The sequence below is a fragment of the Diadema setosum genome, chromosome 14, assembly GCF_964275005.1.
Source record: "Diadema setosum chromosome 14, eeDiaSeto1, whole genome shotgun sequence".
NCBI lineage: Eukaryota > Metazoa > Echinodermata > Echinoidea > Diadematoida > Diadematidae > Diadema > Diadema setosum.
The window spans coordinates 35,305,010-35,449,188 of NC_092698.1; the positions used below are offsets into that span (position 1 = coordinate 35,305,010).

The 144,179-nt window shown below is 38.1% G+C and overlaps 2 protein-coding genes and 1 long non-coding RNA gene across 3 annotated transcripts; all 3 read right to left on the reverse strand.

The window, feature by feature from the left end:
* Nucleotides 1-22,746: 22,746 nt before the first annotated feature.
* Nucleotides 22,747-26,521, reverse strand: LOC140238316 (probable serine/threonine-protein kinase kinX). Its single transcript, XM_072318251.1, has 4 exons — nt 26,369-26,521; nt 25,627-25,682; nt 25,148-25,258; nt 22,747-24,716 (listed from the first exon to the last, which is right to left on the reverse strand). Exons 1-4 carry the CDS (start codon nt 26,519-26,521, stop codon nt 23,747-23,749), a joined length of 1,290 nt encoding a protein of 429 aa, XP_072174352.1. The 3' UTR covers nt 22,747-23,746.
* A 3,723-nt stretch (nt 26,522-30,244) lies between these two features.
* Nucleotides 30,245-31,438, reverse strand: LOC140237766 (uncharacterized). The gene is made up of 3 exons (XR_011901869.1): nt 31,404-31,438; nt 30,763-30,867; nt 30,245-30,258 (listed from the first exon to the last, which is right to left on the reverse strand). It is a non-coding gene; the product is annotated as an uncharacterized lncRNA (long non-coding RNA).
* Nucleotides 31,439-42,767: 11,329 nt separating this feature from the next.
* On the reverse strand, nt 42,768-113,196 carry LOC140237712 (divergent protein kinase domain 2A-like). The gene is made up of 5 exons (XM_072317633.1): nt 112,445-113,196; nt 68,755-68,899; nt 67,920-68,226; nt 53,597-53,827; nt 42,768-43,058 (listed from the first exon to the last, which is right to left on the reverse strand). The coding sequence occupies exons 1-5, from the start codon at nt 113,194-113,196 to the stop codon at nt 42,868-42,870; spliced, it is 1,626 nt and encodes a 541-aa protein (XP_072173734.1). The 3' UTR covers nt 42,768-42,867.
* Between the last annotated feature and the right edge of the window lie 30,983 nt (nt 113,197-144,179).

Consider the following 144,179-nt stretch of genomic DNA (forward strand, 5'->3'; position numbering starts at 1 on the left):
GACATTTTTTTTTTTTGCATGTATGAACGAGAATCCTGTCGGGGGCAGACGACACTGAGAAACGAGGGGACCAATTAGGTGATCCGTAGGGGCTCCCGCGCAAATATTACAATGGCATGGATGGAGATGAGAGAGAAAGATGCGCGCAGGATGCCCATCCCATCAGGTGTGCAGCGTTGCGCATCCGGTCTTGTTTAAAGATACATTGTCCAAAGCGGGGGACTCTGTGACTTGCTTTTTCGCTTTTGCCAACGACGTACTATCATTTTTTTCCTCTTCCCCTCCCTTTTCTCACCCTTAGTACATGTTTGCTTCTGATACAATGGTCTTCTCGGAGTGAGGTCGTGTTGGTTGTAGGAAGTGTGATCACATTGAGATGTGTTAAGGCGTTTGAGAGGGGGACGGGGAGGGGTAAATCAAGTCACCCGACGGACAACCCCACCTGTGGGAAGTTTGGCACTCTTTCTGTTTGTCTATCTGCTTCCCACACCCCCACCCCCACCCACCCCCCTCTCTCTCTCCCTCCCTCTCTCTCACCCCTTTGAAATTATCCCTCCGGTTGTCATCCAATAAGCCACATGGGCTGTTTTAATCGTTATAGTCCTTGTGGTGGTCAACAGCAATAGTATCACAATTTCTCATCCTCAACGGCGTTTTTTAAGAGTTTGAATTTGCTTATTACTTTTCGCACGAGGAAAACTAATTCAGCAGATTTCTATTTTTTTTTTGCTACTCAAATAATACCGCTCAGATCGTTAACCACAAATTACCTAGGTTACAACCAACAGTGGAATATTGTTCACCCGCTATGTTGTTTTCTACACTACACCTTCTCTTCCACATTGAAGGTACATTACATAAAAAAGATGATGATCATATTCATAAGAACGTAACGTTTCATTTCATAAACTTGATAAAATCTGGAATTCCAGTTTCTCGCCGAAATTAATGAAAAAAAAAGTATGCGAATCTTAGTAACCTTTGCATGGTTGAATCTCTCTTTGCTAGTTGTATACAATGATTTATCCTTTCATTTTTTTTTAAGGAGAAGAAGACAAGTTTTCAACCTTTGTCGCCGACAGAAGAGAGAGGGAGAAGGAGGGGAGAGAAAGAGATCTGAAACCGGGAGGTTGACCAACATGGTCACTTTAACCGGCGAGAGTTCGATATGCTGGTGGAGGAAATGCAATTAGTCTCGCATCAATGCCGATGGAAATTATTGTCAACATCACGGGTTATAAACGATGCGTGATTGATGCGCAGGCAACCCATCATAAAACGCCAATTACAATATACGGGACCGAGCACGGTACAAATACATGGAGATCGCTTTTCATTTCATCTCCCTGTTAGTGTGCTCGAAACGCAGTTGGCCTGCTCTTCAATTTGTATGATTTGTTATCGCATTTAATCCTATCACATTTCTTGATGGCTTCAGGAACGGAATGAGATTCCTTTGACGTTTCACTGAGAGCTCGGTAATCCTACAACGGCTGGGTTAATTTGGCTAATTGCGTGATATCAAAGTATCAATCAAAGGTAATGACGATAATAGCTGTATCCAAATACCCATTCATTACATTGTGTTAGATGTAAGTAATCAAAGCTTTCAGTTTGCAGAAGTGGAATGAACTCGGAGATATCCGTCAAATAATTCACTTCCGTCACGTTCGTCACTTTTCGAATTACAAAACGATCCAAACAATCCATTAGATCGAGAAAAAAAAAACGACAACACGATGGCCTGAAAAGGGGTCATTACTTAAAGTAAACAGGCAGACTTGACCGTAACTGACCGAAGTGGACAAAGGATATAATTAAGTTAGTCGTCTGTACGAAAAATTATGATCCCAATCACTGTCATCATTTTCTCCACACTCAAGGCAGTAGTGACGATATTATTGTTTTAATTGCAACTATAGTTCATCCCATCTCAATTCGTGTCATTTTGACAAATTTTGCACAATAGTGGTTGTACTCAGGCTTTGCAGTGTTAGCATCGTAAGGGCATTGCGCTCTGTAGCTCCATATTCAGAGGTAGATGTTGATATTATCATAAAAGTCTGGGAATTTCCTGATCACAGTATAGAAGCGTATAGCGTGGATAAGTACCAGCAGTATCGTCAAGTGTTTTATGTAAACGCAAATCTCTTGATTCGACATCAACATGCTCTCTAACTACCTGGTTGTTTGTTTCTGTATTTCCTTTCGTCTTTCTCTATCCTTCTAATCTCTTAATTGTTGTTTAATGCGAGTGTAATTCTCTCCTAACCGTCTTCAGTCGATCTAATGAAAACCGCACTCACACCGGGGCCATATGGCACAGCACCAGGCGTGTCACCAGTGCCTGCATGATCATGATGATCACTGTCGTCGCTGCGCTGAACAACAACCAGCGGGGCACGATACCGAATAGAATACGCAAAATAGGTTGGGGCCACTTGGCAGCATGTGTTTCATTGTGGAGAAACACAGGGCTCACCTGGGCATGTGATTTGGACCACAAGTGAACCTGAATATTGAATAGACGTCACTGGTTGAATACAGCAGCAGACCGCACAATAACGGTTTGGGGTCTTGTGGAGCCGGGAAATGTGCAAACGCCGGGAAATGTGCAAACGCCGGGAATTGTGCAAACGTCTCGCCGGGAAATGTGCAAACGCCGGGAAATGTGCAAACGTCTTGCCAGGAAATGTGCAAACGCCGGGAAATGTGCAAACGTCTCGCCGGGAAATGTGCAAATTTCATCAACGGGAAATGTGCAAACGTGACGCCGGGAAATGTGCAAAAGTTCAATTTTGCCGGGAAATGTGCAAAACGTCGCCGGGAAATGTGCAAATCATTTACTTTAGCGATATTGTGTATAAAGATAGTAGATAAACTCCACATCAGAACTGCCCATGAACTTCCGCCATTATAGATTTTCTTAATGAAATCCTTGACAGATTTTAAACAAAATTGGTAGGTAGTACGATTATGGCAATGGGATCTCAATTTGTTTATATAGTAGCCACCCCCCCCCGAAAAAGGGGAGGGGGCCTCAAAGTCCCAGAACTACGGTATTATCAAAATTCTTCTATATAACCAAATAAGAATGAGCTAGGTTGGTTCTTTAAAGATATTGATGACAGGAGTTCACGTTTAATGGCAGATCCAGGGATGCAGGGCACGGGGCCATAAGTGGGGAGGAGTCTTCAAATTGAAGCATCAGAGTCCCTAAAGTAAACTAGTGCTATGAAGACATTAATGACTGAAATTGCATGTTTGATTATGACGGATCCAGAGGCGTCCGGATCGCGGGGGGGGGGGGGGGGTGATGAGGGGAGGAGAGGAATGTTCTACGTTGTCAGTATCTTCTTGAAAAGTCTAGGACAGATTTTCACTAAACTTGTCAGATAGCCTCATTACGGTGAATTCATATTGAATATTAATTGAAATTGAAATAATCATATTAATTGAAATTGGCCCCCAATCCCCCCCCCCCCCACCCCCGACCGAAAAGGGGGGAGGAGAGTTGAAGCCTCAGAGTCCCTAAACTCTGGATTTTTAAAAAATCTTTTTCTGTCGAACAAAAAAAAAGAAAAAAGATAGAGCTAAGTAAGTGCTTTGAGAACATTAATGACTGAAATTTCATGTTTGATTATGGTGGATCCAGGGGTGCCCTGATTGGGGGTGGGGGAGGGGAAGTAATGGAGAGGAGGGGGATTGTCAATATTTACTGCATCTTCTTGATAAATCTCAAGAAGGATTTTCACCAAACTTGGCAGATACCATCTTTACGGTGATATGATCTTATATGGTAAAATGAGCCCCACCCCTTCGCACCGCCAAAGGGGGGGGGGGGGAGGAGGAGTTGAAGTTTCAGGTCCCTAAACTCTGGAATTTTTAATCTTCTTCTGTTGAACCGAAGCATATGGAACTACGTTATATGAAGACAATATCGTTTCTAAAATTTCAGGTTTGATTATGACGGGTGCAGGAGTGCCCTGATAAGGGGTGTGAGGGGGAGGAAGGGGATTTTCCACATTTTCTGCATAGTCTTGTAAAATCTATGAAGGATTTTCACCAAACTTGGCAGATAGTATATTTATGGTGATTCGATCTTAATTTGTTGAATTGAATCCCCCCCCCCCCCCCCCGCCGACGAGGAGGGGGGGGGGGGTGAACCCTCAGAGTCTCTATTCTCTTGATTTTTTTTTTTTTTTTTTTTTTTTTTTTTTTTACTTCTGTCGAACCGAAAATGTTAGTGCCGTAAAGACATTAATGACCGTAATCTCATGTTTGATTATGGCGGGTCTCGGGGTGCTCTTATCGGGGGTAGGTGAGGGTGAGGGGGAGGGGGTGCTGTTCGTTAATGGGAAGGTTCGTTATTGCGAAGGTTCGTTATTCCGAAGGGTCGTTAATCTGAAACACGCAAAGTCCCCCTACCTAGAGGTTCGTTAACCCTAACTTACCCGACGAATTCCGCGACCATTCCGGCGCGCAAAATTTTTTGACTGCGCCGCTAGCTGACTTTTTAATTTCAAGTCTCGCACAACTTTTGAGACCAAATTTGTCGCGCCCGGGCATACCGTTCCGAAGCCACGCCCCTTCAAAAAATGTTTGTCAACCCCAAAATTTCTCAAAAACGTGATTTTGTGTACAAAGTCAATACAAATTGTGTTTTTTCAATTAATTCATATAAAAATTCATATTTTTAATTTTAATGGCTGAAATCAATTTCTTTTAATATAACTATGCTTCAAAAAATTTGTATGACAATTCTGCTGAAAGAAACTGCAAAAACAAAAGTTTGAAAAAACAAGGAAATATATAAAAATTTGATAAAACAATAAAAAAACATAAGAAATTAATTTTGATACTGATTTTTTTAGTGCGTAAATATTTGAAATGTCACTAGGAATATTTACACCAAAAACCAGCATTCCATAAGCTTTTATAAGCCAATTACAGACGAAAATGTGGTTTTTTGTATATATTTGCATAATTAATTTATCTCAGTTTCAGTTTCAGTTTAGTTTATTTTGCACCAAGCATTAAAAATATACAGAGCAAACAATAAAAGCATGAATGTACAAAATGAGATACAAAAGAGAACAAATTCATAAGACATAGGACATACAATTAGAAATAATGTGGCGGTATGACTACATACAAAGACAATGCCATTGGTGGGGGAAGCAGCAAGAAAGGAAAAGCCCTTGTGAGTAGCTGACCCATTGTACTGTAACATACATCTAAAATAGAAAATGCAATTTTTTTTTTAAACTTTAACTAAACAATCTTGTAGATTACATCCGGCTTCATCTTCATGTAAAATTTTGCGGCGATCGCGCAATCAACGGCCGAGATCATTCTGAAGGGGGGCATAATGCCCCCCCCCCCAAGAATTCAAGCTCTCTAAATAGCCCAGGTAAGTTAGGGTTAATCGAACATGCAAAAGGGTTCGTTAATCTGAAAATTTGTGGCGTTATTCCGAATGTTCGTTATTCCGAAGGCTCATTACGGATTAACCAGTCTTCGGAATAACGAACCTTCGGAATAACGAGCTGTAACCAGGGGGGAGGAGGGGAATTTTCAAAATTTTTCTCCATCTTCTTGAAAAATCTATGACGAATTTTCACCAAACTTGGCAGATAGCATCTTTATGGTGATAGTACTGTAAATACAGTTAATGCATTATGGAGGTTCAAGTTTACTATGACAGATGAAGGGATGCCCAAAAAGGGGAGTGGGTAGGAAGGAGGCTTAATTTTCACATTTTTTGTCTTTTTCCTGAAAACTCAAGACGCATCCCTCGGATAGTAAAATCATATATCAGCTTAAAAAAAAAGCCTATACAAAAATGATGGAGCTAATAGAGTGCTGGTGCCTGTTACGGTAAGTTAAATTCATGAATTAATGCTAAGTGCGGCGGAGGCGGATTTGTCACATATTCATATATGAAATTAAAGGAGAAGAGTAGGGGAATAATGTCACGCCATTTTCAGAAAATTGTCCTCCCCCGACTTTCGGATCCTTTTGTCGTAGCGGGTCACATTTTTAGAAGGTAGATCTATACTATAGATGACATTTCACGTCTGCTTACTAAATGACGTGGGGGCTACCCTGGTCGTATCCCTAGATTTGGGGAAGGGGAGCAACTTGGACTTGTTGCCCCTTCGAACAAAGTGGGATTCTATCACACTAGAGATGCTACCTCCCACGTTCGGTGAAAATCCATCAAAGATTTCTCAAGAGGATGCAGAATATGTGAAAATCCCCCCTCCTCCCCCTCAACCCCTCCCCCCCCCCCATACGGACACCCCTCGATCCGCTACAATCAAACGTGAAATAACATTCCAGGCATTAATGTCTTCATAGCACTAACTAAGCTCTCTTTTCCGGTTTGACAGAAGAAGATAAAAATTGAGTTTAGGGACTCCGAGGCTTCACCCTCCCCCCCCCCTCCCCCCCCCCCCCCCCGTCCTTAAGCGGTGTGTGTGTGTGTGTGTATGGCAGGGGGGCTCATTTTAACAAATTAAGTGCATATCACCGTAAAGAGGCAATCTGCCAATTTTGGTGAAAATCCGTCGTAGATTTTTCAAGAAGATGCTGAAAATGTGTAAAATTCCTCTCCTTGCCCTCACCCCCTCGATCTGGAGACCCCTGATCCGCGCCATAACCAAACATGAAATTTCATTCATTAACGCTGTATCTTCATAGCACTAACTAAACTCTATCTTTATCGGTTTGACAGAAGAAGATTAAAAAAAAAAATTCCAGAGTTTTGGGGACGCTGAAACTTCAACCCTGGCCCCGCAGCCCCACCCCCCCCCCTTCGGCGGTGAGGGGAAGGGGGTGGGGGGGGGGGGGGCTCATTTGATCATTTGATCATTAAGATCATAACTATTACCATAATCTTGCTATCTGTCAAGTTTGGTGAAAATCCCTCATAAATATTTCAAGAACATGCTAAAATATCCCCCTCTAACCATCACCCCTCCCCCCCCCCCCCCGATCTGGGCACCCCTTGATCGGCCATAATCAAACATGAAATTTCATTCATTAATCACATTAATGTCTTCATAGCACTAACTTAGCTCTATCTTTTACGGTTTGACAGAAAAATATATATTTTTTTAAATCCAGATTTTTGGGATGTTAAAAGTGAAGCTTTAACCCCTCCCACCCCCCCCCCCTCCCCCTCACCTCCGATCAGGGCACCCCTGGGTCCGCCATAATCAAACATGAAATTTTAGTCATTAATGTCTTCATAGCACTCATTTAATTAGCTCTCTCTTTTTCGGTTCGGCAGATGAAGAAAAAAAATCAAGCGTTTAGGGACTCTGAGGCTTCAACTCCCCCCCCCCCCCCCCCCGTCCTTAGGACTGGTGTGTGTGTGTGTGGGGGGGGCTTATTTTGACAAATTACGATTATATCACCATTAAGATGTTATCTGCCAAATCTGGTGAAAATTCGTTGTAGGGTTTGCAAGAAAATGCTGAAAATGTAATAAAAAAAAAAAACAAGACAGATGGTCGCTAAGACAGGTGGTAAAGATGGTAATGGTTCGTGCGCAGCTTTGATTGAGAGTTTCTCTTCCATCTCTACATAATATACGTGAAATGAATGGTTTGCACATTTCCCGGTGACGTTTTGCACATTTCCCGGCAAAATTGAACATTTGCACATTTCCTGGCGTCACGTTTGCACATTTCCCGTTGATGAAATTTAGAGATTTGCACATTTCCCGGCACGACGTTTGCACATTTCCCGGCGTTTGCACATTTCCCGGCGAGACGTTTGCACATTTCCAGGCGTTTGCACATTTCCCGGCGTTTGCACATTTCCCGGCTCCACAGGTCTTTACAGATTCTATTTCTCAGTGCTGTGGACTAATGTGTGGTTTGTACCGACAGCTACACGTGATCTTGTCACGGCTCTGCCATCGAATGACTGACAGTGACCACTGATGATCAGACATAATACCTTCTTATATAGCTTAGGTTGACGGTCGTTGTATACCCCGCAAGAAATTAGCCAGTTCGTGCACAAATTCACTTTGACCATGAGAAGAAAAGTGTCATTATTTTGTACTAATAGGGAAGTTGGCTTTTAAGTTCCCTGAAATAAGCATCTGTGATATAATGATCCTTCACATTATTGTAATCCTTATAAAAGGTGTTTGAGAGCACATCCACCTTACAGCACCAAAAGTGCTCATGAAAGTCTTTATTGCATTCGTTGCAAAACATTGAAATCGATGCTTTCTAAGTCTTAATTGCCGGACAATTTTGGTCACATGGTCTTCTTGTTGTTGTTGCTTTTTTGTTCCTTTCTTTACGCATTATGTAGCTTTGAAAATGAGTAAACTGCGAAAAAAGAAATGTAATCCGTACAAAATTGTGCGCATGAGATAATTACAAAATGACTTTTAATAACCTGCTCCTTGTCCTCTTTTGGAATAGGCCTATATGAGCAAAAAAAGTAGAATAAAGGATCAGATAGAAAAGAAAAGCGACTTCAATAACTTTTCTTCCTGAAAAATGAAACTTCGTTTTCCGTTGATAATTATCTTTAATCTCTGCATTACTTCATGCTCTTGGCCACCTGATATCTCATTTCCCACCGATTCATAAAGGCTACCACGCTTAACACTCCACGGTCTTATACCACACCAGCAATTAACCTGACATCGTTTACACTAAAATAACCAATCCATTCCATACTATGCAAATCTAGTAAGGGTAAGATTTTCTGTACACAATCATTATTATGACCTAATAATTCTGTAAGGCGATAACTATTTAAATGTTCTTTCAGCATATAATCATGTTTATCACTATATAGCAATTTTAAGGCAGTTTCTCTCGTATTATAAGCAAAGAAAATAATCAGTACATGTATATGGAACAACGTATTATTCAAAGCTATTTTCAATGTATTTTAAACAACCTTTTCATTATCATATAATTTTTCGTTATCATTTCAGCGTTTTTGTGTTGAGAATTAAACATCGTGCTAACATCTATGATTATCATGTTTGTTTTGATAGAATATAACGCCGTAACGTGTTACGACATGATGAGGAATGAAAATCAGACCCTCGTATTGCCTCTTGTAGTTATCAACAGCGACACTTGCTTTCACTGGTGAAGGCCTTGGAGATCAAGCGTATTGTGTTATTATAAATATAAGGCACTCTTTTATTTTGAGCGCATCACCCCATAGCCGGAACGGGTGAAGAAACCCCGCCGACGTGTCAGGCAGTGCTGTGGGCAACATCAGTGAGTTTACACCTCGAACGCGGATGATATTAATACAGCCGGAGGATTTTTGGCGGCCAACAATAAATCATCTTTGAAGAGGGCCTCACGAAATTGCAATAAAGTCCTTTGAAAATTGGACAGATTCTCCTTCAAAGATGCAATATATTGACGTTCAAATCTGTAATAATATTGCCGACTTTGGACAGATATCGATTTTTACAAACAGCTCTTGATAGTGAGCGTTTTCTTTTGATGCGAGTGCTTGTTTCATTTGGTTTTGTTTCTGCCCTTTTAGGGGTTGTGAAGTAATAAAACGTTGAAACGTGAAGCAATCCATAGCCCACGAAATCTACTTGGGTAAACACGTCATGAATATGGGATGGCCCGAACATTAACTGATGTGCATCACGTGTTATGAAAAATGATATCATGCGCACGCAGGAAACTCGATACGATTTATATCATTGAAAATGTGCCGCGGTGTGCCAACGAACATAAGTCGGCAACTTCCTGTGTATGAAACAAACTATTTTGTAGCCAAAATCAGAGTGAAATTTGATCTGATACTCTCGTTTTCATTCAACTCATGACAATTCAGATACATCGTGAGCAAACAGCGCGCCATGCAGCATTTCATTTCTCGTGCAAGAACTGTCAAGAAACTGTATATACATTAAGACATGAACGCTTCTAAATACACCACATTTGAAGAAAGAGTCACATCCCCACACAATGTCAGCAGTCGTGTTTTATACATGAACACACAATACCATTCATACACACACACACACACACGCACACACACACATGCAAACACACAGTACCGAAGAAGGCGATTTATATTATCATGCTATGAGTTATTTTTACTTTACTAAATACATTATGGTACTTTGTCTGAGTATTCATCTTTCTTTCCTTTTTTTTTTTCAGCAAGGGTATATATCAGCTGAAAACTATATCAGCCCTGATTGGTATATGCTGGTGAATGTGTGCACAACGTGTCTTCAGTATATTCAGTTTAATGTACCAGCATAATTGCCAACGGACTGAATTTTCAACAATATAATTAAACATTTTTCTATGACCTGTATGAGTCATGAAAACTTATAATCATTTCTGGTATTTATCACATAGCTCACAAATTTCCAGCATCATCTCGCTATCGAATTTTCAGTGCTCGCTGCACACTTCGTGTTTGATCGCAAGGAAAAACTCTGAAGAAACAAATAAAGGATGTGGTGCAAAGTATCAATTTATTTTGATCACGTGACAAGCCAGCCACCCATCCCTCCCCCCCCCCAAAAAAAATGAAAATATGGACACATGCACGCTTTACACAATGGAAGAAATGTAACATGAGTGTTGCTCCCTTCAAGTATTGATTGTTCAAACACACACACACACACAGTTTTTTTCTTTTTTTTCATATCAAAGCATTTTCAAAGTCCAAATGCAGCAAAAATGGCATTTTGATTGATGAGAGGAACCAATGAGATTTTATAAATAGGCCGGTTTACTATCGTATTCACAGCTATGGATATTTCTCTCTCTATAGGAACTATGAGCTCTTTAATCCACTTGTATTATGTTCAGTTCATGCTAATACTTGGTGTCCATGCATATGGTGTATGCATATTACGTTGTTACGTCAGGACTCCCTCCGGAATGCTTTCTGGTTCCTAATCCTTGAATTCATGGTAAATCAATGTATTTTTTTTTCATAATTTGGTCGAAAAACGATTTTCCTTATAACCCATAAAGAGATTCTTTTGTTTTGCAATTCATGCACATAACGTGAACTATGTAATCGCGCTTAGCTTGTAATAACATGGCTGGCTGTTCACAGTAAGTACTCTCTAGGCCTACTGGTTATTTATTCATTGCATGACGATCAAGTCCCCCATCCTTCATGTCCTTATAAAGACCCCAAACGAGCTGATACTAATCTGGTCAACTGTATGTTCTGAGGAAGTCATGGATGGATACCTTGCATTCGAATTCCAGAAGCGTATCACCATAATAGCCAAACAACACGTAAACATAAAATATGTTTTGGTCATTCGTTGTGTGTGTTGGAGTATACTTTGGCTCAACGTTATGTACATGACATTTATAGGCATTGGTCAAATGCGAGTAGGCGATTGGATGGTGATCTCGTGATAGTGGACAATGTGTATGTTTTCCCGTGAGGCAGAACGGTCTCGGATGTTCTCCCCTGGGAGGACATTTTCGTGTTAACAAAGGAAAAAAATCATATCAAAATGATGGAACGATAATGACGACAATAATGCATGGGTTTTCTTCATCCAGGACAGCCTCTTCACTGTTGCCACTGTTCTTCCAGAGGGTCCCGCCATTATTATTACCCTAGCGTCGGCAGGTCCCCAGTTATACACCTGGCGAGAGAGGGACATAGTGGGCATAAACACCTTGTCCAAGGACGTAGGCACTTAACTATGTCACAGTACCTTCACATATCATTGGTATAGTCAATCGTATAATTTCTTATAATCGACACGCTATCAAAATCTGAGCGACAGCCAGTTTGCGCCGCCTAGCTGTCTCGCGCACGTGCATTTTTTTTTTTGCCTTATAGCGTCGTCTTAGCTTTCGCGTCGCAGATTTAAAGCTCGTTATATTGTGAGAAGCGCGTAATAAAGTTTCGTGCACACTGAGCGAATGAGGCACAAAATCAGTGCTGCGTGTGGACCTGACAGTTACAATGCTCCCGCCAACAGATATCACGGAGATTGAACATTAACAGTTAATGAGATTTCTTTACGGGAATAAGTGCACATAGACTTTTAACGTCATGATTTCAAATGTTATTTTGAAAAGGTAGTCATCAAACCCTACGGATGTAACATTTCGTGTGCTCCTTACCCACCCCCTTCCATTTCATATAGACCTACAAGATTATGATATAATTTCTTTCTAGCCCACCGTATGATATTTTGCTCAGTGGGCCTTCCGGAGGGTGTCGAGTAGAAAGTGCGCGGCCGTCACTAAAAGCCCCCGGATGTTATTTGATTGTATGCATATCGCATTCGGCGCACGAGAGAGTACCCCGAAACGACTGATGCCTGTTTAGCCCCAGGTCTCCGCATAATATTCAGACCGGTCAACCTCCATGGATTGGCGCAGTGAAAGTATACAGACATGGGAGAAGATGAATAATGGATATATTGTGGACACCTCTGGTGAAAAAGACTTGGACAATCACCAGATCAATGATTTCATAGCCTTGTGGACTTTAGCTCACCCCCTTCTCTGTCTCAATACGCATAACGCATGCACACATAATTATGATAAACAACACACTGTTTCATAACTCTCACTGCTACGATGATCGTTAACTTACTAGTACATGAACCATGTATTGGGTGACTTGACCGTACGATAGTTATCAACTGTATCACAAAATACACAAGGTTGAAAATTGAATGAAGCAATGAGGCACTGTGAGCTCCTTCTCTGTGGTCTATTGAATAAACGTTTTACGTTTCCTTTGTGTCAAGATTTCTAAATTCGGCACATCAAGTCAGGGAGGTGGAAGAGGATATCTCTTCCACCTCCCTGATCAAACTATCTATCCCTTGAATCCGTGGTCTTTTCACTCTGAAAATGGCATGCTTGTGAAGGCTCTGTAATTGAGTACTCTACACTGGTACGACGTAATGGGAGATAGAGCGTGTTTTTTAACGTGTACAGCTGAAAGGCCAGTAGTGGTGAAATACTGGTTTGCACAAACTTTGCAAAGAGATAGATGGAAGTTTGGAATTTGGCAATATACACTGAAATCGAACACATTTTCGTAATTTTTTATTCTTTATTCAAATTTCGTTCAGTGCCACAAAATTCCCATTCACAAAAACAAACAAAACATTGCACAAAGATAAGCAACAATGTACACAAATATTGTACAGAGATATCTCAATCTTATCATTATGACATTATGATAATACTCGTTCTGATGGACACACACCCACACACACACACACACACACACACACACACTCACTCACTCACACATTATTCTAGACATATGGGCACTTCTGCAATTCCTATAATTATGTCCTTTTATAATGTCTATCTGCGTCTGTGTTTGTGATGCCACCGCGAAATCTAATGAATTATTTTCTTTGTGTTGTTTGAAGGTTTGCATGGTGAAGTAAATGAGGGAGAAAGGTTTGCGGTGACACCATGTGTATGTAGTCCTTAACCGGATCGTTTGCTTGGCAGGAGGAGCCTAGAAACAGGAGAAATGAAGAGGGAAGCGACATGTGGTGGTTGTAAGGAGGGCAAAAAGTGAAGAGTGGGAGACAGTATAATGGACATCTTACTTGATTCTCACACTATTTCTCCTTACCACTTTCTCTGTTCCTTTCTCTACCGTCTCAACTAGTGCAACTTCAACTTCTAGCCCATTACTGTCCTCCACTCTTCACTTTTTGCCCTCCTTACAACCCCCATATGTCGCTTCCCTCTTCATTTCTCCTCTTTCTAGGCTCTTCTGCCAAACAACGATCCGGTAAGGACTACAATGGTGTCACCGCAAATCTTTCTCCCTTATTTTCTTTGTATTCTAAATTTATTTCTGACATAATCATACAGCGTGCCATGAATATCCCCAATTCAGTGTGTATGTTCAAACATCCATTCAACTTATTTACATGTTTGAATCGATACCTAAAGAAAGCCAAGTTCAAACAAGTTTGATGTATTATGGTTCATAATTGTTTGGAAAGGCTATTCAAAGCGTAATCAGTGAATAGCCATGAAAATCCGTCACTACCGCTGTGAAGACGTTGTGTCAAAAGTTTTGAATAAAATACATGGTAATAATCGGATAATTGTGTTTTCATATCTATATTCGTCAACAGGATCGTCGAAATGACGTCGTTATCAGTCAATCCACAAAGTCCTGTAATCTTATCGTTAATTCACCGTATCGACTTCTTTTATGACTTGGTAGCAATAGCACTACACTCGAGGGATGCTGCATCTCGTTATTACAGTCTAATAAGCCATTACCATGAGAGGATATCGAAAATTTCAGAACCAACATGGTTTCATATTTCAGAAGCTCAGGCAGTATTGCTTAATTTCTTCGTCAGATTTGGCCTTGCCTAATTCTTCAGTTTTGTTGTTATAGTTTTAATGCTCAGACTTGGTCCTTTTTGTAGGCCAATGTACCAAGCGTCACAAGGCTAGACGTAATATAGATATAGGGAAACGCCTGTTCTGTTCTTGTCGTGGCGCCTTTTTACGCTAGAACGGACCTGATGGCTCCATCGGTTGTGAAAGAAGCGAAGCGCCCCTGTCTGCTGGGCCATCATCACGAGAATACCAAGCTCGATTTCAAAATTTCTTTGAGGTCGATTGCGATAAATGACATTGACCCGCGAGATCAAAGGGAGATGCACTGGACAGGAAATATCGTGGAATGACCACGGTCAATTATTCAAGAACCGTCACTCGCTCCAGCCATGCATCACAGGTCCAATGTGACACACGGTGGATTTCATACACGCACATGGTGATCTCCAGTCGGTAACGACGCAGATATTTGGACTGATATGAATAGACACATTGTCCATCTTGCGTGGTCGAGCTTTCGGCTCTTCATTAGCGCGCACCACGCGTAGATAATTTTGAGGCTCCATCGGTTATTACGCATGGTTTTGGAAAATGAACTTCTAAGTGATGCACCAGATGCCGAGGTTTTCGCCCGAATTCGGAATGTCACTACCAATGATTTTAAAATGATCTATGAGGCCATGGACTGAAAACTACATCATCATCTCGTCAAATAAGAAGAGCTGGGTCTCCTAATGTGGTGATTCGCCTGTCCATCGATCATTTCATCTATGAAGTTCCCCTTTATATGCTCTGTTTAGTTTTTATGAAACCTTCGATGCTTCAACTGAATGTTATCAGCTAGAATGTCGTGGTCTGGATTATGTTCCGAAAAGCTTCGCCTTTAAACGTTTATGCGGAAAAAGACAATATCTGCTCATTCCATCAAAGGAGAGAATTAGGATATTGCAGGAAGAACTCCAAATCACTCTGTAAAATCATTTTGCCTCTATAAATACCTATGTCTTAAATGAAGAGAGTCCGTATAAACCTGGGCCCGTTTTATCAAAAGATATAATCGATTTTAAATTTCCTTAACACACGGGCTGCCATAGACTTATGATTGAAATCAACTATATTATCAATATTATAACTCTTCATAAAACAGGGCCTTGGATTGACTTTGTTTTAACAACTTTGTGTATGGGACTTGAGTGTGTGTGCTCGCGTATGTTATGTGTGTGTGTGCGTGTGTGTTTGTTTGTTTGTTTGTGTGTATGTGTGTGTAAATTCTAGCTTTCATGGGTGTTAGCGACTCTTGTATGTTCCTGCAGGAAACGAAAGATGCATTCTGTCTTCTGTCTTGAAGGACCAAAACGACACCATTCCCATGATCCTCCTCTATCAAGATAGTTCTCATTCAGCTTTAATACTCCTCTCATTTCACCCTTTCCGTCTGTCTCTCTTCTTAAAGTGACTTTGATGCAATATTGGAGTTTTGCCTGAGCAACCGCAGACAAGGATAGTCAGTGTAATATGTGTGAATGCTTGTTGCAATATGCAGTCCCCTCCCCTCCCCCAGCACACGCGCACAAAAAACAAAAACAACAAATACCATGCACACACTACGAACAAACACAAATAAAAGGACAGAAAGGTCTCGTCACCCCTTTACGTTTCTCTACGTCACAATCATCACTGGACCGATGCATAAGTTTCGCTGTGACGTAATCGTCTCGAGTCGTAGAACGTCACATTGTTGCACCGTTACAGATAATCGAGTACATACAATGTAATTAGTGTGAAAGCAATCGCAATTAGGCAATGTAATACTGTAATGAACGAGTTTTGCCACTATCAAAGGTGACTCAACATAAACATTCAAGATAGCGATTTTGCAGTCACCAACGAAAGGATGTACGCTGCTGCGCAAAATGTTTCACAAAATAAAATGCACACAAATTTGTGATCTCTTGAGCTGTTCGCGTGATTGTATTCGCTGGAGGTTGCATAAACGAGACGACAATGACCACTAAGTGTAGTTTATAACTTGCGCATTGACTTAAGTGGTATCAGCTACCCAGACAAACGCCTGTCCCATATCTGCAGTCTGGACGTGCCAGGTAATGTGTCAACTGTGTGAGCTTGATTTAAACAGGGAGGTGGAAGAGAGACCACCTCCCTGATTTGAAGTCGGTCGGGATGACAGCGGTGAGGAGTAAACCTGCCAGGGTTACCACCGTCTGTCTCCTCAGATATGGCGCCATCGGCTGAGGCTCGACCTTGAACCAAAACCACTTTACCTGACCCCTTGCGGCCCCTCTCCCGAATCCTATAACCAGATATCTTTATTCGTCTCAAAGCAGCCATGAATATTCCGCGCTATTCATGGGTGGAAAATCAAATCCTTTTAGAGGGCCCTTTACCTGCGTCACAATTCAGTTTGACAAGGTTGGCAGGGAACTACCGAGTAAGACAAAAAGAATTGATGGCCTGCACTGCCAAGATCTGCAAAATGTATGAGGAGCTGCGTTGAGAGCTGGTACATAATTCGCCATCTCCACACCTTGGGCTAAGTAATACTATGACAAGAGTCATATCTTCATATTCATAAATAAATGAAATGAAAAAGAGATGAAATACCTTCCGAAAGGCTGAAATGACTTGCCAAAGATGGCTGACGTTAACAAATTGGAGATCGAACTTTTCGCTACCTTTGACAAACTAGCTACAGTCAGCAAACGGAGCTCTTTTGTCTGTGTAAGAAGCAAGCATAATTTAATGACTGTTATTCTGCTTCTACCACTCCTGCTGCTGCCGTTCATTTACTTGTGTTTCGCTGCTCTTATTTTTACTAAGACAAAGATCACCGCAATCTCTGTCGCTATCGCTCATCGTTTGCTTCAACAAGTGTTGAAATGCCGTCACACCAACTCTTCCAACAGCCCACTTAATTTACTTCATCTCCTTCTTCATCACACGTGATTACGTGTTTCCAGCCATGGCAACACTTTTGGCTACTTTCTCAACAAGGTCTATCATTATCCCATCCTATTTTTGTTATTATCAAGATGTTCCATTTGTTATTCTATCGTTTCTCTTCTTAAAAAAAAAAAAAATCTGACGATTTTCTGGTATCATAGTTAGAATTAAAGTAAGGAATTGAGGAAAGTGCGTTCGCACTTGCGCGTGCCTATCCTTGGACACCGTAGACCCAGCGTCATAGGACAGCCAAGTCAAGGCATCAGCATTCTTTCCACACTATGCTTATTATTCGGAACTATCAGTCTTCAATATTACGAACGACAGCCGACTTCCCTTTCGCGCCATTTCCACGCATAATCTCGCCCAAGGCATCGCGAAACGTGTTGGAAACTAGAATACAAATTATGAGTCGGTGACGGAGAGAAAAGAAAGGCAAGAGTCCGCTACGCTGACTAACATGGAGCTTTAATGGAATCGCTGTCAACAGTGATGTCGTCTTGAAAATTCATTTATTAGAGAGCTCAATGACAAAACGGGGCCACTATTTCCAAAGCGCGTGTTTACAGTACATTGCTACTGCTGGTGGCCTCAGCAAATTCATGATAACTGGACTATTACCAGCTTCCACTTAGCCCCTCTCTCGGTTAAATCAGAGTAGTGATTGTCGAGAAGGGTTAGCGTCATTTATGCGCCACGTCAGCATCAGGCGTAGATAGCAAAGGTCCCCTCCTAATGTTCTTTTTCCGCACGATGTTACGTAATGCAGTGATCTCTCATTCATCCCTACAGAGATCAGAAAAATTGGTAGGTGTGAAAACGAGAAGACATAGCGACTGCCGAGGTTGACGCTTTAATATCTTTATCAGCATTTTCCTTGTATCTACATATTCATCTATCTATCTATCTATCTCTTCCCATAATATATGATATCCACATAATATAAGCATGAAAAGATTATATATATATATATATATATATATATATATATATATATATATATATATATATATATTTGTTTGTATGTGTGTGTGTGTGTGTGTGTGTGTGTACAGAGATAAATATAGCCTAGCACAGAAAAGAGACAACAGTTTTTGGAGTTTTATTTCAATTCGTTTGGATAACCTTGTGGAATCACTTCATATTTGGTTATCATTACCTTGGGTCACAGCAGCTGAATGCTTTTCATCCCTCAATAATCGGATTTCGCTCTCCAATAATCCAATTCGAATTCACGTCTTTCTCGCGCGGAGTGAATATCCCACTGGCCTGCGCCTGACAAGCTGCGAGGAAGCATTCCTAGGGGCTAATTGAACACTCTAATCCGCCGGCATGGTGCCCTTTTGCTGACTGTGCTCTTGTCAGAGAATTGTGTCTCGTGACAAAAACAAAAAACTCGACTGGGGGAGGGGTGGGGGGGGGGGGGGGAAGGGGAGGGATGACCAAATATAATACTATTGGGTACCACAGATGAATATAGAGAGAAGATTAAAAGATATTGATTTCCAGAAGAGATACACTGCCAGACAGAAGACAAAACGGGGGAGGAAATGACGTAAATGTTGAAAAGGTTACTTTCTAGGCCCCGAACAAAATGAGAGGGCGGAGAAACTGGTGAGGTGAGAGAATTGTAAGCTAGAGAGTGTGAGAAGGCAATGATTAACGAAGGATAAATTGATAAGCCATCGCCACAAGGAGGAGGGAATCGAGTCAACGAATTTGAGGCAAGAAAACTTAATTCTGCCATTGCTACAATTAATTCCCACTCACATGGAGGTAAAATAAACACAGACACAGACACACGAATATATATATATATATATATATATATATATATATATATATATATATATATATATATATATATATACATATATATATATATATATACATATACACATATATACATATATTGAAGAGTTTGTTCGCAAAAACCGATAAGTCCATTTTTGAAGATTTTGAAGTACGGTCTCTGTCATAAAGTACAAAATGATGCCTTTTAAATGATATATTGGTCACTACATATAAAGGTACATTTTTAAAGTTATAGTCAAAAGAAGCAAAAATTTTCTTATTATTCTCTTTGTTTTTCTTGACCTTTAATCGCAAATATCTCCATTTGGCAAATATGGACTTATCGGTTTTTGCAAACAAACTCTCTCTCTCTATATATATATATGTATATATATATATATACATATACATGTGTGTGTGTGTGTGTTTGTCCATAGGTTTATGTGTTTATGTGAGTGAGATATCAATCACATGAAATCTTTTTTATTTCTTTCATACAAATCTTCAATATATTTTCCGTGGTAAAATCATGGTGGAAGCATTAACGGAGGGATATAAAAGAGAGAAAAAAATTATTGCTTAAAAAAGGTGAAAAGCAAACAACTGATGGATAACTATGTTTGTACAGACACTCCATGTTGTCGCCGAAGTTTGAAATGAAAAACTAACACAACCTTAAAATGCAGACTTCGACCCCCAAGTCTTGTAGAGAATCTCAAAGAGCTGCTGCCCGAAGTCTGGCGACAGGCCGAAACGAGGCGTGTGTGTCGACAAACGATAGCACTATTTACCGGAGTGTCAGGACAATAAGCACAGTGATGTATCTCTTGAATAATACGGAAGTCAAACGCGATGAAACAACGTCGAATGTGCTAAACTAACCCACCACCTGTGTATTTCAAAGGGTAATCCTATGTAAAGAAGATCGGGTGAAGGGTATGTAGAAAGTAATGTGAGCGTAGGGACACACGTTGCTGAGCAGACGAGACTATAAAAAAAGGGATGTCCACCTATTTTGTGGTGGATATTGGATGGTCGCAGATCACAAACGAGCAGAGCCTTCTGAGCGTAAGGGGTTGTGACATTAAACCAGGTAGTGTGCGTGTTAGTGGTTGAGCATTTATATTTGGGTGTGTGTATGCGTGTGTATGCATGCAGGGCTCGACATGATTTATATCGGGCCACCAAATTTCCAAAAAGATTATCTTCTGACGGCCTGATGGGTCAGTAAAGGTTCATTCAAAATGGTTTGTCATGTTTCATCTCATTTCGGACCATTACACTTCTTTTTCGGGCCACCGTAAAATTTCATATTTAGAGATTTAAGTGGCCCGTATCTAGAGATTTTAGTGGTCCGAACGGGCCACGGGACAAAAATACTAGTATCGAGCCTGGATATAATGTGTGTGTTTTGGGTTGTATGAATTTATGTTTGTGCTGGACAGAGAGGGAGAGAGTCCTTTTGCGAAAATACATGTAGATTGAAAACTATCAATTTTACATGTCTAAAACATATCAGCACTATACTGAACCTATATTATGTAAACGTAGTGGTCTTTTATGTCGAGAATGTCTATTTTACCTTTCAGAAACGAGAGAGCCAAATTTATGATTGGAACATTGGAAAATGACGATTGTCAACTGTGAGTTCTTTCCTTACATTGCATTCATTATTACTATTACTTATTTCTATAGTTTTCTCATGGAAAAAAAAATGTATTGTACAACACGTGTCTCAAAGTCTGAACATAATGTTGAGAGAGAGAGAGAGAGAGAGAGAGAGAGAGAGAGAGAGAGAGAGAGGATATTCAGGGATGCAAGGTCAAATTGGTGTGTAATCTGCAGTGAACTTCAAAAAGCTGGTAAACTTTGGACAAGTACATTGTGATAACAATACGCGCATCCTAGCGTGTGGGACCATTCAAGGTTTGACAATGGTGGAATTTTGCGTTTGTAATATAACTGTTTCTTGGGCGTGGGTCTGGAATTCCATTTGCTCACGCACTGCTTACATTGGTATTCATTGCATAAAGCATATCCCTTTTATACAATCACTCTGTATCCGCTCGCTTTATTTACTCAACATTCCGCACTCTATTTTCTCGAAGCCGCACCCCTTGCGTGACGGTGTGCCGGTTTGACATGACGTGTAAGCCTCGTGTGCAGGTTGACTAAATTGTACTGCACTGCCGCCAGCTCCTATCAAATGCTCATGACGGTACTTGTTTGATTTCCAACACAGGTGAATTGTCACTTACCTTGATTACTCTCAGATTATTTTGGAGAGAACCTCGTGGCTAGCTAGTGCTGCAACTACCCTTTGCATCATGTTATCGTTAGTGTGTTATCAAGGACAATTCTTTAAGCGCATAAAGCGTCTGCAACGTGATTCAGTATAATGTGTCTTATTCTATACCTCCGTGCGGACCGTGTCTTAACACGGGGGATCACAAACCAGTGCAATTTCTTATAGCGTGGGTTATAATCTGCTGACGACGGATGACTTTATATTTTGTAGGGTTAGGTAGTATCTATTGCCCAATTTTTCAGAGGAATATTGTGCAGAAGCTGGAGTACAACAGCGACAATGATTTGCATGCCATTTTGTTCCTTGGCTCCATCCTACTTTTATGACTCATTGAGATTGTACTCTCTAATGGAGAGTGCACAATGCAGACAACTATGTGCACGAGTGGGCAATGCATTTACTCAGAGGCAACTTTACGGCAAAATGCATAAATCCGTAGTCAGACATAAAAAAAAACACGGTGCTCTTATAAAAATTCAATCACAGTAGTTGATAGCGCTCACATAAAGCCATACGTCCTATCTCATATTCAAGTGGGTATGCATAGCTTTATTTGAGTTAAGTTGATGATTATAGAGTGGTTGGTTGTGAAGGGTATATTAAGTTTTTAATAACTATGCAAGGGACATGCTGAAGAGATCTCGCGTCGTCATGTTTATTTTAACTTGTCATACATGGCTTGTCATATACGTGATACGCAAGACATAAACTTTGCTGATACAATATTCCTGATTACGTCCATGCGCTCTATGGATTTAGATAAAGCTCATGTAATCTGCCACAAAATGTGTATAAAAATGAATAATGTAATTCTAAACCCGTTGACAACATCGCCCGCAATGCACAAAATCCTCTATGATTAACCATAATCTGGCCACTAAAGCTGCCTGCAAATGTGTTAAGTGCACGCGAAGTGCAGTGTGATAACACTTTCAACAGAACGATTACTTGTGTATATAATTTCAAAGAGAAACGATAAATAGAACAAACCGCAAGATGGCGCTTTTGAAAAATGGATAGAGAGGTGCATTGATGAGAGTTCTCGAGTGTCTACTGACATGAACACAAAATATGGACTATTACTTAGGAAAGGGTTTTAGTAGGAGCGTATTTGTGTTCGTGCTAATCTACTGTTACTATACGTGTTGCAATGTACATGACTTTGTGAATGAAAACAAACAGCAAAATTACGGACATGTATATACCTCTGTAAAGACCATTTTTTTATAGTAACACACAAATTCACACATTTGCACACATACACACAAAAGGAACACCATAGAAAGCATAAAAAGTAAGAGTATTATTCATACAAATTTATTTAGGGGTACATTCTATATAATATTTCCATGAAAATAGATAACACTAGGATCTGGTATTGACTTATACACTTCAAGAAAGTGACCACCATTATTGAAGCACGGTTTTTGCGCCATCATCTTTCCACGAGTAAATTATCTTTTGTCTCAATTTTAATGACCCGTCCAACGTCCTGATGCAAGTCGACTTGAATCGTTACGTGCGTCAGGACCTCTGACCACGAGACCTACCGAATCCCTTCCCGCCTGCAACCAAGATTTCTCACTCGAAACACGGATTCTTACGGTAGAGGAATCGGCAGGTCAGTTTCCCATTACAGAGGTGGTCAGAGCACTCCTCTCTGAAAGAAAGCTAGCCTTAATTTTGAAGGAATCTCTGAACCATTCAATTATTTCCTCGCCAACTCCATCAGTAAACGAATAGAGCCATTAAAGTATTTACATGGAACAGTTTCGTATTCCAGAAGTGGTACATGTAAAATACAGTGAATACTTTGTGTCACTGCATTGCCGCAAAATCACGACATCATGAGTAAAATGCAAAAAAAAAAAAAAAAAAAAGTACACTCGGCTGGGCCCTTGTCTGCCGACATTATTTCTTTGGAAGACATTTTTCTCTGTATCTTTTTAAATAATCTTGCGTTCTTGTCGTGAGCAGAAGTCACGCTTCAATGCTCACAGTCAGAACCTCTGACCACGTGACCCCAACTCCCTTCCCGCTTGGATTTTTTTTTCTTTTTCAATGTGAATTTTAAGAAGTTCGCAATTTTGGATGCCTGACTCTGTTCTTTTTTTTTTCCATTTAAAGATTCAAAATTATGGAAACAAAATCTGCAAGATAACCTAATGTAAGAAAACATTGACATGCTTTGGCGTGTCACAATTTTTGATCGAGTGACTTACACGTTTCCTTGCTCTTTGAAGTCTTGCATTATGTGAATTTAACTAATTTTCTCATAGAAAGAACCTCGGAAATCATTGACACGGATTATACTAGTCTTGTTCTCTTAGAATTAGACTTGAGTGCGAATTTTTTGTTTCGCCTTTTTTATGGCCTTGTCGATCTGCTTCAATGAGGGTCGGAGATATGGCTTTGATGACGTCATTTCCGCTGCCAGATCCAGCAGAACTTTGTTGCGGACAACACCAGCGATCTGACCCAGTAGCTTGCCGAGGGAGAAGATGTCAGCAAGGATAGTGGTGGGCTCCAAGTCCAAAATGTGCTCCGGTGCCAGATGCTGATAGACGGCGCCCTTCCTGTAAGCCTCCTGCTCTTCTTTGGGCAAGCTGCGGTGTCTGAGCGGCAGAATGGTGGTGGAGACTCGGCCCAAGTCGATGATGACTCCCCGCCAGCGAGCCTCGTCTTGGTCCCACTGCAGGAGAATGTTATTGGATTTCAGGTCATTGTGAAGCAGTCCCTTCTCATGCAGGGCTTTAACCCCATTGGTGATGTCTGAGACGATGTCAAACCAAGCATCAGGTGAGAGCGAAGGCGTTTTAAGTCTGACGGCATGACTGAGGGAATGAACCTCTGCAGTGGACTTATCGCCCAGGAACTCGATGACGAGTGACGGAGAGCCGCAGACATCAACGATGCCGTGTAGCTTTGGGAAGGAGGGATGACCATCGAAGAAAAGATGAACTCGAGCCTCCATGATTGTGCGGGCGTGGTTCATCTTTCTCCGCGCTTGTATTTTCTCGTCATCCTCGTCATCGTCCTTCCTGTCGACAGGTTTGCAGTGCGGTACCTTGACCGCCACTGCAGCTCCTCGATAGCGCTTGAGGAAGACCTTCCCAAACGAGCCCTGTCCAAGGAGAAGCCCGCCCTCATTGTTGGCTGGCTTTCCAATCCAGGGTGAGAGTTCATCAGAGTGGATGGTAGTGATGTCTTCAAGAGAGCTAAGTTTTTCCACCACAGCCCTGTCGACGTAACTCATGTCAGTGTAGAGGGAACCTCGCTGTGCCAGGATGTTCTTGTGGAAACTGCAGGAACAGAAACAGAATTGATGTCTTCATAAGATGACGACATCCTTCTCTACAATTCAAAATATCAGCAAGGATAGTATAAAAGACAACTAAACAAAGACACTTGCTAATCAGTTAGTGAATAGCTAATTTCTTATTCAAAACTAGTTGTTCGTTGCTCTCCATGGTTGAAGTTTTACAGTCGTCATATCTTCATAATGCTGACATTGCCTGGAATCTCTTCATGCTTTCTATCTGCAATGAGCATTCGACCGCCCTACCGGTCAATACAGGGATACTGGTAGTGAAGTCGTCTCCGTGAAATCAAGACTCGTTTGATTAGTTCTGTCTTCAATTTCGTAAAACAGAAGATCGCAAAGCGATGCACAGTGTGACGAGAAATGACAGGGGTCACAGGTTATGGGATGAAGCAACTGGAGTCTACTCACACAGTCAGGTGGTAGCGCAGTGTTTTTATCATCACTTCCTGTCGATAGTTTATGAACCTCAGAGAGCTGATCAGGTCCTTCACAAAGTTCGTCCCCAGCTCTTCATAGTCTCTGCAGGGATAGATGACAAAAAGATCAAATACCCTGATTTCTCTACTTTAAACATTTTTCCAAGTTGAAGAAATAATGCTCTTCCACGGATCATAATTATGATCAGATATTCTAAATAACATTACTCATTGTGTAAACATGATACTCTCCTTGTATTATATCAGAACTAAAATGGCACCGTCACTTTACTAAAATTTAGTACATAAATACACATACAAAATAAATTCAACTATTTACTCGTATATCTTAATCGCCAGTGACTCTCGAACCAAACCACACCAATAAGAATTCGGTGACATCGAATCAAATCGGAACATTTTTTTTTCATCATCAGCAGTAATCAGTCAAAGAGTGATCCTCTTCCTTACCCGTCGTAGCTTTTGATATAATCTGACCCGTCGATGCCAGGAGCACAAATCTTCATCTTGATATAAAGAGAAAGTGAAGAAAGAGAGGATAGTAGGTTTGAATTTTGTCAGATAACATCGACTGCAGCCAAACACAGCATGCTAAGCTTATTATGACAATGATGTAAATAGATGCAGTGATCATGTGATGTAGTGGTCTCATTAGAAGTGAGGCGATGATTGACATATTTCATCAGTAATGACGTCTTTCCATGCTCCACGTGTTTAAGGTTCAAGTGTTCATTCACTCAGGAGTCATGGTCATTCACAATGACCCAATCTATAGCAGAAGGAACATCATTGTCGATTTCACAGATATAGAGGGCTCTAATAATCAACACCTTCTTTTGAGTAGGCTACTGCGTCTCTTCAAACCAATGGCTATCTTTAATTTGATGCCAGTGAATAAACGAGCATACATTACAAAGTGCAGATTGACTACAGTACAGGAGGGAAAGTGTGTTATTTCGTGCGGAAAGGTACGCTATTACCATTACTGTATTATCATTAGGTATATACCCCAGGGAATATGACTCGGTTATAACATTGAAACGGACTGTCACTTTGCAGTTGAACTTTACAGAACAAATTATATCATCAGTTGTTCTTGATACTCAACAAAGATTTCGCATGATGACAAAAGCATGGACATGATACGGACTAACGAATCAAAACATGAGGCAGGAAATTAAGGAAGGCTAACCATATCTGTCTCAGCCCTCTTTAAGTCGTCCATCTCACTCTGGAGTAGGGTGTGGCGCTGCTTCATTTCTCCAAACTCCCGCCACAAGCCTCCGGGGGTAACCTCCTCACCCTCTACCGACACCAGGCCGAACTGGACCGCGGCCTCCGTCATTGAGGCTTTCATGTGCTGCAACGGAAGACACGATCATGGTGTTTACGATACGGCAAGTTTCTCCGCTACCATTATAATGCCTTTTCATTATTTGTATGACTCTAATCGTGTACATGCAGGTGAGTACAAATTTTATTTGATTCTTATCTTTACCTCGGTAAGCATTATCAAGAACTTCAAAGTTAAACTCTACGTTAAGTCTAAACTTCAAGAAGAAGAAGAAGAAAACAAAAGATTGACTGCCATGATTTTATGTTATGGGACAATGTGGAAATTAATCATTTGCGTGTATCTCTCGTCGCTTTTGAATGACTTTGGCTACGTATAAGCGCACCTCACACTTGAGTTTATTATCACATGTCGGGTGGAGATTATCCAGAATTTCTTTTCAGAGTGTGTCATTGTAAAATGTAATTTTCGCAAAATGGCTCGCTGCTACTCAAGAACGAAGATGATAAAAGTCATGATAAAAACACATCCAGAAGATACTGCAGAATGCTAGACTTCATGACAAAACCTTGAAGAGAGACTTTATGAGACTATATGCATACCAACTGAAATAACATTTCATGAGGCTCTCCGCCTATAAACACAGACAACCTTGTGCCTATCAAGCAGCGCGCGTAAAATCAGCCAATTTGTTATGCCCTCTATCCACCGCTTTTACAACTTCGCAATCTTCGACCAACACGCGCGGACTACCAAAAAATTTGCGTTGAAATTGCCTTCAGGGACCGAATCAAACTGACTTTTGATGGTGTCATTCATTTGTTCATTTGCCTGTTTTGCGTGCGTGCAAGCTTCGTATGAGAGTTTTACTTCGTCATGCGTACCTCGAGTTCTTCCGCCACTTCCATCTCCCTTGTCTCGGCCTCTGCAGCCTGGGCCTCGAGACTAACGAGAGCATCAGTTAGCTCCTGGAACTTCTTCACGTTTTCTTCCATCACCTGGGATTGGAAGATAGAGTAGTGACTAGATGGGATTAATAGAGAGGTAGGGGAGAGATACGGAGCAGAAGAAGTAGAACAAGGGGGGGGGGTATTATGTTGTTGATTGAAGAAAAAAACTGCGAGGAGACAAAAGTTAACTAAAATGTGTCTTTCACTACGACCTCGTGTATAATCAACCAGAGAATTTTTATGCTAAATGCCTAGATTATGATGGCAGAGGAGAAAACATTAATGTGATGCTCTTAGTATGCTCCTATTGCCAGAATGTAACCATGGCGCTCAGCACCAAGACAACGGTGAAAGCAAAGGCAAACTATTCAGAAGATACCTCACCAAGAAACAGGAAGGTTGAAACAACGGATACGCAACGAACTTGCAAGAAAGTGATAAGTATCACAAGGCATGATATCACTTTGTGCGATGAAGAGAATAATTTCAGATCGGATTCTGTCACTCTTGACTTTAACATTCAAAGGAAATACGTCTTCTTTTGGGTCCATTTAAGAAATTGGCTTCTACAAGTACGATACAATATTCTGGTTTATGCAAAGAAACACGCTGTTGCCTTCTTTTAAGATAAGTATTTACCTCACAAGTTGTAATTCTACATTCGACTTCATTCTTCCACTCTTCGTTTTCCGCCTTCAGTTCTGCAAGTTTGGTTTTGTAGCTTTCGGCCTGCGCCATGGAACCAGCGAGCTTTTCTTGTAGAAGCTTTAATGAGAGTCAAAAGAAATCTCATTAAAAGCAACAAAAATCACCAAGCAGAGAGGTTCTGACTTCGAGAAATATTAAAGAATCAATTTACAGGGAGTTGTATCACTTCACAATGCCTGTGATTACAGTTCTATGTACGTGTATATGAATGAAATCATGTGGTACTCTACAGCGTTTATCATTTTGAGATATATTTTCAGCAGTTCAGGATCAAAGAGTAAAGCATTCAGGCAACATGCGTTCCTTGTTCTACGTTAATTTTTACATTTAGGTAGATAAGTACATAATCAATCCAGAGCAAAAATCTAAAATCAGCATCACGGTCACATGATAATTACAATATCGTATGAAGAACTGAAGTTGATTTCGGTCAGTATTTTTGGGAACTAGCATACCAGACGACCCCGCTTCTCGTCTGGGAGTTGCTTCTGGAGTCCCTCTCGCTCTATCTCCATTTCAGCAATTTGGGCCTTCAGCTTTCCGGAGAATTGCACGATGCCAAGCAATTTGGGACTACCGTCCTGTGAAGAAGGTAACGACGAAATCACGGCTTAGCCTTTACGAGAACCGTAGATATAAACGCTTTTGTTGTAACATTGCATGACAGAATCAATGTTCTAGGCGATGATATCACCCTCCTTGTAACTTCTGCATTTTCACACTGATTGATGGAGTTGAAACAACATGGCACCTGGCATAACCATGCTGCCAACAAGGGCAATATTCTTGCTCAGTTTCATCTTACATGACCGTTTCTGCAATCTCATCGTCATAAATAAAGGAAAAGGTGATATGTATGCACAGTGCACTCTTTATTACGCGTGAAAAAGGCAATGAATTGCTTGCTGAACCATTTCTTATTAATATCCAATTAAGATAAAGCTTGCACATTGATAATTTGTAGAATTTACAGAAGTGACATTTACAATGTGAAAAGGATAAAATACAGACTTACATGAACTTCTGCCTGACTGCTTTCGAGTTGCTTGGAGAGCAGCGCCCTCTCTCGAATAAAGTTGTCAATTGCGTTCTGCAGTTCCTCGTTTTCAAGAGCCCTCGATGCGGCCTTGTGTTCAAGCTCCTGTGGATTGAGGATGGATTACCAATCTTATTGTGATTTTTTTAGCTACACTTCGAGAAAGCGCATGGGTGTTTAAGTGTGTGTGTGTGTGTGTGTGTCAATATCATATATCATCAGATATTTAAAACTCCATTCAATGGTGTTAATATTCATGTATCTTTCTTCTAATTAATTTGTCTGTCTTTGATTGCCGCAGCCTGTCTAATCATATCTCGTTAACACGTTCTGTCATCCAGCATTCACAAACGAATGTTAAAAAGGTGTCCTTTTTAGATTACATCAGTCAGTACCTGCACTTCCTTACAGCTCATTTGATGTTGCTCGATGACGAAATCCCTATCTTTCTTCAAAGTAACAATGTCCATTTCAAGACTTTCAGTCTGACAGGTGGCAGCAGCCAACTTCGTTTCCATTTCCTTTGGTTGGAAAAAAGCCTGATTAGATGAAAATCAACAATTACAGAGCAAGTAAAGAGTTTCATACACATGCACACCTGAAATTGCGACTCAAGGCTCGCTTTCTGCTTCTGTAAATCGGAAACAACATCGTCCAGTTCCAGGATCCGCTGCTCTGCCATGATCTTATCTTGGCCCATCGTCTGTAAACACGCAAAATGAAGAAATGAAGAGTAAATGCAAACAAACAAAATCTTTTACGTCGCAAAAAAAAAAAAAAAGATAAACATCTGCGTTGGTTCTGCTAGATTGCCTACATAATTTATAAACATGAGTGTTGGTTCTATTAGATTACCGTTCAAAAAATTCTTCATTTTAATGATTTTGCGTCCAAGGAATGAAGGAATACATTCTTGTCTCTCCCAATGTGTGATATAAAGACACGTTAATGACGAATGGGTTTTTACTCCAAAGTGTGAAAAGTCTAACCTTTAGTTGGGACTCGCTGTTTGAGTTGGCTTGCTGGAGGTCTGTCAACTTTTTCTCCAAGTTCGACACCTGTTCTGCAGTCTTTGGATTTGTCTCTTTGAGGATCTGGGCAAGACAAAAAGGAAATCGAAATCAGGTCAGAAATGTTTCCAGTATTGTGGCTCTTAAGTTCATGACGGTCTTGAGGAATGTTTTTTTATCATAATTCTTATCCATGGGTATTACTTATTAGTAAATTACCAGTGAGGCCTCAGAATTTGATATAAGAAGACATAATATGGAGAAGCGCAGAGTTTGCAGTTCATTATGATTATATTGCTGGCTTCCTACAATTTCATGTAAAAGCGGGTCTAATCGAAGTGGCCAACAAGACACTATCCAAGGAGCTGGCTTCTACACTCTAATAGACGGATAATTTGAGTAGGAGTATTGTAAGTTCATTGAACTTATGATTTGGACAAACACATTTATAAGTTTATATTTGGTCGATTGAATGAGAACTGTGACTACTTTACTCTGGCTGACTGCCTGACTATGCTGATTGGAATCAAACTATGTCTTAGAACATGTCCGATTGATGTCCGGTTGGGTCATGTGACCTAACTTTACCTTCAGTTCGGACTCGAGGTTATTGCTTGATTGCCGCAAGTCTGCAACTTCGTTTTCGAGTTTCAAGACACCAACTTCAGCCTTGTTGTCGCGGGTCCGCAGACGCTGCAGAGAAGAGGTGTATGATATTGCTATTTGATTGAGCAGGACTCCTCTTTTTTTTTTTTTCTTTTTTTTTTCTTTTTTAATGCAGGGCACTAGTCTCGCATCTTGTTGAAAATAACACACATTCTGTGATTCTGCTCAGGACGCATCGTATAATAATTACGTGTTCTTCAACATCAACCAATTCAAAACGTGTCAGTCTTCCATAATGTAAATTACAAAACAAACAACGAATACCACACATGAGGCTTGACGAAGAATCAAGAGGTAGGGCAACTTCGAGACGACAAAATACTATGCCGTTCAGTTTCCACCCTCTTCCTCTCTCTCTCTCTCCTTCTGTAGATGTCGCTTAAGTATTTATCGATCTTTGGCTTTCGTGTCACTGCGTATTGATCTTTAAAACTACTTTGTTACCATGGTTACACGAGGGTAAACTCCTCTTGAGTACATCAGTGTTACGTGATCACCGGTTTTTTGTTTTGTTTTGTTTTTTCAGTCCGAATGTTTTGCTGAATTTCCCAATCTCAACTCACCTCGATTTCGTTGACGAGCTCGTCGTTCTTCAGTCTGCTCTCTTCCAGTTGAATGTTGAGGTCATAGACGATCTGACCAGCCTCCTCGTAACGCTGCAGGAGACCCTGGGGATAAGAGCGTAGACAGTAGAGATCAAGGTCATATTACCACTGACAAACTCAACCTCCGCTATTTCTATTTTTCTCTTCAAACAAAAGAAGTGTTGGCGGGAGATGCTTGCATTATTTGTACAAAAAGAACTATAGGCAACACATCTCAGTTCGTCCGCCGTGTTTACGTGTTTCTATACATCTTGTATCCTCACACCCGTTATAGACACTCATCTTGCACGATATTTTTATGTGAACCTCCCCAGAACAAGAAAGAGTTACATTTACAGAAAAAAAGGAAGGGTGTAAATTTCTATGTTCAGGATGCAAGGTATTTTGCTGGCTTGGAATGAAAATTGTTAACATCAGAGATGTCCGCTTACACTCGCAAACCTGAATCACAATGGCCTCGAGCGGAATGATTTTTGTTTGTTTGTTTGTTTGTTTTTTTTGCTATAAAGTTTTCAGTCACCTCAATCTCGTTAGACAACTTGACATTGGTCTTCTCGAGGTCATCACCTTTGACCAGAAGCTCCGAGAACCGATTGTTGGCATCCTCCTGCTGTTGATTCCGAGCTTCCTATAACGAAACATGCACAGCCAAAGACAAAGAAAAACGCCAAAAATAATGACGAAACAAGTTGACGACTAAATCAACACTGACCTTTCTCTCATCGACAGTTTGTTAAATCTGCTAAGAAATGTTGCTAACAGTAGAACGCACAAACACTCTTATGAAAGTTTGTAAAGTTGATTGTTTCCGTACAAAGTTATGCTCTTTGCTAAATCAGCTAAACTGAATACCAATAAATCAGTATGATTCCAGCCGGCTAAAATAAGATCTCTAATTTGTTTTGTTTTATTTTAGAGACACTTTGTTTGGGATACTTGGTTACAACTTTCGAATCATACAAAAGTCAGTCTAGATTATCTCGTACATGAATTATTAAGACAGCAAATCAAATGCAATAATAATAATAATAATAATAATAATAATAATAATAATAACAATAATAATGATAATTATAATAACAATAAATAAACTGCTAAAATATATACGGATACTTGACTATTGTTAATCTGATGGAAGGTAAGGTTTGAAAATTCCCATATCTTCTATCAAACGTTGCTCTGAAAATCTGTTCTTTTTATCAGTATTTTTTTTTTCACAAAGCAACTTGAAGAAAGTAATGCTAGAACATGGGTAGAAAGGCAGATAAAAAGGTCACCTTGAGGTCAAGAGTCAGATCCAGGACCTTGGTATTGAGATCGGCGGTCTCGCTCTGCAACTCGCGGATGCGTTTGCTCTGATCCTCCTCACGAAACTCAAGATCCTTTGAAAAAATGACAATAATAAACATGATTAATCATGAACTTTTTAAGAGACAGTTGCGCATACCATTATCGAGTGCGTTGGCGTCATCGGTATAGATCATGAAACTTAATAAAAAGACTTATTTCTTTATATTAGTGTGTCCCAAGTTTCTAAATCTCGAGGCGACAAAATGAAGGAGAAAAAAAAAAAGAAAGAACAAATGTTGTTTTCAGTACATCAAGGCAAAATTTAGCCAAGTAGACCCTATTACATAGGATAATATGGAATGTTGTCACGTCTGCTCATCACAATTGAAGTCGCTGCATCCCCCTAGGGATGCTACCTGTTTAAAGGTATGGTAGTTTGAAGCTTTAAGCATTATTTTGTGATAACGTAAAACCGTTTGTCCTTTAATATCGTTTTGCCAGACTGAGGGTACCTTTATGAGATTATCTTTGGTCTTGACGATATCATTGAGGCTGTCGATGTCGGCTTTCAGCGCTCTGCAGGTGTGCTCGAGGTCGCTGATTGTCGCTGACTGTCCATCGGCTGTACCAATCGTCGTGGCCTCAGCCGGGTGCTGGAGGTAAGATAGATCACGTGATCACAAAGACTAACTCGTTGACGGTAAATTCGAGTTTATGACTGTGAGCTTTTCTATTTAGGTATGTTAGACGTAAAAGTATCGTTCATCATGCGCATGTGCTCAAACCCACTGTTCCTGAAACTATATTCTATTTGTCCACGCCATCAGAAGTGATACAAGTGATGCAAGTGTTGATAATTAGAGTACGAAGGAATATTGTGGCGTGTTTGTACAGTTTATCGACCAAGGGAACAAAGGACGTGCCAGAGGGTACGAAAATTTGCAGTAATGATTGATGACTGGTATTCACATGAACTTTAGCGCAAAAAGACACTAAAGACGCTCTTACCATTAGTGACTCTTGCTGAGGTCTCGGGTCCTTTTCTGCTTGAGATAGATCTTCTCTAAGTTTCTGCAAATGATGGTATGAAGTATAAACAAATGAAGACATTATCACAACTTTGAACAAGTTTTAAACTCTTCAGTTGTTTACATAGATATACAATATGGTTCATTTATGTTTGGCTTTTCAAGAAATATGTATCTGACATTAATTTTATGACATATTTTGTGACATATACATTCTAAATTTATACTTGCAAGTCCCTAGGACTGTTGCATTTCACTGTGTATTCACTTGTGCCTCTTCCCTGATAGTTCTGAGAGTTTGGCACTGAAAACTTCAAAAATTCTTAACTTTTGAACGGATTGCATGATTTTCCTCAAACTTCGGTGATTGATTCTCCTAATATTGTTGCTTTCACTCAATCCACACATGTATTGTATTTGGGTGAACTTGTCCTTTAATTCTGTATTCATCACCTCCATCTCAACGGTCAGACCATCTTGCTTTATAATCTGTATACCTGAATGGTTGCCTGGAGACGTGAGATGGCGAGCTGCTTCTTGCTCCAGCTGGAGCGGAGGAAGTTAGCGATGCCCTCCGGAGAGTGGTGGCCCGAGACGCCGGCTATCTCCTTGCAAACGTGAAGGAGTTTGTCTTCACCCTGGCAACACATTCAATTTAAGGTATCAATGGAGAAAGGGTAAGATGGAATTCATTTATGGCTGATGCATTTCAAAGAGTGACAAATAATCTTTTTTTTTTATACTGTTTACTGAAAATTAACGAAGATAAAAGTTGGTTCTCGGTGTTCTGAACAATAATGGTGTCATCTAGAAAGCGGTAACTATAAGTTAGTGGAAGTATAAGAAATGAACGTTAATGGCCACTGTGGTGATGGATTTGATGGTGTCTCATTTTCATTATAGCGAGTTACCTTGGTGGAAGTCTTCGGGCGGAGAAAACGTGAAGTCTTCATGTGACTTTTGAGGGCGTGACTAACCTGTACAGGATTTACTTCCGGACCCAGGTCGAGTGCCTCTTGTGCGGCAAACAAGAGAACGTTGTGATCCTTCAAAGAAAGTTGTGGGATAAGCAGTGAAAGCATGATATTACTGAGTACTTCACAAAACAAGGCTTCACCAAACTTAAGTTCGTGAACTCCTGGTTTTTATTTGTTGGCAGTCACACAGTCCATACATGGATTTAATACACTTATTATAATAGTTGCAACTGCTAACTCTGAGGGTGGTTTAGCTTAAGTCTTCAAGCTTGGGGGATTTTAAAAACGCCGTCATCGCGTTCAGATAAAGATTTACTGGCATCAGGTAGCGTGCAAGAGCATAAATGACTGCTACCCTTAAGAAACATTGCTAGGCAGACGGAAAAAAATGAAACATCATTTTGATTAGAAGGCGAAAATATTCACCCCATTCAGTTCACTTTCATAACCAGTTGAGGTTCATGTGTCTTTGCATCACGCTGATTAGTACATCCGCTACAAATACTTCCAAATATAGGCCTCGTTCCCAAAGAGATCCTATCGAATATCATCATCTTGGGTGAAATATAATGAACTTGTATACTATGTAGCAATAATCTTACCAGAAGTTGTTGTTTTATCCGCTTGATCTTGGAGTCTGCGGCTGTCATCCTGTGCTGCAGCTTGCAGACCGTGTCGACCGGGGTGGTGGTTTGGCCAAGATCGCAGGTTTCGCAGAGAAATTTCAGCAGTATCTGAACGTCCTAGGAAGTCAACAACGAATGCCATTGATATTGGTAGATTGATTGGTTTCTGATACCGCCAATGACCGTTGTTGACCTTGACACAGAGAAACTTAAATTGCATGGGATAGGGATGTGTACAGCAGTAGACAAAGACGGAGTCGGAGATGTGCAGTTATGTTCAAAAACCTCACCATACTTTGCTAAAACATTAATTTTTATAAAATTCCAATAGGCCTATGCTCTCTCTCATCTTTGAAATAAATTTTCTAAAACTATCTGAGAAAAATGGTCTCTTGACCACAAGATGTATTCCCCTTTGAGATTTACTCATTTGTTGCAATGTGAATCCTAACATTTCTCGTATTTTTTGAACATTTGCGTATTTCATTTCATATTACTTTCGTCTTGCACGTACTATCTCTACTTATTCTGAGATAATGAATGTCTTTTCATGCCATATTCTTTTTCAAGGGGAGCTTGAGGTTTCATTATTTGTTTTTTGTTGTTGTTTTTTGCAAATGTTATCATAGTGAATTGAGAATGCTGTCACTTTCATAGCACAATTTTTATGTGCCTCCTTCTTTTGAAAAGTTAGTGGCCAGTTTTTGGAGTCAGCTATACAAAACGATCTGCACATTTGTAAATGAAATTTGACATCCCTGAGTAGATTAATGATTTTCGAACATATATAGTCACCTCCATTTCAATTACTGGGATGGTATCGCTAATACGCCAATCAAGGATTTAGATGGGTTGTGATTAAAGTTTTACTTTTCTGAGAGACCCATAAGGAAACTTACAAAATAGGAGGAATCTTCAAGTTTCGCCAGCCTCCTCACTTGACTCCAGCGGCTCCGTGTCTCTTGTTTCACATTATCGTCTTCATGGTCTTGTCAGTAAATACCCAAAGCGTCACCCTCAGTTCATCTCTTATTTCTTTTGAGTCACGTTTATTCAACGATTATTGCATAATTATTTCAATTCATTCATCATTTATTCATTGTGATTTTGTATCAAAGGGATGGTATGGTTTGGTTGAGATGAAGGATTCATACTTTATTTTTTTTTTTTGTGAGATAATTAGACACCATTTACGAAATATTAAAGAACATGCAAGTCTAAGAGGAATTTAAAGGTTTTGAAATGGCTGAGATATCAAAAAAGAATGTAAAATAAAGTGGTCCTGATAAAAGGTGGGTCCCACCTTTTATTAGGACTTCTTTGTTTCTGGATATCTCAGTCATTTCAAAACCTATTTTCATCAAATAAACTTTGAATGCCTGTTAGAATTGTATGCTCTTTCATATTTCATTAGAGGTTTCTCATCATTTCACACAAAAAGTTGGAAACCTGAAGCTCATCTCATCCAAAACTATATTATCCCTTTGAGGATTTATTATTCTCATCTGTCGTTGTCTACTATGTTATTGGTTTCCTTTCTTTGTTTGTTGTGTTTTGTCTGTCTTTCTCACCTCCTTTCGGACTTTCTTGGTCTTGAATGTGTCTACAGACCGTGGTACTGCCGGCTCCTTCAAGACTGGCATCTGGTGTCTGTTTGCCCTGGCCATCGGCCCCCCTTCCAAGGGAGGCAGGATGGTCTTAGTGCTGAGTCTGATACTCATTCTGCGCAAAGCAACGAAAGTTATGTGAACATATTAAGTATATATCAAGCTGGCTTTATGTAAACACCAATCCCGGTGACCAACACCCCTATTTGACCGTACACCTAACGCTATTCATACACGGATATAAATCATATTGAATTGTGATTGGAGAATGGAATTTTGGCCTATTGTTACTCAAATATTTCTCAAACATGGAAACTCCTACCTCGAACGTTGATGAACTTCTCAATAATCAATTGAAAAGCTCGATGAAATTACAGAACTTTCCGGATATGCTAACACGTCTTTACAAAATGGTATATCCTCCCTAATGTGCCGGGGGTTGCGAAGACACGCATAACAACGCAAACACAGCAGCGTGCAAGATTAGACAATGGAGATACGTCACAATCCAACTTGCGACCAATGGGAGCGCGTTGCCAGCTGTTCGATGCAGAACAGGTTGCGTACAAAGGACGTAACAATGAAACTTATGACCAATGGAGGCGCTAGTCCTTGGGTCTGCTCGTGACGAAACAATGACTAGTCTATCGATTCATACCCTTTCAATGTCTAACCCTAGGACGACCCAGTTAAGAGCAAAGAATGTGGCACAACTGAGGATTCAATGAAGATTTATTTGCTACATACATTATCATTTGATGGATGGATTCATTCTTGTGATATTGATTGACAGATACCAAGAATATGATTGTGCCGAGGTGCTTCTATCTCTTAGTTGTCTTTGGAAAGTATATAATGTAAACGTGATATTCATGGTTGGTAATTTCAGTCAATGAAATGGTAGTTGTAACACCAAAGTGTTGATGACACAAAACAATTAGGATGTGACTGTGGAACAAAGTGTTAAATATCCAAGTGTAACTGTTGGTGTATATTGGAAAATACATATGACTTACAATGAAATGCCACATGTAAAACACTGAAGAAGTTCAGCCTGCAGTGTGTACGTCTTTAAACAAGATGTCTTTAAACAAGATGTCTTTACCCACATCATGTGAATGGCTACCTGGCTATTCTAATAGGATAATGGTAATGGCAGGGCATCCTGATAGAGCAGTGGTAACATTGAAGAGATTACCAAAAAAAAAAATCTGTTGTTATTCATGAACAAGCAAACATCCAAATATGCAATGTTAACATGCCTGGATTAATTCAAAGATCAAACTTTCAATTTTGGGATGCATTTCAGAGTTTACTGATAGAACTCACGCACCATTTCAATCTCAAACACACCTGCATAGCAAACCAGCGGTCATCATCACTCTCATCTCCTGTAAGTCATATGCACCTCCATTTGAAAAAAAAGTACACCTTTTATTCTGCTATGTGTAAGCCATATCAACTATGTTCATATCAAAGGAAAGTATTTCCCATGATAGGAGGATATGTTATTTAAACCATCAACATGTTATTGGAAAAACATCAGTAGAATGCTGTTTCATGTGATTTTTTATCATGACCCTGTCTTTATCTATTTAATTTTACTGGAAGTCACTGGAAGTTAAGTCAATTTCTCCAAAAGTGTTTCAAAAGTAACATTTGTTAAGTACTAGTTTCAAAAATGATAATAGAAAATCATGTTATTTGACCATGAACTCATACACAAAACTGAAGACATCCAAAGTGTTTAAGATTTTGTAAATGTTTATTTCAAATCAAATATACAAAAAGCACCACAAGTATAAATCACATAAATTGTAGAGTAAAAAATACATGAACATATCAAAAGGTACACAAAGTACACATAACTTAAATCATTATCTAAAATCAAAGTGAATATCAAACATGTACAATAAATATACACACATGTACACAACCCCATTCAACTACCACAATTCTGGTAGAAAAAAAAATATCCATGTTCTCTACAATCATGCCTCCTATACAGTCTCGTATCTTCTGTCTCTAATAAATAAATCATTACTTAAAATCTGTGGCTCCAACTATATACACACAAGTTGTCCTCAATTTGCAAATGACTATAAAAGATAAATAGGAAAAAATGCATCATTTACCAAAGAAGGATTAAAATATCAGGAATATTACTTCAATTGGTAATAGAGAAACAATGATGAGCATGACACGATTGCTTTCTTTTTATCGAGTAGAAACCAAGGAGTGGATGCTGCACAATCTTTGCTGTGTGAGGAGGTGTAAAACAAAACAAAAATGCAGCTAGAGTATAGTAAAGTGTCTAATGAGATACTAAAAGTCCAATGCTGTTGAAGTTTAGTCTGTTGGCACTTCTGTTTTTGTTGTCTCTATGTAGATGTTTAAATGATGTGTGCTAGAAATAGGTGTAGGAAACAAAAAGAAGGAATGCAAACATAAAAACAATGATCCAATGTGCATCTTTTATGTTAAATCTGCAAAATAAAAGTACAACTCTATTCACTGGCAAGTACTATACTCAGAATAACATGGAATCCGCAAGTTTAAGGCTGGCATTATGATGACAGGGAACACTTCAAGAAGAAAATGATCGGCAACATTTTTATTTTCACTACACTATTTTCTTCTTGTCACAGGCTAATGTGATCAAGGAGGTACTAGGCGACTAGTACCTCCTTGATGTGATATGAATGAATAAGGAGCTGGGCATTGCTACAGGAAATATCACAGAGCCTGCATGGGGCATTCAAACATTCTCTTGAAAAGATAAAAATCATTTTTTGATACATTGCACTATTTCTGGCACCATATGGCAGCCAAGAGGATGTGAAAAATTTGTCTGGCTCCATGCCAGATGATGATATTTACACTCTCATGATAAAAAGTCCAACAAAAAAAGCAGAGAAGACAAAATACATTTATTTCTTACCTACAGTACATTTACATGTTTTGGATCTTAACAACATCACTAGACCAGTTGTTACATGTGCTTGAAATACTACCTGGAGTCTCAGGGAAGATATAACAGTCATGAGTACTGACCTCTCTCTTTCCTTTCATATGACAGTTGGAAATAATCATATTAAGAACAAGGATGTAGAAAATCAATGCAAAATACACATAAAAATATACATCATTGCCCCTTAGTTATACATAGATTAATCCAGCATCATGTTTTTCACTCTGTACTTACTGAAGAGACAGCAGTTCAGTTATAATTCAACTTATCTGCTTCCATTACTACGGATAACAAATTGATGTAAAAATCATCAGTCATCATGGTTGAAATTAAACATATAAAGCATGACACTTCTCAAAGTGATAACATCTGTTTTCCTGATTAGTTCAAACATTTATGTGCACATATTGGAACATGGTTAAAAATAAAACATTTTTAAAGGTGTTTAAGCAGAGGAGAAAAATAGTTTTACTGGAATAGAAAGCGATGCTGTCTGCAAAACACTTTTAATAATTTTTGTTTACTCACAAGATCTGTATCTCGTTTCCCATGTTTTAGTAGGAGTCAATTATCCATAACTCTGGTTATGACAAAACTAAGAAAGGTATTTTCTTTAAATCAATCTAAGAATAGCAATACTTTCAGCATACAGTGAAAAGAACAAATGTGGCATCCGACTAAAGAACCCACAGTTTTTTAAAAACCATATTACCATATTCATGCCAGAAACATTGATGAATGCTTGCTTGATGTTCCTAAACTTTTATTTTAACTTTGCTATAATAGAAATACAAAGTACATGGTGTCTGCTGAGAACCAGAAGGGCTTTATCGCAATTTTGTGAGGTAATGAGTTATTGGTAAAATGTTGTAATGTTGTTGGTTCTCGGCCAACGATGGGACGATGATTCTCATTTACATCCGTTTTCATAAGAGCAAAATTAAGAAACTTCTCCCCTAAAAATCTGAACATTTCTAAATGAAACATGGCCTTTAAATGTGCACAAATGCTATCTGATGCAGACGTTAAGCAGGCGGCAAGATTTCCTGTCAGAGCGCTTACATTTGGTGACATCATGAGGCCCATGGCATGGCTTCTGAAAAGTTGGCTTACTGACAACTGAAGGCAATATACAAAATGTATAATGATCTACTAGTCTAGTCAGAATGGAAGGATAAATATGCCATATTTAATCATCTCTGATACTTTGTGATTGCACCACTCAATCCATTTCTACAGAACAATCTCCGCCCCCTTCGAACAGGAGAGAATAAGAATTTGACACTGTAGTACTTACTATCACTCAGCTAAAGAGTAAGGGCAATTTCCACTTCCAACATTTACATACAACTGGAACCTTTTGTAGCTGGTGAAGGTCATAAATGACCTCCGAGAAATAGAGATCTATCTAAAGAGAGATGGGAGCTAGCCACTGCATAATTATAGGAAGGATCTACTTTGCTTCCGCTCATTATGTAACTTGCGTATGCTTTGCTGTCTGAGCAGGGAGTACGCATCTGTCATTGAACAAACTCAATTTAGATTATCTTTCAAGATGATCTATGCTGGATGGAAATAGCTATAGCAAGTTTGCTGCCATCATAGGCAGTTACCTTAGCAGAAATATAGGAAACACCCTGAAGAAACAGCATATTCTACAATATCTTGGTGTAGATTACAAGATGATGCAATTGTTTCTTGTCTTGAAATCGTGGCCAACTATGTGCTAACATACTAGAAATTTCATCATTTGGAGTTAACTGGTATAGGATTCTTAGGTCAAGCTCATACAGATACAATTGCAAACTAGCAGTGTACACAATTGATGTTCAGTCTACAGGATGTCATACACTGCTTGCATTGTACAAATGCTGTCATTCATGAAGACACAGTAAACTGATTTATTTGCACTTTGCATGGTACAGAGTTCATTTGATAACACTCTCAGGAGACTTTCTGAACAGCATCCCTTTGGTAATGCTTCATTTGAATGCTTAATTTGAAATCTCCAATTAAAACAAAATGGGTCAGTCAGAGTTTTTTAAAGGGATGGCACAGTATTGGAGGAGATGAAAATTGGGCTTTTAACTTTTTGTGTGATACCAAGAAAACACTTATGAAATAGTACAAAGCATATCATTTTAAGAGGTATTCAAAGTTTATTTGACGAAAATCGGGTTTGGAATGACTGAAACATCCAAAAACAAAGTAAAACAAAGCGATCGCAATAAAGTGTGGGTCCCACACTTATTAGAATCGGTCTGTTTTGAATATCTCAGCCATTTTAAAACCAATTTTCATCAAATAAAAGTTGAATTCCTCACGGAATTATATGCTCTTTCATATTTCATAAGAGGTTTCTCATTATCTCACCAAAAAATGGTAGAAACCTGAAATTAGGTCTCAACCAAAACTATACGATCCTTTTAAGGTAGAATAGTCCTCACTCTATGTTTATAGACTGATACATTCTTGAAGGGATTTCATTGTGATGACTTGGATCCATAAATGCAGACATCCTGTATTTCAAGCACTGAAAAGTAATACCCCAGGCCATCACTTCCCTCCATACCATGTGATTACTCCCATTCAAAAATATTCAACTGATCATGGCATATTAATTCAAACTGCCATAAAACTTCATTCTTAAAGTGAGGAAAAAGAGATTTACCATCAAAGAGGACATTAGTATTTATTTCAGGGGGAAACAAAAAGTGAGGAATTAAAGCTGGCGAGTAAACTCAATGCACACTTGTCACCGTATACATCAAGCCCAGAACTATCATGCAGTTATTGCACCAGATCAAGTATGTGATGATGTATGTGAAGATATCATGAGCAGATTAAAAAAAAAAAAAAAGTTTATTGCTGTCAAAAATGTAAGCCGGAATCTCCGATGAAAATTGCATCAGTGATGTTGTCGTCATAGCGACTTCTCCCCATCTCTGGCAGTGTTGCTCTGGTAGGTGAAGCCTCTCTGGAGGATGTGCAGCAGTCGTTTCAGGATCCTGACGGATTGCATCCTGCTCCCCGGTTGGCTCTCGTAGACACACTCATACAGGAGCTCAGAGAGTTTCCCGTCCACATCATAGGGAGCATCATGCAGCAGACCACCTATGTAACAGAGAAGGGGGAAAAAAAAACAGATGAAAAGTCTGGGAATGTAGCAAAAAATCAGACTAATATTGCATTTACATTGTTATATAGATGACTCCCATTATAACTAAGTCCTCGGGATCAGCAGTTTTCTTTCATTATAGAATTTAAAAAAAAAAAAATAAAGTACCAAAGGGAATTTCACATAGATGTTAGTGATAGTACATATATTAGGACCTGAATTTTTACTTCATTGTAACAAAATTTCAGCAAAGCTATGTTTGTTGTAACAGAAGTGTCCTGTATCTCCGTAACTGAAGTATAAGATTAATATTCAAATGTACTTCATCATTCTTTGCTGACATGTAATTTGATATCTTTCTTTTTATTTCAGTAGCAAGTTTTTTGTTATAGTGGCACACATATTACCAGAATAATGAAATTGTGTACATCACTAAATTAATCGTATAATGTTACTTACGAGATGACAACAAAAGTGATGTTTACTAAATCACATATAAAGATAACCTTGTCTGTATTTCAGTAGCAGAAATCACTGATAATTTTAATGTATTCGTTTAATGCAAAGCTAATATCTTGCTCCTGTTCAGCCAAATATGGTTTGCGTCATCGCTCCTCAATGGGAAGAGATTTTTGCAGCACATTATGCAGTCGGACACTTCACACAGACTCTACGTTTATCGAATCTTGCAAGAATGACATTCCAGATGATCCTTGGAGCTGCAACATCAGAGCCTCATTGTGAACATCACTTGGTTACAGACCGATCAAGTAAATGAAATCAAAGATTGAGTGCAAAAACATTCACCGGAGGAGTCCGGACAGTCACCCTTTGATATATAACTCACATTCCTCCAGATGGACGACTACAACTAATTTGTGGTTAGCAGGGTGCCAGAAACAGCACAGAGCCTTGCATTGTAATTTGTATGAAAAAAAAAGGCTGGGAAATGCATAACTTGGGAGAACTAATTTGCACTGCAGTCAAGAGTAATCAGCACATTTTTGGAAGGAATTACAGCATTTTCTAAATCTGCAGTGCACACTTGTCCTGAGATACAAAATCACAAACCTGGGAGTTTATAGCATGCATTTCAGCTGAGTTTCAAGGGAGAGCATATATGTTCACTGAAAATATGATTGCAATCCTGAAGAGGATGTGATACGTTGGACGCTAATAATACATTACTAATTTCCTGCTCTCATCTTGTATAGTTATTGAGGGAAAGGAGTACAGATGTTGAAGCTTGGAAAATGGAACAGTCTGCAGATGACTGATGGGGTGGGGAAGCAGTAGACTTGTCATTTCTTCTGGTAGACAATCATGAATCATAGATATTTTGTGTGGGGTTGAAATTCAAGGTCAGCTTTATGACTTCCTCAATCGTTTGTCCCTGATGCCCTGCTTAAATCTCTGGAGCACGTCTGACGAGGGTTCCTCCGTAGGAAATCATTCATCTTTTCTCTTGGCAGGTGCAGCTAGGGGGACTGTATTGGGACTGTCCTGGGCCTGTCCTGGGACAACTGATAGAGATTTCAGGAGCCGCAAGGCACTAGATTCAGCAGAAAAAGGCCCAAACCTATCAACCTTTTGTCTGAATTGCCACTATACTGAATTGAATTGAATAACTGAAACTGCACTGGTCTTGCACTCGAGACACAGTGAACAGTTCCAGCACGTTTATTTTCATATTTCACTTGACATCAAAATACATCCAAAAAAAGAATACAAACCAAGTAAGATACAAAATATGTCATACGTCGGGACATGAACAGAAAAAAGTGTGTCAGCATACACAATGTACATAAGACTATTCTCTATAACTTGTGAAATATGATGGAACCGCAAAAGCAAAGCTTGTAAACGCAGGTTCCATGAAAAAATACCGGTGTAAATTTTTTATGCAATCAATGGAGATAGGACACAAAGTAATAATGACGAAACGATTATGAAAGCTAAAATATCAAAGTACAAAGGGAAAAAGAAATAAGAGAATAAAAAGAAAAAGTGAAAAAACAAAACAAAAAACAAGAACCCAAAGAATAAAAACTAAATGAAAATATGGCATATATAATTAGGTACACAAGTATATACGTGCACATTATCTATAATCAACTTCATAATGAGTTCAAAATGTTAATACAAATACGGGTGCAGTGATTATATAACGGGAGCATAAACCAGAAATATACATACTGCCCTCTAGTAACTCCTCTATGTGTGAATATCTATCAATAAGGTGTTTAATTCTTACGAAGCCTATAAAGCTCATTGAATACTGAAACTGAAAGTAGATCATTATATCATTAGAACAATCTATGTGTATACACCAGCCATATCCACTGTGATTAACCTGATGAGTCAATTTTTCATTTATCAAATTGATGTCGGGCAGGTGACCAAAAAACAAAAGAGAGTAGAGCTGTCACTGTTACTCTATAAACATTATCAGAAATGTGCTTAAGAAGTGTCGTTGCAAACTTACTGATATATGTGTATCTTCATCATGTATCTTCTTTTTGATAGTTTTAAAGAAAGCTGATATTAACATGTATATTATTATTGCATGATTTATCTGATAAAAAAGAACGTTTATATGATAGAAAAGGTGCTGGAGAAGGTTACTACATTTCATCCTGTGAATGAGCATATCTCCTCTTGGAATGACAAACTATAGAGATCCTCATTTAAAAAAAAAGAAGAAAAAATCAAAGTCCTTGGGATTCCTTCAACAAGACAATCAAATATGCATGCAATGGCACATAGGACCTCTATGTGCCATTACATACAATTTGCACAGCCATGACAAAAGAATGTGATCAGGCCTTAAGAATCCTCAAAATTGACAGTTGACACTGCAGGGGCGGATCCAGGAATTCCGTAAAGAGGGGGCGCCTTTATAAAATTAAAGGGGGGTGCATGCGCCCACATTTTTTTCTTTTTATTTATTTTATTTCAACAAAAACTAAAGGGGGGGCACTCCCCCTGGATCCGCCACAGTATACTGGAGGTCCATCAGCTGCTGCTTCTACATTGTGCACTAAACTTCTCAAAAAGAAAGAAATTTTGACACCAAATATGTCAAGCATTCCTGAATTAGAATCACCACTGGAAAGCACAATGCTCCGTACAGATGAAATGCTATATCCTCCTTCTCAACAGCACCCAACTGAGGTACTTATGGGATTTCTGAGTGAATTATGTAACTTTTCACAAACTAGAGAATTGTAGAATTGAAACTAACCTGGGCCAAGACTGACCCTGTATCAAATGTTGCTTGCACAGTAATCCAGTAATGACGTATGGGAGCACACAAGTTCTCTGGGCAAAGCATCTGCTACAGCGCTGACAGACATATGTGGGACTGTTCTGTTTTCTTACCATTATCGGTGGTACTGATCAGAGATCTAAGACTGCTCATAGGTCTGTGAACTTGGAGTACAGACCTGGATCCCATTTCATAAAACTTGTTATCAGTGACAACTGCCACTTTTCCGTGACAAATTTGCTCTCAGCTAATCAGACGCAAGGATTTCAGTAGCTTGTAACAACTATCAAAACTTGTCACTGATAACAAGTTCTATGAAATGGGGCCCTGATATCTGCACCTTTTTGTCTGTGAGACAGTACGATTCATAAAACCATGATGGCTTACAATATAATGCTTTTGTGGGCATGAGATTACTGAGAATCTTTCTACAACATAGCCAAGAATTTTGCAGAATTGAAACTAAACTGCTTGATATTTCTCATGGCAAAATGACAATTAAGTCAGAGTTGCCCGTAATGTAATCATTCAAAGCACCTTTTGTTTTTCATTTTGATGAGAAATGTATGCACCTTTGGTAAAACAAGAACAAACAAAAACAAAACAAAAAAACAAAACAAAAAATAAAACAAAACATCGCTTACTTGATGCAACATAATCAATCATGCTATGATTTCTTGCTGGAAATATGGTCAGCAGCTCCTATCACAAAACTTTCTAGTCTTTTTAACATTCAATCACTATCACAACATGCTCATTTCTCTTCAGTCCATGTGGAACAGAAATAGCTTTCTCTGATTCATAAAAAAAAATAATCATCCACTAATTTTGATGCTATAGGGTCCTAGTTGAAGCTGTATAAAGATGACGAGTTTCTCAAGTGTCCACAGAATATAATTGGCATGATTACACAGTTCCATACTGAAAATAGTAGAGTCTGTTCATATATTCTTCAATAAGTTTTTATTCTTTAAAACCTGAATAGAAACTCTGGCATAGTAAACAACAAAGCCAGGACATATGGCTGATTAGGCCTAGTATGATTTATGTCACTGCTGATCCAAGTGTCAAAATCTTCACCCAGCTGCCATGACCACTTACACAAAGCGGCTCGGAAGTAAACTGAAGTCTGTCTACAATGTATAAATCATTTGGCGCCAGATGCATCACAGCACCCAAGCTGTACGGCTGCACGATCTGGCGAGGGAGGTGGGTAGGATCGAGAGTGACTTAGCGTTACCCAGGAGAAGTCACACATTGAGGAAAGGCACCAATAAGTCATAATAAGTCAAGTTTAGATGGGGGGGGGGGGGGGCAGGTTGTGGAGATATTATGGTCAGTCAGTGATTCAGTCTGCATGGTTTATAGCAGAGGCTTGTGGCTATGGGCTAACAAACAGCAAAAAGGTGACAATGCCTTGTTACAGCGAGGAGCTTGAATCTCATTGGTTCTAGAGTTGCATTGGGCAAGCTTGATTTGTTGATCTAATTCTGATAGTTCTCCCAGTTAGTGACTACATAGCTGGATGCAGCTTTTCTACCCTTTTTTGTAACAGAGCGCAGCAGAGATACTGTCTCAATCAATGACGACAAACCCATTACTGCTTTCATCATTTGAAGTCTGCATATTGAATTTTCATTTCATATGGCCAAATGTCAAAAACCTCATGCCAAACTGTTTGCATATTGGAGAAAGTCCCCAATAATTGGCTTCAATATCAGCCATCAACTGTCATCATGTTCCTAGCAAAGAGACTCAACATTGTTGCCTGAGTGATCACCGAAGCATACTACTTGACAACATGATAAGGAATGTCTGGATATCGATTGGCGCTGACATGCCTGAAGTTCACATTTTTTTTTTTTTTTTCATCCACAAAGGGTGAGTTGTACTCTTGGGGCTGATCGTGGCGAAGGAAAGAACGAGTTCAGCTTCGAGAACATGAAAGAGAGAGTCTAAACACCCATCTCCAAATAAGATGGCAGAAAACTCTCAGGCAGGGGCTAGCAAAGAAAAAAAGAAAAAAGAAAGTAAGAGGGTGAGGTTCCACGTAACCACGCACAATTTCTTCTATAAACAGGTTCAACTCGGAGTTCAATTCCTTAATATGTTGAAAGATGCGTTCGAGAGACGGTTGCTATGGAAAAGTGCAGCTTGGATGCACCTTCCAGAGTTAAATTCCGCCGTGGGATGAAAGGAATTCTTGAGGGGAATTAACACTTAATTTTTGTGATATGCAGGGAAGAATTAGGTTATGGTGCTGTGGCTGTCCCAGGTGTAGTCAACAATACGCTTCCACAAGGGGAGGCTTAAATACCTTGTCCATGGTATCACACATCATCTTCTATTCTATTTTTTATTTCACAGAGTGCAACAAACTTGAAAGGGAGCTGGTTGGGATAAGAGCTTATTTGCCCTTCAATATCCTTTCATGGAATTTGCAAATCTCCCTATTATGGAAATATTAGACTAAACCTTCCACACACCAAGAATAGCTTAATTCTAACTTCCTTTATGTCTAGTGCCATAATTCTGCTTTTATTTTTGGATGCTTCTATGCACGTTTTGTCTTTCAAAGGAGAAATTAGTTATCAATACATCAACTTGATGAAAACAACAACTATAGATGAATACTATGCTGGAATGATGCCAATATTGCTTCCTACTGTTGTTATGCTAAAAAAAGTGCCCATTTTGATAACAAACAAAGCAATGCATCACTCAAAAATGACAAAAAATTAGAAATGTCGCTATGGCGACTGATGCCTCCGCCATAATGCATGATTCTCCCAATAGGCGTATAGTACAATGTCTTCACAATGTGTGATCCATGATAGTTTCACATAACTGGCAAAATATTGAAATGACAGGTTTGTCAGAAATGTTTTGAACTGGGTTTGCTATAATTTTCTAAGAGTGCAGGTACACATATTTGGGGAATTTTGGGGAAGTTTATGCATTGAGTAATTTCCAAGGTACGAAGAAAGAGTGTGATGACGGTACAAAATAGATTTTTTTTTTTTTTGGGGGGGGAATTGAAACCTGGCCTTTGACCCTTAACCTTTGACCTTTGACCTTCTGGCTGGAAATTTCCCGCAGAATCTCCATTAGGTAATGCATGTATTAAGTTTTGAAACTAATAATGCAAGCATTGCATATACTAGTATATGAGGGAAATAGTAAAATTTTGAGAAGTTGACCTTGACCTTTGACCCCTGACTATTGACCCATGACCCCTAAATTCCCTAGATAATCCCTGCCAGACAGTACATGCATATGCACCAAGTTCCACGAAGATACATCGAACCATTTGCGAGAAAAGTAATATTGCAACATTTTCACCTAACCTTTGACCTTTTGACCTTTGACCTTATAACATGAAACTCTCTCTGGAGAATCTTTACGCAGTAGTACATGTCCACACCAAGTTTCAAGAAAATACCTTCGGGCATTGCATAGATATGGGGGAAATTGCAACATTTGTAGCATTTGACCTTGACCTTTTGACCTTTGACCTCTTGTCAATGTCACTAAAATCTACTCAACTAATTGTCCCATCATACATCATCCTTGGACCAAGTTTGGTGAAAGCTGCTTCATCCAGTTTTGAGTTATCACGTAAACAGATAAATTTTAGGATTTGACCTTGATCTTTGACCTTTGACCTCTGTCCGATTTCACTGAAAAACTAATCAAGTAATTGTCCCATCATACATCATCCTCCAACAAAGTTTGGTGAAATTTGCTCTACCCAGTCTTGAGTTATCGCGTAAACGGATACATTTTAATGATTTGACCTTGACCTTTGACCTTTGACCTTTAGCCGATTTCACCCAAAATCTAATCAAATAATTGCCCCATCATACTTCATACTTGGACCAAGTTTGGTAAAATTCCAGTAAATATTACTCAAGTTATCGCGTAAACAAAAGCGGACGGACGGACGTACGGACGTACGTACGGACGTAGGGACGTACGGACGGACGGACAACCCGAAAACATAATGCCTCCGGCACCACTTCGTGGCGGAGGCATAAAAAAGGATACTTGTTTTCAGGAAACTAAACATTACTTAATTCATGTGGCAAAACTACAAGAATGTTTTTGTTTTGTCAAACAAGCATTTTCACATTGAACATTTTCACTTTGATTTCCAAAAATATTAAAATGCTAGAAAACTTCCAGTTTCGAAGTAGTTTCTGCAAAGCCACTTTAAAATCATTGGCATTCAAGTTGTATTTGGGGTGCTGTCAAGACGACAAAATCCTAACAGATGTCATGTATCATTTCCACGCTCCACTTAGATAGGGACATTATTCATAGCTTATATGGATGTATGCTGGAAGGTAAATCGATTGGCACATTAATGTTAGAGACAAGCAAATAAATTCAAACACACACCCCTCATATGCCTTACAACCTGTCTATTTGTATCTGCACTAAAAATGTCATAAATGTAGAAAGCCGTTTTCAAGACAGCTTTTACAAAATGAAATAAAAAACAAAATACAAAACATTAAATCTTTAGGCAGTCTGATGGGGATTCAGAAATATAGGGACGGCTTGCTGCCCTTTCTTTTTCATCACTTCTCAAAGTTTTCTGTTTATGGATTTAAGCTTACGGAAAGTACTGCTTCTAGATGGGGATGTGACAAGCTGCCAAAACAGTGAATGAGCCATTAAGCAGGTGGCATTTATTTGTGAGCTCCACTTCCAAACACCTGTAGGGACATAACCCATTTTTCTCCCCCAGAATGAGGTCCTCAATTTGGGATCGTGTCAAGGTGTCATTTTTGTTGCCCACGAGCACAGTTTGGGTGTTTAAAGTGGTTGCGATGGAATATACTTAATATGACACAATAAAAAGTAAACTTTGCAGCCACTAATCTCGTGTCTTTTCCATCAGATATCACATGACCTTCCCAATTTCTCAGAGTATTTGCGAGTTATCATGGATGCAATTTTATGTGACAACCAATCAAATGAAAGCTGACAGCATTGAGGCTGTCATAAGTTTTGCTGCAAGTATGTAAATCACAATCAATTCCTTATATAACAGGACCAAAAAAGTTAATTGCAGCTTCCTTTTGACACACATGTGAAAAATGTGAACGAAAAGTTTGTAATCTCTTTTAATTTGACCAAGGAGGTGGGAGAAGTCTCTTCCCACCTAACTGGTTTGATAATGAAAGTCCTGGAAGATGCCTCCAAACTGAAGGTAGCAGATACATTTTAAGAAGTAGTAGGAGGATGAGGTGCAGACAGATGAGGGGAAGACGAGAAGGAGATAGAGAACATACAGAGGAGGGAGAAGAACACCTTTGTATCTACTTATAGAAATAATACAAATAATATTCATCACTCTATCTTTAAATCTATGCCAGATAAATTGAGATTGATGTGTAAGAGTATGATTTCTGGATCAACTTGCAGTTCAAATACTGATGGAGAGATATCCCAATATAAGCGTCAATAATTTCTTGGTAGTATAGTCATTTCACGTGGAATGTTGAAGGGAAGTCAAGCCCTACACCATCTCTTACTACTCTTCTCTCTTTCTCCACAGTATGGATATTAATATTTCTGCTGAAGAGAAGTGTGTGTGTGTTGGGGGGGGGGGGGAGGGGGAAGTAGGATTTGAAATGCAAGCTGTTTGAAGCAGTGTTGCTGATTGGAACCACATTGCGGCCTGTGTTAAGATCAACATCCTCCCTCGGCGAACCGGTATTCTGCTATTGGAGCCGCGACGCACCGAAGATAAAGTTGCCAAAATCCCCAATTCTCTTGTTTTTCCGTCCTGCAAACCATATGAGAATGTTTCGAGACGACAGAAAGATTTGTCCCACTATCAGAAAATCCCCGAGGATGTCTACTTAAAAATATCGAGGTATTTTTTGTTTTGTCGAAGTTCTCTAAATCTTTGTGGGTGTTCTTGCACTTTGTTTTTTATCCCACAGATATCTCCTTCAACAAATATATACCATCTTTGAGCTCCACAGATGCTATGCTTTCACATGTTATTTGGAGGCAGAGAAAGTACACTTTAGATCCAGAAAGAGCTGTGTGCCTTAGATTCAACAATCAGAAACACATGATCAAATGCGTTTATGATGTACAGTTTATTATGGAATGCGCCTCCTCCAGATGGGCACAAACTCTTTGAAACTTTGGAAATGCACAGAAGGATGGGGGTGGGGGTGGGGGGCACAAAAAGAATGACCAGCAAATCCTGATGGGTTATCTTAGCCAGATACTGATCCACCTGTTGTATTCACGGGTAAACCAGAGTTCAGAGAAGTTTGTGTGGATTGTGATTCCAAGCAGCTTTTCAAGACATAGGAGGTAGTTGCACAGGGTTGTCAGTTATACACATGCACGCACACACACACACACACACTCACACAAACATTCATACACTTCTAAATTTGTATCTATGTCAGAAAACAAGCTTGTACAACTGGAAAAAAGACCATACCAACAAACATATTATCATTGGTTTTAGAAGTCTCAGAATTAAGCTTTCTAGTCAACTCATTCACAAAAATTAATGTTTGTAAATGTAAATCAAGTCCTGAGAAAATTTTGCGGCAGAAATCCTCTTCTTGTCCTCATAACTTTGTAAGTCTGAATTTTACTGGCCTATGCTATGGTGGAGATAGACGGGACAAAATGGTTTAATTTGTTATTTGTGCACAAAGGGGAAAAATACAAAGAATTACCAATTGAAGAGAAAGAGAAAAAAAACTTAGATTTTCTCCCGTGTCGCCAATTTAAGGATGGGTTATAAATCAAGTGACCTACAGGCTTGTGAAATTTCTGCAACCAGAAAACGTTATGTAAAATGTCCAAAATAGGGTTCAGATGAAAGAAGAATTCTGTATTCTGCCCTGTTAAAAACTAACCATGACTAATAAGAACTGATAAGCATGAAAAGAGAAGGACTTTACGGGTTGATGCATAATTTTTATGCTTTTCTACTCTTTACTGAAGGAGCATGTGTCACTTCAGCACCATTATCACGCATTATGGCAGGACTGCACACTAACCCATTTTTTTCTACTGGTCCGGCCTGTCCATTGGACTAGTTCATAAGTACCCAGTCTTTCCATTTTTTACTGGTCCATTCCTGAAAAAGTTACTGGTCTGACAGTGATTTTTATTGGTCAGTGACCATTGGACCAGTGCCAGTGTGCAGCTTTGATTGTGGATTCACTGTTTATATAGTCCACACCTTAGATATATCCAAATTAGAGAGCTATTACTAACCTATATGTTGCTGTTTCGGTGTGTTGGCTGGCCTGAAGAAACTCTCATACTTGGTAGTGAAGAGGTCAGAGAGGAGAGAGTGGCAGGCCATCATGTACATGAACTCGACGTGGAGTGGGACTTCACTGCACGTGGCGGTGGGATCGGTCTGGAGTTTCTTGGCGAAGCTGTTGAGGCAGTCTTCATTGCATACATCAGTTCGGTTGTGAAGTTGAGGCTGGGTATCTGGGGCTGAAATAGAGGTGATACCAAGGAAGGAACAATCCAAAGAGGTCCCCTTCAAATGCATCAAAATTCACTTCATTGTAAATTACTACTAAGGGAACTGTCAAGAAAATTTCAATCTACAGTTCTATTATAAGACTACAGAACTTTGACTTCCCCCAAAGTGTGTGCAAAATACATACTTTTTTCTCCCAGAATGTGAACGAAAGTACAAACCTTTCCAGAGTGCTAGAAAATGCTCCAGTGATTAAGGTTCAGCTAAAGATGTAACAACTTCAAATAGTGTTTTGAATTTACCCATCCCAACATTGAAATTTCAAAAGAGAAATTTGATCCACAAACTCAAAATGAGCAGTCTCCATGGATGTTGGAATTGAAAATGCATTATACAGTTTGAAAAAAGAATGCAGTTTTAGCCAATACTTGAGTACGATTTGAATTTTTAGTACATGTTCATTAGCTGTATGTTAGGAGATTTAGTGGCATCAAAAAATGATACAATGTCCAATATTTGACATCTATGCTCTGATTCCATAATGTTGCGGAGGGGGGTGAAAACTCATGTTAATCAATGGTCCGTCCTTGTCAGCCTGAAATACATTCGATGGACTGAGCTAAGGGTCTTCAATAACTACATATTTAAGTAGCAAAATTTGGTTTGGGCTGAAAAGTAGTAAGTCTGCTCATTGTGTTGCTGCAGGGAACAAGCTTGCTGACAAATTTTCCTCTACAAGGATTCTGTTTCCTTACTTGAATGCTCTTCCACCCCAAATCTGATGACCTTTTCTCAATCCAAGCAGCCTAGCCTATCGTAATCATTTATTACTCATTAAGGAACCTGGATTGCTGTCTACACAATCATTGCATGGTTAAGCAGTATTGAATTTGAGATACACATGTGAAGTAAGCAGCTATTAAGAGTCCATTATCCCCTTCATTACCCTCAATTTGTTCCTCTTTATCATGTAATCTGTCCACATCCATCATTATTTTCTTGACCTTTGACCTTAGGGATGACATAGGGTTAGAAGTGTACTATTTTTATCATCAGGGATTTGCAGCCCTGTAGGCAAGAAGTATTCAAATTCTAGGATGTTAACTATCATCATCAATCAACCCAGATGATTTAAAATAAAGTCTTCACAACAAAACTTGAAAGCTGACAAGAAACTTGGACAATATATTCTGATCATACAATTAAAGGAATAGAAGATCCAAATCATAAATTACCTCACCTGTAATTTTCCATAGCTTTTTCATGCTAATAAACAAGAATTATATGACTGTGCACCATGGAAAATTTGCTCTAAATGGACTTAATTTTTAAATGAATATTATTACAATTCAAATGAATGTTATTTAATGAAAGCATTCATGGTCATGGGCAAAAGTTTTCATTTGTTTCTTACTTTTGATGATTACAAGTACCGTATCGCTTTGCTGCAGTTGATAAGGTTAGAATTTCCTCTGACTTCAAAAATTATTTGGAAAGAAAAATATTTCCATCCAGTGAGCAAAGTCATATCAAAGAGAATGTGATTCTTACTGGGCATATAAAACAATATCAGTTTTATGAAAATGTAGGATATCATGAAGTGTTTTTAGGTGTTTGAAGATGGAGAAACATGGGACAGAAACACACACACACACAAAAAAAACACAACTAGTTAATGTAAGTCTAAAAATTTCAATGCTTGTAAATCCCACTTTCTGAAAGTATCTTTCTACACCCAAACGTCATGCACTACACTAAAAATGCACCTAAACTTTGACCTTGAATATAAAAGCTATTTTTATCTGAATATAAGACAGTATGTACAAATCACATATAGATACAATCTATAGCCTCATGATTTCTACTGTGAAAACATAAATGACATAAGATCAACAGGGTTTTTTTTTCTGACTCTTGACAAGTTAGAATGTAATGTCTTTGACAGATGACAAACATGATGAAATTGCACGCTGGTGCTCACGTTACCCCACAAAATGATCTGATGAAAGCTTTGTCTGATCATGAAGTGCTGGGACCAACTCTTGTATAAACCTACTTAGGGCTCTGCTAAACAAGGCCAGGGCTCCCATCTTATAAAGACTTCAAATCAATCACAAGTCCCCAAATCAATCGCAACTTAATTGCAGCTTTCAAGAGATTTGTGATTGATTTCTATCACAGGTTTTTATAAGACAGGGCCCAAAGCTACTAATGACAGGGCTGCCCACTCTCATGCAATCAGTGGAGACTCTTGCAATTCACCAAATCTTTACTGTCTCAAATCACTCTGATGAATAAATTTCATGCTGAACCAGATTGTACCATTTATAATGTCAAACTGACAAACTGTCGGGGGGGGGGGGGGGGGGGGAGAACACCTACCATCCTCACCATCAACCCCCACTCTAAACTCTTACTGAGGTTGGCAGCCCTGCAATGGCCAGACACAAAAGTCACTAGATTGTGCAGCTATTTGGCATCAATGATGATGCAGAAGAGAGATTTAAAAAAAAATCATACATGCCATGAAATACTACTCTAATATTATGTTTTGAATAGGTGTACAGTCATGTTGCTTCTACGAACTACTTGGAAAAGGGATAGCATCTACAAACCACTTGACCACAGTGACGAGTGTTCTTGTACGTCCCGCTGCTTCAGAAGGGAGTGGGCCTAGGACTTTTGTAATTATCTTTCTTAACACATGGTACCATGCCACTATTCTTCATCCCCAACAAAGGTGTGTGATGATACAATACATGTACATGATTTCAGACAGTGACTGGCTTGCATGATGACACACATATTGAACTTAACAAAAATTACTGTTTATGGTATTGGTCCTACACAGAAGCCTGTTTGTTTTCATGTATGGATGAGAAAACAAAATGTAACATCTATAAAATCAATTTAAGTCACCTTGAAGTCTTAAAAGATTCTCTCTAGATGGAAGCCGTACATCAGGATCAAACAAATTCACTGAATAATACAAGGTTGAATGCAATGCTAACATCTCTACACCCCAACAAAATGAAACAGATTCAGTCAAGACACGCAAATACATGACACAAACAAAAAGGGACAAGAAGCAAACAAACATTTTGTCTAAGGATTATGTGCTCAGACCTTGCTGAGAGATTAAAACCTAAATTGCCAATTAAGCGAACACAATGGTAGGAATGTGAAACTGAATTTGCAATTTGATAGTCGGCCGTCACCAGACTGGTATGCTCTCTAGACAGACGAGACACAATTTTCTCCTTTTTATTTTGTTATTGCAAATCAGCAAACATGTGAACGCATCATAGCTTTTGTATTGAGCTTCTTCTCTTGTAGAGAGAGGCCTATTATGAAATGGGTTTGACAGCTTATGAAAATAACAGACAATCCACAAACTAGAGGAAGGACAGACAACAGAAATGCTTTTTAAATTACCAAAGAATGGCAAAGAAAGTTTGATATAAACAAGAGGTCCATGACATGTCCTTTCTCCTGTTTTGACCAAGGCCCAGATGTCCCAGGAATCTTGGATTGCATTTCGTTCATTGTTCAATTGCAGTCTTGTAAATTGTCTTTGTTCAATAAATGTGCATGCAAAATGATACATCCCTCTACCATGCATGCATGCTTGCTGCTTATAGCTAGTGTGGAGTCAAATTCATTAAGTAAGGATTTCTGGCTTTGATTCAGAATTGTATCTATCAAAATAAAACAAATAGCAAACAGACTATCCAATGTCTGGGAGAAAAAGAAGACAGTTTGTGGTGTTTATTCATAACAACTTTGGTTATCCTTGCTTTGAGATTAGATATTTTTTGAAACAGCTACAGAGCAGAAGTGATAGATTTTGCCTTGACGAATCTCATCATATGATCACATCATTTGAACTATGAATATAAAGGAAGGAGAAAAAGGCATGCAGAATCATCAGTTTCTCTGCTGCAATTCATGGCTATGATATCATCCATAAGTGAAATAGCAAGCCTTGAGTGGCAAGGCAGTCAACACAGGAAACACATCCGACACTAAGGCCTGAGGATGATTTGGAGTGGCCAAAATAGATTTCACAGCATCTTGAAATTCCTGACAACTATCCTTGATATCTTTTTTTCCCCTTTACTCTGCCTCCCGTCTAGAGATATACTCATAACTCTTTTAGTGTGATATCTGCCTTTTGTTTTTACATTAACAGTACAGTTAATACTTCTTGGTTTGATGTTTTTTGACTTTTGAGCACCAACAACAAACCATCTAACCTCCTGTAACATTATTTCTCAGTAAATACACAATAAAAACACTACCAACAACAATTTATTGTGCAGTGTGAGTCAAGCTGTGTTGCAACTGACTATTCCAAAATGTTTCTATACCGCTTCTTTAAGTCTTGAGTCTCAGATGTTTACTTCACAAGAGGATATGAAGATTTACTATCAAAGGATATAACTCCTCCTTTTCTCACGAGGTTATATACAGTAGTCTTATTCACAGAGAGGTCAATCACCCCACTCCTAAGGCGTGATAATTGGAGAATGAATGGATGTAACCTCTCTACTGATGTCATTTATCTGAGTAAGTCCCTTCAGAGGGAGATCACAACAAAGCCACCCAATGGTGTTTGTCTGGATGGACAGTCTGCACATCTTCAAACTGTCACGTTCCATCGTTTAGATATAAACCAGATCTACAGGCTTATGGTTATATTGGTCAGGGATCAGCTGTCCAGGTCTGAGTGACCGCATTTCCTGCGAGGGGAAGGGTGACCGAAATCACACACGGGTACCAAGGGGCACGCTGGTTGGGTGCATACAACCCCTCGGTTTCCATGGTTGGTCACAGTGATGAAGATGTATCGCACAGAGCTGGCACGCTGTCAAGTCAAGTTTAAATTTTCCATGCTTGCCAATTCCATGGCACTCTTGCAGTAAAAATTGTCATATCATTATGAAGGTCATCATATATTTTTTCTATAAATGCATTGTAATGGGAGATTAAAGGGAAATTCCACCCTGAATTTGTTGCTTGGTATAAAAACAGAAAAATCAGAAAAGAAGATCAGTGAAGATTTGAGGGAAAAATTAGGTGCACAAAATTATGAATTGTTCAAGTTCAGAAAGCAAGACAAATTGGTAAATCTGTGTGACACAGATGTTGAGCTGGCTCTCCATTCTGTTTGTATACAAAAGTAACAATCTTTTACTTTTCTAATGAGAAAAATTTTCTTCAGATTTATTCTTGGTAGGTACCTATATAATAAGAGCAATAAAGTTTTTCTTTACATGCCCTCCTCAGAGAATATGTTCCATCTGTTCCAAAATATTTGAGTAAAATGACAATTTGTGATATTTTGTGTACAAGACAAATGGAGAGCTGCTCAACACCCAGGCCTACATCACACAGAATTGCCCATTTGTCTTACTCTATAAACTTTATCAGTTTATAACTTTTTTGTGTGTCTTATTTTTTCCCTAAAATTTCACCTATCTTCTCTGATTTTTTCTGTTTTTCATACAAAGCAACATGATGTCAGGATGAACTTTCCCTTTAACAGAGCAGATTTTTTGGATACTCTATGTCAGTCTGATTATTAGTGATGTCGTCCTCAACCCGACATTCATACTTGCAGTTGGTAGCATACTATTCAAAGGCAGCAGGAGGCAGGGAGACGGAGAGAGACCCATGCATCACCCACTTGAGGTCTGCCTAAGGCGTGGCTGGAGCCAGCCTCAAAATAGGTCTACGCCAACCACAAAGAAGGAGTAGCGGCATCTTGGCAGGCTCCATTTTTGTCCACCGCCTCTTGAGGTGGTTTGGGGTAGGCATGAGGGTAGATTAGGTCAGAGCAACTCTTAATCAAGTTTTTGTGCCACGGGACATCATCATGCCATAATGAAAAGACATTCTTCAAAGTGCAAATTCATACCATGTTAAATTGATTTTCACAAACACAATAAATTTCAAACAGACAGAATGGTAGACGCTTCATCACAATCAGACATTATGATAAAGTTATGAAAAAGTTCAGGTTGTCATATGTGTTCATACAATTGTGATATTGGTCACAGTATGCTAATTAGCAAAGGTAATAATCATCAACACAACTTTTCCGTTACTTTGTGAAAAAAAAAAATCATGACAAACAATGTCTAGGGTTGATAATGCAGCAACTACAACCCTCTTTCCCGTAAAAGTCATCATTCCTAGCCTATTGAAATATCTAATAAGTTTGATGTGAGGACTACAATTTGTGCCTTTTTGATTTCACGTGAAAATACAGAAAATTCAGTAAAGAATTGTGTGCATGGCAATGTGAGGTTTGTGAGGCAATGTCATCATTACCTAATCTATGTTGCTTGATGTGAGGTTTCTAATCTCCACTGGATGAAAACATGGTGAAATTTTATAGATTATAAATTCCATACTTTTTTTAAGGTCTAAATTAATTGATGAAGCTTCTATCATTCTTCTGGCATTTATTTTCTATTCATGAACCCCGAAGTGGTATTGCAAGTACTATCTCTCTATTCAGACTCAAAGAGCGGAGCCATGACGAGGAGAAACCCGTAGCTGCCCCATGAATGAACCTGTGTGCTGGTGTAACACAAGGACTGCCTCCAGTCCTAAATGTGTTAATGGGAGACTGATTAGCCTTGATCTAGCTGCACTGAAGGTGACTTTAATCAAATAACATATATGATGAAACTGATAAGATATCAATTGAATTGTGCATTCAGGGAAGATATGTGGGTGTTGTGACTCTCTATTGAAACCACTCTTCCTTTGTGTTTCGTGATGGATGCAGGCCCAGCTGAATAAATCAAATGATTTGTCTTTTTTTTTTAATAACACAGACACAACATCTGTGGAGTGCACCTACGACAGCCTGTAAGTCACCGAGAACTACCAAAGCTGAGGAGAATATCTCCTGTTGTATTTGTTTTCCATTGAAAGACTGCACTTATCCACTTCTTTCTTCCAGCGCAGCCCCTGCTTTCTTTATCTGCTGCCCTCGTCTGTCTTACCGAGTCGTCACTGGGACTGATAAAATCTTTGGCTGTCAATGTCCGCTGATCTTTGTCCGATGGGAGGGCTGAGGCATACCGGTGTCTCATTCATTCCTTCCTTCTCATGCGTCCTCTCTTGAACCCATTTCAAATTTGCCTTTTTTTACTTCTTGAAGTCCAACAGGATGGTATAGTTTTCCTCCATGGATGCAGTACTTACTGTATTATGTATATGTATTCACACAAGTATCTATTTAGTTCTCTCTGCTTTTCTTTTCTCGGAAGTAAGAAGAGATGCATAAGTCAAAGAGAAATTGAGGAAAAAAACTTATTTAACTGAAGAGTAACTTGTACAGGGATTTAAAACACTTTCATGACTGTAACTTACTTTCCATTTCAGCATTTACTTATACTGACTGTAAATGATGTGTGTAATGCTCCTTATTCTTGGTTGTTTTTTTTTTTTTTACAAAGTATATCAGAATATCTTATTAAAGAATATGGCAAAGCATTTGTAGCAGTTATATTATCTAAGTCTTATAGGTGGTAAAGTGAATTATTAATATCTTGTCTTGACTAATTATTTAGAACTTCAATGGACCAGTCAACTTTTTTGGAGGGGGTGGATTTACAATGAAGATACTAGCAAAAAGAGACTATTATCTTTGAGGAGAGAGAAAGAGTGGATAGGAGGGAAGGTGTGCTTCCCCCCCCCCCCCAAGTTGCATGATAAACCAGCACATGTATATGACGAAGAAAGTGTCCTTGCCAAGACACTGTTGTGAATCATTTAGCATATGAAGCACATCATTAGGACCATGTGTCTGCCCTTCTATACTGGAGGTCCACACAGCTAGTGTCCAAGACTGCAGGAGAACCACTTTTCTTGTCCAAAAATCAGTAAAATGTGCTCAAATTTCAAACTGAGTAATACAGATAGAAATGAATCCCAGGTGGATGTGGAAGTTAAGCAAAGGATCAGCCTTGGCTGGCCATGCTTTTCTGACATTTCACACGGTAAACCAGGGAGGTAAGTCACCTCCCTGGGTAAACCAATCCTGAACAGATATCTGAGAAAACTGCAGGACTGAAATGCACAAAACAGCCACCCATTTAATTTGCTTGTTTTCTTACCAATCCAGCTAGAAAAGTCTTATGAATGGAAAGTGTAACGAATGTATGTTTATGTATTAAAAATTGCATGTTCCTACAGTTTCTAGAGTCTGTTTGCAACTGCATGTATCATCCATGTATGTTTTGCAAGAGGAATTTGAAGGCAGAAAATAACCAAGCATTCTTGTACCATTACACTAAATAACTTCTTTTTTTTTTTTTTAGAATATGCTATGCAGAACTGTTGATCCATGTGACCATTAATTAATAAGTTGCCTTTAAAACAGTGAAACAAAAATATATAATAATTATGTTCATACTTAGTTTAACCCAAAATTAACCATAAGTCCAAAATCGTTCTTCCATTACAATGGAAGGGTTATTACCCTTTATCTTTCACGATGTAAAAGAACATGAAGTGAATGATGTATAAGTGATGATCAGCAAGCAATGATTAATACAATAAAGATATCCAACAGTCACTAAACTTTCTTAGCCATAACTTCTTTTACTTTTGTTGGATTCCCCTGAATTGACACAGCTCTATTCCTTTTTGTGCATTGTTTTTATCATGAAATCCTCATCTGGAACAAATTGTCCTATACTTCTTTGTCAAGCCAACTTTCAAGTTTTTTTTTTAGTGTGTGTGTGTGTGTGTGTGTGTGCGTGTGAAGATTTTGATGCATGAGAGCATTCATTCAATGGAACAAAGCGAAATAACAGACATCCATTGTGAAGATAAAGTGGTCCATTATAATAAAGCACCTGAAAGAACTGGCAGGTAATGGTAAAGAGGCCCAATGAAGTTAACCCATTCATGACTAAAACCAGACATACAATGCAGCTACAAGGATGAACTACAGCTTGCAGGTAAGAGGTTACGGATGGGGTAATGTGTGTAAACAGGTAGGCGAAACAACGTCCCTGGATTCATGTGAGTCATGGCATAACAAGGTGTGTGCCTTTCTAGGTAGACCAGACCAGGTGTGGAAATCCTCAGTCATAGTCTCAAGGTGCCATTAAAATCTCTGGGTCACACATCACTCAATGCTGCAGACATCGGAGGAAATTATGCATTTCACAAAAGGCCAAATTTGTATCCGGTCCTCAAACAAATTTGAAAATAAGCACTGATTACACTATTAAGATGGTTATTGTTTTGTCTGTGCACTTGCAAGTGAGTTAATGAGCCCAACACTGCAAGTCACTGCATGAATATATATATATATATATTTTTTTTTTTTTCCTTTCTCTCTCTCTCGTAGTCACTCCATCGGGATAGTGTAGGGATTTGTCAAAGATGTTTGTTTCGGGTTAGTTAGGTTTTCATATCTTAGTTTCTTTTGTAATTCTGCTTCTTATGTATAACAGTACATCAATCAAATGATTTGTTGTATTCCATGTCAATAGAATGCACCCTACAAGCACTGCTTTTCAGCATTCCTCCCCATTTCCAACATTTCCGTATACTTAATATTCTGTAAACTCATCTTCTATTATGCATTGTCATGTAATTTATGTATTCAATTTCTGTAAAATATTTATATGTTTCTGTTGGAAATGAAAAAGTTTTAGAGGGTTTTTTTTTTTTTTTTTTTTTAAGTTTTAGGTAAATCCAAGCTCCATCATCACTCAATAAGATGGCTACAATTTATGATGTCGCAGGTATGGAATGATATATTTGAAATATAAAGAGAATTACACAAAATTTCGTTTGTTCTGACAAATACACATTTTGTTGACTTGCTACTGACATGGAGTAAGGGTAATATTCTCCCTGCCTGCTGAAAAGATGCAGTATGCTAGAAATGTGAACAAGAAGAATTCTCTGTGTATTTTCTCTTTATCATTCCACTCCTGTGACATCCCAGCCTGTTGTAGCCTTCTTCATACTGCGCAAAAAACAGCACATGGATTTAATCAAAACTTCAATAAATGCATAGCTTTTGAATGGATTTTTGGATTTTCCTCAAACTTCACTGATGTATTCTACTGCTATTTGTGCATTCACTTGATCCACATAATGAGGTAATTTCACTTTAACTAAAAAACTTCCCAGTTTTAGACTCTGGAGGTCCATTTACATCATCCTTCATTAATGATGTTTCAGGATGTGCCTGTCACGTTCCTCTTGTCCTATACTTTGAACTATTCAGGAAATGACCTGGAGTGCACTTGAGCTGATGTAGTAATGAAGACATGCATAAATTAATATTATACATTTTGATTTCCCTTGAATAATTGCAGCGAAGTATTCCTGTCCTTTTTTAGCACTGTTTGCAGTTGCTATTTAGTTGCTTTTTTTTTTCTTCTTCTTAAGAGAAGAAAAGCCAAGTATTTTCTAGTCCTTATTGGCGGGTTTCAAAACTAATCCATAGTGAATATGACAAATGTGTGCATAAAGGCTGAAATGTGTCAAAGTCATCATTATTATTCTCACAATTTTGACTTACACCCTAGTATTCTGTCTTACAGTTTTCTATGATGTATCATAATATTTCTTATGAGTTTTGGCATCTGTGATGGATGTCAAACATGATTCCATACTTTGCATCTAATTTATCACGGATGTGACATCCAAATGACACGCACACTTATCGTCGCTGGGATGACAAAACCTCGTATCTCAAAATTGTCAAATGTTCAGGAGAGCGAAAAAACATGGCGGCCAAAGCACTATAGTGAATGGGAAAGCCTTCTCTTTGACATGTCATGGTGGCTTCATTTTTGGAGTAAGACAGTTAGGATTTGGCCAAGACATCACTTGACCCATTATTTGACCATTAAGCTAAAAAAAAAAAAAATTGACATTTTTGAGATACGAGGTCCTGTCACCCCAGCGACGTTATACTGTAACCGACTTTGCTGTAGAAAAAATTAAGGTCAATACTACGTGGGACAAGACGACCATACTGTGGACCTTTAAAATGTCTCCATGCCCCAGTCTGTTCCCTCTAAACATGTGTGGAATCCTGGCATTACATACAACTAACAGACAGCGCAAATATTACATTTTTGATCAGATCCGAGAGAAGAACAAAGAGTCTAGCTTACAAATACAAACACATTATACCCACTCCTATCTAGATGTCATCTTAGGAATGTCCAGTGCTTAGCCAAACACACTGTCTCCTTGGTTATTTGAGTTGGCGCTAGGAGACCAATGGACACATTCGTGATGGCCAGACTAAACACAGCGGAGATAATGTGTATCTCTAGAGGCTCTTTTGATTCTGTAACATGCACAGTATTGCTTTTAAATCTCCATCATCTGAGGCAATACCAGCCATGGGACTGTGTGGTAAAATATGTTCAAGCTTTAACTTTGCTCCTGATGGAAATTTGATCTCCTCTTCTTCACAAGTGAGCAAACACTGTGATACAAAACTGCCTCTTTTCAATCATGATCAATTCTTATTGCATTCATCACATACACACAGACTCTAAATGACATAACATACTGACCGTGGAAACTGTCAGTTTAAATAAAGTCATGTTTAAAACCAATGTACTGTTATCATGGCTCACATCCTTTTCATCTGTGGATGAAATGCTAGTTTGGGAAGACAACATTTTTTTAAAATCTCTTTCCTTTCCAGATGAGACCTTCAAATTTGAATTTCCATGCTTTTGGCAGATCACTAACATGCTAGCATGTTTGGGAAACAGCTTACACAAGACTAAAGCCTCTTATGCAATCAAAATGATGACAAGTTTTATTCAAGGAGAGACAGTGTGCATATATGCATCCCTTTTGTTGTCTGTGAACACAACATGAAATCTTGTAAAACAAAAGTTAATCTTCTTACTGTGGCACAAAGGATTTTCTTTGCTGTAGTCATTGACTCTTTTATCTCTTTACAGTTATTATGAGTTGTTAAAACCATTACGTTAACTTAACTGTATTGTCACAAAGCATTTGATATCTGTGTTGACCATTTCACAAAAATTCAACATGAAAACTGCCCTGCTTTTACCATGCTAATGGAAAGAAGTTATTATGATTCATTCATAGCAATATTCACTCTGTGGAATATTTTGAGTATTTCTCACACTAATGTGCTAATCAAATATCATGATTGCCTAAACTGAATATATTGTAAAGTCCATGTATCACATGAAATATAGAGCTTCTGCCCCCATATAACATGGAAATTTTAGAAATTGAAACTGTTGCTAACTTTGGATAATGACTGCTTTGAGATTAATAAACATTACTTTGTAGTTTTCAATATTATTTGCAGGACTATGAACACATAGTCATATTTAGGACTTTGAATAATAGGACACAGTGGTGGTGAGAAACAAATAATATCAAATACATGAATGCTGCATTTGTGTTAATAAAGGGCAATATGTCAATCAATTGCAGTAAAAACAACTTGATGCATGAATCATTAATTTGAAGAATGTTGAAGTCTAAGATAGTTCATGAAAAGAACAAAAAAACATGGGAAGAATAGCCATGAAAAGAATTAGGAGAAATTCAAGCAAATTGACCAGTATTGCAAACTTTTCACCATCTTCATTTTGATAAACACTTTGGTGTGATGTTTCCCTGTGTCTGAGCGTGTGTGTTTTGTGTGTGTGTGTGTGTATGTGTGTGTGTGTGTGTGGTTAATGATTGACCTAGCTGTTTGGTGCCAGGCTTTGGGCGTATTTGTTTAGAGACCATCAACTCAGATCTTGGGATAGTTCTAGTCACTATGGAAGAGAGCATACTGATGTGCTTAGAAGAATCCCGAGGGTATACCACTCATCATTTTTAGTAGCTAAAAGTGACAATTTTCTTTAAATAGCATCTCATCAGTCACTCACAGATCCTAATTTCTTTTCTAATATGAGAATGAAACAACTTACCTTCTTTGTTAAGTGCCTAAAACACAATAATAGGACTTTTCTCATTCCAAATACCCCATCAGCATAACCCCCATGCATAAAGACTGACCTTAATTTCTGAAACCAAAGCTTTCTGATTCCACTTGTCATGTACAGTTTGAGCTGTATCAACAATGACAAGGTATGCAAAATACTTTAACCCCCCTCCCCCCAAAAACAACCAAACAAACAAACAACAAACAAACTTGAAGAGCTTTAAAGGTAGGGAATCCCATTTGCATGCCTTAAATGAAGAGTTGTATAAATACAGTGGTATGTTGAAGAGAGTATCATTTTAGAAACTCCCATAAAGTAGTGAAAGTGGAAGGTAACATTGAGTACATTTTTATTGACCGTTAGATTTTGAATTGAATTTTTTTCGGGGCTCACCGTAAATTCCAGTACATTACTAGGCTATCTTTGCAGACCCATGCACTGCATGTGTGTCCATCATGTATATTTTGTGAAGAAAGTTCATCAAAACTTACAAACATTTCTATATACATTCTTGCCACACACTCTATATGTTATTACATCAGCTCTTATACTTTTAGATTTGTGTTTATAGATAAAAAATACAGAAGACTGCAACAAAAAGGCTTAAGTGTGGCTGACACACAGAACTACTGGGTAGTTGAGTTTTGTACATTATTCAAATTGTAGATAACTGTTGACTTCCAAATTTCTCAGCAGTGGCCTAAACAAGTCCCCTGAGGTTCATATTTAATGTTTTGCTGCATTTTGGGAGGTCTGTAAAAGGTATCCCTACCTTTAAATTCTATTACTACTGTAGGAAATGACTGAATATGGCAACAATACATAATGATCATATCCTTACAACTGCTATTTCTAGTAGACAACATGTTCTGCAAACATCAGTTTTGAAAATACTTGTGCCATCAATTTGTTGGCAAAAAAATTGATCGAGCAGTCACAGGTTTGTGTATGGTATTGAACAATAAGATGTTAGCTGAATTGAATATTTATCATTTATGCAAACTGATACTACAGAAGACATTCACTCTCAATGTAAACATGGTGATACAGTGCATAGGGCAAGGACAACCTCAATAGCAGTTTGCATTTAATACTTGTGATGAAGAGGACTTACTGGTTGAGACAAGTTCCTTGTCCACCACCATGATGCTTCCAAGGTTGACCACCCTGAGCTGGCCTTGTGGAGTCACTGCAAAGTTCTCGTACTGGAAGTCCCAGAGGAAGATCAGCCACTTGTCACAGGAGGAGTAGAAGTCCTCCACCATCTGGAGGACTTTAATGGCCACGCCCACCCTGTCTTCCCAGGATGCAGGGAGGTAGGCAGCCAGCGGTGAACCGCTGGTCTCAGTCAGGATCACTCGACCACACTCACCAAGGTACTCTGGGAAGTATGGCTGAAGTGACGGCACGGTTCTAAAAAACTGGAGAGATGAAGAAGGACATGAATTAGAGTATGAATGACATGTTTGTAAGAGAGAAGGAGAGAGACTTTGGACCCCAGCAATGTGTCGATGGTGACTTTGATGAAGATGGTGAAGATGATGATGAATAGCTAAGATAAGTCTCTGCTCCCATATTATGTCAGCAGAATTGAGTGACTTAATGCAACACTTGATACAACACTATTTATCCAACAAGGATTATCTACATATGAAAACAAATAAAATCTTTCAAATATGGAGAATATGCCATCACTTGAAAAAGTATCCACATTAATTCATGTGTAGCATCAATGTGTACCAGAAATGGCTGGAAGATAAGCAAATGTCATATTTTTTTATCCTTTCCTTTTTCCAAAAGGGTCCAAAATGTCTGCATGCCTCGAGCAAGTATCCCTAAAGCTCCAATATAATCTTGACTGAATTCAATGCAAACATTTAGGCATAGCTAAAGAACAAGATGAAAAATGCTTAAGTTTGAGAAGACGGAAGAACCTTGGGCCTATCTACCTTTAGCAAGGCTGGTTCAGGATCAACAGCCAATGTTGTGGCCAGGAAAGCCATCTCCATGGACTCCAGCCCAGTTTTCCTCCGAGTCACTCCATACAGGTGCTTCATCAGCTCAAAGAAGTCTGGACTGGCGCAGGTGGTGGCACTGTACAAAAACCATCAAAACATTGCATTTCATTCTCATCTTGTGTGCTTATGACACTTATCATAGACATCAAACCAAGTACTGTTGCTCCTAAATGACTTTCCATCTCACTTAGTTATCTCTCCATGAATTTGAAAATTGAAGTGATAGGGATTCATCTATATGTGATGCTAATTTGCCGCTTGCCATTACTTTTATTGTACTCTACAAATCCTTGGCTTGATTGGCAGGTGTGTTTGCACATTCAGGCATTGCAGGAATCTTGTACAGATAGGGATCAGTGCAGCATCAAATGAGGGTTCATGAACTTGTTGATGACGAGTCCCGAGTATACTCGGGCAGGTGTCTATGGGAAATACGTGTTTAGCAAAATCAATTCAATTCAATTAAATTCAAACTTTATTTCATTTTTCGAAAAGAACATAAACATTTCACTTTCTTTGGTAACAGAGAATAAGGTTACATATAATCAAAACAAAGTAAATTGAGAAAACATAATTGTGGAACCTTGGGGTAAAACAAATAATGTTGTAATGAAAATTGACTGAAGTGATATATAGACGATATAACATTACACAAAATATCGAACAATGGAGGGACCCATTAAAAAGGTAATGCTTGTAGAATGTGGGCCCCTCAGGTACAGAATGTCACTAGAAAATGAACTGATGCAAAAAGGGGAAAAAATTGGGAATAAAGTCAGATAAAACTAGACTTGGAATTTGTCAAGACTGACAAATTAGGTGATCCGATTTTTTTTTAATCGATGATTCGAGTCCTAATCGCAATAGGCATGACCATACAGGTTTCATCTGTGTTTAATGACATTGACCGTGTGATGTTTTAATTCTCATTTAGAAAAGAGAGTCAGGTCTGCCATCTTTGGTACCAATTTCAGTATACACTATAACGAAGATACAGAATGAAACATTTATGACATTTGACCCTAATTTACCTACCCAAGATGGTGTTCGATCAAGTAGTTGTTATCTTATAATAATGTACGTGACATGAACTAAACATGTGCAAAATATGGGGGTAATAGGGAATGTCTTTCTTGAGTTATTGCAAAGAAAGTTGCAGAAAGAAAGTAACATGAAAATACATCGAAGCTAAGCTTTTGCGAAGTTTTTCGACGTGATTTCGATGTCGCATGAAAAAGAGTGGGCAAAGAAACGATAGCGCAAAGTCTCAGCTACAACATATTAAAATCTGGGAGAAATTCACAGAAGAGTAAGTGAGCTAGTGTTCGATAAAGACAGTCATGTCAATTTTCATTTCCAGAAAAATTCCCTCCCATAGAGATAACACGTAAACTGGTTAAATTTGACAAGGTTACATTATATCTATTTTCACGAGGTGAAGACATCATCCGATTAAAACTTTGATTGAAGAAAACTTAAAGAGTATTACATTGGCTACAACATACTAAAATCTGGAAGAAATTCACCGAAGGGTAATTGAGCTAGTCGTCGATAAAGACAATCATGTCAATTTTCACATCTAGAAAAATTCCCTCCCATAGAGATAACACGTCATAATGAAGATAAAGAAAGAAGTACATATGACCTTTGACCCTACTTTGCACAGACAAGATGGCATCTGAGCAAAAAGTGGTTATTTTGTGAAATGATTCTTGTAACATGGTCTTTACGTATGCAAAATATGGGAAAGATAAGACATGTATTCACCAAGATACAGGATGAACCATTTTTGACCTTTGACCCTAATTTACATACCCAAGAAGGTGCCCGATCAAGTAGTTGTTATTTTATGAAATAATGTACGTGACATAAACTAAACATGTGCAAAATATTGGGCTGATAGAGCTTGTTTTTCTTGAGTTATTGCAAAGAAAGTTGCAGGAAGAAAGGAATATGAAAATACATGGAAGATAAGCTTTAATTTCAACCAAGTTTTTGGGCATGATGCCGACTCCGTATGAAAAAACGAAGGGCACACTTACAATAGCCCAAAGTCTCAGCTACAACATTCTAAAATATGGGAGAAATTCACCGAAGCATAAGTGAGCTAGTGCTCGATAAAGATAGTCATGTCAGTTTTCATTTCCAGAAAAACTGCACTCACATAGAGATAACACGTAAACTGGTCAAATTTAACAATGTTACTTTTAATCCCTTTTTACGAGGTGATGCCGTCATCCAATCAAATTGTTGTTATTATATATCTGAAAGACCATTTAATAAACTATAACATATTGAAATTTGGACGAAAATCAACTAAAGAATAAGTGAGATATGCTTGAATGAACTTGAAATTTGATGACGTCATTTTGAAAATTTACTTTTTTTACTTTATTAAGAAATTTGATACCTTTTAATCATTTTTTCAGCATCGCCAACCCATGAAATGACATGTACAACTCATCAGCTTTCAGAATATGTAAAGAAAATGGGGGGTCACCGTCCATCCTGACGAGTAAAATCGGATTTAAAATTGGCAGTTTTTTGGCATTGTTGCACTGTATATCGCCATTGACGCGCGCGCGGAATTTCAACTTTGACGGGCCCGTTTGACGTCATTTTGAATCGGATTGACTTGAAACTTGGTAGAAATATTCCTTGACATTTCAGATATCCGATCGGAGTGAAAAAACGGGAAATTTCTATTGCATATAAGCTGTGCGTGCGTATATGCGCGCGCGCGTACGCGTCCGTCCGATTTTTTCAATTTTTCAAAAAATGCTCCAAATGGTCTGAAACGTGTGCAAAAAACTTTTGAGCTAGATTGGAGCATACAAATATTTCAACGCGCGCGTACGCGCACGTTTTAAGAGTACAGATGAATTTTGAGAAAATGAGTAGAATCACCTTGATACGAACTATATGTGAGGTAAATTTCATAGAAAAATTCCATTCCATTAATGAGATATGAATGAGAATGTGTTTTCATATAATGACGTCATAGTGACGTCACGATCGACTGATCGCTATAATTTTATTAGATTTGTCGTCTTTTGGACATGATACATATATGGTATAATTTTGACATTGATAGGATCAGGACTTTCTGAGCTAACCTCTACACAACATTTGAGCAGAAAGAATTTTTTGTGACAACGGGAAGTTTAACACTAGAGATTGTAATTTGTCATCACTGACAAATTAAGGTGATCCGATTTTTTTTTAATCAATGATTCGAGTCCTGATCGCAATAGGCATGACCATACAAGTTTCATCTGTGTTTAGAGACATTGGCCGTGTGATGTTTGCATTGTCATTTAGAAAAGGGAGTCATATCTGCCATCTTTGGTACCAAATTCTGTATACACTGAATAACGAAGATACAGCAATGAATACATATGACCTTTGACCCACCTTTGCACTCCCAGATTGCATCTGATGAAATAGTGGTTATTTTGTGAAATGATTCTCGCGACATCGTCTATACGTGTGAAAAATAAGGGAAATATAGGACAGGTATTCACTCAGATACAAGATGAAACATTTATGACCTTTGACCCTAATTTACATACCCAAGATGTTGTCCGATCTAGTAGTTGTTATTTTATGAAATAATGTACGAGACATGAACTAAACATGTGCAAAATATGGGGGTGATAGGGCGTGTTTTTCTTGAGTTATTGCAAAGAAAGTTGCAGAAAGAAAGAAATATCTCAATGCATAGAAGATAAGCTTTAAATTCAACCAATTTTTTATCGTAATCCCGACATCGTATGAAAAAACGAAGGCAACAAAACGTTAGCGCAAAGTCTCAGCTACAACATATTAAAATCTGGGAGAAATTCACGGAAGGGTAAGTGAGCTAGTGCTCGATAAAGACAATCATGTCAATTTTCATATTAAAGAAAATTCCCTCCCATAGAGATAACACGTCATCACGAAGATACAAAAAGAAGTACATATAACATTTGACCTCAATTTGCACAGACAAGATGGCATCTGAGTAAAAAGTAGTTATTTTGTGAAATGATCCTTGTAACATGGTCTTTGCATGTGCAAAATATGGGACAGATAGGACATGTATTTACTAAGATACAGGATGAAACACTTATGACCTTTGACCCTAATTTACATACCCAAGATGGTGTCTGATCAAGTAGTTGTTATTTTATGAAATAATTCACGTGACATGAACTAAACATGTGCAAAATATAGAAGTGATAGAGGCTGTTTTTCTTGAGTTATTGCAAAGAAAGTTGCAGAAAGAAAGAAATATCTCAATACATCGAAGATAAGCCTGAATTTCAACCCAATTTTTTGACGTGATTCTGACATCGTATGAAAAAACAAAGGGCACACTTACGGTAGCGTAAAGTCTCAGCTACAACATATTAAAATCTGGGAGAAATTTACCGAAGCTTAAGTGAGCTAGTGCTCGATAAAGATAGTCATGTCAATTTTCATTTCCAGAAAAACTGCACTCCCATAGAGATAACACGTAAACTGGTCAAATTTGACAAGATTACTTTCAATCCATTTTTACGAGGTGATACCGTTATCCAATCAAATTATTGTAATTTCATGTTTCAAAGAACATTAAATAAGCTACATCATACTGAAATCTGGGTGAAAATTGACAAAGGACTAGTGAGATACGCTCGAATAAACTTGAAATTTGATGACGTCATTTTGAAAATTTACTTTTTTTATTTTATTAAGAAATTTGATATCTTTTAATCATTTTGTCAGCATTGCCACCCCATGAAATGACATGTACAACTCATCAGCTTTCAAAATATGTACACAAAATGGGGGGTCACCGTCCATCCTGACGAGTAAAATCGGATTTAAAATTGTCATTTTTTTGGCATAGTTGCACTGTATATCGCCATTGACGCGCGCGCGGAATTTCAACTTTGACGGGCCCGTATGACGTCATATTGAGTCGGATTGACTTGAAACTTGGTAGACATATTCCTTGACATTTCAGGCAGCCGATAAGTGTGAAAAAACGGGAAATTTCTATTGCATATGAGCTGTGCGTGCGTATATGAGCGCGCGCGTACGCGTCCGTCCAAATTTTTCAATTTTTCAAAAAATGCTCCAAATGGTCTGAAACGTGTGCAAAAAAAATTTGAGCTCGATTTGAACATACAAATATTTCAACGCGCGCGTACGCGCACGTTTTAAGGTATAGATGAATTTTGAGAATATGAGTAGAATGCACTTGACCTGAAATATATGTGACGTAAATTTCATTGAAAAACTCTTTTCCATTAATGAGATATGATTGAGAATGTGTTTTCATATAATGACGTCATAGTGACGTCACGGTCGACTGATCACCATGATTTTAGTTCGATTGCCGTCTTTGGGAGACGATACATATATGGTATAAGTTTGACATTGAAAGGCAATGCACTTTCTGAGCTAACCTCTGCACAAATTTTGTCCAGAAACAAAGAAAGAAAGATTCCGTACAGATACAGAAGGTGATCCGAGAGGATACTCGGATCACCTAACAAAGAATCCGTACAGATACAGAAGGTGATCCGAGAGGATACTCGGATCACCTAATGAAGCTAAGCTTTGATTACTTAAGCCGAGTTTTTCGACGTGCTTTTGACGTCGTATGAAAAAACGGAGGACACATTACGATAGCGCAAAGTCTCAGCTACAACATATTAAAATCTGGGAGAAATTCATCGAAGGGTGAGTGAGCTAGTGCTCGATAAAGACAATCATGTCAATTTTCACATCTAGAAAAAATCCCTCCCATAGAGATAACACGTCATAATGACGATAAAGAAAGAAGTACATATGACCTTTGACCCCACTTTGCAAAGACAAGATGTCATCTGAGCAAAAAGTGGTTATTTTGTGATATGATCCTTGTCACATGGTCTTTACGTGTGCAAAATATGGGAAAGATAGGAGATGTATTCACCAAGATACAGGATGAAACATTTATGACCTTTGACCCTACTTTACATAACCAAGATGGCATCTGATCAAGTAGTTGTTATTTTATGAAATAATGAACGTGACATGAACTAAGCATGTACAAAATATGGTGTTGATAGGGTATGTTTTTCTTGAGTTATTGCAAAGAAAGTTGCAGAAAGAAAGAAATATTTCAATACAACGAATATAAGCTTTAATTTCAACCACGTTTATTGACGTGATCCCGACATCGTATGAAAAAACAAAATGCACACTAACGATAGCCCAAGGTCTCAGCTACAACATATTAAAATCTGGGAGAAATTCACCGAAGCATAAGTGAGCTAGTGCTCGAAAAAGACAGTCATGTCAATTTTCATTTCCAGAAAAACTGCACTCCCATAGAGATAACACGTAAACTGGTCAAATTCGACAAGGTTACTTTCAATTCATTTTTATGAGGTCATGCTGTCATTCAATCAAAATTGTGTTATTACATAACTGATAGAGTATTAAATAAGCTACAGCATACTGAAATCTGGGTGAAAATTGACTAAGGATAAGTGAGATACGCTCGAGTAAACTTGAAATTTGATGACGTCATTTTGAAAATTTACTTGTTTTGATTTATTAAGAAATTTGATATCTTTTCATCATTTTTCCAGCATTGCCAACCCATGAAATGACATGTACAACTCATCAGCTTTCAGAATATGTAAAGAAAATGGGGGGTCACCGTCCATCCTGACGAGTAAAATCGGATTTAAAATTGGCGGTTTTTTGGCATTGTTGTACTGTATATCGCCATTGACGCGCGCGCGGAATTTCAACTTTGACGGGCCCGTATGACGTCATTTTGAGTGGGATTGACTTGAAACTTGGTAGAAATATTCCTTGACATTTCAGACATCCGATCAAAGTGAAAAAACGGGAAATTTTCATTGCATATGAGCTGTGCGTGCGTATATGTGCGCGCGCGTACGCGTCCGTCCGATTTTTTCAATTTTTCAAAAAATGCTCCAAATGGTCTGAAACGTGTGCAGAAAAATTTTGAGCTCGATTTGAGGATACAAATATTTCAACGCGCGCGTACGCGCACGTTTTAAGAGAAAATATGAATTTTGAGAATATGAGTAGAATGCGCATAACTTGAAATATATGTGACGTAAATTTCATTGAAAAAATCTATTCCATTAGTGAGATATGATTGAGAATGTGTTTTCATATAATGACGTCACAGTGACGTCACGGTCGACTGATCACTATTATACATTAGATCTGTCGTCTTTGGGACATGATACATATATGGTATAATTTTGAAATTGATAGGAAGAGGACTTTCTGAGCTAACCTCTACACAAATTTTGTCCAGAAATAAAGAAGAAGAAGAAGAAGAAGAAGAAGAACCAACAAAGAATCCGTACAGATACAGAAGGTGATCCGAGAGGATACTCGGATCACCTAACTAGAGATTGTAATTTGTCATCACTGACAAATTAAGGTGATCCGATTTTTTTTTATCAATGATTCGAGTCCTGATCGCAATAGGCATGACCATACAAGTTTCATCTGTGTTTAGAGACATTGGCCGTGTGATGTTTGCATTCTCATTTAGCAAAGGGAGTCATATCTGCCATGTTAGGTACCAAATTCTGTATACACTATAACGAAGAAACAGCAACAAGTACATATGACCTTTGACCCACCTTTGCACTCCCAAGATTGCATCTGATGAAATAGTGGTTATTTTGTGAAATGATTCTCGCGACATCGTCTATACGTGTGAAAAATATGGGAAAGGTAGGACAGGTATTCACTAAGATACACGATGAAACATTTATGACCTTTGACCCTAATTTACCTACCCAAGATGTTGTCCGATCTAGTAGTTGTTATTTTATGAAATAATGTACGAGACATGAACTAAACATTTGCAAAATATGGGGGTGATAGGGCGTGTTTTTCTTGAGTTATTGCAAAGAAAGTTGCAGAAAGAAAGAAATATCTCAATACATAGAAGATAAGCTTTAATTTCAACCAAGTTTTTATCGTAATCCCGACATCGTATGAAAAGACGAAGTAAACAAAACGATAGCGCAAAGTCTCAGCTACAACATATTAAAATCTGGGAGAAATTCACCGAAGCATAAGTGAGCTAGTGCTCGATAAAGACAATCATGTCAATTTTCACATTAAAAAAAATTCCCTCCCATAGAGATAACACGTCATAACGAAGATACAAAAAGAAGTACATATGACCTTTGACCTCAATTTGTACAGACAAGATGGCATCTGAGTAAAAAGTAGTTATTATGTGAAATGATCCTTGTAACATGGTCTTTGCGTGTGCAAAATATGGGAAAGATAGGACATGTATTCACTAAGATACGGGGTGAAACACTTATGACCTTTGACCCTAATTTACATACCCAAGATGGTGTCCGATCAAGTAGTTGTTATTTTATGAAATAATTCACGTCACATGAACTAAACATGTGCAAAATATGGAAGTGATAGAGGCCGTTTTTCTTGAGTTATTGCAAAGAAAGTTGCAGAAAGAAAGAAATACTTCAATACATCGAAGATAAGCTTTAATTTCAACCAAGTGTTTTGACGTGATGCAGACATAGTATGAAAAAACGAAGGGCACACTTACGATAGCCCTACGTCTCAGCTACAACATATTAAAATCTTAGAGAGATTCACCGAAGCATAAGCGAGCTAGTGCTCGATAAAGATAGTCATGTCAATTTTCATTTCCATAAAAACTGCACTCCCATAGAGTTAACACGTAAACTGGTCAAATTTGACAAGATTACATTCAATCCATTTTTACGAGGTGATGCCGTCATCTAATCAAAATACTGTTATTACGTTAATGAAAGAGCATTTAATAAGCTACAACATACTGAAATCTTGGTGAAAATTGACAAAGGATTAGTGAAATACGCTCGAATGAACTTGAAATTTGATGACGTCATTTTGAAAATTTACTTTTTTTACTTTATTAAGAAATTTGATATCTTTTAATCATTTTGTCAGCATTGCCACCCCATGAAATGACATGTACAACTCATCAGCTTTCAAAATATGTACAGAAAATGGGGGGTCACCGTCCATCCTGACGAGTAAAATCGGATTTAAAATTGGCAGTTTTTTGGCATAGTTGCACTGTATATCGCCATTGACGCGCGCGCGGAATTTCAACTTTGACGGGCCCGTATGACGTCATATTGAGTCGGATCGACTTGAAACTTGGTAGAAATATTCCTTGACATTTCAGTCATCCGATAAGTGTAAAAAAACGGGAAATTTCTATTGCATATGAGCTGTGCGTGCGTATATGTGCGCGCGCGTACGCGTCCGTCCAATTTTTTCAATTTTTCAAAAAATGCTCCAAATGATCTGAAACGTGTGCAAAAAAAATTTGAGCTCGATTGGAGCATGTCAACATTTTAACGTGCGCGTACGCGCACGGTTTAAGTGTAAACTGAAATTTGAGAAAATGTGTAGAGTGCGCTTGATTTGAACTATATGTGACGTAAATTTCATAGAAAAATTCCATTCCATTAATGAGATATTAATGAAAATGTGCTTTCATATAATGACGTCATAGTGACGTCACGGTCCATTGATCACAATGATTTTACAAAATCTGTCGTCTTTGTGACATGATACATATATGGTATAATTTTGAAATTGATAGGCAGAGGACTTTCTGAGTTAATCTCTGCACAACTTTTGTCCAGAAATAAAGAATCAGTACAGATACAGAAGGTGATCCGAAGGATACTCGGATCACCTAAAAAGTCAGCCCATCCTAAACGGGTTAAGTGAACAAGTAGTAAAAAGAAAAAATCTTCAACCACAGAGGTTGTTATCTCATTTGAATGCAGATTCTTTTTTTTTTTCATTCTCATACAGAAAAATGATGTAAATGTCATTTTTAAGTGACTACTAGTGAAGTTCAAAAAATACAATTACTTCAATAGAGATAACAAAAACCTTTTTGGAATCACTGCATTGGTAATCATTGAGAACTGAGCTTCTATTGTACAAATCTTGTTGATTATCATATTTAAATGAGTAACAAAAGCAGATATTTAGTGCATAAGGTCTGAACCTCTAACCTGACACCAACATGCACATATAAGGCTTGCTTGAAATTCAAGTCCCAGCACCTGTTTTGTCTGATTCCACTATTCAGTCACAAGGAGCAATACTATACATATTATTTATCATTTACAAGTCTCAAACAAATTCTATACCAATCTATTACATTTGGGATGAAAGATAAGATAAATTCTAACTTCTGAGCTCAAAAAATTTTGAGTGAGATATCATTCTGAATCCTGAAAAGAGGAAATTTGCGATGACAAACTGTGTGAAGTATAATTTCATTTTTTCTTTAAGTTTGAATCGTTCGTAAACTGACCTCATCTGGAATGGGCCATTTAAGGCAAACATCCCAGCATCTAGCTAACATTCTAAAGATTATTCCTTGCTTCAAAAACAAACAAACAAACAAACAAACAACAACAACAAAACCAAATTGGGACACAATTCCCAGACCTGATGATTTGATAGGTGTTTAGGACTACATTGTAGTCCCAATCTCCAAGTACAAATTGTATGTGGACATTCAATCACAGCATACAAGTTTGTGCAAAACAAATTCATGCTAATGGAGGCACAATGCAGTGGAATGATTAAAAAATTCATGATAAAAAAAAGCTATGAATAGAATTTTGAAAATGACCGACACATCACACTCATAGTTGACCTTTTCCCCTGACTTACAGTCATATAGTCATCGGAATATGGGCATTTTTTTTCTTTTTTAACACAGAAGATTTCTAAACTTAGAGGTATGGCTGAGGACTGTGTGGTAGCTACATAAGAAGCCACAGGATTCCACGGAGCCCACAGCGTATCTCTTGGAAGTAAGATTTCATGACTCCAACCACAAAGCACCTGTGTGTAAGCCTCAGGCTAATCCTGCGGATGCCCCATGACACCATTGCAGAATCCCTACAGCTTCCCCAGGTGTGCCATTCTCCCATCGGATGAGAGATTGAGGTACCCATATCATGTTTTATGTTTCACTTATCTTTAAGGATAAACCTGAGGTATGTTTCCTGTGAGGACATAATGATATTATGGTGGTATATAGCGCTATGTTTTTTACCAACTCTTTTACTCTCTATCTATGAATGGAGGCCAACTACTTTGAAGTGAAAGGTTCATATATTTGTTCTCAGTTTTCTGTGCTATGAAAGAAATATTTGCACTTGAAATCCATTTATATGAAGTATTTTGAGGTCATCCCTAGGGTCTCTTGAAATCTTAACTGGAACATATGACCCTGAGCAAACATCTCTGTGCTCCACATATGGAGGTTGGAACCACCGCGATGCTTGACTTGTTTGCTGAACGTGATCAATCTATTTACCTAACAAGAGTTTCAACTTCAAGGTACACCTTTTTCCCCCCTTGTCAATCCATTGAGAAAATCCTGTTTGTGCATACCTCCATCACCCAATGACGGATATATTTCCGACACTTACATGAGCCATGATAATTTTGCATGTACAGACCGACTGCACCCAGTCACACATTCCCAATTAAAATTTTCCCTTTTTTGACAGCTCTCACAATTAAAGTATTTCCTGTTATTGTTTGCATAGCATGTGTCACTGGTAAAACAGTCCTTTAAGATGATAAATTGATCTAGGCTTTGTGGTACCTGATCACCCTTCCATCTACAGATTTTTCTATGTTTGCCTTACAATCTTTGTATCTTTCATCCAAAGATTCCCCTGGAGCGGACACACAATAGCAGGCCTAGGAGTGTCCTTCCCTTAACCCTCAGTTCTTATTGTCTAGGTGAGATGTGACAGTGTGAGTAGAGGCATGATGTCAACCTTCACAACTATACAATATACCTTTAAGTCTAGAAATCAAACAGATCCATATTAGCATCCCAATAACCCCCCCCCCCTCGTTACAACAAATACACATGTGTGCATGATGTGCAAATATACCGAGACAAGGGCATTCAAAATAAACATCCACATCCTCTTCCCCTTTTAAGGCCACACTGACTTGGATTTTACTTCCTTTTATAAGTGTGTATGCTTTCCCCTCTCTGCCCACAATGCTACATGAGGTCGAGACTCATTCATGGCAGACTGAAGACACGACACTCTCCAAAAATACAGATCAGTCACCTGTTCACAATGTGTAATCATCCTGGGGTTTTTTCCCCTCTCATTAGCAGCTAATGTTATATGAGAAAAACGTGAGGAAGGGCGGTTAGATACAAACTTGTGCAAGTGTAGCAGTCAAGCCTAATCAAGTTGCACAGAAAAGATATTAATCCATGTATCTCAAATCTGGTACTGTGACTCATTTATCACAGCACTGAGAACTACAACTCTCCTCCAGATGAAACATGAGGGACTAGCCAGCTTACAGCATCATATATTTCTTCAAACCAGGTGCAGAATTAAGGGCTCGAAGCAATAATGCTGTGATGTAGATTGAAGTAGTCCGTTTCTTCAAGAAATGTTCTCTGGCAGTTTCAGTATCAATTCCTAATCCAATCGGTCTCCTGTCACTTCAATAAAGCTGTGGTTTCAAGCGACTCCCAAGAAAGGGCGAACCCTACCACAGCAATTGTTTTCTGCTTATTTCAACAGGTGAACTATGTCAAAATCTGAATACACTATATTTGAGAACAAAGTATTAAACAAAATCAACTAAAGATAATCTTTTCTTCTCGGCAAGCTGACTGACAGCCACGATTTGTATTCTTGACCCCTTGCAATTTCAACTTGTATCTTTTGCCTTTTTTTTTTAATGAGTCCCTTTAAACCCGTGTCTGAGCTTTGTCAGCTTCCTGGTTTTCATGACCTGAAATCACAATAGCAGTCTGGCTCTGAGTTCACCTTTAACATGCTACTTCAATCTAGAATACAAGAAAAATGAGAGAGAAAGGCAAAAAAAAATATCACATTGAGTCACTGTAATATTTTGACATTTCTCTGCTCTTTTACCTAGTTTACTATATTCCTCGTGTTCCTACTGAAATCACAATAGTAGTCTGGCTCTGAGTACACCTTTAACATGTTACTTTAGTCTAGAATACAAGAAAAACAAGAGAGAAAAAGGCAAAAAAAAAATCACATTGAGTCACTGCAATATATTGTTTATATTTCTCTGCTCTTTTACCTGGTTTACTATATATTCCTCATGTCCCTACAGCAGCATGTCAAAGTTGAATCTGAGATTGATGATCTTTAAACTATATACTGTAAAAAACCAGAAACATTAGTGTAAATTTTAATTTTGCGGATTTTGCCAGAGCCATGAATCACAAAATTAAGATGTATGCGAAAGTTCTTGTTTACACTATAGGCCTATGCATTGAATGCCAGAAGTAATATGTAAACTTTCATGTGAAAATGTCTTGCTTTAAAGTATTGGTTTGGATGTGGACTTAAACAAACAATGTCAGTAGAAAGAAGTAAGCTTAACCCGTTGAGGACGGACTGATTTTGCTACAACACGAATTTCCTATAGACACCTGCCCAAGTATATTCCGGACTCGTCCTCAGCATGCAGAGCAATCATACGATGGAAAGAATTGAACCTCTATTATTCTCACCAGTGCAATGTTCTACACATAAACAGGATTGTAATATCTGTTCTCATTTATTTTTCTTATCTTAGAAAAAAAATCAAGATGGATAGATTTTTTTCAAGGTGATAGTGATTGCAATAGTTAATGATTAGTCTGTGTCAACACATAAGAACTGATGGTTTTGAACCACTCTGCAGAAATCAATTTTCAAAGACTTTTAGTTTTGGACGTGCGTGAATTGGACTTGGGATCTGATACTTGCCACTCTTAAAGGGAAGGTAAACCCAAAGAGCAATGTGGATTGAGTGAAAGCAGCAACATTAGTAGAACACATCTGTGAAAGTTTGAGGAAAATCGGACAATCGATGCAAAAGTTATGAATTTTTAAAGTTTTGGTGTTGGAACCGCTGGATGAGGAGACTACTAGAGGATATGATGTATGAGTGGACAACAATACAAAGAAAATATAAAGGATATTCAACAAAAATTAACTTTTCTAGAATTATGAAAGAGCAGTGGACCAACCGCTTTCAGAAAGCAGGGGGAATAATTGCTACCCTTAACATATGTCAATATCAAGTTGATGGAATTTGTAATTTTCATGAAAAATGGATTTTTGTAGTATTTTCTTTATATTTTCTTGATATTGTAGTCCACTCATACGTCATAACCTCTAGTAGTCTCCTCATCCAGCGGTTCCAACACCAAAACTTTAAAAATTCATAACTTTTGCATCGATTGTCCGATTTTCTTCAAACTTTCATTGATGTGTTCTACTAATGTTGCTGCTTTCACTCAATCCACATTGTTCTTGGGGTTTATCTTCCCTTTAAAATCAACATACAACAACAGACAAAGGAAGTTTGTATGAGTACAGAAACTATGGGAAGGTTAGAATCTTCTTTTTCTAAATGATGTATGTGTCAATGATCACATTTAATATGTATATTCTTGCTGCGATGGGTTCTGTAATGTGCACCTTCTCAGGGCCTTATAATACCATAAGGTAATAAAAGTGTTTCCCTGCAAAAAAAGAAAAAAATGAAGTCCACATTTTGAGTTGTACTCTTGTAGCAGTATGAATTGTAATTGTATATATATATATATATATTTTCTTATTTCTGGACACAATCCTATGGAACAATGTTTTTTTTAATATCTATCCATTCAGCTTAATGGAAACAAGAAAAAAAAAAACTAGTGTCATGAAACAATGTTTAACATTCAAAAGTAAAGATCACACAGTTACAGGGGCGAAGCCACCTTTTTGCTTGACTGCAGCAACTTGACAGTTCAAACAAGACTTTGTAAAGATGGTTAATTTGAGACACCATTCAAATAAAAAAAAAAGAAGAAAAATACCAGTAAATGGTTCGGGATGGGGTTTTGATGCGGTATCCATTCATTCATTTTACAATAACCTACCTAGCAAAACCATATAAAATGGGGTGAGGAAAAAAAAAGAATCAGTCAATAGAAAATTTCATTGAAATGTTGTCAAATTCTTACCTTTGTGTGCCCCTTTCATCTTTTTTTCTTTTCTTTTCTTTTTTTTTTTTGTCTGGTGCCAGTAATGGCAGTAAGAGGTAGCCAAGTACAAGGGCAGGGGACTATTATTCTTGGGATAGTGTTACAGTAGCACTTCAAAAGACGCCCTCCGACCAAAAACATCCCAAACCCCAAGGTCTGGTTTGCCTGGTCTTTTATGTTTGTGGCAGGGCGGTTCAGCCTGGGCGTCCTTTGGGTGCTATGGATATGTTTTTCATTTAAATTGGGGTGGGAGTTATGGTCTTTAAAGGAGCACACCAGTTTGACTGGGAATACCCTTAATGAAAACAACACTTCCTGCCTCTTTCAGTGGAAGCTATGGACAGTACAGGTTTGGTTTAAATGTTTTTTGCAACTTAAAGAAGTTTGCTTGAAAGACAAACTGGCTGTAAATAATTTCTGTGAAAGTACATTAACATAACGATGAGAGTTATAACAAACTCAGATGATTGACAAATTGCCCTGCATTGACGTAAATAAGCACTGAATTGATCAGTGTTTTAGTAGTAGCCATGAAAAAAAAAATCATGAATTTGAATAAACTCAGATGAGTATTTAAAAAAAAAAAGCACAACAGCACAGTAACTCCCTCTGGATGATTCCATTCAACTGACTTGGTCACATGACTCTCAGAGCTCATCCCCAGAATTCCAGTCTCTGCCAACATTAAGACAAAAACGGGTGGATTTTGCTGTTTTCCTGACTAATGCATGCACATCAAAGTCTCATGTCAAATTGAAATGTATATAAAGTACAATTCCTTGAAATGATGCATAAAGATGGGGAAATTTTGAGAAAATAAGTTGATGAATTTGCAACATTTCACACAAAGGAAGGAATGCTTGTCTCTCCTAGTAAGACATTCCCTTTAAAGGATGGAGCATTGAAGTATTGCTTGTTGCATGTGTGTCTTATAATCAGACATGACAAGCCTGTAGACATGTTAAGAAAACCATTGCCAAAAGTTTGGATGTACGCTACAAGAAGGAGGCACATGTTGTTGGAGAAAATGTTTCAAAACAGGATCTTAAAGGGTGCGGTAGAACATTTTCTCTTTCTTTTGTTGAGCAAAAAAATAAGAAGATGAGAAAATGTTGTCCTAAAATGCTATTTCTGGTCACATTAAGACCCACCACATTAGGTATGACATCATTCATGTATGTATACTTGTAGTCATTAGAGCTATGCTGGTAGAATCCACCCTAATCCTTGTTTTCCAGGATTTGATTTGACATATTAATCCTTCTCCAGGGGTGCCTTCACTAGCCTTGAATTGGCCCTGAGTCAAAGCTTTAGTCACTGGCACTGTTTCTTCCTAGTTGCCATGGTGATGAAAGCACCAATTTCAGCTTGAATCCCCTTGTTTGGACATTTCTAGCATTATTACATTGCAGCCCCAGTGCTACGGTGCAATTAACTCACTGATAAGAGGCCAAAGCTTAACGGTCATCGAAGCGCTGTGCGGAGGGAAGGACAAAAAATCTCGAAAGTTCACCTCCTCGTATCTCCCTTATTTTACCACCAAATCCCTTGAAACTTCACACATATATCAAATATGAATATATCATCCTTCATATGATTTTTGGGCGAAAACGCTGATGTATCTTTCGAGATATGTGTATTTTTCTGCTTGAGTCGACTGTGGGAAAGGGTTACGATTTTTTCCCGACACAAGTCTGCGCCTGCATGAATATGCATTTGATCAACATATTACTAGTCTGTATACACCAGACTCACTACCTGCGAAGTCTCGTGTTTGTGCAATTAGTAGTTAGGTAAAAATAAGAGCAAAAAGACAACCAACTTTAAGAGAAGATACTGGACATGCACAACTAGATCATCCTCCTGCGCATGCGTTTTCTACTGGTGAGTGCACGCTTAGCCAATCAGCGGTGTCAGGCTCGGCGCAATGCGACAGAGGTCGATTTTCGGTCAGCAGGGTGGTGAGTGGGCAAGAGAGGAACCCTGCTTTGTGCTTCAACTGTTTCAAGCAGCACAAAAACCAATACATCGGACTGCGTATTCCTTACGCCATGGATTTTACGTGGGTCACAAGTGACAGTGATCTCGATTTTTTCCAGACATAGCTGTGCGCCAAATGATACAGAAAAGATATTTGGAGAGCAGCATGGATATACTACCATAAGTCATATACCGAAGTTTCATTTTTGTGCAATGAAGGAAAATGTGAGAAAATAACACTTGTTTTGAGACCAAATTTTCTGTTTTGGAAGCTAAGTTTCGACATTATTTTCACACGTTTATCCTCAATAAAACCCCAAATAACTAACATTACGAGTTAGAGAATAGTTTCTTCTTCAGTTTGCTGTATAGATTTAATCATTTGATGGCTTTGAGGTGAGATATTGCGATTGTCCTGCAACACTTCCCCAGCGGTTTTACGCACACAAGCTGTCTACTTTTTGCAACTGAGGCTTCGAGGTCATAAGCTTTTGGCGAGTTAATTGCACCCTAGCGCCGCGCCTGATTGAAGCAGATAATATTCTCATCCAAAGTTACCTGCAGGAGCACTTAAATGCAATTTGCATGAACCTTTCAGAGTTTGGAAAGGCCCTTTTCAGCTGCTCCAGTGAAAGTGTCATCAGTGGAGTTTTATGGGATAGCTGTGAGCTTGGCAACTGGCAAAAAAAAAAAAAAAAAAAAAAAATGTTTAGATTCTTTTCAGTCCAGGAACACATTTCCTGAACCTCAAGGAATACTTCTCGGATAATGGAGAAATAAAAAGAATTGGGCCATGCCAACAGAACATATGAAAGATGTAGGTTGTCACTAATATCCACTGGCAAATAGAAACTGGTTTCCATTAGGTTTATCACAAAAAACAGTGATACATAACTTGGTCAACATCTGGTGCAGATGTATAGAAGAGAAAATCTTGGCAGAAGCATAAAGCAGACTTACAGGAAACATGGGACAGGTGTCCACCCCTTCCGTGCAGCTGGTTCTTCAGCATGCTAGAGTAACATGGTGGAAGTGGGGATTGGGGTGGGGTTGGATGGGAATCCTTTGAATCTTTGGCATTTGTTAACATTTTATTTATTTTTTACCTGTGTAGACAGTTTTATAATAGTGAAAGGTACATGCTAAGATCTTGTGGCTTGTAAAGAGCAAAGATTTAGAGGCACTGCCTAAAAACTTAGCAAAGAATGGTAAATGGCATGTACTGCTGCAAACAATTAAATGCCTAACTGTTCAATAATAATGAACATATTGAATTTATAAAGCTGAAGCTGTCGACTGATATGGGACTGTGAAGGATCTTTGCCCATTTTATGTCATATCTATGTTGAATTCTTTTAACCCATTGAGGATGAGTCCTGAGTACACTCGGGCAGGGGTCTATGGGAAGTACTGTAAAACATGATATATTCGCGGCACGAAATTTTCACGAATTGGAGCCGAAGGCCTTTTTCATGGTATGAAATTTTCGCAAATTGCCACTGGTGTTCAATGCATATAGCGTAGATAAGGAATTTCGCGTGCATTTTAATTTCGCAAATTTTGGCGCTCGCGAAATTCGCGAAATTAAAATGCATGCGAACATTCCTCATTTTACAGTACGTGTTGCAGCAAAATCAGCCTATCCTCAATGGGTTGATATCAATTTGACAGGGCCTTTTAAATACTGAATAGAACTATTCAGGTACTACATCTCTGTTGATGGTACATTCATTATTTCAACTGTTTTTCCTTCTCATTATCATGATTATGCTCAACATTACCATTAACGCCATTATACTTGATATCAGGATTCCCAAATAGCTGTCATTAAAAATAACATCATCTTTTTTTATCACAGAGACAATAAAACAATGCTCACTTATCCCCACAGCCCTTTTCCCCCCACAGTTACCATTGGCAAATCATCCCTCCACATGGTGCATCATTGTTATTGTATTATTCACAGCCAGGGTAGAGAGAAACTGTCATCCCAAGAACTTTGGACAGATCATCATCGCTTCAAGTTCAACAGCCTGGGTGATGTTGTGCTATCAATACCATCTGAGTGCAAATGGCATATGCCCCCCCCCCCAAAAAAAAAAAAAAAAGAGAGCAGAGAATACCTCGATTCAACTCTAGCAAGTGCACTATACGGAAAGGGGGGTGGGGTAGCAACAGGAGGCCAAGAGCTGGTGAAAGGAAGCAAAGAGGCCAAGGGTCTGAAATTAATGTCAAAACCAGAAAGCGCTGCTCTACAAAGTCATTTGTCATCACATCCAATTCTCATCACAGAGGATGCACCCTCTAACAGATGCTGTTCATGATGACTGTGAGCCTCCCATTTTTTTCTTTTTCTTTCCTGAGAGGCCGTGCTCCAATTTGGTTTCATACTTCTGATTGAATTTCAGCATCTCTTCCGCAAATGTACTTTGCGGACGAAGATGGATGTGATTAAAGATCTGGGCTAGGGCTTAGCCAACACTGTTTTTTTTTTTTTCACATTTGGTTTCCTTCAGTTTCAGAAAAAAAAAAATCATTCAAATGCTACTATTGATCATATTTCCCCAGTGCCTGAGACTGGAGAGTTGAACTTGAAAAAAATGAAAATGATTGCTTAGAGAAGGCGAGACTGATGGTGAGAATCTCTGAAAGACGGGAAGAGTCTAAATTTGTATAATCTATAACTGAAACCTGACTGTGAAAGTCTTGTCATCATTTCATCATGTTTTCATAAACATGAAAAAAAGGACTTAAAGTTCATCACTGCTCTCAAACAGTAATGCATACATTCTGGAGGCAATTCTACAATACTTTTAGTGACTGTACGCATGCATGATTGCTCATGTTTGTTACAATCCAATACAGATATTGGCATCATGCCTGTCCACAGCACTGATTTGTGGCCACAAGGGTACTGAAACCCACATCCATCCAACATGTGTTTGCTTCTTTTATAGCGAAACTATAATGATTATTTTCTTAAGAACTTAGATGCAGCCCAGCTTGATACACTGGCCTATATCACATTACAAGCACAGACCCAAGTTTGAGGGGAGAGGGATGAAAACAAAGAAAACTTGCTCTGTCAGACCACAGAACCTGGTATCTATTGTAATGGTCAATTGGTCAAGATAGCCAACGGCCATAACCTTTCTGCACCAAGATTAATCACGACTGGATTTCAGGTCAGTGGACCCTTTTCTCATCAAAATCTCATTTCATGAATCATTTCATTCATCGCTCTAAAGGGTAAGAGGAAGTTCAGATTGTGCTTGTGAAAATTCAAGCGGGAGAAACACTCCATAGAAATGATATTGAATTGTTCATGGGATTTTTCTTTTGGGAAAACAGAGATATCATATTTATATGTTAATTTTTGGCTGCCAGTTTCATTGTGACGCTGTCCAGTTCTTTAGTCTAATAAATCACTAAAAACCCCAATACACTGTGAGGGAATTCTCTTTCATTATTTTCCCTCATTATTCTACCACAATATTATGATGTCACTGCTTGTAACTAAAGCAAAAACCATCTCCTAAAAAAAAAAAATGCAAATGCAGAACAGTTGTAGGTAACCAGAATCTCTCTACAAGGAAAATAAAATCTCTTTCAGTGTCTGCAACAAGGTAGACATGCATCAAGAGTGATGGTGACGGCTTTGAGGCTGTTGCAGCATTACATCAAAATGTTTTGATTAATATCATTATTAAAGTGATGTGAAAAAATGTGTATAGATTAGAGATAAATTAGAGATAAACTCTTTGCCAAAGTGACAACCACAAGATATTTTTTTTTTCTCCCTGTGAATGAGATGAGAAAATGTGTGAGGCTACGCAATCAAACAGAAAATCACATCAAGACTCAGGAGACTAAACAACTGCTCCTTCAAAGAGCAACGTTTTCTCGTAAAAACAAAGTGAAACAAATCCTATAAACGAGGGAGCTCTTCAACGGCATCGGAGCACAAAGTGAGCTCTTCCTCCTGCACTAATTGGTGATGAATTGTTAGGAAATTACACCCATCATTCGGGGAAAGAGGGGGAATTAGAGCACCTCATTCAGCGAAGGCCACGACAGCCCCCAAATAATGAATAATGACATGGCAGGGCAGATCCCTTGGATCATACCTTGCCTTAAAGGGGGAGACGGAGGAAGATGACAAGATTGAGGAACACAGAAAAATGATTTACTGGGAGGAAGAGGGAGGGGAGGGAATGGATGTGAGTTGATGCAGTTGCAATCTTAGCTTGATTTCAGTTTGAACTCTAGCTTATTTTCATTTGACTTTACCACTTATTATCATAAAGCAGGGAAAATCTCATGACATTTAGGTATTTCACTGAGACTAAAGTAAACTGGTAGAAGTTCAGAGTTGAGAATTTAAAAGAATATTGAAGTACGCCCTTTTTATGCCATTTTGCCATCTACGGACCAAATGGAAAGCCAGGGGTCTGTACTGCCATGAGATGCAAATTCAAACTATTTCACAAATGTATCAAAGAACAGTAAAAAATGAGGCCCATAAAAATTAAAGGTACAATATTACTCTCCAGGACTTTCTGAACTGTGCCAAATGTTCAATACTGATAGATCTCACCCCTTCACTGTATCTGTAATAATGATGCCCCCCCCCCCCAAAAAAAAGGAAACTACTTCCACAAACTAGAAAAACAGGTAAATATGTAGGCACAGACACAACATATATTTTCTTGATACACTACAAAAGAAAAGACAAAGGAAGGATAAACAATTGAGGGAGGGGAGGTTAACGGGGCACTGTAATTTTGAAGCTGCATTTAATCCCTGGACCCCACGCATGAAAGATGCTGTCAACACTGGTATTGACCTAATCGGTGAATAGATGTAGCTCGAGATTCTAGTCTCTGGAGTATGGAAATAAGGCTATCAATGTATCATGCCAAAGGGAGGGAGGAGGGAGGGAGAAGGGATGCAGAACAAAAGGAGACAGACAGACAGACAGACAGACAAAGAGACAAACTGATGAATGAACAGCCGCAGACATGTAGCATGCAATCAGAGACAAAAATGCCCTATGAAATGTGTGGGCGCGTGAGAAAGCAAAGAAATTCAGGCAGACAGGAAAACAGAATGCCACTGGAAGAATGTGAGGGGTCAGTTTCATGGCCAAAATGATGTGAAGAATGTTAGTTGAGGAACTGTTGAAGGGACGGAACAAAACATACAGGCTCTCACTCACCAAGTATGATGTAGTAAAGCTATCGCAATGAAAAACAAAAAGGATATCTAGGAATACGAAATGGGGTGCTGCACGATTTGATGTAGTAATAGCTGATTGACTTTCAGGACAGTTGAGAGAAAATATATCTTGAGGTACAGTGAGATAGTGTGTAATATACTAAGCTAAAAGAACCAATCTATTACAATGTAGAAAATAGGAGGAAAAAAGAAGAAAAGATACAGAGATGAGAAGTAGATTCTCAAGGCCAGACACAGTTGACATACTAAAATATCTCTTAGGGTGCTAATTGATAATTGATGGACTGGAAATGAAACATCTCATCACAAGTAAGCGGTCTTCCCAGTCTGACTGAGTTGATGCTGTCATTTTCCCCTGAAGAGGAAACATCATCCACCTGTCGTATCAATGAAGAAATAATAGTTTAGTCTTGGGAGCATCATACATCCTGCCTCGAGGATGTCCCTCCTATGAGGAATTAACAGACAGGATACCTCACTCAACTGGTACTCGGCATGGCACGTGATTCCACTATCACCTCAGGTATCTCTTGATATACTTCCTTTTTCTTTTTCTTTTCTTTTTTTTTTTGGGGGGGGGGAGAGAGAGGGGGTCACTATTGTGCTTTACAACTGATTTGATGTGATTTCATTTAATTTGATATTGAAATAATTCAAATTAATATGATTTATGATTTCAAATTTCATTTCATTTGACCTGATATTATCTCACTGGATATTGACAAGTTTATATTAGACTAGATGAAATGAAATGAAATTAGACTGAATTAGATTAGATTTGATATAAAGCATATATACCAAATTTCATACGAAGTACTATGATACCAACTTCTGGAGAGTAACATGGGCAATACGGCAGTAATGTAAACAAATGACTTTATCTTTAAACTGATTGCACAATTAAGTGTTCTACATTTCTCTGTCACTTGGGAAAAGCAAATTGTTGCCCATGAAAATATAGGCCAGAGACTATCCAAGAGCAACCCTGAGGTCATACACATAAGCTTCTACTTTTGACATACCAATTTATTCTTATATTACACCAACTTGCCAATAGATGTGCACACGAAGGGAAGAAAGCATTTGGAAAATTCCTCCAATTTCTTATTTTATAAAAAAGAGTTGTTTTTTAAAGACAATGGAATGACACCATCCTGTGGGAGGATTCCAACAAAGTGTGGCTCACATGTAATGTAAAACAAGAAACAAAACATGACTGTTTGAGAACACAAAGAGAGGGGAAGCATGTCTAATTGCTGTAAATAATCCCAAACTATTTGACATCATCTCATGTACTAAACAGCAGGAGACAGGCAAGAAATGTTTGACCACAATGTCCTTCATAAAATCAGGTGTGCATGACTTCATCCCAAAATGTATTACATAACTGAGCCAATTTTGGCTCTCACCCATGCAATCTACTAAATGGGTCCATGTTCTAGAAAAAGAACTACAAATGTATATAGGTACAAAATCCATTTCCTGTTCCTAAATGCAGCTGCAGCAAAAAAAAAAAAAAAAAAAAAAAAGAAGAAAAGGAAAAAGGAACAAGTCATACTTTCAGCAGCTACTTTTGTATTGATATCAATCTTCAATGCACCACACGGAAGGGGTAGCCAAGGAGAAAAAGACATCATGCATATTTATTGGCTTTGCAAGTAATCCCCAAGGATGTAGTAAACATGTCAAAATCAAGTTCCTTCAAAAGGCACCGACACGTTTCACACTGAGTCTCTAGAGAGAGAGAGATAAAGAGCGAGAGAGGGAGAGAGAGAGAGAGAGAGAGAGAGAGGGGGGGGGGGGGGGGGAATGTAACTGTAAAACATTCCGGAAGATGAAAGCAAGGTATCCGCCATGTCTGTCACTATTAAAACAATAGAGATGCAGGATGTTATATTTCATCTGATTCTCTTGTGGGTCGAACTCTATGCTGCTCCACTTTCTGGTGATTACAGTTTGAAATGGAAGCATATGTTTCACACATTCTTCTTTACTGAAACAAAAGCTATAATGATGGCTAACATAGTCATGTTGGCATGAGCAGTTCTGCATGTTCTGGGAATCTATTTCCTCTGCATATCAAACACAAGCACAGGCAAAAATGTCTGGAAAAAACACAATTAACTACCCAGGAATGTATATTTTACTTTCTTTATCAAAACTGTGCCTGAAGCTCAACAACACCAACAAAGAAAAGGAATAAGATAGGTCAGTAGTAATAGTACGGAGGAGAATCAAAGACTTGGAAAAAAAAAAGGATGAAGAAAAAACTTGAAAAAAAGAAAAACCCATCCCAAATATTGAAAGCATATATCGGAAAAGGGATGCTGAATATACATTGGCCTTGGCTACAAATGAATGATGAGGATGGTGGTATCTGATGAGCTAATGGTGGATGAGTGGTAGATCAAAGTTGGGGACAGATCTGGCAGGAAAATGAATTTCATGGAACATCAATCATACTGCAGAGTGGTTTCAAACCCTTCACCTCTGACCCTCATGAACTTCATCGGTTAAAGTGGCAGCCCTCAGAAAAACTTGATCCTAGACCATTGAGACCTAGACCCTGTCTCCTTCTTTAAAAAAAATTCAGTGTTGTGTAAGAAAGAGATGTTCTCACTCTCATTTAATGACTGGCAAAGGCAACAAGAGGGACACAAGCAATAGGCAGAAGTAGAGGCTCAAACTTTGGGTCATTATTATATCTTTATCCTTTTTAAATGCAACTGATTGACAAATTGCCCTACATCAACGTAAATAAGCACTGAATTGACCAGTGTTTATTAGAAGCCATGACAAAAAATCATGGGCATACATACTCGGACAGGTCCATGATTTTTTTTTTTTTAATCATGGCTTCTGCTGAACACTGATCAATTCAGTGCTTACATGTATCTATGTTGATATAGAGCAATTTGTTGATCAGTTGCAATAATGACTAATAAAGTCGGATGACTTTATTAGTTTGATCAACTTATTACTTTTCTAAGCATTGACACCATAAGTTTAATCATAAACATCATACAATACTTTGTACATTCCGTAAACTTTATGATATTCTCGATATCTTGTATTTTTGCATGTTACGTCACTTTTGACATTGATATACTGTACTAAAAGCCTATATTATATTTTTGGAACCCACATCCTACAAGCTTTGCTTTTTAGTGGGTTCCTCATATTACACATCAATTATACGTCCTTATACATTTGTGCAATTTTGGTTCAAACTGACCATTGTGTTAAAAACATTTCTTTTTCAAAATCAAATGGATTATAAAACTTGTATGAAATGTAGAATATGGAACATGAATAAAAAAAATAAATAAAAAAGATACACACACACCCACACACACACACAAAAGAAATTGACACAAGAGTTTTATTAATTTGAACAAGATCATTATTGGCTTACAATCATGTTCAGAAAAGACATTCCTAACATTATGTAAAGAAATATAATAATCTATTGTATATATATATTTTTGTCTCAATGAATGGGATATGTGCATTATTTAATGAATAACACTATATGAAGGAAGATGTAACTTATTTTTTGTTGCATACATGTTCTGCCAGGAATTTATTTTTTTGCCAAAGTCCCCTCCTGCATTTAGACTGCAGATGACTCAGATGGCTATTTTTCAATTATATGCATCCTGAATGGTTCATTGTGCTGAGTATTAAATGTATAGAAGTAGGGTCAGAACAACTGCCAGGATTAAATTCTGAATATCTCATTCGCAGATGCTGTCCACGGATCCTTTATAGAATTGCAGTAACACTGTCAAATGAAAATGATAAACAGGAAGCATCGTTTAAGTCACAAGACTTTTCCTAATTTAATCACTGCATGACATTTTACTGAATACAAAACTACTACCAAAATATTCTTTGCCCAGCACACTATAAATCTTCTTGAGTGACTAGAATTAAATGTCCATCTAGGAAGAAGTAACTTAAAAGCCATAAAATAGTAAGTGAGTAGCAACTTCTTCCCATGATGAAACTCACAATGAATCATTAAAATAGTTTGACTGAGCCAGTACTCTTGCTTGAAACCCGATATCCATAAAGTCATAATGAACCCAAAATGGCGACTGAGAGTAAATCATCTGCCAACTAGTAGACCATCTCTATATTGGTATGCTGATGAGCCAAACCAAACCAAACCAAACCAAACCAAACCAAACCAAACCAAACCAAACCAAACCAAACCAAACCAAACCAAACCAAATCAAACCAAACCAAACCAAACCAAACCAAACCAAACCAAACCAAACCAAACCAACCAAACCAAACCAAACCAAACCAAACACAAAAGCGCAAAGCACAATGGGCCTCCACTTGCTGTCCCCTACTGTTTTAATAATGACAATATCGCTACAATGTATGTGACATGTTTCTTTATGACTCTCAGTTAACAAATAATCACAACTTTCAAAACTAAATGACTATGAAACACAAGTATAAGACTGACTAGGCAAAGCCAAACCCAGCTTGATCCAGGCCAGCAGAAGAAACCAACATATCACATTTCTTTAAGGAATCAACCTCCCGTGACATCAAATAAATTTTGCCTTTTTGGGAAACATCATCCACAATGAACAAACCTCTCTCATCAAAATATTTTTGTTTGTGACCAACTATCCTGTCTTGCATGTGGGTGCTTCTGCCATCAGAATCTCTTTATAATTCACAGGGAACACCAAGAAAACATCTTTCATGTGTAATCTAATGTGATATCTTTGGCAAAATGTCTAATGTAATATCTTCGGCAACAGAACATCCAGTTTCCCCTGGGATAAAGAAGGGACTTGTTTTCATTAAAATCTTAACAAGATCTTCTACGCCTGCCCGAGTATTACATCTCGTGCCAGAACTACTTTGTGTAAGATCCATCACTCAGCCCTACCCGCCACCAAAACAGGAAGTGATTTTGCGCTTCCAGTTACAACACTGAATAATTACTCCCCTTATGTTGCTAGGTGTTGAAAGGGAACGCTCTCCAAGGGAAGCTTAAAAAAAAAAATGACTGCAATGAAAAACTTACTGACTACCCTTTGTAAATGCACATCAACAACTTGCCATTCCTATACCTAATCTTACTTTTGATATAGAATTGAGAAAGAATGAAGTTTGAATTTGCATTCCCCTCCCCGAATTCATTTTTTATCTTTTTTGTTGTTGTTAATATCATAATGAAATTCCTTGTGAATGATTAACAATGCACACAACATGAATTCAAAGAAAAAAAAGGGGGGGGGGACTGGTCTTCAAATGTTTATGTTTAGAACAGTTCGCACCACCTTCACCTGAACTGTTGTTTATCATTTCTCGGATGATGAATATTGAAAAAAGCAACAAATAACATGATGATTACGAAGGCATAGGAGTAAGAAAAATGCACTTGATAAGTTTATAGTTCACCTACTTTCAATCTATTGTTCACAAAACAGAATAAAATTGCCATAGATCAAAAAAGCACATATTGATTGGTTACTTCTATGTAATACTTTAGATATCAGAAGCTCAATCAAGAATAATATATGCTTCTATCATTCCATCAACAGAACTTTCCCACAGATAAAGAGATGTGTGACAATTCAACTTTGACACTTGATTTGTCTCTCAGTGACATGCCTTCTGGCCTGTAGTTCATTGACAAACAAATAATCAATGCTGCCCCAATCCAAGTGTTATCAATCACACAGATGAAGGTCAGTTTTGCTTGGGTTTCACCTGAATACTCTTAAATAAACTTAAATCGGAGAGAACCACAAACCATTGAGCCTCGGGCTGATATGATACTGGGCCAGGTAAAGAATGAAAGAAACCAAAATAGAAATATCAAAATCAAATTAATTTTACTTGGGAGAGAATTTTGGCTTGTCAATGCCCATTAGTCATTCTGATTTACAGAATTTCATGACATTGTAGTGTCAGTTGCCAAAAAAGAAGTTGGTGGTTGATTGATGAAGGAAACTACACAGCATTAAGTCGCTCTTGGCCTGCCCACTGTGAATGAATGAAAGACAGGTTGGCTTGCTAAGAAATAACGGGTAGATTTAGACAAAGCAAAGGTACTTTTACGGCAAATAAATGTTTCTAAAATAGATCAGGGCCATGGAAAGTTCAAGTGATTGTGCTTTCAAAAAAGAAGGAATTACGTTGGCTCGCAGCAAAACAAAATGTTTGAAATTTCAATCATCAGTTGCACACAGTTCAGCAGGCCTTTATTTCTACTGAGCTGTGTTTATCTTCTTGCTTTGATCATCTTAGCTACACAGTCCAACCTTTCTCACTCTGTAGACTTGTTCATTTTAACTACAGTAAAACTGATACAGAATATTCCTTTCTGGCAGAAGGCTCACAAAAGGCCAAATACAATTTTTTTAATGAAATATTTTTATCACAATCTTTCCCATCATTCTAACTTCTGAGTCCTGTAATACTGACCCAATACTCCTGGCTTGTCACCCTTCAACAGCTGATTAACTTTTATCAATGAAAACGTCCTTAAGATATATACTTGCTGAGATCAAGTCTAGGAACTGGGTGGGCTAGAGGTTAATTTCTCTGTGGGCCTAAAGGTTAAGTTCTAGTTTAATGGTCCTCTTGTGTCAGCTAGCATCGGTTTTCAGTAAATCAACCGTGCCACATCAATAAATGCCAATTTCAGAGTTCACGCTCCGTCTGCAATTGGCTCTTGACAGAGACAGGTTCACGACTATTTGATTCATCGTCTATGGTGTGTGCTAAACACAAAGCTGTCTAATCTGTAAACAAACAAATGAGTAAACAAATAAATAAGCCATCGAGCACAAAACAACTCTCTATCACGTCACTTCATAGAGGAGAAAAAAGTATGAAATAGAGCTTTGCATACGCATGTCATAAAATATGTACCAACTATCATTTGAGACCAAACCAATGTAAACCAATGCCAATCTTTCCCTTACCTCTTCACTTATGGCAACTCCAAGATGGCCTTATGGGTTTTTAGCTAACAGCAAATCCAACTCAAATTAAATGGATCAAGCAGATTAAAAGAATAATATTCAATCATTGTCTACTCAACAGTGACACATTTGACCAAACCTGCTGTACAGTACTGGTTGAGGTAGGGATTCAGGTTTTGAACATTCCTAAGTGAAATAATGAAAAGCCTCTAATGAAATATGAAAGAGCATGTAATTTTAAGAAGGATTCAACGTTTATTTGATGAAAATTGGTTTTCAAATGGCTGAGATATCCCAAAAAAGTGCTAATAATAAAAGGCGACATGCCACAACTTTATTAGGATCTCTTTGTTTCACCTTGTTTTTGGATATCTCAGTCATTTCAAAACCAATTTTCATCGAATAAACTTTTGATACCCCTTAGACCTGCATGCTCTTTGACATCTCAAAGAGTGGTTTCTGAATATCTCACAAAACGTCAAAAGCTAAATCTTCACCTCGACCAGAACTGTACACACCCTTTAATGACTCCAGGAACCAGGGGTGATGGAAGGTGAAATAAACCTTTCCATACATTTTCTTTCATCTCTCATGGCAACCTCCAGATGACCTCATCAACGTTTTCAGTTCTTGTGGTGGTTAATCGCCCAAGTAACTGTGTAATTGGCCATTTAATTTTTGGGCTTAGTGGTTTTTTGAGAGCAACAAAGGAATAACATAGTACATGTAATCCAAAGTCTCAGAAGTTCAGAATATGAACTTTTACTACACGGGATGAACTTTTACCACAAAGTATATTTTAGGTACAACTACATAAGTATAAATAGTATAAGAATGAATAAAAATACATGCAATTATATGACATTCTGTTTCCAAGCCAACTGTGCTCATTGTGCTTACTTACATTTAATTTCACTGTAGCACTTAGCAAGGAGAAAGCAATAAGTATGTTTCTTTTTCCACCCAACAATAACTCTGTTGGTCTTTTGGTATGAAAAGATATTTGTGCAAAAATATTGAAAGAGTAAACAGACAACCATGAAATATTTACAATGCGCCTGGGTATGTGTCTTGGAAAGAACAGCCTGGAATGCGTATAAAAACTTGCAGAATCAGCAACCAAGCATGAAAGGAAATGTAACAAGACATCGCAGAGGTGTGCCAGACAAAAATAATAATCAAGTAAACTTGATCGTGAGGTGTTACACAGGTCGATGCCCTGTGAAGAAGTGTGATATATATATTCCCTCTCTTTTTTTTCAACAAGATGAATGGAGCAAATGGGGCGAGGCAAGGCACTTTGAATTTGGCCGGCACCAAAAGAACTCTTATTATTCGCTAATCATGTATTTGGTTATAAAGATTGATCTGTACACTCTGTGCCACAGGGGTAAAGTCAAAAAAGAAGAAAAAAAAAAAAAGAGAAGAGCAAACGATAAGCCGACAAATAATGTTTGTTAGCTGAGAGAGAAGGAAATGGGGGAGATAGGGATGGATGGATGGATGGAGAGATAGAATTAGGAACGTGGATGAAAAGATGAATAAATGGAGAACATATTTACGGGCTATGTGGAGAGGGGTAAGGCAGGCAAGCTAATGAGAAACAGCAAAATATTAATTCCCCATTTGTACTTTTAAGTGGCAAAAGCTACAGGGCATGACATGCTTATATGGATTAGTGATAAATTGCCATCATTATGTTTTCCAATTGCAGTCTGTATGCTGACACATTAAAATATGAATAAATAAAGAATCTCACATCTACAATTCATATAAAAATGTTGACTGTACATGTACTCTTATCTTCAAAATAGGTACATTTGTCATGAATTCTGAACAAACAATAACCTCTTGTCTATTGTGTTTGCATCTCTATAACATTGACAAAGCAGGTTAGTGGAAGTAATTATCTTGAGCGAGTAGGAGGGTGCTGCAAATGAACAGCCACAATAAAAGATAGCAACATTCATCGTTAGTCAAAGGAAGAGTTTTGAAGTCATTTGGAGTGTGATTCTATCGGATCACAACCTCGAGAAGCGCTAAACCCCTCCTACAACATTCAGACTGCATCACATAGATAAGATTAATGCTGTCTCAAATGCTTCCGCTTAATGGGCGGCTGGCGAGTAGGTCTACACCTCCATGTTCTGTGTACCACCATACATGCATTCACCATGTCAGAGAGTTCTCCTTTGATGATACGAGGCTCACAATTGGACAGGATATGAAACTCTTTAAGCCCTGCTGGTCCATGAAATTATGATATCAAGCAGTCATCTGACAAATCACATTTTCCTCGCCATTCATGGAAATGGAGCTACCAAATAGGAGAAATAGTCACACAAAACAGCAGCATGTAGTGATGTTGATGGACCAGCAATTATACTTAATACCACAAAACTGTAGAATGGCATGCACAGCTTAGTGGGTTAACTTCCACTATAGGTCAAAGCCAGCATGTAGCTTCAGTCTGTTCTGAGTCATAATCCTACAGCTCTGAGCTGACAATGTATTTCATCTTGTTTACTTATTACATGACCTCTTTATAGAAAAACTGCCATAAAAGGCAGTTGTTCATGCTCTTCTGCCATGTCTGATGCAAGCTCAAAAGTCTGCCTGCTTCTTTTTTTTTTAAGGATTACACTGACTTTTAAATATATGGTTACAATCACAAACAATTCATCCTCATCTGTGTCTTGGCATTGTTAATTTTCAACTTCTGCACCATGGCTCCCCTTCACAGTAAACATGCAGCAAAACATGATCTTAGGAGACAATGAACTATATGTAAACAAGGAACATGGAGTTGAGTAAGCAAAAATGCCCATTTTGAATGAGTCCCCCCACCCCCTTGTGTCGACTATGTTCAGAAGGCTTTATCTACCCATACAACCTCTCTCTCTTTCTATTCACTCAACTTTCCACATGACAGACTAAACTGTAATTTGACCAAAAAAAAAAAAAAATCCTCCAATGCTCACTGACAAAGGCAACAGAAAAAAAAAAGACCCTGCCTTTTTTATCCTCAATGTCTTTTAAGAACTTATAGTTTCATTCAAAATGTGTATTGCTAGAGTGTGAGAATACTGCAAAATTTTGTCAACATCAGACTTGTCTTTTTGATGATAAAAAAAAAGCCAGCAAAAGGTTTTGCTATATATTGGATTGGGGTTTTTGAGCCATTCCGTTTACTGGTCTTCTAGCACTATATAGACTGGGTCAATCATTGTCAAGAGGACGGTATATTTACCTGATCCTCGAGTCATAGCAAGGAACCCCAGTAGCCTTTGAAAACAGTTTTCAGCTTCTATTAAAGCATTGGTTATTTTTCTCTCTTCTTTTTTGTGGAAACATCCACAGAGACCATCAGCACGATTGGATTTATGGACCATCAAATGAAGGGAAACACGGTGAAATTCAGACTGCCCCTACTTTCTGCAGCTGTGTAAATCATGGGCTGCATACAGTAAGCAAAAATATGAAAGAACTTGAGTTGATGGAAAGGCTGAAGTTTCTGCTTCTTGCCCATGTATTTTTCAACAAATACTTTCATTAAAAAAAGGCATAAAAAGGTATGAATGATCTGACTCTATACAATATCTAATCAATATCAGTGCGTGGTAGTTTAAATAGTCAAAGCGTACATTATTTCTGATATTCATGGCAAAACAGTTTGTGTCTAGTGTAGATGTTTGTACAGATTATCCAATCATTTGTGTGAGAACTGTAAATACTTGATGATATTTACACAAAAACTCTTTGAGACAAAACTGATTACAGAGAATCACACTACTGTCTACACCAAATATCTTTGCAAATTTTTGTAAGCATGAATTTTGCAAGTCAAGTGTTATTTGTGATATAAAAAAACACACACACACAAATTTACTTTGATCCTGAAATGACTGTGACATGTACACTCCAAAATTGTTGGGAAGTCCTGATTCGATAAAAATTAGAGTCACTGAATATATATGGTGTGTACAGTTTTCTCGTAACTAAAGACTGGTGAGTTCCATTTAATGCATACTGTATCAGAGAATAAAACAGTTCATTATTCTGGCATTCTGTTGTCTAATTTCTATGTCTTATAGAAATGGCAATTCCAGGCAATCTAGTTATCATGTATCCAAGGGATGGTATTGCAAACAGGAAACTCAAAAAATGTTTTCTTCAACTCTTTGTACACGAAACTCTGCTTGACAACATGGTTATCTGGTGAGGGGAAACTATGAAATCTTGACGCACAAAAGAAAAATTGTTTGGAATTTGCATTCCTGCAATTTTTCTTAAATCAGTTAGATCAAATGTTTGATGGTGTCTCTCAAATTACAGTTTCACCCATCAAAATCTGTGGGTGACAATTACAAACTGCATTTCCAATCACCTCTTTCCCTTCCAGTCAACGCATGGTGCCACGACATCATCATCTGGGGTGAACGACCGGCGACAACATTCGGCTGTCTTCCAGAGCATTCAATGTCCGTCAAACTGGCATCAATGACACATCACTTTAATTGCACAGGACAGTGACTCCCCGTTTTCCAAGGAGTCCCCCTGTCGTGAGAAATCCTACCGCCTTCTTGGGGGTGATACCCAATTGTTCAACCTACCCCCAGGTCCGAACAAAATACCCCTCGTATCAGCAAGCGGTCTCACCGAGGGTTCCCCTCTCTCTCTAGAGAGAGATGCAAGTCTGGTTATCTTGATGTCTGCTGGAGACTAAAGCAAAGGGGTCAGGTCTGGCCAAGAACAAAGACATTGTAACTATTCTTGATAATTCCGAAGTTATATACTAGCGAGATGAATGAATGAATGAATGAATGAATGAATGAATGAATGCTGTTCACACTTTTAAACAATCAAAAACAAAACCCCCCCAAAAAAAGAAGCCCTACAATGAAAACCCTTTCAAACTAATTGATTAAAGAGTAGAAATCTATTTACCTCCAAATAATAATTACTTAGGTTAAACAGATAATAATTACTTACTGTTTACAACATGGGACTACTATATTTCCTTTTAAGAAGTTTGTCGTTCTAGGTACAATGGTATTCTTTCAATTAATAAAACAATTGCACAGATGTAATTTTAGGAAGTTTGATAAATCATGCTTGATGAACCCATAGGGTGATCTTCCTCTCAATTTGGCTGTCTCATGTCAGAAGGAAATGGTTACCTTCATTTGCTGGAAATGGCGCGTAGGCCTACCACTTATTAATCATTTTTCCTACCCCAATGCTGTCTCCCATACAAATAACATCCTTCCTCTCAGACATCTGTCATTTCTCTTACCTCCTTTCATCATTTTAACCCACCGGGGTTAGGGATCATGTGCTGTTTACTGAGTAAACCTCGACATTGTTACTGTTTCTGCCATAGTTACACGTCTCCCTCAGCTGACCGTGTGAAATTGTCAGAAATCCAACTTGAGAATGCGAAATTCTAACTGGGGGAAGGGGGCTGGCTCTACAATTCGATCACGACTTGCGAATATCGAGTATTTGGTAGGCATGTTATTTCTTTCAAATCTGCATTCAAAATAAGTAACATTTGGTGCTGATGTCAATTTGCTGGAAATCATACATTGATGATTAATAAATCAATCCATAAGAAGTCAAAGAACAGAACAGGAACAGACAGAGAGAGAGATAGAAAAAAAAAGAGAAATCTGGCAAAGCAGTTTAACTTTGGAAGCTCAGACATTGTAAAGTAACTTGAACTCTGTGACAGGGTCGAATTTGATGCATTGGATGAAGTGGAAGTAGTCGATAAACAAGGAGACATATGGATTTCACACCAAAATTAAAGGGAGTGGATTCTTTTCTCATATCTCTTTCAAAATATTTGATGACAGATTACATTCTTACTAAACATAGACCTAATACCAGTAATTCTACGAATGTCTGCATAGTGGGGAAACTTGTTGCAGAGTAATCCAACTCCTATTTGATTTCTTGCAAGTCCAATTATAGTCACTGATGGGTCTTCATGGACCACTGATTCTGATTTAGTCTTCAGTGGATGATCCTATATTTCATTTGTTTTGGCCACCTCCTTCAACAGATGCAACACTCCCTTTAAATTGCATTATTGAGTATCGTCTGACTTTACTCTGTTTCAGCTCCAATCATGATTTTACGTCTGAAAGTGCCATTTAATTCACTGCTAAACTATTCTTTTGAAGGTCTTATGAGTTAGAGTAGCCCCACTAAAGCTACATTTCATCATTAGATCAAGGAAGCAATGATCACAGAGGCTGATAGACAGACGGATGGAATGGACAGAAAACCTTACTCACAGTGTCAGCAATAATTAGGGAGATGGGATAATCTGGGTTGATGGGATGAATCTTATTACTGAAACTCTTCAACTTTGTTATTAATTCCATACAAAATACAGGAGTGAATGTGCTTTAATTCATGTTAACAAATATTGAAAATGTCAGTCTTAAAATGCTTTCTCTGTATTCGCTGACAACACTTGTTATATAGGAGATTTTGGATTATCCTCTGTGACTGTAAGACTCAGCCAGTATAACATGTTCAGATAATGTCAATTATCTTTGCCTCAGGGTCAAGAAATTTCTTGATACATGACAAACTTGTAAACATCCTCTTTAAAATTGTTATTGGTTGGCACTGCTTAACAGAAGATGCATTTTGCTGCAAGAATCCTGTTTGTGACATACATATGTGGATGATTTTTAAAGCAGTTATCAAAGTGTATTTTAATGATGCTTCCATTGTGTACACTTCAATTACTTCATTGCAATAGGAAGCCGTTGGTCCTGAATGGTCAACAGTAGCAAACATGTTATGCCTTGCCTAGACTTATTTATCGCCCATTTCCCAAACCAGGCTTTGTACTACTGCCCATTAGGCGTGCATCGATTGTCAATTATGGCAATTGTGGGGAATCACAGAACGGTTGGCATATTGTCTACGATCCTGTTAAGACATAGTCGGACATGCTAGCTACATGGCTAGATGACCCTCACGCAGACAGCGTGACCAAGGTAGTTTCCTTCCTTTCAAAAATATTATTCCATTCTACACCATTTCCTGCTGACCTACACAGTCGTCATCTAAACTCAGTCCCAATGTCTCCACCAAAAAAACAAACGGTTTATGGAATTTAAAAAAAAAAGCCCACAAACTGTACAAACAGCACTCTAGAAGAATTCAACTCCCACATCTAACATACAGAATTGTCCAATGCTATGTTATGACTGCAAAACTGTGTAACATTTGATATTACACTGAAAATGATATAAAATTGAGATCGGGAGATTAAGCTGATCCATCATCACTGAAACCTGATAAAGTTGCTTGACATCGATTTAAAGATACTTTCATGTTTGAAATCTCCTTGTCCATATTCCTGTCATGTGCAATATGCCCCACTTTAGTTTCAAAAACCCACTAGAAGACAGATATCCTATAGAAACTAGGCCTATAGGATCAAAGCAGGCCACAACACGTACACAATTTAAGAAATTTGGATTTGAAGTTTGGACATAGTCAAGTGTGCAGTGAAAGCATTTTATCATAATGTGATAACTTGTGAGTTATCACATTATGAAAGGATTCATTTACAACAAAATGTTTCCCACATCAAACATTCCTAGACTCTCAAATTCATACAGAAGATATGAAGTTTTTGATTTTTGACAAACGTTGAATTCCTTGTATTTCTTCCAAATCATTCTAAACTTATTTAGCAGGTTTGTCAGCTTCGACGGATGCACTGCTATCACATTTATTGTGTTGATGGGTCACATTTACAAACTAAAGGAGCCACAAAACCTTTTTTTTAAAATGTAAATTCTATGCTGTGGAGCTGAAATTTCAAATACGTAAAATACAGATTCCCTCATCATAGTGCCAGCAAATTTAAGATGTTTAATTGATCTTGTTCATGTCTTTCAGAAAGAAATGTTATCTTCAAGTTTGCCATATAAGTCTACACACAAGACAACAGAAAATCAGTATCTATATTTATCACAAATCAAATCAAACCCTTCAAATTAGGCCATGTCCTAAAACAGAAATCAAAGTCATTTTTTATATCACATGACTTTTACACTTGGTAAGGTACTTGGTAAACATGGATACACTGTATGATTAACAACAGTGCAGAAGAAGGTAAACATTAAGTAGCATGTGAATGTGCAACAAACGTGAAAATCACCCACCATAGAACGTACCCTAGATATTTGTATTACAGTTATCTAGGGAGTCTTTTGTCTGAATCACAAATCAGCACTCACCTGTAAACATTCTCACACCCACATACATGCCGCCTTAGTCAACCTTTCCATTTTCCCTCTTTCCCTGTAAACATCTTACACTATCTCATTCAAACTGATATCCTCATAGGCCCATTGACACACACCTGAAAAAAAAAAAAAATCATAAACCATTTTGAAATGTGCTGCAAAAACTGATAATTCTTTTGTGTGAATGTTGATTAAAAAAAAAATCACTGATTATCATGATCGCATTAACAATAAAAAAAAAACAATCACTCTTCATTTTTTTAGACCCTCATGATATGCCTCATGCAGTTTGTGTGAACAGTATACAAAAAGAAAATATATACTTAAAAAAAAAACAAAAAAAAAAACTCATTATCCAAGTGAATGCACTGAGCTTGAGTGAGGGTGCTTAGGGTCATGCTAAGGTTATCATTTGGTATGTGCAGTTAGAAATTAAATGTACTTTGCTTGAAGCTGAGTCGAAGCTGTTGATCTGTGAATGACAATGAATAAAACTAAGTTTTTCTATCACAATGTAAAAACCAATACTTGTGTATGGAAGGGTCTTCTGTTTCACTTCAACTGATATGTAGAATCAAGGGATGCTGCTAACCTGTAGCATAGTAAATCATAAGACTGTCTGAACTTCTGTACTGCTATCTGATCGACAGCTTTGAAAATGCCGCTATCGCTTGATGGACTACCATCCACATGCCAGTCTAAACCTGTCACTGGCTGGCAGTCTGTCCGATTATCTCCTTCAGTATACCACTGTCTAGAAATGAATATTGAAGATAAAACTGGGTATGGAAGGTTAAATGTTATCAGCCAATCCAATGTGGGGCACTCACGACTAGGGTGGTATTGGCCATAACATATCTTTTTGATTATAAAAGGGTTACTAACTCTCTTCCTTGTTTCTTTCCATTTTACAGCAGTATTTAAAGATACCTTGCACTGAGGGACAAACAGAATTTTACAGTATCAACAAACTGTTATCCTCATCATCATGCCACAAATATAAAATGGATTTTACGAGCCTTTTACAACATCTTCATCATAAATCACCCACCAAATTTGAATACTGAAAGCATATTGATGATTCATTTATGTATTTTGCCTAGAAAATATGTTATATTCATAACACATGATGCTCTAAACTCTTGCGATACATGAATGTCTGTAGAAATTTGTCTACATTTCAAGTCTTTCTCTCAAGTAATACGGTTTGATGAAACTGACAACACATGAAAACAAAAGGTAATCCTAAAAAAAAAAAAAAATTAGGGGAAGAAAATTTAATTGTAAATATAAAGTGAATTGTCAGTTTGTACTACGATTCATCATTATTTTCCCTTATGTTCTACGTTGCCTGACTGTATCATTCCCTACAAACCTCAGCTGAAATCTGGAGGTTGGTGCTTGTTCCTTGATCCTTTTCTTTGCTATCTTGGCAGTAGAAATTCACATTACGTAATATCAATATTTCCAACATGTTTCTTTGGCCTTAAGTTATCAAAACTTTAAATGTTAGCACTGTCGCAGCTCGGTGAAAACTACAACTATTCACACTAATATTGATAATAAGAATAAGAAAGAAGAAAGTTTTACTATAAAATTTCACAACCCAAACAAGCTAAGCAAACTATTGATATTGTAAAACATGATATATTCACAGCATGAAATTTTCGCGAACTGGAGCCGACGGCCTTTTTCGTGGCATGAAATTTTTGCAAATTGCCACTGGCATTCAGTGCATATAGTGTAGACAAGAAATTTTACATGCATTTTAATTTCGCAAATCTTGGCGCTCATGAAATTCGCGAAATTAAAATGCAAGCGAACATTCCTTGTTTTACAGTAGCTGAAAAAAGTCAATGTAACTGTGGCACTCGATAGTGGTGTTTGGAATTAATAAAATCAACTAGAACCTCCAGTTGTAACAGTATTCATGCCCCTGTAATACTAGAGTTTAGAGTGAAATAAATTGTCATAAAATGCTAACTGAGAGGTCTACACTATGCAGGTGTAATTATGGATAGCCAGGTGTGGTAAAGAAAAACACTGTATGCATACCATCATGGTCAAAGCCTTATTTTGTAGGATCTGTGTTGAGAACCACAAGAATTGAAGCAAAAAGCATAAAAATTGGGTTAGACTCAAGGCAATCCATTTCAGTAAGGAACCTGCTACAGCAAATCAAATTAGTTGAGACACTTGTCAACATATTTGCTCTAATCAAGAACTGAATCATCATCGCGGCTGTGATTGGCTAAGGCATCAGACTTCGTTCTAAAAGCCAGTGCGTTGCGACAGGAGAGCTTTTCACATTAGTCTCATTACACATGATGCGTGCTGCACAGTTCATGTAAATTACCTCTCTGTTCTAACTTTTTTGTATTTAAAACTGCCGGTCCCGAGGAGTTTGTTTATAACGGGTGCGCATACGCAAATAAGTGCTACCAAAATGGTGATATGAGTTTAGGCAATACAAGTGTATCTTTTTTTCATTCTGTATTTCATGTCTTTTCTCTAGATTGGATTATTGCTTTCAATGCAGAGCTACCAAGTCTCACGCATTCTGCGTGAGACTCCCGCATTTAGGGTCTGTCTCACGATCTCACGCATGGCACCCATTTTTCTCACGCAATCGGGTGAAGTCTGCAACTTGGGCCAAAAATAAGGAGCATAGCTCAAAGGATTAAAGTGATAGTTGCAATTGAAGGTATATTTCCCTTTTGTCATTCAAAATAAGTAAAAAATAGTCACTTACGTATGCACCAGATCGCATCATTAAGAGCTATTGAAAAAAGTTCCTCACCATGGGAGGGGGGACACGCCCCTCATTAGCGCGCGCATGCGCGCGAGCGCCGAGACGTCGAGTCATGAAAATCTCACTCATAAAAATTTTTTGAACTTGGCATCTGTGTCAATGTCTTGTTTTATAGGTGACTGAGGCTATCCTAGTTACTGATAACTATTCTTTATCATGTCATGCTAAAACTTTTAGGCATGTTGATGCCAAGCACTAATCGACATATTCTCACAGCCTTCAAACACCAGCATGTCTTGGAGGAAAGGAGTTTTGTTGTTACTGAGTGATGTAGTCATATGTCCCCGAGTGTTGTATGTGTGAGTCATGGCAATTCCATTTGTATGTTATTAGCTTGTCTCCTCCAATAGCCCTCTGTTACAATACAATAAATGAGTCTATGGTGACAAACATCCTGTGAGAATCAAGAATGCTAGTGTACAGTGCCAGAGTTAGGAGATAACTGCCAAATTACCACATTTTTTGGAGATAAGCAGGGGCATTTCCATGAAAATGTACACAACATGTCATTAACAGCTGTTCCCTTTTGTTCCTATCTGTCGAGTATGAAACATTCTCAACTGTACAACAGGTTCCTCAGTGAGTCACCATTTCACTTAACTCACCATCCTCTCTTGCATGCTGTGAATCCTGTATACACTTTCAGTTTCACAAAAGCTCACAACCTAATTTAAAACATCCCACTGCATCAGACCCTCTTGAAGAGGAATTAGGAGACAGGATAATGAGTTTTCTGGCCTGCCAATCACCCGACCATGGTAAACATTCAATTACATTGTTGTATAAGGCTTCAGTCCATTAGTTCTGCATAGTATCCTGATTTGATGCAAATTTTGAATCAAAACTGAGTGAAGACCACCTCAACTCCGTCAAATTAGAAGTTAGGTACTTTTCCTTTAAAGACACTCTCATGAATTCTTCACACTGCTTTTCCATTCTATTCTCTTCTACATTTGTACAGGTATCTGTGAATCTAGATTCGGTTGACTGAATCAGCATTTGGCTAGAGGTGTTTATATCCTCACGATGAATGCCGTTTTTGTATAAGCCACCTCTAACAAGAAAAGACGTAGAATATGAAGAGAGTACTACATCTCGCTTCTTCAGTTACCAGCTTTGACTGATGGGACTGCACAGCGAGAGGGGGCTAAAGGATTAAAAGTTAGAATATTCCCTTAAATTCATCCCTGTAGACCAGGACCTGGACCTGGTCACAGAGAATGACAAGTCCAATAATAGACCAATAATGACAACAATGACAGAGGAGGTCTTAGAAACCACATTCTTCTTCTTCAAAGTGGTCAATGGACACAAATGACCAGGGAGCCACTCAAAAGGGTGAATATCCCTCACACTTCAATCATCTTCTACTACGTGGGGGTTAAAGGAGCTACATATCATGAAAAAGGTTCAAGTAGATGTTGAGTAGGAGGCAATTTTGTTATAAAATGAAATCATAATTGATGGTAGCATTTCTTACAGTCCACAGAAAAACAAAATCAAAACTCTTCATCATCTTTAATCAGAGACAACTGATAACTCTTCCTCTGAATTTTTGCCGAAAACTAAACATTTTGATTCTTTACTACATGTACATTCCAACTAAAGTCATTTCAGTAATTCTGAATTTCTGTAATATATGTTTCTGTAATATATTTAACCTATTGATTGACCACTTTGTTGTGTCTCCTATACTCTGAGTCTGTAATGACTGCATACAATGATTGCAATAAGCTCACAGTTGTGATTACAGTCAAGTGTAGTATGTGTAGGCCTACAATTTACTAATATGTGGGATACAATGTATATAAGAAGCAACATGCTCCGGCCAAGAAGAATAGACATCACAGCTCCTTGAATGAATAGATTTATAAATTCAAACTGCACAGAAACAAATTAAATCCATGTCCTCATATTGATAGACACATTCGTCTATTTAGCAACATGGAGGGACTGATTACTTCAAAGAAAAAAAAAATAGTCCACAAAATCAATTGGAATATGGTCACCTAGGGTACTTTGAAAGGTGCTGTTATTGCAAAAGTGTCTTTCAGCTAATAATGTCCTTTTCCTTTTTAACCAAAAATATACATATTTTGACTGTCTTACTCCGTATTTGGCACCTCCAAGGACCACTGCAATATGGAGAAAATTAAGCACAGGAAGTTTTCTAATCTAAGAGTGTTGAGATGAAGGTTAGCATTTTGAGCTACAGGTTGCAGAGTGGCGACTGAAATCTGTAACTGCTGCAATAATCAATTACATTGCACAAGAACGTTCTCGTGTGAGAGGTAGCAGGATCTCCATCAACATTTATATGCTTCTTAACACAACACACATTTAAACTCGGGGTCCCATGGACGGTGAAAACTGACAGGATAGAGAGAAGAGGACAGTTATGGCAATCATAAAATGAGATGATTACCAGGACTGTATGGAAGCACCATAACCACTTTGATGAGGCAGTTAAGTTTATGTCGCAGATTATGTTGTAAATACGTCTAAAAATGCCCCTACCCTTCCTTTGCCCACATCTTGATAAAATTAAAGCAGCCTGAAAGAGGAAACAAATTTTCGAGTGGAGATGTTTTCATGCCTCAGCGTAACCATGGAGCTACGTAGCTCCATGGCGTAACATATGGAATTAATTCCTTTGTAGTCACAAATAGTCAATAAAGTGTGTGTTTTTTTTCAATCCTATAAAATGAGGTCTCAGACATCAGGAACAGGTAGCAGAAAGTCAGAACTCACAAGTAAAATACCAAAAAATATATATGTATTACATATAAACTCATTTACTCCAATGCTCACTGACAGATGCATGAATGTCCAGAAAAATTCTTTCAGCACAAAATAAAAACTCGACACGAACACACAAATGAGTCATGTATTGAACAAAAAGTTTTCGTATCTATTCATCTATCTATTCATCTATCTATCTATCTATCTATCCATGTATATATCTATCTTTTGTATCTGTCATTTTTCATCATACAATGGATCAGAGTCAGCAATATAAATATATAGATATGAGAAGAAAGATAGAATATCAATGGCATCTAAGAGAAACATTACACTGTCAAATCCTTAGGAAACTGTCAATGCTTTTGTCAAATCATTGTAATTTTCATGTCAAAAATATTCATGAATCTAGGAAAAGTTTCTGGCTACCTCAAGTTTGACATCAGCACAAATGAAATTCACCAACATTGTCTAGACAGCAACTGACCTCAAGGATAAGATGCTCTCTTTGTAGACATCTCGCTGGAGCTGCTGGACCCTGTCCAGGGCTGAGCTCTTGGACATCCAACTGTTTGTGGCTGCAATGTTGACCTCACAGGGCCGCCGGCGATCTGAGTGGATCTCTTGGCACACGATGGACTCCAGTCTCTGGAACGTCTCCCGACGCACCAACCTCTTTGCAACGATCCTCCTGCCACCCCAGTCACCCATTATCACATGGGGTTCACTGAGATTTACCTTCCCAACATGAAATGAAATGTTCCCCATGTAAATCTGGTCACAGTTTCCTGTCCCATAGCATAAAGGGCATTTCCCTTCCTCCAGGAGAGACGGAAACAGCTGCTCAAACTGGAGCCTGGTCGTCATGGATACTGTAACATTCTTCATGGCAGCCTCTCCTGTTGATGCCAGCTCTGCTTCCTGTAACCTGGGATGTCCCTTGATGTCATCAGCCGTCCTCACATCCTGCAGTGTCCTGCGAGTGTCTTTGCTGTCAATTCTAATCCCTCCCTTCGAGTGCCTTCCAGCTTGGAGAGACTTCCCACCCAATGCGTTCTTCTTGCTGATAGGGACAAATGTTCTGAAATGGTTCTTAGTACTGGGAAGGGCATTGTTAGTGAACTTGTGGGACTCCTCATCTCCCCTGAGGGCATTGAACCCTGTCAGCTGGAAGCTAAATATGGTGAAGAGCAGTGAACCACTGAAGATGAGGATTCTCTTGCGTAGTCGGGGACCCATCTCGATCACTTCGCTAGCAGCCAGATGTGAATGATGTCGATGGCAACCTTACATCATCTTTGCAGAAGAATTACACCATATCCAGTATGGTTTCCCTGACAAAGAGAGCACCTGATGAAGAAATAAAAGAAGGCATACGGAGTTTGCATTATTCATTTACAAGAGAAAATAGTGAGCATCTTGGTTGCTCAGTGCAAAAAGCACCTCAACTTCTTAACAATTTCCCCCTTCTTCTTTTCTACCACTGAAGATGACCTTTAAATGATTTCATGGCTTTGTGCGACAGCTCATGGTGGTTTACAAACTGCACTTCAACAAACAAAAGCATGTGCATAACTCTACATATATCGAGAATTGATACAGTTACTACTGCAAAGAATGCCATGAGGAAAAAAGTGTTTAAAAAAGTGAAACATGAACAGATATAAGTATCTACAGTTGAACCTCTCTTATCCGGCCTCCCTTTATCCGGATCTCTCTATTATACGGACGCAATCTCGCCGTGATTTTCTTCTTTTTTTTTTTAATAATTACGGGAGGAAAGGGGGATTCCCAACTCCTTGAGAACTCCTACACAAACACACATAAATTACATATACATTTCTTAATAATTACTTAGGTAAATCATCCCAAGAATTTATAAAAGAAAATGATTTCATTCTTGCAAACACGAACCTCTATTTTGGGGTCTGTTACCGAGTGTAACAATCAAAAGGTTGCAGTATACACATTACTACATGTGGTACTACAATGGGCTACATCAGTACATGTGTATGTACATGTACATGTATAAAGCATTGAGTCTCCCGTATCCGGCCAAATCCCTTGTCCGGATGAGCCCCGGTCCTGACTTGTCCGGATACGAGAGGTTCAACTGTATTTGCAAGATAACACATTTGAATTAACTTTTGCAGAATTTCTTATTTTCTGGAGTGTGTTCTGCTTTTTGTACATACAGATGATACAATGTAATGAAAATATATTAAGCCCTCCTTTCACTGCTAATGATCAAATTGATAACACTCAAATATCTACTTGTAAGTTATGCATTTGCAGCCAAATATTCCATTTTATCTTGGCCATACATATTGATGATACCAATCAGCTAGTTACATAAGTAAATAAACCATTCTATCATCATTACAATGCATGTCACCTACTGATGTAATGAAGTGTCTGCATAAAATGAGATCAGGCTTTGAACTCCTCCCCTCCCGACTCCCTCCCCCACACACACACACTTGACCACAGTCTGCCAGCAGTCTGTGTTCTTTGGCACCCAGATGTCCGTAGAGGAAAGAGAAATAAATAAGGCAGATCGGGAGACGGATCTTCACGCTGAAAGAGGAGCTTCTTATTGATGCGTGGACACTGACAGAGATGGCTGCTTCCAAACGCTCTACTTCAATCAGCATTAGTGATGCCCTCCACTTAAAATACCAGGCGTAGTGATGGAGACATAGGGTTCTTGAGTGAGGAAGCATGCCTAGTTTAAGATGGAGAATCCTTGAGCAGTTCTGAGAAATAGGCAATGCCAGTGAGTTAAGTATCGCAGGAGACTATTGGGCTTCAAAGATTGCAAAAATGCTGACGGAATTCATGTGCCTTTTCACATGGACATTCAGGTCTCAATGTTCAAATCTCATCTAGTCTCTACTTGCCCATTATTCTCTGTCCCTTTCCTGCGCACATATAATGTCTTACTTTCATCAGAAATGGTATGATCGAGTAAGTGGAGCAGATTATTAATTCCACCTTAAGTTATACTGCCAACAAGGGCATCGTCATTGCCAGTACCAGTAAAAAAGAAACCACTGAAGAAATTCAAAAAGCTGATAGCTGAGCTGTCACTGAGCAACAAAATTAGATCTGGGAGAAATAACTTGATCAGTTTACAGCAATACGAAACCTATTATTATTCATTATGTGATTCACCAAGTTTTGTTCTACCTTCAGTGTCTTTGGTTCCTAGAACCTCTATCCCCCCCCCCCCCCCACCAGCCTTTTTTGTGGCATGACATTTTTGTGAATTGCCACTGGCATTCAATGCATATAGTGTGGACAATAACTATTGTATGCATTTCAATTTCGCGAATCCTGGATCTCACGAAATTCATGAAGTTAAAATGCACACAAACGTTCCTCATTTTACAGTACCCACGGCGGCGGTGAAGCACTGTACTCATCTTCTCAGAATGCATGCATCTCTCTTTATTAATCTATTCATCTTTGCATTGTTATATTGAGTCTTTGCCACACATCATCCAAAATTGTGGAGAGTTCTACTCAAGGACTTGAGCAGAGGAAGCGAATGTAAGCCAAGGCTACTATTTCTAAAGCCTTGGCATCATCGTTCACAATCTCCTGTTCACCATATGTGAAAGGGAGGATAAAGGTTTTGCTCGGCTTCCGCTCCTTTCTCCTGTCTTTATCTTTCTTCTGCACATGCCTCTTTTGTCCCAACAAAAGGGGAAGGCTAAATACTGTTGACACAGTTCCCTTCCCCTCCCCTCACCAACACCTCTCTCTAATAACTGGAAGTGAGGAAGAAAGCAAGGTTTCAATTAACAAAGAGCACAGAAAAGGGAAATTACCTGCAGTATAAATGAACAAGAAATTTACCAATATAGCCATTATTGACACCTAAGTTATTTGACCTAACAGTTCTCTCCTATGCAGTAACGATAGAGTACCCAAGTGTGATGTCGTAGCTGTTCATCGCCATGGAAACTGGTTCTAAGCAACATCACCCAGCCTGAATATCATACACCGTGAATGCTATTGTTGTTCACTATGTTCACACCTGGTTCCAACCCGAGCAAAAACAAAAGACTGTGACGTCATCACTTCAGTTCTGTATACTGTAAAACACGATATATTCGTGGCATGAAAATTTCACCAACTGGAGCCAACAGCCTTTCTTGCAGCATGAAATTTTCGCAAATTGCCACTGGCATCCAATGCATATTGTGTAGGCAAGAACTTTCGCGTGCATTTGAATTTCGCGAATGTTTGCACTCGCGAAATTCGCAAAATTAAAATGCATGCAAACATTCCTTGTTTTACAGTATGCAGGTATAATTTGATTTTCATTGATGTGCTTTGTTTTATCTAAAGAACAGAATATTCACACAAAATCATGTAAGATGCCCACTACATTTTTTTTTTTCAGTTGAGCAGGTATGTTCAAACTTGTCTGTGCGAATGTATTGTTTGTTAATCAGGGAAACGGTGTATACATGTACATAAAATAAATGAAGGTTGCCCAGTTATGTCCAGTTGGGCAAGTGAAGATACACTTTATCTACAAGATAGCTATGTACTTGCATTAAATACTAGTAAATAGGCATATGGGAGTTGAATCACATTTAAAGGGGCAAACGACACTGCCATTAAAAATGGCAACACTAGAAAAATAGTAGTTGATTTAAAAGTTGCTAGGCAACTGTGCCAAGAGCTACTGTACCATTGTCTGAGAAATACCCAGCTGTAGTGTGAGTGTTTTAACTCTGCTTGAAGTTTGCCATGACATTTGTGATGAAAATACTCACTGGTAGTATTTCTACCTTCATGACTTTTTTTTTTTTTTTTTTTTTTTTTTGGCGGGGGGGGGGGGGGGGTTACAGTGTCACTGGATAGATCAAACATAGCTTTTTGGTGTGACGATATTTCCCAATGAAAGTTTGGCCTTTAATCTGGGCACTTTTCTTGAAGCAACTCCAGAAAATAGAAAAAAAAAAGTTGCCATTTCCTACACAACAAAGGAACTTTAAATCTACAGGAATAGATGGAATAAAACAGATAAAAGACACAATACACCTGTACAACTTGTGGTTTTCTCAAGATATAAAAGCCCGACTGATAACCTTCACAACAGCTTGTCTGAAACTTCCTACGATACTTAGATATATCCTTGATGGACAACTATAATGGAGCATCAGAATCTGGGAAGTATCCTCCTTAAGAATTATCTTACACTACCAAAGCCCTATGAATTGAAAAAAAAAAAATCCATCTAATCCATCGATTATCAAAAAGAAGAAAAACAAAGGGAGAATTATGGTGGAGAAATCCCATTACGGCACAATTCAGTGTGATGATGACTCACTCATTTGATAGAATTCATCTCAAGATATCTATGAAAGAAGCCAGACCTATGGAATAGCTAGGACAAACAAAAGAGATACTAGGAGACACTTCAAAGCTGATTATGTCTTTCTATGTCCTCCTTTTCTACTCTCAGAGATTATTGTCTGCGAGATTTAGCTGCAGCAGATTCATTTCATCAAACCAATCTACGGTGATTCTGAGGATTGACAACGTTTCAGTAGGTCCTTCTTCATTCTTCTCATTGTTTTCACTAATATTCTAATATGTCTGCACACTTTGTACACTCCATTTCCCAGTCGATTTTCAGTTTTAAAGTACATGTGACCTTCTCTGTTGACCAACAGACTGTACAACTGACTGACTTATACAAAGGATTGATACAAATGGTATTCACATACATGTACTAATGTCCCTTAATTTTTTTCGAGCGACTTTAACCACCTTTTACCTGTTGAACTCCAAGTGATTCAATAGGAAGATTTCTGCCTGCTATCAGGACTAGATTTCTCCATCTTTCATTTCACACCAAAGCATGATGATGGGCAAAGAAAATCTGCAAGTCTCCAAAAAATGATTTCAAATCAATGTCAACCAGACCTAGGTGTGCATGAACCACCTAAATAGCAGGCATGGTGTAACAGTGCAGCCTTATACCTGTGGGCAACAAGTGCAAATTCATTTGTGTTTCCAAGCAATAGCTTTCGAGAACACCGTCTTGTGCACCAAATAAAAATTCTGTGGCCGGAATGGGGCATGACAACTAGTGTTGGCATTCTAACTCATAGACATCATTCCAAGCTTGAGTCATATGATCCTCATTTTGAAGAGGTGAAAAAACAACAACAACAACAAACTGGCAGGCCATTGTGTTCTGTGTTTCATTAGCAGACACAGAACATATATGTACTGGACGTCGACACCACCACATATCAACATCATTATTAATATCTTCTGATCTGTGCTGATATGAATAAGACTTCAACTTGTCAGCACTACCAAATTTGACCTGAAATAATACCGTAAAACGAGGAAAGTTTGTGTGCATTTTAATTTCGCGAATTTCGCGAGTGCCAAGATTCGCAAAAATAAAATGCACGCGAAAGTTCTTGTCTACACTGTACGCATTGCACGCCAGTGGCAATTCGCGAAAATTTCATACCACTAAAGAGGCCGTAGGCTTCAATTTGCGAAAATTTCATGCCATGAATATATCATGTTTTACAGTAACAAATTCTCACTGACCTGTATCACTTGTGTTCAATGACCCTGGCAATGGATTCTGAACAGTTCTGATTCATAGTCAGTATTGATATCGGAATAACGCACTTACAATCAATGTCCCACCCACATTAGAATTGGAACCATGGATGAAGCACCATTGGACAAATCAATCTTACACATTCTGAACAGTATCAACACATCTGTTCGGAGTCACATCTGTCCTGAAGGCAGATAATAGTCTGTTTTTCCATGGAAGCAGGGAAAAGGACTAGTCACAACATCCTGCTACTAGACAATCATAGACCACAGATGATTTTCTATGTGATTAAGCTATTGCTGATATAGCATGAACTGGCTCTGTCTAACCCATCTCAGAGGAAACAGATCAACCAATGATGACCCGATTTTAATATCCTCCTCCCCCCCCCCCACCTAAAAATAAAAGAAATTCTTCCTACATGGCACTATATGGGAGTGAGACACGCATACAATTTGTCATTATAGGCCCAGCTACCCAGGGCCATTTATAGCACATAAAAATTTCATGGTTTTCCTCTTTCACAAATTGGAGCTGACAGCCTTTTTTGCAGCATGAAACTTTACGAATTGACACTGGCCTTCAATGCCTTGTGTAGAAAAAAAAAATGTGGCCATTTTATATTTTGCAAACACTCCTCCGCACAAAATTCATGAAAGTTACATGCATGTGATAATTTCTGATTTTACAGTTTAAGACATTGCAAGTCAATGGATGAACTGGATTCCACAGACACCAGAGAGCTCAAAATCCAACACAAGAGACTCCTTCCCTTTGATTATTGTGTGCAGAGTGTCAGCCATCATCAACCTAGTTGTGTCCTAAGAGGGGGGGGGGGGGGGGGAAGGCCAACGTTTGTTATGGGGGTCTAGAGGCTGTCTTTTTGATGAGAATGACCATCTCTGCAAGTTTTTCATTTGAATGTTTGCCAAAGAGATGATGAATGTGTCACTTCCAGTGGTCAGCAGGAGCCAGGAAATTGAATGGACAAATCTTCCCAGCCAGCGGTCAGCAGTGGGCAGCCACAACAATCCTCCTGTTTACCTCACACACCCATGCAACATTTGTGTTTGGGATTTGACTGAGGTAAATTAAGTACTGTAAATCATGAAGGCTGATACATACCAATTAGGGTAACAATCTTTCTTTTTGAAGTCTCCTCATGATATATTCAATCTCAACTTCTGTATCAGGAGGGTATAATGGCTAATGTGTATGTCCTACGAGTACTGGTATTTGTTTTATGAACATCCACTTCAAATAGTGATTAATGTCACACTGTGGTGAAACATTCCAAAGTAAACTTTGTACTCTTTGTGATAATCACTGCCCTGGTTGGAAGGTTACAACCAAGAGAAGAGTTCACTCGCGATGCACCTGCACGAACATTCTAAAAAGTACAAAGAAGGCCAGTAGTAATGGACATGATAAAACCTCCCCCCCCCCACCACTTTTCCATACCCAAACCATATGGTGTATCCTATACAAACTTCATGTGAAACTAACTTTTCATAAGGAAAAAGCAACCATTTCCCTTAGAACCATAACCCAAGATTTGAAACTAATGTATACGAACCTTGTACTGTTCCATTTCCTACGTATTGTGGGGGTGGGGTGGGGAGAGTGTTGAGGTGAATGTGACTTATTTGTTCATGGCTTATTTTACCTGTCATCACAATCCGAAGGAGAGTTTCTTTCTTTTTCTCAGACATTTCCTGTCCATCATGTGTCTTTCACCTGTTTTCTCTCCTCTCACTCCCCATTTCCTTCATACATGTGCTGATACTTGTCTAGTTGAAGCCAAACAAGATGATTACAGGTTAATCATGCCTAAGTTTTGTGTGGGCAATGGTTCATGGCCATGGCTATGTGAATGATATTAACCCTATTTAGGGAGCATTACAAGGTTTGTGGAGAATTAAGGCAAGGAATGATGTCTGAAGACATACCAGTACTCAGGAGACTTCACCCTCTTGAACAAACTATTTTGAACAAATAGGCCATTTTTGAAAAACTTGTCTGGATATCCGTCAGATATAGCTACAAGTTTTGTGACACTACAAGGTAACAAATATGAAGCATATTAAAAAAAAACAACACCAACATATTTTCTTCCCTGTCTCATTTGGACCTTTTAAACATGCAAGGCAAGTACTTTACAAAAATACATACCACACCCTGTTCCCTTCAAACATCTTCCTCATCAAAACACAATCCAAAAATTTCCCCTCATTGCAAGATTTTACACCATATGATAACAGCCCGTTGGGCGTAAAATCGAAGAGACTGAAAGGAAAGCACTGCGAGGCTACAAAGTGAGACCATAATTTCAGTAGACAATAGGCAGCCTTCTCTATTTAATATCATTTCTATACTCTGATGACTCATCCCATACTACAAAAAAAAAAAAAAAGATGAAAAAAAAATCACTCCATACTCTCAGTTGTTTTCCTCTACCCGAATTAATCTCACCCATTCACCTGCTGCATATTTCCTCTCCAGCAAGAAAAAAACTTCCTGGTGGTTGTACAAAAATCTGTGAAGATAACAGCACCAAAAGACAGGACATATTTTTTCCCTTTTTTTCTCACAGCAATGTGCGAGCAAACAAGCCAGCCCCAACGATGCAGAGAGTAGTTTTACCCCACATATTTGCACTCAGTCATGCTTTAAAGCGCTCGCCAGGGGCCGATTATAAATAATCAATATTTTGCACACCCAAACAAAAGGAGGAGGTGATCTATTCTTTCCGGCTGTCTTCTGACGGCTGACTGCGCCTCATGGGCAATGTTATCCTAACAACTGTTGGTCCTTTCGTCCAGAAAAAAAAAAAAAAAAAAAAAAACTCAATCCAACCACAAAACATCCAACTCACTTGGTCAAACTACCATTGGTACTGCCAACAAACATATCATATTTCAAAAGATAAACAAACAGGAAATTAACCACAAAAGGATGATAAGCAAGCAACTCAACAAATACCAATATGACTCTTAAATGCATGTGCAAATGACTTTCAGTGTTTCGTGTCGAGATATCTAAACACATCTTTCTCTAGTACTACATGACACACTCCTTGAACTTGACTCGGATGATTTGTTACAAATGTGACATTTTCTTAAACAGACTGTTGAGACGAAACAGAAGGCTGATTAAAAGATGAGCAGAGGAGTGTTTTAGAACGTGACCTAAGCAGCAGACAAAAAAAATAGAAGGAAACTAACAATTGGCATAAATCATGCAATCAGTTGTGCATGGATGGATGCTGTGTGAGGTAAAATTTGTTGTCGGTGCATTCTGGCTATGATGAGAACCATTCCTCCTTACATGCTGGAGCAGTCACACTTGCTACAAAACAACACAGTTACTATCATGAATGCCAATAAGGACAAAAGCAAAATGTCATGCAAAATTACTGACTCTAAGATAATAATAAAATGACATCAGAGAACATCAGACAAAGATCAATGGATAGAAAAATAAATCATATAAATCACTCCAAGTTTTTGGAAAACGAGTTGTAGTCCAGAAAATTAATTACTGGCACTACTCTATAAATGCTGATATTAGATACAATGAACTGTGGTATTTCTCTCTCTAAAATGATAAAACTCACTTACGATATGTCGCTTGCAACAAAGTGTATTCAAAGATTTCTGTTACACTCTCCCACAGTAATATTGCCATAAACAGCATTAATTTTTGACTTACTGATCAGAATGCATTTTTCATCTAATAAACAACAAGGAAAAATGGATCCTGAAAAATGGAACTTTGTCTACAGCTGTAATATTCTTTAATATTTAAATTCCTTGCAGTTACATCACAGAAAAAAAAAATCATAGCTGGATTTGGAAAAAAAAAATCACAGCTGGATTAGGAAAAAAAAATCATCATACCTTTTCTATTGTTTCTTAAATAAGGTGGTAAAACTGACATCCAGTGATCAAATGCAACCAGGGGGATGATGAAGACAGTATGATAAAAATGAACGATAAATCCAAAGTTAATTTCCAGAAGTGTGAGATCACTGGTAGAGAGAGAGAGAAGGGGACCGGCAGAGGAGCTTGCAGAACACTGCCGACACCAACTGCACTGGCCCTGATGTGAACTTACAAGTTGTATTGGCTCAATCCAGCTGGCTGAGTGAGCTGAGGGTGGGGTGTAAAGATAACCCTTTAGTAGCCATTTACTAATACACACTCACACACACAGGAACACAGGAACACACACTACCACATGATACAGCCATGCAGTCAACTTGTGCGAGAGCCTACGCTGGCACGCTCCTCAGTGGCACAGTGCCCTCCCATTGGCTAATGGTCACTGAGTCTGGGTAGGGGTTTAGCCAATCACATGTGAAGTTGGTGATCCGGGTATGTTAATTAGTTGTAAGTTCTCACTCTGTGTCCAATAACATTGTAGCATGGCAAACAGTGCACTCACATCAGCAGCAATGGACTGAGTGTCACTGATGTTACACCTCATTGAAGAACTAATGGATATAAAATACAAGGAAAATATCATATTTCTTGTAAAGAAAATTCTCTATTTGGAATGTAGAGAATTTTATGTTTAATGAGAGAGAAAAAAAGCAAGATATACATCTTGATGTTTCTCATATCACATCAGTTCAAAATGTAACAAAACAACATGGATAATTGCCAGCAAACCCATCACTATTCCCATTTGGTGTTGTGTTTACAAAGATCTCTATATGGTGTACACTGGAACAGAAGACATGTAGGCAGAAAACACACTTCAGGGTCTAAAGTATGAAAGGGGGAAACTGCAGCAATTGTAAACATGAAGAAATGTTCCAAAAGTAGAGGGGCTTACAGTTTGCTTGTGGATATTTTCCCAAGTTGATGGTGTTTTCTTCATGTTATCAATACACGCACTTGACTATGCTGAAACAGTCTAATGACAGTCATGATCATAATTATATTCTCTGCTTGTTGATCCAATGCTTTTATGTATTTATAACAAAACAATCAAGATTAAAGGGATCATATAGTTTTTGTTGAGACCTAATTACAGGTTTCTAACATTTGGTGAGATAATGAGAACCTCTTATGAAACATATGAAAGAGCATGTAATTCCATGATGAATTCAATGTTTATTTGATGAAAATTGGTTTTGAAATGGCTGAGATATCCAAAACGAGTGATTCTAATAGAGTGTGGGACCCACATTTTATTACAATAGCTTTGTTTTACTTTGTTTTTGGATGTTTCAGTCATTTCAAACCTGATTTTCATCAAATAAACTTTGAATTCCTCTTAAAATGGTATGCTCTGTACTATTTCATAAGTGTTTTCTTGGTATCTCACAAAAACTTAAAAGCCCAATTTTCATCTCCGCCAATAATGTATCATCCCTTTAAAGGGTGTGCACAGTTCTGGTAGAGGTAAGGATTTAGCTTTTAACGTTTTGCGAGATATTCAGAAACCACTCTATGAGATGTCAAAGAGCATGCAATTCTATGGGGGTATCAAAAGTTTATTTGATGAAAATCGGTTTTGAAATGGCTGAGATATCCAAAAACAATGTGAAACAAAGAGATCCTAATAAAGTTGTGGCCTGTTGCCTTTTATTATATCACTTTTTTGGATAACTTAGCCATTTGAAAACCAATTTTCATCAACTAAACGTTGAATCCTTCCTAAAATTACATGCTCTTTCATATTTCATAAGAGGTTTCTCATTATCTCACTTAAGAATGTTCAAAAGGTGAATCCCCACCTCAACCAGTACTGTACAGTCCCTTTAAGTACAACTTCTCACTTAAGATTACTACTTGTTAATTGTTTTTATCAGCACTTTTCCATAACAGGTTTTCTCTGCACTTTCCTAAATTAGCTTCTTTGCTGTGTCTCTGAGTACATTTATAACCATGCTTGACTCCTGTTTGACTTGACTCCTGCGGTAATAATTAAAGGGCGAAAATATTTCACCAGAGTGCAAACTAATGAAGGTGTACCACCAGCAATTGACTCTTGAGGGAGGTATGGAAGGCCATTCATTCTGTTGAATTCTTTCTGTTCTGTTATTATTCTCCCTGAAGAAGGACTTAGACTTGAGCTTTAAGATTACTCTCAGTCTTCAAACAATGAGTGTAAACCATCCCATCCTTTGTGTCAACAATCTATGGTCTGACTTTAGGCAGAGAGGGTGCTTTGATGCTGCTATGTGGTAAAGGTGCTGCATGCCTATAAATGCACCCAACTAGGCCTACCTGTGGACTGTGTATGCACGTAAATTTCACAAATCTTGCCAGGAGTCAAGATCTGTTTAAGTTAAAGGTAGGGAATCCCATTTGCATGCCTTAAATAAAGAGTTGTATAAATACAGTGGTATGTTGAAGAGAGTATCATTCTAGACACTCCCATAAAGTATTGAAAGTGGAAGGTAACATTTAGTACATTTTTATTGACCGTTAGATTTTGAATTGAATTTTTTTCGGGGCTCACCGTAAATTCCAGTACATTACTAGGCTACCTTTGCAGACCCATGCACTGCATGTGTGTCCATCATGTATATTTTGTGAAGAAAGTTCATCAAAACTTACAAACATTTCTATATACATTCTTGCCACACACTCTACATCAGCTCTTATACTTTTAGATTTGTGTTTATAGATAAAAGATTCGGAAGACTGCAACAAAAAGGCTTAAGTGTGGCTGACACACAGAACTACTGAGTAGTTGAGTTTTGTGCATTATTCAAATTGTAGATAACTGTTGACTTCCAAATTTCTCAGTAGTGGCCTAAACAAGTCCCCTGAGGTTCATATTTAATGTTTTGCTGCATTTTGGGAGGTCTGTAAAAGGTATCCCCTACCTTTAAATGCACATGAATTTAATGCACATGTATTCCTTAACCTGTCCTTCATGATATTCTAAAATCTCCATAGACCTGACACATGATCCTATAGTTTTTTGTAGGGTAAGGGTTAAGTTGGAAAAAACAAATTATGGTATTCAAAAGTGAAAAAGCATGATGCTTGTACCTAATTCATTTAAATCTTACATTGGCTGACATTTCAATGTATCATCACAGGCACCTGTGGGGTTTGAGCATACATACATATATACACAATCACTGGAGCACAGCTCATAAAATCACCCACAAAAGATGTCATGCACGACGCAGCCAGAGTTGAAACAGAGTTTTGGCAAATATCAGTCTGACTGCTGCATTAAATGTCTGCCTCTTTCTAAACGTGAGGCATTGTTGTTGAGCTGCAAATCAGACACTATCTGAGTGATCAGGAGGGATTTTTATCTCTAGGCAAGTGTGCAAAGAGGTAGAGAGTTTTATTTTGTTTTGTTTTGTTGTTTTTTTTTTTGAAGAAGGCAGAAATACAGAGCAATGAGAGAAAAATAGTTGGATTTTCTCAGGTAGCAAAACAAGTTATTCAGGCAATGGCTCACTAACAAATGATGACAAATGTGAACAAACAGCGGAGATTTACTATCCGCGCTAGGCCTTTGTACCTTGCTTCCTCGCATCATCATAAATTTTTCTGCATGCACTGATGTTTGCTATTTGCCACTATTTCAAAGTGTTTGAAATGTGGGGGAAAATTTGCTCTCTCATCTCAAAGCAGAAACTTATTATCCATCCCAATTTTATGTTTCATTCTTAAAAGCAAATGGATCAATAGCAAATACATAATTTTCCAGCTTACAGTCATAAATATCATTTGTGAATTATGAACTTGTATCTATAGTGTATCTGGCATATGTGTGCAGTTGTACCAATATATTATGTTCATTTACACTAGCACTGAATACATTTTCCCCTGCTTCCTTCTTGTTCTTATTAAATTTTCCTTTGAATGTCTTATCAGCACTTGAATACATCCAGTACATCCAACATTATTCCTTGAGATTGCAAAAAAAAAAATGTATGTTTTCAGACAATCTAATCAAATGCTTGTACTGCATGATAACAGGTACCTTAAACATAATTCTATGTTTAACTGATGTTGCAATGAGAAATGTTTCTATGTACTCATGACTCATGAATGAACCATTATGTAAACATCATGCTCACATTTACCCAAATGTTCTATGTTCCATGTGATTAAGTGACTTTTGTCATACAAGAAAAGCCTATATTCTGTTTGCTAGTCACCTGTGGAGAGAGAAGCTAATTCAATTGCACTAAAAATATCACACAATACCTGGCATACATGACTTTTAAACTTTGAATTAGAGATACACATGGCAAGGCTTGACACACTTTTTTTTTTTCTCTCTCTCTCTGGTTGCCTGTTCGGGCCACTAAAATCTTAACCCGTTGAAGACTAATCCCGAGTATAATGGGGCAGTTGTCTATGGGAAATGCGTGTTGTAGCAAAATCAGTCAGTCCTCAACGGGTTAAAATTTAAATTGTTGGACCAAAATGAAAGGAACACAAGAATCCATTTTTAATTTTAGCTGCCTGATCAGGCCATCAGAAGATAACATTCCCATATGTGTGCTAGATAAATCATCTCCTGCTTTCATGTGCTCATAGATTTTGTACAAATCTATCTCATTTTTGTGCTCTATGTAAATTAGAATGCAAGAAACTAAATATGAGGGATATAATAATGGATAATGAGTAAGCCATTACTACTATAATATCTTAAAAGCCATTCAAGAGTTTTAATCACTTTCCATTACTAAGGTACAACTTTAAGAGTTTCTATCATAATTTCTTTTAAGTGTCAGTCTGTTGCCAATATCATTACAACATTTGATTACCAATCAATTACGGTATTCATAATGATTCAAATTCAACAAATTAACTATGAGTTGTCTTTTCAAATATGTCAAACCAGTTTAGGTAAGACAGGAATATCAGTAGCTGAGGTCTCCTCAATTTAACTGAAAAGGAAATGTGTGCATTAAACCAACAAATAATCAGAGAAAGAGAAAAAAAAATCCCTTCTGAAAACCAAGTTTCACATTGCATTAAATCCTGAATATGCTGTCAAGTACAGCATGCAGGGTTATGGAGGCACTGCAGGAGGCAGTAAATTACCCACCGCCTTTTTTTCCCCTCCTCAGCTGGGCTGGCATAGACAGCCTGTAATGTGGTGATAAAAGTCTTCCTTGAGTATCTCAGTACTCATCGCTAGCATGTTCTCCATCTCACATCCTATGGTAGCAAACTCCAGTGACCCTTTGCAAGAGAAATTGAATTGAAGAGCTACAAATATCATCTGAAGCTGTTCCTCCGCCCCCTAAAAAACAAAACACACACACACACACACACACACACACACACACACACACACAAAACAGTGCTACAAATGTAAGTATCTCCCTTCACGCAACGACGGAAGTCTGGAATGAGGCTCATCTAGAGATTGCAGCCTTTCAGACTCACAAGAAACCTCACGTACCCCAAACAACACACAAACGCACACACACCACATACTTGAAGACCTTCAGAAACCCATTGCCAGGGTTATGTGGTTACATTCTGTGATGGTAAATAAAGAGATTGGATGACATGAGGGGTGAAATCTGGGATCAAGCAGGAACTGAACTTCTCTGGGTGGTCTTCAAATTCATGGCTTGCCTCCGAAAGGTCGACAACATTGTCACTCCCTGTCAAGCCTCTTCCGTTCCCAATAGTTCCTATCCTAATTTGGATGCTCAAGACTTTTGTCAGCGTGTGTGGTAGAGATTATGATGTTAGCATTTTTCCTTTGCTGAATATGACATCTCAAAGATCATGTCATCAAACTGAAACTGAGCTTGTTGGAGCATTAAGTTACAACTCGTGCGATAACTTTTCACAGCCTCTCATTCATATTTACGAGGTTAATATTTTATGAGTCGTACATTTTTTCCCCAAAGTGGCTAGGTGGGAGATGAACAGCTCATAATTTAAAGAAAATAACAAGATATAGATTGATTAAGACTTAAATTCATCCCCTCCTCAATCCACGACTAGTTTCACTTCAGTATGTGTCAATCTGTTGACAAAATCATCCTGAAGTCAGGGATTCCTCCCTGCTGAAGTGGAACACTATAACAATTGAGAGAACTTACAAAATGTATCTGATATATTTGATTTAATTTGAGTAAACAATACTCATTCTCAATGTTCCATATCAAATTCAGTTCGGTGTAACTCTCTTCTGGTTACACCTAAAGAGCTGCGCACAGTGAGTGACACAAGACATATACAATATAGGACTTGGCTTGTAAGTTATCCTACTTTACTGACCACTTTCAGCTTCCTAATAATAAAGTGTGAAAGGTCAAACTGTTTATGGACTTGACTGACTTATAGAGCAGCTATCTGAAGATGGCCCTCTAGTCCTTTCCCCATCTCTCTCACTTTCTTTTCAGCCTTTTGGTCCTTTAGCCACGGATTGTAATCATCACGAAAGGGAGCATCAAGGCGATTAACGACTTCAATATATTCTACAATGTGACGACTAATGGCAGCTTAAACAGCTCATCATTGAGTGACATGAATAGGGTGTAATTAGGTCAAAGTAATCACGGATTAGACCTTTTCAACGAGAGGAAATCACTCTTCATGGCCCTTGTACTTTCACCTTCACAGAGCCAACAATAAATGGTCAGTTCACCTGCTTCCAAGATTTAAACTGATAATCTATCGCTACTTCTCCGCAATATTTCCATGGTGGTCCATCATGCAGGATGCAAAGGTTTGAGATTAACAAATTTCACCACCACAGAGCAGCATTTGGTTTTTCGCTATTCAACGTGGTTACAAAAGAGGTACTAATATGCTTATGAGCATCTCTGGATGGCATTAAGTCCCCTCCAAAGGACTAGGTACTGAGGGTAAAGTACCTCACTGCTGCCAGGGGACTTGAACCAGGAACCTTGTGATTGAGAGTCTGTGGTTCTAACCACTGGGCCACAATGAATCACTTAGTGCACTTTGCAATCAGTATCAACTCTATCTCTTGACAATTCCTTCTAGATTCTTGTCATGTGTTGAAAATATGAAGCATATCACAAGTGAAGTTAGCAAGTGGTAGAAAGGCCTGGCTAAATGTTTGAAGCAAGGTAACTCTTTTTTGAGTGATAAACACATTAAACTGGGTTTTCTTCTCTGAGAGCACTTATTAAAAAACATATATATCATTAGTATTTGAATGTATTCCAGTCTTTGTTGAAATCCCTACAAATGTCATTATATAAGACATATATTTCAATGTCATATTCAATCACTTAGCACAGAGTAACTTGTCATACACACAATGAACACATCTGCGTCCACAACCCCAACTGAATATGCTTCATGTTGTGCTATCAGACTGGCAATTCTTATAATTCTATGATCTGTATTTCTTCACATTAGATTCTTACAGAATGTGCTGTATTTCTAATTAAGACACATTCCTCCTGAATAAGAAGTAGTAATGATTAAAGAACAGACTTTTCTTGTGATCTTTTGGGCCTTTCTCTTCCATACTGAGTGAGAGAGCGCTTACTATCAAGATAAACAATTAAGTCTATATGCAGTATGTACTGATTGAATTCATTTGGATGGATGTTCATGGATGTCAGCAACAAGTAAGCTCTACGTAGGAAGTTGAAGCACACATTTTGATCACATCCCATGACTTTAACCTGTTGTAGATGAGCTGATTTTGCTAAAACATGTTTCCCATAGACACCTGCCCGAGTATACATGGGACTAGCCTTCTGTGTTGTTTTTTTTTATTTAACTCTAAAAGTGACAAAAAGGTTTTGAATCAACTGTCTGATTATTCTGCTAACCTGTGCAGCAAATTTGAAAAGACCAAAATGCCGGAAAAGAGTGGAATTGCAAGTCCATTCTGAGTTGGAAACTTTATTGCACTAAGGTGGCTGGGCACTGAAAAGGGGTATTATAAAAAAAAAAAAATCTTATCTCTCAAAAATAATCAATAAACTCATCCTTGAACCACTTTACTGAACTCAAGAGCCAGTTCATTCATTCCTTTTTTAACCTGTGGAAATCCTTTCCAGATCCTCTGAAATGGGAAGACCTTAAGCCCTCCTTCTGTACTCCTAAGGATTTAGCATTTCTCCCATACCTCACTCACAATGTCAGATAGATTAGTATCCTCACCCCACTGCACATGCTACTACCAAGTAATCAATTCCCCCATCTTTCCAACACGAAGCTCATTCATAGTCAAGAACACTTCACAGAGGCAGTTTGGGCAGTCGAGATTAAAAGCTTCTTTCAACCAAACACAATCAGGCTGTAAAAAAAGGTGCAACAATAACAGGGACACTTCAAAGCAGCGCCTGTTCAATTAGAAAAGTTTGCTCTATAAGGTTGTAGCTCTTGTTTACAAGGAGTACAGCAGGCCTTTGAACCAAATTCACAGTAATTTACAGTCCCACTAAGGTTTAAGGTACAGGATGTATTTAAAAGCAAATTGTTGATCATGCAGTGTGCGAATTCCAGCATCTTCATGGGAATTCATAATATAAGCTGTCATGGAACTAAAAGAACTGACTCTACGATGTTCCTAACAAGAATATCAGTATATGGGACTACACTTGGAGTGATTTCCATTTCATGTAAAATGTGGAAATGTATTATTCAACTTCTCTAATAGAAATGAAATTTAAGAGCAAGGCTTACCATAACCTGCATGCATCTCATCATTTCTCTTGTGAGTTGTATTTTATGCTACCATTCCTATCTCGATCCCTTACTTTTACGTACCAGTCTCTTCCCTCAGACTTGGACAGGCTCTGAAGTGCTGCCAAACATGATGACCAGTGAAGTTATAGGCCAGTAGGATTTAATTTCTCACATTTAAATTACAAGGTTGATCTAAAGATAGACAAGTAGACTTTACTTGCTAGTTGCCAAAGCATTGTGGGTATACAGGCATTATTTCAGAAATTTATTCTGCTATCTTCAGCCATAGCTTGTGCTTGAAATCCTACACTCGGTGTGATCATCCTTTTAGTACTAGCCATTACTGAAATTACTGATTATTGTAAATTCTGTTTGATGAATTACTTCCCATCAAAGCACAATATGACACTGCTTTCTGCTCCTTTGGTATGCTACCTAAATCAATCATTGCTGCTAAAAAATATAAAATTAAAAGGAAACTATGATAATTCTATACATCTGCTTAAACTGCCACCTATTTTTATTTTTTTTTTTTACCCTTTGTCATCACATGGCACTATTACAATGTAAGTATGAAGTCATACTGTGCATATGAAGTCATACTGTGCATATTCCTTGTCAAAATGTTTTCAAAGTGCCAAAAAGAATAATCTCGCTGCCCCAGGTTGTTTTCTACCATGTCTCTGATAACTGATCTCAGTTTGAAGATATAAACGATTATCATTTGAACATTTGTTTGTGATTTATACTTTTGACCATTAATACAACTGTCTTGCTTATGAATATGACCAACGTGTCTTGTAGTATGGCACTCCTTTTCAGAGAGATGATTTGTGGGCAAAATATTTACTTTTATTTTCAGGTGGAAACAATGCTCTTCTCAGTATCATAGGACATCAAGATTCAAAGTCATTACCTCTTTGATATTGTCTGATTTTGCATGATTTTCATTGAACAGTTGCTTTTCATTACAATCTTTTAATTCAGCTTAAATATTCTTTTCTAGCATTTTGATTTTATAGGTGAACATGGTCCTTTCATGGCAGGTGAAAAAATTGAAGAGGAATAATCCTAGATTTTATCTACAACTTTGACATTGTCAATATATTTTGTGAAGCTATATCATGAATTTCTTACAAATTTGGAATATAGGTGTATGCTCCTTTCATTCTCTGTTAGCTTGGTACTTAGCAAAGTTCTGCAAAACACATTGCTGTTCAAAATCTACACACTGGGGCACTAATAGCACAAATACACTATCTTGTAATGTATAGGGGCTATGGAAAAAAGTTGTTACAATGCCATGCCAGGGATTGAGCTTAATTTAACTGCAAACGGAAGTTTTTATTGTCCAATTGACATCCGTTGCAGCTAAGCCCGAATGAGACTTAGGCAGTGAATTCTTGTTCACAATTTAGAATTTTCCACTTGATTACCAAGCATGTAATTGGCAGCATTCCTGCTGAGTTGAAATCCTGCCCATTTGATGAAGCAGAGATATTCTTAATAGGGGCAACTTCACAAAGTGAATGGTACTATTTAAAGTATCCCATTTCCTATCAATTTAAAGAGGTACAGATAAACCAGACAGTGTTCTGTTCATATTCTGCTAATTGGTAGAAAACTGTCTGTACCTTTATCTGCAATCTATGAGGCTTCCTGGTATGAACTAAAAAAAGAAGTTTGTTATATGATAAATAAATATGCTCAGTACTAAATTCTCATCGTTCTTTGGCAAGTTCTCCTTCGTCTTCATTGACCGAACAATACACTTAAACTAGCTATATATACCAGTTTGTTTTCAAGCCTTCATTCCTGGATATATCTAAGACATGTTATGATACCAACACTCTGCATGTCATCAAAGATATAGTACATGTACTTTAAAACCAGAAATGTTTGTGTACATTTTAATTTTCTGAATTTCACAAGAGCCAAGATTTGCAAAATTAAAATGCACAGGAAAGTTTTTGTCTACACCATATGCATTGAATGCTGGTGGCAATTCATGAAAATTTCATGCCATGAAGAAGGATCGGCTCAAAATTCAGGAAAATTTCATGCTGTGAAAATATCTTGCTTTATAATGACAGTATCACCCACAGCAGGTATACACATAATAATAAATTTACATGCTGTTTTTTTTTCACTGCATTTATAAAAAGTATACAGCAATTTTTTTTTATATGATCAGATGCTACTCTTAAGTTCTCATTTTCGTGTGCTGTACAATGCAAAATAAAGTGATTGATTTTTTTTTTTAAGTTTTCATATTCCTTTTGACTCTATAACAAACTATTCATGCTGTTCAGACAAATGGGCATGAGTACTTTATTTGCAGTAATTACTACAAATACCATATCTATAATGTTCAACAAATTTGATCCCTATTACTGTAAGTTTAATTTGTATGTTCTTTATCTAATTCAGTTTCAATTCAATTCATCTCAAGATTTATTTAATCTTTTACAGAGCACAAATTAACAAGGTATGTTAATGGGATAGCATTACAATAATTATAATCAAATGGCATTTATTTTTCTCTTTGATATAAATATGCTCACCATGACAATGACAGGTATTATAAGACATGTTCAGTTTTAAATGGATGGTATAGTTTTGGGTGAACAAAGTAAAACAAAGTGATCTTAATAAAAAGTGGGCACCACTGTCTGACCTCTTTGTTTTTGGATATATTTCAGCCATTTCAAAACCAATTTTTATCAAATAAACTTTGAATTCCTCTTAGAATTGTATGCTCTTTCATATTTCATAAGAGCTTTCTGATTATCTCACACACAAATAAGTTAGAAACCTGAAGTCCCATCTCAACCAAAACTGTGTCATTCCTTTAAAACATTCAGAAGAATCATGAGATATAGCAAAAATCAATATGTCATGTATTGTTGGTATAACTCAGTATAATATTTTGTTGGGCAAGCCCTGTGGAATATTTGCTATGGAAGAAACCCCAAATCGGACTACTGAAATTCTATCAAATCTTTTTATAACACCTTTGACAATGAAGTGAACACATCTCTTATTTACACACAGACAAATGCGAATCTGAGGTGGGAAAAATACTATAGAACCCCAAAGCATCTTACGAAGAATAAGATTCCAGCTGGAATTTAGAATAATAATGGTGCCACACTGACTCAGAAAATGGTGCGTGTCAATTTACAGAAAATGAGACCGTGTGTGGAAAAGATTTCTTCTCTATTTAGGTTAAGACACAAAAGATCTAGGTTCCATAGTTCCTAATCTCACACTTTTCTTTCCTGTCATCCAAATTTATAGCCTGACCCAATTTTGCAATACCAGCCAAAATAAACATGATTGTGACTGCTCCAAATGTGTCATTCGTTGTCAGCTCTCCACTTCATATTGGGCCAGCCTTTTATGTGTAAGATTTTCAGGTGAGGTTGATGAGATGAAACTGTCCCTATATAGTGAGAAGTGACATCACAACAGATGACATATCTCTTTCAGTGTGATACTTACATGTTTTGAAACCACTCAGAAAACCCATGAATATGAATTTTGAGAACACTGGGCTTTGTCACATGAAACAAAGCATTTTTTGGGGGGTAATATAAGAGTCAAACTCTAGCCACCTTTTAATCACTAACTATTGATTGACCCTCTCAAAACCAAAGTACTGCGAGCATTATGCCATACTGTATACTGTAGGTACCAGCTCTAATAAAAGACTTACTAACTCGATCAACTTAAATGCAGTGATCAGTGAATTTTTGGATAAGATAAATATCTTTAAAGGACACATGCCACCATGATGACATCATTCTTACTTTGATTTGTATCGTCTTTGCTGGTTGAGAAGAAAGATTCAAAGTGTGTCTGGTAAGATATTGCAGGATTATGGTCAAAGGAGCTTGGTACAAATGGCATTTTCTACTTGCTCTTCCAAGGACAGTACAAGGACAGTACATTTGAAAAATCATCTGCATGTAGACTGGTATGCATGAAATAATAATGATGTTGGTGATAACAGTCAAAATGATGAAACTTAAAATGATGATAACGATGAGATTATGCTATCCCTCAAACAATAACAACTGAATCCTGTCAAATGAATGAGCTCATTATATGAAGGGATTAGGAAACATGGGATCTTCCAGAAAGCTATGGCATGTTGGGGGTCTAGCTGTGAACAGTGAGTAGGAGGAGAGGGAACAACAGTGTCTTCCTGCATTTATGAATGTTATGTAATCAGCTCCGGAGTATCCCGCTGTCATCTGCACTGCTTCAAGAGTGTCAAGAGGAGGAAGTGAAGTAGACGCACTATTAAGGGAAGCTTGATAAGTTTGAAGGAAATCACATTTAATGTACACAAATTACTTGTAAAAATAAATGTATATGTGTCATAGGAAACTACAAGCGATCCATGCTGTGTGTCCTTCAAGCGAGTCCTCTTTGGACCATTTCAATTTTAAACACCTTTTGAAAGGATCAACCTTTTTTGCACTCTACAATAGAAAAAAAAAAATCTATGAAAGGAATCCCCCCCCCCAAAAAAAAAAAAACAACAACAAACAAACAAACAACAACAACGAAAAGCAAGGAAACATGATCAAAGGGTCTCAGGTAAATATAGGTTAGCCTGAGTCAGTGGTTATCTATGGTTTAAGGCATAATTTACCATTTGCAGATGAAATAGAAACCCAGCATTAGTGCTTTAAAATAATTCTAAAATGTGAGTTAGGGATAGAAACAACTGTGAAAATATGAATCAGTAGAATCGATGTTAAATATTGTTACATATACAAAATGTGAACAATAGTTATAATAGATTTGTGTCCAGACTAAACCATCTACAGTTACGGTTTATTTAGAAAATATTTAATATCTCCTTACATTTTAGGCTTTATTGCGAACATTTTATATGGTAGGATGTTTTGTTGTACAACAGACCTATTCATATGCATCAAATGTGATATTTTGAACTTTTTTAAATCATTGCTCCCAAAGGTAAACTAGACCTTTAACAACAAAGCTGAACTACAACATGGCATCCACTGCCCAGACTGGAGGAAGCAGGTGACAGACAGTCCAGGGCCCATTTCATAAAAAATGTTAGAATAGCAACTCTTGCTGGAATGGCAACTTTCCATGGCAACAGCCAATCAGGAAGCTGCATTCTCATCATTACCATGACAATTGCCATTTCAGCAAAAAGTTGCTACCTATCAGCTCTTTATCAAATAGTGCCCTGTACTCCACAGCCTCTAAATTTATTGGGTAATCATTCGGATCTTTGAGTTCCATGCACTTTCTCAAAGTCATCAAAGAGGGACCAGCATTCTCTATTGATTAGTGCTGACTTGTAATTCTTTGAATCTTGTTGTCTTTTATATTTTAAGAAATTCAAATATTAAATGCTGGAAGGAAGAATCATGACAAAGATGGATGATATAAAGCTAGTTACTTGTCAATCAAAGTACGTAGATCACAGGTGCGTAAGTGTGTGCGCTCTCTTTAATAGTACAGGATAAATATTATAGCTGTTCATAATTCGCTGTACATGGCATACAGAAGTATGGTGTGCGCATGTTGGACTGGACCTATTAATCAATCTTGTAAAAGTAGATAGAGATCTAGTCTTACACATAAATACAGTAATCTACCTCTGACCATATTTGAAACACTCACCAAATGAATCCATTTTAGTTGGACATATGGAACAGGGCAGAAGCATAAGCATGCCTCCAGGAACAGCACTCTCTTGAACCCTCAGTCTGTTTCCATTCAAGCACATCATGTGGAAGTCAGGAAGTCAGGAAGTCAGGAAGTCAGTAGACATCCAAATCATACAAAAGATCATTTCATCCACATTTTCTGTTCAAACCTGCCTCAGATCAAGGAGGTTGCTCACCTAGTACCTCCTTGCTCAGATGAGTCTCATATTTTGCAATACACATTCCTTGAAGTATTTCAAGGACCCTCCTGGTTGTTTGGGGGAAACTCCTTACGAAATTTGTTACGAAACTAGCATACTGTACACAAACATCACATTCATTTAAAGGTACCCATCCTCTTTGGAAGAGAACTGAAATACTAACACACCACTGGTGGACGTGTTCTTTGAAGACTGGTTCTTCACAAGAACTGAGTCACACTTACTGTGAGGGAAGTCTCCTGTGGATTTCAAGAGCTAGCTATTCAAGGTTTGGGCTTCTGGACTACATCAACAACTAGACACAAATTGACTTCTAGCCTTTAATGAACAGCATTTATTATCTGCCTATCGCCAATCCCTAGTAGTCAAACGTATTGATCAATATCTTCTAAACATATGCTTTGGGGTAGAAATGGAGAAAAGCAATGGAGGATAATGTCTGTAGATGCATGGCTAAACCCTAATAGGTGACTTCTACTCAGAGCAAAGACCAGAATTTGGTACAATGAAAACAAACAACCACAAATCAATTGAGTGGCACAACTTATGCAGACAATTATACCTTATCGGAGGTTGAACCCACCACAGATCAATACAAATAGCTCTAATGACGGTACAATGTACCCACAATACAAGCTATAAGACAAATTTTCCAACAGTTTATTTAGTATACCTCTAAAGAGGAACAAGTTTTGAACTGTGCATATCAAACCATTTAGAAAACACTCCCCTGGGTGCATAATTACCATGGTTTTATATTGATACTGTACTGTCAGCAAGATTCCTTATGACAGCTGTATATAGTGGTTTGATGATTGTTACATCATATTGAACCTCAGTTTCTAAGTGCAGTTGTATGTACAGGCTTTTTGGCCATTAGTGCCAAGTTGTAAAGGTCTCTCACAGCCATTAAGGATTACAAATGAGAAAAAACATGGCAGCATGCTAAACGAATTATGTTTTACAGCTCCTAACCAATGAGAAATTGTAACAAACATGTGTTGGGGGACAGCTAGGAGTAGTTTTTGCTATCAACAAAAATTTGGAAGATGTACCAGCACCTCCAATTAGAAGTCATTAACTCTGAATGTTACTTGAGGATTTACTTCAGAATGACACTGTAAATCACACATGAAGTACAATCAGAATTATTTGCAATTTCAACTATTCTCTGTCTTTTAATGCTGCACATAATGTCCATCATAAAAGTGATTAAATTCAATGCATAAGCATGTAATTTTGTCATTGTTTTTTTAATGATACAAACAGAAAGCCTGGACACTGTGGGCTTTGAAGATGTGATAGTTGCATTGTTCAGCTATAGCTCACTGACATACCTGGCAAGTATTATCAAAGTATTCCTTTCTGTTTCTTTTTTTTACTTTTTAAATGGCTGAAATGCAAATGATTCAATTGGTACCAATCCTGCTACAAGGAGAAAATCCGTCCAGATTTCCTCTTCATTCTTTTTCCCCTTTCATCTGGTCTTTTTATGGCTTTGTTTACAATACACTTTCCTGAACGCATATTGGGGATTCATCTTGTAGCCCCAGTGTGGCATTGTTAGCAGACAAAACGTTCCATTCATCTACACATCGACTTCAGACAAACTATGACAATTCCATGATAACATGGAGTAAGATAGCTGTAACTAATTCTAATGATAGGTTTACCCATTCATATAACCCACTTAGCCAGTAATAAACAAAAGCAGATGGACTACTGTCACAATCCACAAGGCCACTATGAATGGATTTGTCATAGCCGCTGGCTTCAACACAAAAGAAAGGGTCATTACATGCTGCTTGTTCTGACCAACATCAGTTAGAACGGATAAATGCAGAAGAGTGTGACATCCCCAGAAAGCAACCGGAAATCTAGTAAAACTATACAATGTAAAATAGCATTGGGGTGGGGGTGGGGGGCTTCAAAGAAGCAACTAGTTTACAGTTGTCTAAAGCAAGGATAGTTGCAATATGAGAATCTTTCCCATAAGTACATAAACCTGCTCATAACAGGACAACAAAGGATTAATGCATTTTATACGAAAGAATGCACTCCAACATGCAAGATTAGGACTACAGGCATCAAATCTATGGCAAAAAGATCAGCATAGATATGTTTGTCCCATGTACTCTTAAACTCTCTTTCACATTATATGGTTGCAGAATGTGGTACCTAACTTCTGTCACAACTTAGTGGACAGTGTGATTGCTCTAAGAAGGAAAAAATACACAAATTAAAGGACAAATCTCATGTGGGTTGTACAGTGTAGGATCAGAGTATAACAGCTTGGGGTTAAAGGGTGTATACAGTTCTGGTTGAGGTGAGGATTTAGCTTTTAACGTTTTGCGAGACATTCAGAAACCACTCTCTGAGATGTCAAAGAGCATGCAATTCTAAGGGGTATCAAAAGTTTATTTGATGAAAATCGGTTTTGAAATGGCTGAGATATCCAAAAACAAGGTGAAACAAAGAGTTCCTAATAAAAAGCGTGGTCTGTCGCCTTTTATTATTATCACTTTTTGGGATATCTCAGCCATTTGAAAACCAATTTTCATCAAATAAATGTTGAATCCTTCTTAAGATTACACGCTCTTTCATATTTCATAAGAGGTTTCTCATTATCTCACTTAAGAATGTTCAAAACATGAATCCAGACCTCAAACAGTACTGTACAGTCTCTTTAAGTATTTGACTACCGTAATTCAAACTAGTTGTAAAGCCTTTTTAATACTACAAAATGGGCTTGGTTGGAGGGGGCACTTGAAATTAGGAAGCTGAATGTGTTCCAGGCTTAAGAACCAATAAAAGTGTCAATTGTACAATCACTGGTAGCACATGATACTCTGACAGCCTGGCAAGTTCCTAAGCATGTTCCAATGTGATCAAATTTGCTCTTTCTCTCTCTCTCTCTCTCTCTCTCTGGCAGACAACTAATCCATGGTGTAACATCAAACCTCATTTCATTCACAGATTTATATTCATGTCAAATCTCCCTCTGTTCTCTAATTCAGTGGATACTCCTGTAATTTGATGTATACATCATTTTTGTTCAATGGTATACTTTTGGATTGGTTTTCTAGTTAAGAAGAGGGATAATTCTAATGGTAGAGATCTGTGGGTATAAAGGTGGATTAGGGAATGTTAATCCCACAGAAAGAATACAGTAGGTGAAATGAACTGGGTTTAGAATTTTTTTTTTTTAAATGTGCAACATAGTATATTCCAATACATCAAATGGAAGTGCAAATGATGGACAATCCCCAAGCTAACCCTTAGACCACAATTAGAGATTCTTGTCTATAGCAATGCAAGATAAACTACCGGCATAATAGTTAATTATGCACACCAGTGCACATACTTACCACATCATCGAACTTTCAAAGATCAGCACTTGCCCAGTGTTCAATGTCTTGACCGTCCAAGTTCCAGATTTGAGGAGTTCATGAATCTTCAATGACAGTACTGATCTATTCCATGATAGAGAGCTGGTAAAGCTCCTTATGCCGTGGTAGAGCAGGAGAGAGCAAGGTTTTAGTAGGGTGGACAATTACAAGCAAAGAATAAGCTTGCCCCTTGGGCATCACGACGTGATTCGAAAACTAGCCTTACACAACGTCTCTGGAAAACGTAGCCCACAATGTTTGACTGAAGTAAACATCAACATCTACAGGGATGGCGGACGGACGATGGGAGATAGTGTACTGTACTTGAAACGGTACCTGGGATCCATCCACACATCGATAGTAGTCGGCCTTTCGAAAAACAAGATTTGGGGTTTTCAGTTTCATCCTAATCGATCCGGGAAAGACGTGTGCCCGTTCGGTCACAAATAGACGATCATTTCACACAATGTTCCCCAGTAGGCCTCCTGTCCAGATCGCATCATTGTCGAAGTTTCAAAAATAAAGGCCTACGCCCGACTATCAAAGCGAAGTGAAAAACGTGACCACAAGGTATACTATCTTTACAAAAATTCTCAAGCCGGTTCTGGATCGAAAACACAGAATACCATTTGGACACAATGGGCAGAATGCACAATGCATAGAACCATTAGTTTTACAATTTCGTAAACACAAAGACCGATCAGCTGTAATGATTACCGGTAGTATCGTTGGTTTTGTCATTGCATGTTTCCGAGTACTTAGTATATGAAAGTCTTCTGCTTTTGTCATGCTATTGCCATGTTGATGCTGTATTGTGTGTGTGTTTGTTGTTGTTTTTTTTTTTCACCCCGTGTTTCGCCTTGACCCTCATAATTCCATCACTTCCCTTTTCTGTGAATGGTACAACCGAACCTCCATTCTCAACTATATCACATTTTTGTATCTTCCCAGCAATGGGATCACATAAAACATTGTCTACAGTGTCTATAATGGCTGGTTAAATTATTGTTTCTAGAGGCCCTAGTGTCTTAACCGGTGAGGACGAGTGCCGAGTATACTCGGGCAGGTGTACGTCTATGGGAAATGTGTTTGTAGCAAAATCAGTGGCGGCAGGGTTGCACGTGCAGGGTGTTCCCCTGAGGGTACATGGATCACAGGTAGACACCCTTGCGACCCTTGCTGGAGGGGGTTGAAGGGAAAGTGCGATGTATTGGGTAATCCCCTAATGATGAGCGTTTGATACCGGTAGGCCTAAGCTGTAGAATAATTGCAAACTACGAAAACTAGACTTGTAGGTAACTTTTAACCAAACAAACAAGAGTCAACCCTAAAGAAGAAGAAAAAAAAAAAGTAGCACTGACCAAAACAAATTGCTGTCGAACAAAAGTGGAATTTGAGTTTCAGACAGTTATTTTCTTTTACCTTTTCAGGGGAGGGGTGGGGAGAAAGCCTGCATTATGCGTCCGACCCCACACCGTGCATCCGTGTGTTCCTATTATAGTGAATAGTAAATAGTAGCCGGAGTATCGAGAATAAGACGGCAAAATGTCATCGAAATAGTCAAAGGTGACATCAAAGACCACTGACCCTTTGTCCTGTCACAATAAGCCCAATAACACTGCCACCAATAGTTGTTTGGAGAGAGCATACAAACTAAACCCTGAAAATAGCTGGCCAAAGGGTTTGGATGGACGTCAAAAAGGGGTCAACAAATACCTTTTCTGCCTTTAACAGGAGAATCTTTGTCCTGGTATGGAACAACCACATTATGCTATAAGAAGAGCTTGTAAGTTGTATACCTCTCTGTTCATTATTTCTTCATTTTCTCGCACTATTTGTTTTGAACATGTTTAAAGATCTTTAGCACCTGGCCTTGAAGAATGTTTGCTGCAATGAGATACTCTGTTGGCTTTGTGACTGTCTATAAAAAAAAAAAAAGTTTAGAAGAATAACCGAAAATCTCAGTACCTTTGCCCCTTGAGAGCATGCTGGCGACAGGAGGAAAGACTCGCTGTTAGATTCTTATGAAGGTTAAAGAATTTTGTAACATGTAAAAGAAGCGTTAGCGTTTGATCAAGTCCATTATATACTCATTTTGTGAGATATCCAAATCAATTTATGCAGTTTAATTCCATCCAGGACAAAACCGACATTCGCACTCTTTCTTTGGCCACTTCAATCCGAAGCGTATAGACCATTCTATGTTTGTATATAGGCAGGAATAGCCTTTGATAATCATTTTATTTTCAAAATGACTGTCACACTTAGTGGCTTTTGAATGTCGTTTCGGTTGGCTTTTTTCTTTTTCTTTTTTTTTTCTTCTTCTTCCTCTTTTTTTTTTAACAGACTCATGCTGAGAATCATTCTTGCTTTGTCGTTGTTTTACACCATGGACATTGAAGAGAATGCAAGAAAAAAAAAAAAAAAAAAAAAACGTTGTCGTATGTGAGGACGTATAATGCCGAGATAGAAGTATCAACTACTTTGGTTGTAAAGTGTAGTTAGCCCTGTTATATTAAAAAAAGGAAATCTTATAGTAATATAAAATTCAGGAAATTGTGGTGTACGACCTATTAAGTTGTATTTTGTGCTAAGCAGAAAAGAAAAAAGTATCAAGGGAAATAAATCTCAAAGAGAAAGTGATGAGTAAATAATTATTGTTGTAAGGAAGAAAGGGGATCAGAGAAGGAGAGCTGGACATACTTTTGTACGAATTCGCTATTATATATTTTTCGGTCTTGTAAGAGGTAATTACGCAGGTGCACGTTACAAGTAAGACATCCACGAGTGGCTGAGTCCATGAGTCATTATACAACCCAAGAGTCATACAGCCCATTAGGCAAATTTATAAGACCCATGAGTCCGACACTATACGCAAAAAGGCCATCAAGACCGATACATTAAAGTTTTAAGCCCAGTGATATGAAGTCGGTCTCGTGAGCCTTTTTTTTTTTTTTTTTTTTTTTTTTTTGCCTATATAGCGTCGAACTCGTGGGCCTTGCATGGACTTGTAGGTCCTTTTTTACCCAGTGTCAGACTTGTGAGTCTTGTTTTCCTAGCGTTTTCCTAGCGTTTTCCTAGCTCATGGGCCGTATGACTCATGGACCTTTTTGTTCTATGTCAAATTAGTGGGCAGTATGACTCGTGGGTGTAGTTTTCGTGGGATGACCCCAATGAGGCTACTGTAATGAAACAGGGTTTAAGATACCAATAACGTTTATAGATGGCATCGAGGATTTAGTAATTTTTTGCAGTAAGTTATGTCAATATTATCTTAAAAATCATCAACAAAATCACTCCGGAATCGTACAATAACTCCAGAAATGAATAAAAGAAGTTATTATTATTATTATTATTATTATTATTATTATTATTATTATTATCATCGTTATTATTATTATTATTATTATTATTATTATTATTATTATCATCGTTATTATTATTATTATTATTATTATTATTATTATTATTATCGTTATTATTATTATTATTATCAATATTATTATTATTATCATTATTATTATTATTATTATTATCATCGTTATTATTATTATTATTATTATTATTATTATTATTATTATTATTATTATCCTCAATCTTGAAATCACTCCAATTCTAATTGCTATGACAAAAAGAGCTTATAAGTATTCCGTTTCATCATTGGGTCTGTTTTA

Bases quoted from the DNA above. Each gene is read 5' to 3' on its own strand.
- LOC140237712 (XM_072317633.1), bottom strand. From the start codon at position 113,196: ATGGGTCCCCGACTACGCAAGAGAATCCTCATCTTCAGTGGTTCACTG. The intron at 68,900-112,444 runs GTCAGTTGCTGT...GTTTTTGTACAG, and splicing joins GAGAGCATCTTATCCTTGAG to TGCCACCACCTGCGCCAGTC. The intron at 53,828-67,919 runs GTAAGTCCTCTT...CCTCTATTTCAG, and splicing joins CAAGGAACTTGTCTCAACCA to CCCCAGATACCCAGCCTCAA.
- LOC140238316 (XM_072318251.1), bottom strand. From the start codon at position 26,521: ATGACGGAGGCCGCGGTCCAGTTCGGCCTGGTGTCGGTAGAGGGTGAG. The intron at 25,259-25,626 runs GTAAGGAAGAGG...CTATCCCTGCAG, and splicing joins TATATCAAAAGCTACGACGG to AGACTATGAAGAGCTGGGGA. The intron at 24,717-25,147 runs GTGAGTAGACTC...CTGTTCCTGCAG, and splicing joins CTGCGCTACCACCTGACTGT to TTTCCACAAGAACATCCTGG.